Source organism: Salmo salar, chromosome ssa08 (assembly GCF_905237065.1).
Source record: "Salmo salar chromosome ssa08, Ssal_v3.1, whole genome shotgun sequence".
Classification (NCBI taxonomy): Eukaryota; Metazoa; Chordata; class Actinopteri; order Salmoniformes; family Salmonidae; genus Salmo; species Salmo salar.
In genome coordinates this window covers 7,107,501-7,234,821 of record NC_059449.1, presented here as the reverse complement: position 1 = coordinate 7,234,821, position 127,321 = coordinate 7,107,501, and the positions used below count along the sequence as shown (strand labels likewise).

Below are 127,321 nucleotides of genomic sequence, written 5' to 3'. Positions count from 1 at the left end.
CAGCCGACTGGTCTGAACTGTATTGACGCAACATGAAGTTCAAGGACAAATGAATGAGAGGGGGGTTTGGGCAGGACACCATGCACAAATATCCGCCATAATAGAAAGATTGTCTTATTTTATTTATTTAATTTGCCTACATTTTATTAAAGCTTTATTTAAAGATACAAGTCAGTTAAGAACAAATGTATAACGCCTATTTACCTTTCTTATTTCTCAATAATCTTACGTTGCCTACACATCAATTGGGCTAAACTGCCATATTCTGTCGATTCCCCCTGAAGATCAGCGCAACTTCATCCACCATGTATGTAAATTCATCAGCTATTTAAAAAAAAATACTTACCTTGACGAAAACAGCCCCTGTTGTATGCACACGGCCCTTTTTTGTTGTTGCAAAATTACCGTGTAGGTCCAGGCTGTCACAAAAAAACGGTTGCTACGAATGTTTATATTGACTATTGTATCACTGTCTCCAAGACGAGGGGGTGACAGTGGGTTAGGGGGTGGAGGCTTCGCACCAGTGAAAGTAAACTAATCCTACTCAGGTTTCGTTCGTGCCAAGAACGGACAGAGACACAACAAGTTAAAGGAACGGTCTCGGACTGGCTATGTTGCGAAATCGATTTTTAGAATTCGTGAATTAGGCAACAAGAAATTGTGTTTGTGGAATTAGGCATACTAAAGTGATTTTTGTATCTGAAAGGAAAAGGTAAGGTGCGTCGATTATCCTAATAGTCTTTTAGATTGTATAACGGTCCACCCTGGAGGTTTCACTATTCTTGTCCAGTTAATAATATTTTAAATAAAGGTAGGTTGTTTAGCCCGCTTTCTAACTATCCCATTTAATTTGACCATGGAATAGCAACTTCAATGCGCACTTGTATTGCCAAACGGATTTGTTTTAAACATAAACTAAAATCAAGACTTTTTTTAGGAGTGATTATTTTCATTAATGGCAAATATTGGTCAAGTCAATCTCATTAATAGCCTAACAATTGAACACACATTTCGTATTGTCCTTTTCCTTGACCTCCAGTGCCAAAGGACTCCAGAGCGCAAGGATGGCTGTGTCGGTCGCAAGGGACCTGTCAGTGAGCGTGACGACGGACATCAACGCAGACAAACTGACCGACAGACGGCAGGCTCTGCGCGAAAACATCCAGAAAGGCGAGCCGAAGGCATTGGGGGTGAGCGTCTGATTTCAAAGACTGTTACTTTTGTATAGATGGAGATGCTACAATAGGGGGGGTTATTATTGCATGTTGTGTTCAGCCCTGTGCATTTAGTGTCCAGTTTTTTTCCCTTCACATTATGTTTGACTCAAATATGTATTTGTACATGACTCAGTATATTTACTGTCTCTATAAAGATGTCAGACTGTCAGACATTGGTTTGTGGTGAATGCCTGGAACCTAATGCGTTTGTGTCAATAAGTCAATCATATTATAAAACCCTTTTTACATCAGCAGTTCCCACAAAGTGGTAACTGGCCTGTGTGTGTGCGTGCTTGCACCAGTCTGTGTGTGTGTGATTGTGTAAGTTTGTCTATCTATATACAGTTGAAGTCGGAAGTTTACATACACTTAGCTTGGAGTCATTAAAACTCGTTTTTCAACCACTCCACAAATTTCTTGTTAACAAACTATAGTTTTGGCAAGTCGGTTAGGACATCTACTTTGTGCATGAGACAAGTCATTTTCCCAAAAATTGTTTACAGACAGATTATTTCAATTATAATTCACTGTATCACAAATCCAGTGGGTCAGAAGTTTACATACACTAAATTGACTGTGCCTTTAAACAGCTTGGACAATCCCAGAAAAGGATGTCATGGCTTTAGAAGCTTCTGATAGGCTAATTGACATAATTTGAGTCAATTGGAGGTCTACCTGTGGATGTTTTTCAAGGCCTACCTTCAAACTCAGTGCCTCTTTGCTTGACATCATGGGAAAATCAAAAGAAAACAGCCAAGACATCAGAAAAAACATTGTAGACCTCCACAAGTCTGGGTCATCCTTGGGAGCAATTTCCAAACGCCTGAAGGTACCACATTCATCTGTACAAACAATAGTACGCAAGTATAAACACCATGGGACCACGCAGCCGTCATACCGCTCAGGAAGGAGATGCGTTCTGTCTCCTAGAGATGAACGTACTTTGGTGCAAAAAGTGCAAATCAATCCCAGAACAACAGCAAAGGACCTTGTGAAGATGCTGGTCGAAACAGGTACAAAAGTATCTATATCCACAGTAAAACTAGTCCTATATCGTCATAATCTGAAAGGCCACTCAACAAGGAAGAAGCCACTGCTCCAAAACCGCCCCCAAAAAACAGACTACGGTTTGCAACTGCACATGGGGACAAAGATCGTACTTTTTGGAGAAATGTCCTCTGGTCTGCTGAAACAAAAATAGAACTGTTTGGCCATAATGACCATCGTTATGTTTGGAGGAAAAAGGGGAGGCTTGCAAGCCAAAGAACACCATCCCAACCGTGAAGCACGGGGGTGGCAGCATCATGTTGTGGGGGTGCTTTGCTGCAGGAGGGACTGGTGCAGTTCACAAAATAGATGGCACCATGAGGAAAGAAAATTATGTGGATATATTGAAGCAACATCTCAAGACATCAGTCAGGAAGTTAAAGATGGTCGCAAATGGGTCTTCCAAATGGACAATGACCCCAAGCATACTTCCAAAGTTGTGGCAAAATGGCTTAAGGACAACAAAGTCAAGGTATTGGAGTGGCCATCACAAAGCCCTGATCTCAATCCCATAGAAAATGTGTGGGCAGAACTGAAAAAGCGTGTGCGAACAAGAAGGCCTACAAACTTGACTCAGTTACACCAGCTCTGTCAGGAGGAATGGGCCAAAATTCACCCAACTTATTGTGGGAAGCTTGTGGAAGGCTCCCCAAAACGTTTGACCGAAGTTAAACAATTTAAAGGCAATGCTACCAAATACTAATTGAGTGGATGTAAACTTCTGACCCACTTGGAATGTGATGAAAGAAATAAAAGCTGAAATAAATCATTTTCTCTAATATTATTCTGACATTTCACATTCTTAAAATAAAGTGGTTATCCTAACTGACCTAAGACAAGGAATTTTCACTAGGATTAAATGTCAGGAAGTGTGAAAATCAGAGTTTAAATGTATTTGGCTAAGGTGTATGTAAACTTCCGACTTCAACTGTATCTGTGTGTGTCAGGTGTCCCAGGTAATGATTGGCGTGATGGTGATGTCCTACTCCCTCCCCCTCCTCTCCACTGAGTTCACAGAGGTCGTGACCTTTGGGGTGCCCTGGTGGAGCGGCCTATCGGTAACCTAACCTTCACTCATACTCACTCCCTGTACTGAAAGATTTTTGGATGATAGTGAATTACATTTTGGGGTGGTTACATAAGTTATTCTATCAAATTTGTTATTGTGATTACCAGGGTTTTTTAAAGTGTTGCCATCCAATTTCATTATTGTTTTATCAGATAATGCACTCATTCTTTTAACCATTGGTTATGATATTTGATTGACAATTGGGAATTGTTTATATCTGCTGTGTCTAGTTCATAGCAGCAGGAGTCGTTGCCATAGTGATGGAGAAACACAGCAGTATGAAATTGGTGAGTATGAATACCACCACACAGCATGCTTGCATACACACACTCACACTAGTGATGAGCTGGGTGACTCATAACACGCAATCCCCACGGTTATATCTGCGGGGCGTCCAGGTTTAGGGCAATGATGTATATAAACTCTGGATTGCTGATGCTATTTATTGGCCAATGAGAGGCTTTGAAGCCACTGGTCAGCCATATTGGCCTTCTCAGAAAAGCAGTCCTCCATAGAGAGAAATAGTAATTTTATTTTTTTATTTCACCTTTATTTAACCAGGTAAAGCAAAGCAGTTCGACAACATACAAAAACACAGAGTTACACATGGAGTAAAACAACATACAATCAATGATACAGTAGAAAAAAATAAGACTATATACAATGTGAGCAAATGATGTGAGATAAGGGAGGTAAAGGCAAAAAAGGCCATGGTGGCAGAGTAAATAAAGTATAGCAAGTAAAACACTGGAATGGTAGATTTGTAATTTGAAGAAAGTTCAAAGTTAAAATATAAATAATATGGTGCAAAGGAGCAAAATAATAAATAAAATAAATAAATACAGTAGGGGAAGAGGTAGTTGTTTGGGCTAAATTATAGATGGGCTATGTACAGGTGCAGTGATCTGGGAGCTGCTCTGATAGCTGGTGCTTAAAGCTAGTAAGGGAGATAAGTGTTTCCAGTTTCAGAGATTTTTGTAGTTCGTTCCAGTCATTGGCAGCAGAGAACTGGAAGGAGAGACGACCAAAGGAGGAGTTGGCTTTAGGGGTGACCAGAGAGATATACCTGCTGGAGCGCGTGCTACAGGTGGGTGCTGCTATGGTGACCAGTGAGCGGAGATAAGGGGAGACTTTACCTAGCAGGGCCTTGTAGATGACCTGGAGCCAATGTGTTTGGCGACGATTATGAAGCGAAGGCCAGCCAACGAGAGCGTACAGGTCGCAGTGGTGGGTAGTATATGGGGCTTTGGTGACAAAACTGATGGCACTGTGATAGACTGCATCCAGCTTGTTGAGTAGGGTATTGGAGGCTATTTCTTAAATGACATCGCCTAAGTCGAGGATTGGTAGGATGGTCAGTTTTACGAGGGTATGTTTGGCAGCATGAGTGAAGGATGCTTTATTGCGAAATAGGAAGCCAATTCTAGATTTAACTTTGGATTGGAGATGATTGATGTGAGTCTGGAAGGAGAGTTTACAGTCTAACCAGACACCTAGGTATTTGTAGTTGTCCACAAATTCTAAGTCAGAACCGTCCAGAGAAGTGATGCTGGACAGGCGGGCAGGTGCAGGCAGCGATTGGTTGAAGAGCATGCATTTAGTTTTACTTGTATTTAGGAGCAGTTGGAGACCACGGAAGGAGAGTTGTATGGCATTGAAGCTCGTCTGGAGGGTTGTTAACACAGTGTCCAAAGAAGGGCCAGAAGTATACAGAATGGTGTCGTCTGCGTAAAGGTGGATCAGAGATTCACCAGCAGCAAGAGCGACATCATTGATGTATACAGAGAAAAGCGTTGGCCCAAGAATTGAACCCTGTGGTACCCCCATAGAGACTGCCAGAGGTCCGGACAGCAGGCCCTCCGATTTGACACACTGAACTCTATCAGTAATGGCGTCTTTTTGTTGGCACTACCTCCGCCGTTGTACATTGGACAAATCCTATGGGGGAAATGAATGGCGTTTTTGTAGGGTTTATGTTTAAAACCTCTTAACGATCGGAACCTTTTTTTCAACTGCCTGTAGCTCAGGACCTGAAGCAAGGATATGCATATTCTTGATACCATTTGAAAGGAAACACTTTGAAGTTTGTGGAAATGTGAAATTAATGTAGGAGAATTACATTACATCTGGTAAAAGATAATAGACATAAAAAAACATGTTTCCCCCGCCCCCCAAAAATAGCATAATTTTAGATATGCAATTGAAAGGCCAGACAGTGATGTAGGATTCTAGGTGTAATTTAACATTTGTCCACAAGATGGCAGCAGTGTGTGTGCAAAGTTTCAGACTGATCATTGAAGAATTACATCACTACACAATATTTTGTATCAAGTCTGCCAGGAGTTTGACCAAATGTGCAGAATTGGTTAATTTATAAATATTCAAGTACATTCAAACTAACTAGGCAAGTCTTTTAAGAACAAATTCTTATTTTACAATGACGGTGTACCCCGGCCAAACCCTCCCCTAACCCGGACGACGCTGGGCCAATTGTCCCTATGGGACTCCCGATCACATCCGGGTGTGATACAGACCGGGATCGAACCAGGGTCTGTAATGACGCCTCTAGCACTGAGATGCAATGCCTTAGACCGCTGTGCCATTCGGGAGCCTAACATCACCTTACACAACTATAGAGAGCATACAAAACTGCTATGGTAATAAAAAAATGTAAGTTTACACACTCCCAGGAATGTCATACATGATGGATCATTAGCTTCCCTACAGAAAGGACACCAACCTTCACACATCTAGATGGCTGGACAGGGTGGGTGTGGAGCCAGAGACTGCAGTGGGGTCAAACTGTAGAATTCAGTTCCTACATTTGGATATATAAATTGATTTTATCAAACAAAACTACACTACATTTTATCTCTGGCACCCTCGGTATGACAAATCAGAGCAAGATTACTGAATGTTTTTAGAGATTTTTATTTGTATGTTTAGCTCACATAGTATCATTTAAAAGTATGCATTAAGGTTTCTGTAATAGAATAAACGTGCCCAAAACTAAAGTAGACATTTATAAATGCATTTCTATAGCTTCCAAAATATTTTTTTTACAATGGTGTTGGAGTGCCAAGATGGAGGCACGGTGTCTTCAAAACAGCGCCCCCTGTCATCTAGTGTTTATATATAAATCATTAATTTAGAGTTATGAAATATTATGCAAATGAAGGGCGGGTAAGTGGCAGTCGGGTTGAATAAAGAGAAAATAATACATTAAAAAATCTGTAAATGTATCATTGTTGCGTAATTTATATCTAGGCCTATAGACTACATTGAGATTTTTCTTTCATGTTTTTGGCATTAGTTGCAAAAGCCTCAACTTTAAGGCCTAACTTTACGTGCGCCAAAAAGCCTACACACCAAATGTTTTTGGGAACACACATCGAACCACTGAGGCAAAAAGGACAAAAGAAAAGCTGCAAAATAGAGAGTTGAAAATACAGAGAAGGGAGGGCCAGAAAAGTCATGTTTGGGAAAGATTTGGTGACGTGGTAAAAGACGATTATAACAGTGCCTATGTTATGTGTGATGATTGTGAGGTACTATACGACAGTCACAAGATGGGGACTTCAAATAGGCCTATGACACGTCAAGGGAACTGTAGCCTACTGTTCAGATTGGTTTAATAGAAACTGAAATCTGGACACTGACTGTAGGTCTGTAACCTCTCACGTAGTCTTAATATTAACTCCTGCAGAATTAAGCATTTCTTCAGTAAAATGATACACCAAATGTACATTTTGACTCGGGAACAGGAAGTAGAGAAATATGATTGATTCATTTCAGAATCTTGAGAGAATGCGAATGCACAGTTAGGGACCGTCTGTAGAGCAGCGATCTATCAGTGTCATAAAAGCTGATAGTATTTCAACCACAAAAGCTGACATAAAATATAAATATGAAATCTTATCAGAAACATGTTGGGTCATATTCACAGCTTTCAATTTCCTTACAACCGGTCAAACTGATTCTGGTGAGCAAGGGTTTATTTCGTTTACATGTAAAGACAGAAGAGAAGCTGCATGTATCCAATTATAGACAAGTTGACTCACAAATAGCCTACCAAAATTATAAGCAGAAACATATCGAAATTAGGCACAAAAAATTTCCTGCACCCCCTGTCAAAAAAATATTACACCATCTCTGACTCTAGCCTACAGCACATGTATTTATTTATTTGTGGGTCGGGTGCGGGCCTCAGATTTTCACTTTATCACAGGTAGTCACACACACACACACACACACACACCCTACATTATAAAAATGTACATGATGATCAATGAGGTCTGGCCCCTGACTCCCACCCTATCTCTTCCTCGCTCTCTCTCTCTTTTTCTCTCCCTCCGTCCCTCCAGCTGGGTGTGTGTATGGTGGTGACACTGGTGGCCATTTTGGTTTCTCTCCTGGCCCTCATCTTCTACTTCATCGATCTCCACAACAATCCAGAGACAACGTGTAACCACTCCCTGACCCCCGAAACGCACTACATACAGGTGTATGAATGTGACCACCAGCACTATGCCACTGTCAGTACCTCTTTCATCATTGGTTCTGTGTGTGTGTGTGTTGCCACATTGTAGAATAATAGTGAAGACATCAAAACTATGAAATGACACACATGGAATCATGTAGTAACCAAAAAAGTGTTAAATCTAAATATATTTTATATTTGACAATCTTCAAAGTAGCCACCCTTTGCCTTGATGACAGCTTTGCACACTCTTAGCATTCTCTCAACTAACCTAATGAGGTAGTCACCTGGAATGCATTTCAATTAACAGGTGTTCTTTGTTAAAAGTTAATTTATGGAATTTCTTTCCTTCTTAATGCATTTGAGCCAATCAGTTGTGTTATGACAAGGTAGGGTTGGTATACAGAAGACAGCCCTATTTGGTAAAAGACCAAGTACATGACAAGAACAGCTCAAATAAGCAAAGAGAAACGATAGTCCATCTTTAAGACATGAAGGTCAGTCAATCCAGAAAATTTCAAGAACTTTGAAAGTTACTTCAAGTGCAGTCGCAAAAACCATCAAGCGCTATGATGAAACTGGCTCTCATGAGGACCAACACAGGAAAGGAAGACCCAGAGTTACCTCAGCTGCAAAGGATAAGCTCATTAAAGTTAAATACACCTCAGATTGCAGCCCAAATAAATGCGTCACAGAGTTCAAGTAACAGACACATCTCAACATCAACTGTTCAGAGGAGACTGCGTGAATCAGGCCTTCACTCTGTGAAAATGGTGCCGACAGAGAGGGCTGCCGTGCTTCTAACTCTTAGGAAACTCTGCAGTATTATAATTTTTTTATGTATTATTTCTTACATTATTAGCCCAATGCTGTTCATTGACTAGGCGCGCACATCACCCACCGCTTCCGAGTATATTACTCGCTAATGTTCAGTCTCTGGATAATAAAGTTGACAAGCTTAGGGCGAGGATTTCTTTCCAGAGAGACATCAGGGATGGTAACATACTCTGTTTCACAAAACATGGTTCTCTCGGGATAAACTGTGAGTACGTCCAGCCAGTTAGGTTCTCAGTTCATCGCGCAGACAGGAATAAATATCTCTCTGGGAAGAAGAAGGGCGGGGGTGTATGTTTCATGATTAATGACTCATGGTGGGATGTTGATAACATACAGGAAGTCCTTTTGTTCACCCGACCTAGAATGCCTCACAATCAAATGCCGACCGTATTATCCCCCAAGAGAATTCTCTTCGGTTATAGTCACAGCCGTGTATATCCCCCCTCAAGCCGATACCACGATGGCCCTCAAAAGAACTGGACTTTATCCAAACTGGAAACCACATATTGTCACGTCCTGACCATAGAGAGTTCGTATTTTTATATGGTAGAGTAGGTCAGGGCGTGACTGGGGTGGTTTTGTCTAGTTTATTTATTTCTATGTTTGGTTCTAGTTTCTTTTTTCTAGGTTGGGGTTTTTGTATGATTCCCAATTAGAGGCAGCTGGTCATCGTTGTCTCTAATTGGGGATCATATTTAAGTTGATGTTTTTCCCACTAGTGTTTGTGGGAGATTATTTTGAGTTTATGTATGTTGCACCTCTTTATCACGGTTTGTTGTTTTTGTTTATAGTATGTCTTGCATAGTTTCACATAGAAATAAAGATGTGGAACGATACGCACGCTGCGCCTTGGTTTCCTTCATACGACGACCGTGACAGAATCTCCCATCACCAAAGGACCAAGCAGCGTGCCCAGGAGGAGCAGGGATCCTGGGCCTGGGAGAAAAGAGAGTGGAGGACATCCTGGACCTGGGAGGAGGTAATGGCAGGGGACAAGACCCTGCCATGGAAGCAGGCGGAGACAGCGAGAGAGGAACGGCGACGATACGAGGAACTAGCACGGCAACGACGGAAGCCCGGGGGGGGGGGCACACGGGGGGGCACACGGGGAGATTAGCGGAGTCAGGTTGTAGACCTGAGCCAACTCCCCGTGCTTACCATGGGGAGCGTGTGACCAGACAGGCACCGGGTTATGCGGTGATGCACACCGTATCTCCAGTGCGCATTCACAGCCCGGTGCACTCGCTGCCGGCTCCCCGCATTTGCCGGGCTAAAGTGAGCATTCAGCCAGGACGGGTTGTGCCGGCTCAGCGCTCCTGGTCTCTGGTGCGTTTCCTCGTTCCAGGATATCCTGCACCAGCTTTACGTACTGTGTCGCCAGTGCACTTTCACAGCCCAGTGCATCCTGTGCCAGCGCCCCGCACTTGCCGGGCTAAAGTGAGCGTTCAGCCAGGACGGGTTGTGCCAGCTCTACGCTCCAGACCTCCAGTGCGCCTTCACGGTCTAGTATATCCTGCACCGGTTCTGCGCACCAGGTCTCCAGTGTGCCTCCACAGCACAGTACGTCCTGTGCCTGCTCCCCGCACTCTCCCTGAAGTGCGTGTCACCAGTCTGGTGCCACCTGTCCGGCTCCACACACTAGGCCTCCAATGCGCCTGCCCAGTCCGGCGACAGTCCCCAGTCCAGAGCTTCCGGCGACGTTTCGCAGCCCGGAACCTCCTGAGACAGCCCGCAGCCCGGAGCCTCCTGAGACGGCCCGCAGCCCGGAGCCTCCTGAGACGGTCCGGAGCCTCCTGAGACGGCCCGCAGCCCGGAGCCTCCTGAGACGGTCCGGAGTCTCCAGCGCAGGATGAGAGGGTTCTTCGTCCCGCACCAGAACCGCCTCCGATGCGGGAGGATCCGCGGGATGAGAAGCTTCTTCGTCCTGCACCAAAGCCGCCACCAACACTAGACACCCCCCCAACCCTCCCTTTTGGTTTCAGGTTTTGCGGCCGGAGTCCGCACCTTTGGGGGGGAGGGGGGGGGTACTGTCACGTCCTGACCATAGCGAGCTCGTATTTTTCTATGGTAGAGTAGGTCAGGGCGTGACTGGGGGGTTTTGTCTAGTTTATTTATTTCTATGTTTGATTCTAGTTTCTTTTTTCTGGGTTGGGGTTTTTGTATGATTCCCAATTAGAGGCAGCTGGTCATCGTTGTCTCTAATTGGGGATCGTATTTAAGTTGTTGTTTTTCCCACTAGTGTTTGCGGGAGATTATTTTGAGTTTATGGATGTTGCACCTCTTCGTCACGGTTTGTTGTTTTTGTTTATAGGTTATTGTATGTCTTGCATAGTTTCACATAGAAATAAATATGTGGAACGATACGCACGCTACGCCTTGGTCTCCTTCATACGACAACCGTGACACATATCCTGAGGCCGCATTTATTGTAGCTGGGGATTTTAACAAAGTAAATTTGAGGAAAGGCTGCCGAAGTTCTATCAACACATTGACTGTAGTACTCTCGCTGCTAAAACACTCGACCACTGCTACCCGTGTTAAGGACTATTCAACGCTGGTCTGAACAATCGGAATCCACGCTTCAAGATTGTTTTGATCACGCGGACTGGGATATGTTCCCGGGTAGCCTCCAATAATAACATTGACGATTATACTGATACGGTGACTGAGTTTATCAGGAAGTGTATAGGAGATGTTGTACCCACTGTGACTATTAAAATCTACCCTAACCAGAAACCTGGATAGATGGTAGCATTCGCGCAAAACTGAAAGTACGAACCACCGCATTTACCCATGGCAAGGTAACTGGGACTATGGCAGAATACAAACAGTGTAGTTATTCCTTCCACAAAGCAATCAAACAGGCAAAACATCAGTATAGAGACAAAGTGGAGTTGCAATTCAACGGCTCAGACACGAGCTGTGGCAGGGTCTACAGACAATCACGGACTACAAAAGGAAAACCAGCCACGTCGTGGACACCAACTTCTTGCTTCCGGACAAGCGAACCACCTTCTTCGGCTGCTTTGAGGATAACACAGTACCACCAAAGCGGCCCGCTATCAAGGACTGTGGTCTCTCCTTCTCCGTGCGTGTTAACCCTTGCAAGGCTGCCGGCCCAGACAGCATCCCTAGCCGCGTCCTCAGAGCATGTTTACGGACATTTTCAATCTCTCCCTATCCCAGTCTGCTGTACCCACATGCTTCAAGAATGACCCCCATTGTTCCTGTACCCAAGAAAGCAAAGGTAACTGAATTAAATGACTATCGCCCTTTAGCACTCACTCCTTTCATCAAGAAGTGCTTTGAGAGACTAGTCAAGTATCATATCACCTCTACCTTACCTGTCACCCTAGACCCACTTCAATTTGTTTACCACCCCAATAGATCCACAGACGATGCAATCACCATTGCATTGCACACTGCCCTATCCCATCTGGACAAGAGGAATACCTACGTAAGAATGCTGTTCATTGTCTATAGCTCAGCATTTAACACCATAGTACCCTCCAAGCTCATCATCATTAAGTTCGAGGCCCTGGGTCTGAACCCCGCCCTGTGCAACTGGGTCCTGGACTTCCTGACGGGCCGCCCCCAGGTGGTGAAGGTAGGAAACAACACCTCCACTTCGTGGATCCTGAACACTGGGGCCCCACAAGGGTGCATGCTCAGCCCCCTCCTGTACTCCCTGTTCACCCATGACTGCGTGGCCATGCACGCCTCCAACTCAATCATCAAGTTTGCAGACGACACAACAGTAGTAGTCTTGATTACCAACAATGACAGCCTACAGGGAGGAGGTGAGGCTCTGGGAGTGTGGTACCAGGAAAAAAACCTCTCACTCAACGTCAACAAAACAAAGGAGATGATCATGGACTTCAGGAAACAGCAGAGGGAGTACCCCCCTATCCACATTGACGGGACCGCAGTGGAAAGCTTCAAGTTCCTCTCCGTACAACATCACTGACAAACTGAAATGGTCCACCCACATAGACAGTGTGGTGAAGAAGGTGCAACAGCACCTCTTCAACCTCAGGAGGCTGAAGAAATTTGGCTTGGCACCTAAAACCCTCACAAACTTTTACAGATGTACAATTACAAGCATCCTGTTAGGCTGTATCGCTGCCTGGTACGGTAAAGGCCAAAAAGATAATCAAGGACAGCAACCACCTGAGCCACTACCTGTTCACCACACTATCATACAGAAGGCGAAGTCAGTACAGGTGCATCAAAGCTGGGACCGAGAGACTGAAAAACAGCTTCTATCTCAAGGCCATCAGACTGTTAAATAGCCATCACTAGCACATTAAAGGCTGCTGCCTATCTAAATAGACTTGGAATCACTGGCCACTTTAATAAATAGAACACTAGTCACTCTAATGTTTACATGTTTTGCATTACTCATCTCGTATGTATATACTGTATCTTAGTCAATGCCGCTCTGACATTGCTCGTCCATATATTTATAATTCCAGTCCTTTACTGATTTGTGTGTATTGGGTATATGTTGTGACATTGTTAGATATTACTTGTTAGATATTACTTCACTGTCAGAGCAAGAAACACAATTTCGCTACACTCACAATAACATCTGCTAAACACGTGTGTGACCAATACAATTTGATTTGAATTTCTGCAAAGAAACCACTACTAAAGGACACCAATAATAAGAAGAGACTTGATTAGGCCAAGAAACACGAGCAATGGACATTATACCGGTTGAAATCTGTCCTTTGGTCTGATGAGTCCAAATTTGAGAATTTTGGTTCTAACCGTCGTGTCTTTGTGAGACGCAGAGTAGGTGAACAGATGATCTCCACGTGTGGTTCCCAGCATGGAGGAGGAGGTGTGATGGTGTGGGGATGCTGTCAGTGATTTATTTAGAATTCAAGGCACACTTAACCATCATGGCTAACGCAGCATTCTGCAGCGATACGCCATCCCATCTGGTTTGCACTTAGTGGGACTATCATTTGTTTTTCAACAGGACAATGACCCAAAACACACCTCCAGGCTGTTTAAGGAATATTTGACCAAGAAGGACTGATGTAGTGCTGCATCAGATGACCTAGCCTCCACAATCACCCGACCTCAACCCAATTGAGGTTTGGGATGAGTTGGACCGCAGAGGGAAGGAAAAGCAGCCAACAAGTGCTCAACATATGTGGGAACTCCTTCAAGACTGTTGGAAAAGCATTTCTCATGAAGCTGATTGAGAGAGTGCCAAGAGTGTGCAAAGCTGTCATAAAGGCAAAGTGTGGCTACTTTAAAGAATCTAGAATATAAAATATATTTTGATTTTGTCACACTGGTATAAAGGATTTGGAGAAAGGCTCAGGAATACACAATAGGGTTTTTTAATACACCCAAAACAAACACATATACAAAACACTGGACTGTACCCAAACAAAAGAGTGTGGGTAAACCTCGTTGAACGACATGGGACGATACCCGTAATACACAATATATAAAGCAGGTAGCATAACAGCTACACCAACACATAGGTACTCACACAACCAACGGACATGGGGAACAATAACAGACAAAGACAGAGGGCACATATATAACATACTAATCAGGGGAAATGGGAACCAGGTGTGTGTAATCAGACAAGACGGTCCGGGGTTGATGATAATGAATCCCGTTCAGTGAAGCCTAGAAAGCCGGTGACGTAGACCTCCGGAACTGGTGAACAGAATGAGTAGCAGTACCAGGGGGCATCCATGACAGATTTGTTTAACATTTCTTTGGTTACTACATGATTCCATATGTGCAGTGGTGGGAAAAGTACCCAATTGTCATACTTAAAAAAGTAAAAGTCACCCAGTAAAATACTACTTGAGTAAAAGTCTGAAAGTATTTATTTTTAAATGTACTTAAGTATCAAAAGTAAAAGTAAAAATAATTTAAAATGTCTTATATTAAGCAAACCAGACAACACGGTTCTTGTTTTTTTTAAATTTACAGATAGCCAGGGTCAACAGTTCAACACTCAGACATAATTTACAAATTAAGCATTTGTGTTTAGTGAGTCTGCCCGATGTCATAGGGTAAAGACCAAGACGCAGCGGGAAAATATATACTCATCTTCTTTTTATTTGGTGAAGAAGGGAAACACAATAAACGTATACAAAACACAAACGAACTGGACAGTCTTGTCAGGCACACAGCTAAACAAGCACAATCTCCCACAAAATCCCATGACAAACAAACTCCTAATTATAGGACCTTCAATCAGAGGCAACGATAACCAGCTGCCTCCAATTGAAGGTCCAACCCCAATTAACTAAACATAGAACTACAATAGACTAGACAGAATATAGAAATACACTAACATAGAACAATGACTAACAAACCCCGGACTAATAAATCAAATCACCCCTCTACCTAAACACATACACAAAACACACCCTGAACCACATAAATCAAACACCCCCTGCCACGTGCTGACCAAACTACAATAACAAATAACCCCTAAACTGGTCAGGACGTGACACCTGATCAGAGGCAGTAGGGATGACCAGGGATGTTCTCTTGATAAGTGCGTAAATTAGACAATTTTCCTGTCCTGTAAAACATTCAAAATGTAACGAGTACTTTTGGGTGTGTGGTTGCTAACTTCTGTATTACCAAATGAGGAGAGACAAACTTCACACACCAGTCAGAGTTATACTTAAACTACATCTTTAATAATACGAGCTTTGCATTAGCAATGACTTTCAACGATTCACTATTTCTAATGAACCGTTAATAGTGTCAACACAATGGATACTGAGATCTTTTATAGCAAAGATCCACCCCCCTTTGACATGACAAAGCACAAATATTTAGGAACTGTTCACAAAGAAAGACTTACTTGAGAGAGGAGTATCCATAGCCAGATAGCATTCACTATAAATTATCGTTCAGTTTGGTCCCTATGACTAGGTTCTAATCTCGTTCCTGGTACTTCATAGTACAAAAACACCAACACCTCCAATGGCATATATCAATTGTCAACTCTAGATACTCCCATCTCAAGTAAACCCCCTCTTGACCGCACTCCTGGACAAGCTCACTGAGGGGAGTGAGCCTCTAGGTCATACACTATCCCAGGATAAGTGCAAGATCTGAGAGAGGACATACAATGGTTCCAGACACTGCCATACACCTCCCCCCAATAGAAAAGGAGGGAGTGACTTGCGCACAAACATTGTGGAGACAAGTAATTGGTTCCCCATTAATCACGCCATCCCTTCACATGGTTTAAGAATAGGTAAAGACACATTCACATATGAAGACAATGTTCCATTCTGTCCTCTTCCCTTTCTGATATTCTGCATAGCACCAGGGACATGTGAAAGACAAGCCTGTCCTCTCCCCTCTCTGGGCCCCAAGTGACTGAGCCCCAGCTAAGGGAAAAGTACAACTGCCAACACCAAAGTACAAAGGGATACATTCTAATGACAAGTATCTCACATAAGCATATTATGCAAATAAAACATATTAATTATCTATGTTAAACAACCTCTATGGGCTAGGTGGGACGCTTGCGTCCCACCTACGTAACAGCCACTTGCAGCCTGTGGCGCGATTTTCAAAATCTTAAAAATCCTATTACTTCAATTTCTCAAACATATGACTATTTTACAGCTATTTAAAGACAAGACTCTCGTTAATCTAACCACACTGTCCAATTTCAAAAAGGCTTTACAACGAAAGCAAAACATTAGATTATGTCAGCAGAGTACCAAGCCAGAAATAATCAGACACCCATTTTTCAAGCCAGCATATAATGTCACCAAAACCCAGAAGACAGCTAAATGCTGCACTCACCTTTGATGATCTTCATCAGATGACAACCCGAGGACATTATGTTATACAATACATGCATGTTTTGTTCAATCAAGTTCATATTTATATCAAAAACCAGCTTTTTACATTAGCATGTGACGTTCAGAACTAGCATACCCCCGCAAACTTCCGGGGAATTCGCTAACATTTTACTAAATTACTCACGATAAACGTTCACAAAAAGCATAACAATTATTTTAAGAATTATAGATACATTACTCCTCTATGCACTCGATATGTCCGATTTTAAAATAGCTTTTTGGTGAAAGCACATTTTGCAATATTCTAAGTACATAGCCCAGGCATCACGGGCTCGCTATTTAGACACCCGGCAAGTTTAGCACTCACCATAATCATATTTACTATTATAAAAGTTTGATTACCTTTTGTTGTCTTCGTCAGAATGCACTCCCAGGACGTCTACTTCAATAACAAATGTTGGTTTGGTCCAAAATAATCCATCGTTATATCCGAATAGCGGCGTTTTGTTCGTGCGTTCCAGACACTATCCGAAATGGTAAAGAAGTGTCGAGCGCATGGCGCAATTCGTGACAATAAAATTCTAAATATTCCATTACCGTACTTCGAAGCATGTCAACCGCTGTTTAAAATCAATTTTTACGCCATTTTTCTCGTAGAAAAGCGATAATATTCCGACAGGGAATCTCCTTTTCGGCAAACAGAGGAAAAAAATCACAAAGGCGGGGGCGGTCGGGTCATGCGCATAAGGCCAGAGTCCCTTGATCGGCCACTTGAGAAAGGCGATAATGTGTTTCAGCCTGGGGCTGGAATGACGACATTCTGTTTTTTCCCGGGCTCTGAGCGCCTATGGACGACGATGGAAGTGTCACGTTAGAGCAGAGATCCTTAGTAAAAGATAGAGATGGAAAAGAAGTTCAAGAAATGGTCAGACAGGCCACTTCCTGTAAAGGAATCTCTCAGGTTTTGACCTGCCATTTGAGTTCTGTTATACTCACAGACACCATTCAAACAGTTTTAGAAACGTTAGGGTGTTTTCTATCCATATGTAATAAGTATATGCATATTCTAGTTACTGGGTAGGAGTGGTAACCAGATTAAATCGGGTATGTTTTTTATCCAGCCGTGTCAATACTGCCCCCTAGCCCTAACAGGTTTTAAACAACTAATTCTGATTCATCCACCACAGGTGTCAGGGAAAATGTAAGGAGTAAAAAGTACATAATTTTCTTTAGGAATGTAGTGGAGTTAAAGTAATAGTTGTAAAAATATAAATAGTAAAGTAAAGTACAGATAGCCCCCCAAAAATACTTAAGTAGTACTTAAAAGTATTTTTACTTAAGTACTTTACACCACTGCATATGTGTTATTTCATAGTTTTGATGTCTTCACTATTATTCTACAATGGAGAAAATAGTAAAAATAAAGAAAAAAAGTATTGAATGAGTAGGTGTGTCAATTTTTGACTGGTACTGTATGTTGTTGCCCCAACATGTTTGTAATGCATCATGAGTATTACTCATGGAAAAAATATATTTCATCTGAAATGATAAATCTCTCATTCAAATGATCTGTTTCATCACAATGCAATATTACAATCTATGTGTGAAAAATGTTCTTCCAAATGACTGGCTCACAGATGAACTTTTGCGCTCTCTGTCTCTCCCTCCCTCCCCCCTCTCTCTCGCTCCTTTCATTACCTCAGATGTTCAGTTATGGAGTAAAGTCGTCCCTCCTTCTCTTCACCATCATCCAGATCACCATCTCCTCAACGCTCTCTTACATCCTGTACATGGAGAGGAGGCGTTACAGCCTATACTCAGTAAGACAGACAGGAAAATACATTAAAGGGGAATTTCAGTATTTCATTCAATTTACAGATTACAAGATTACCATGTACATTGTATGTCTTATTTATTAGGATCCCGATTCAGCAGATACTCTTCCTGGGGTCCAAACAGGGTTAAAACAATGACATCACAGTAAAATACAACAGCCTATATCATAAATAAAACAATAAATCATAAAATACATTATTACTCTATTATTACAAATATAAAATAAACAATACAACAACATGACTATGTGTATGTGTGTAGAGTACATGTAGATTACAGATTACAGTGTCTCCTGGCCCATAGACTACTTTCCAAGTTAGGAACCATCTAAGTTGTCAAACGCTTCCCCTTTAATATTTTGTTCATCACTGTAATATTCATTATTATCTGGGGTATTATTGCTTAATTACCGTGATCATATTATTCATAGGGTGTGGTGGGAATGGATATTTTCATTTGTTTACTTGGATTTATTTGCGGATATGTTTAGTCTAAATTATATTAATATATGTTTATTGTTTATAATCACAACATATGCTTGCCATATTTAAAACAAGAGTTTTGGCAATGGGGAATACTATTTCAGGACAGAATCCAAACAAAATGGAAGGGGATAAAAACAACACCCATATTTTTGGAGAGATTGTTTCCATAGAAATAAAATATTTACAAGATTGTGTAAATACACAGAGGATGCCACAGGGCAGGCAATAGAGTAGTGCCGTGGAAATTACCACCAGGGACACCTGAAGTCAATATAAAATGTTCCTTCACAGTAGTTAATCTATCTATTTTTCTCCTTTCCTCCTCCTCTTTCTCTCCCTTATTCTCTCTTTCTCTCTCTTCCAGTCTCTCAATCAAGGTGTTCTCTCGACTCCCATACTGGTCCCTGCTCCCGACTTCAACTGACCAATAACAACTGCAGAAGGACTTTAACTGACCAATCCCATCTACAGACAGATGTCCACCCATTCCCCTGTTATGATATTAATGATTTGTCCACCACAGATGGTTTGTTTAACTTTCTACCATTGTGGCTTTGTTATTTCTTTGAATGTATAACACGAAGCTGTGGAATTGATATGGATGTGATTCCATAGTATAAAAAAAAAATGTAATCATTATTTAATTTACAATATAAAATTCTTACTTACAATGACGGTATGTAGTGTTTAACTACAATGCAGTGCTAAATAATGGTTTAATTTTCCTCAAATTCCTCATTTGTTTTGTATATTTTTACCGGAATAAAATCCTTTATATCAAAACTACTGTTCTTCAAAATGCATTTGTGAAATGACCTCCATCTGTTTTGATAGTGAGCCTCGCTCATCTCCTCTCCGTGTTGTCTCTCTCTAGAACACAAATAAGCCTTGTCCGAGCCAGAACGGCCCATAAGGGCAGGAGCCTATCTCCTGTTTCTGCAGCGTGAGACGGCTTGATGTACAAGTATACCCCATGGACAGGAATGATAGAACAACATGAAGGTTTAGACAGCAATGTCATCAAATGTCATCTTAAGATTCTCCAGGAAGTGTTTCTGTAACCAGGTTATGTATGTGCTCTGGGAGCCAGATGGAACCTCCTGTGAATGGATGGAACTGAATGAAACCATATGGAACAGTTGACTTTATTTTGGTTGGCTCCCATGTACAGTACACTTCCTGGTATCTTTCGAATCGAAGCTTTTTCTCCCATTCTAGGCACTAGGCCAGCAAGATTCCACTCTCTCGTCTCCATCCATTTGAAACAAACACACATTGTGACTGGGCCATCCAGCTGCCGACCTCCTGACCACCCTCATCTCTTCCTGTTCTGTTCCCTCACAGTCTCTCAGAGACATGGGATGTGGCCCAAATGGCACCCTATTCCCTATATAGTGCACTACTGGCCAAAAGTACTGCACTATATAGGGAGGGAGACAGGGTTACAGGGTAGTGGAGTGGCTGAGCCGGAACGGCACCATTCACTGCTTTGATGGAGTCTGACTGCAGATTATTCTAGAAATGAACTCATTGTTTTGTTCCTCTCTGGCTCCCTCTTCCATTCCATTGCACACTCTCCCTCCCACATGGACACCCACACACAATCCACCCCTCTCTTTTTCCATCCACCCTTCCTATCCTCCTTTTTTTCCTTTCTCCCTCTTTACATTTACTTATGTACTTATTCCCCTCATTACTACATTTTATTTTATTTATGAGGGACAAATATTAAAAGCTCTTTATAAATAAATATACACGACCATTAAAACGTTTGGGGTAACTTAGAAATGTCCTTGTTTTTGAAAGAAAAGCACATTTTTGTCCATTAAAACAACATCAAATTGATCACAAATACAGTGAAAACATTGTTAATGTTGTAAAGGACTATTGTAGCTGGAAACGGAAGATTTTTTTAAAAGAATATCTACATACAGTGGGGCAAAAAAGTATTTAGTCAGCCACCAATTGTGCAAGTTCTCCCACTTAAAAAGATGAGAGAGGCCTGTAATGTTCATCATAGGTACACTTCAACTATGACAGACAAAATGAGAAAAAAAAATCCAGAAAATCACACTGGAGGATTTTTAATGAATTTATTTTCAAATTATGGTGGAAAATAAGTATTTGGTGAATAACAAAAGTTTATCTCAATACTTTGTTATATACCCTTTGTTGGCAATGACACAGGTCAAACATTTTCTGTAAGTCTTCACAAGGTTTTCACACACTGTTGCTGGTATTTTGGCCCATTCCTCCATGCAGATCTCCTCTAGAGCAGTGATGTTTTGGGGCTGTCGCTGGGCAACACGGACTTTCAACTCCCTCCAAAGATTTTCTATGGGGTTGAGATCTGGAGACTGGCTAGGGCACTCCAGGACCTTAAAATGCTTCTTACGAAGCCACTCCTTCGTTGCCCGGGCGGTGTGTTTGGGATCATTGTCATGCTGAAAGACCCAGCCACGTTTCATGCCCTTGCTGATGGAAGGAGGTTTTCACTCAAAATCTCACGATACATGGCCCCATTCATTCTTTCCTTTACACGGATCAGTCGTCCTGGTCCCTTAAAAGAAAAACAGCCCCAAAGCATGATGTTTCCACCCCCATGCTTCACAGTAGGTATGGTGTTCTTTGGATGCAACTCAGCATTCTTTGTCCTCCAAACACGACGAGTTGAGTTTTTACCAAAAAGTTCTATTTTGGTTTCGTCTGACCATATAACATTCTCCCAATCCTCTTCTGGATCATCCAAATGCTCTCTAGCAAACTTCAGACGGGCCTGGACATGTACTGGCTTAAGCAGGGGGACACGTCTGGCACTGCAGGATTTGAGTCCCTGGCGGCGTAGTGTGTTACTGATGGTAGGCTTTGTTACTTTGGTCCCAGCTCTCTGCAGGTCATTCACTAGGTCCCCCCGTGTGGTTCTGGGATTTTTGCTCACCGTTCTTGTGATCATTTTGACCCCACGGGGTGAGATCTTGCGTGGAGCCCCAGATCGAGGGAGATTATCAGTGGTCTTGTATGTCTTCCATTTCCTAATAATTGCTCCCACAGTTGATTTCTTCAAACCAAGCTGCTTACCTATTGCAGATTCAGTCTTCCGAGCCTGGTGCAGGTCTACAATTTTGTTTCTGGTGTCCTTTGACAGCTCTTTGGTCTTGGCCATAGTGGAGTTTGGAGTGTGACTGTTTGAGGTTGTGGACAGGTGTCTTTTATACTGATAACAAGTTGAAACAGGTGCCATTAATACAGGTAACGAGTGGAGGACAGGTCTGTGAGAGCCAGAAATCTTGCTTGTTTGTAGGTTACCAAATACCTATTCTCCACCATAATTTGCAAATAAATTCATTAAAAATCCTACAATGTGATTTTCTGGATTTTTTTTTCTCATTTTGTCTGTCATAGTTGACGTGTACCTATGATGAAAATTACAGGCCTCTCTCATCTTTTTAAGTGGGAGAACTTGCACAATTGGTGGCTGACTAAATACTTTTTTGCCCCACTGTAGGTGTACAGAGGCCCATTATCAGCAACCATCACTCCTGTGTTCCAATGGCACGTTGTGTGTCACGTCCTGACCATATACTTAGGGTTTTTTGTATTATATTTGGTCAGGACGTGGCAGTTATGTTTGGTTATGGTATAGTGGGGTTGTGAGTGTTGGGGTAGGTTCTAGGTTAGGTATTTCTATGTGGAGTTTAGTGAGTGTATGTTTGTTTGGTTAATTGGGGTTGGGACTCTCAGTTGAAGGCAGGTGTTGTCTATCTGCCTTTGATTGAGAGTCCCATATAGTGGGGTGTGTTTGTTTGATTTTGGGGGGTAATTGTAATTTTGCACTGTGTTTCGTTTCACCTGTGAAACTGTCACCTTTCTCCTCTGAGTGTTTATTTTTGTTTTGTCGTTTCCATCTAAAATAAATATGATGTGGAACAGTCAACCTGCTGCGTATTGGTCATCGAGTGATTTCGACATATCTTCCGATGAGGGAGAATACGAGGAACGTGACAGAATTACCCACCGACAACGGACCAAGCAGCAGAGGAAGGAGCAGCACAAGGAGAGGCACCAGGAGAAAGGCTATCTGGAGTCATGGACTTGGGAGGAAATCCTGGACGGGAAAGGACCATGGACTCAAGCTGGGGATTATCGCCGCCCACAGTGGGAGATCGAGGCGGCGAGAGCTGAGAGGCGCTGGTATGAGGAGAGGGAGCGCAACGGACACGGGAGGCAGCCCCACAATTTTTTGGGGGGGGGGCACACGGGGAGATTGGCGGAGTCAGGTGGTAGACCTAAGCCAACTCCCCGTGCTTACCGGAAGCAGCGTGGTACTGGTAAGACACCGTGTTATGCTGTGGAGCGCACGGTGTCCCCAGTGCACGTTCAAAGCCCGGTGCGCTACATACCAGCCCCCCGCAAGTGCCATGCGAGTGCAGGCATCGAGCCAGGGCGGATGGTGCCAGCTCAGCGCGTCTGGTCTCCAGTGCGCCTCCTCGGTCCAGGTTATCCTGCGCCGGCGTTGCGCACTGTGTCTCCAGAGCGCTGGGAGGGTCCAGTTCGCCCAATGCCTGCTCTCCGCCCGTGCCGGGCCAAAGTGGGCATTCAGCCTGGAGTGTGGGTAAAGAGTGTCCGTACCAGAACTCCAGTGCTCCCCCACAGCCCGGTTTATCCTGTGCCTCCTCCTCGGACCAGGCCTCCAGTGGGTCTCCCCATCCTGGTTCATCCTGTGCCACCTCCTCGGACCAGGCCTCCAGTGGGTCTCCCCATCCTGGTTCATCCTGTGCCACCTCCCAGGACCAGGCCTTCAGTGGGTCTCCCCAGCCTGGTGAGTCCTGTGCCACCTCCCAGGACCAGGCCTTCAGTGGGTCTCCCCATCCTGGTTCATCCTGTGCCACCTCCCAGGACCAGGCCTCCAGTGGGTCTCCCCATCCTGGTCCGTCCTGTGCCACCTCCTCGGACCAGGCCTCCAGTGGGTCTCCCCATCCTGGTTCATCCTGTGCCACCTCCCAGGACCAGGCCTTCAGTGGGTCTCCCCAGCCTGGTGAGTCCTGTGCCACCTCCCAGGACCAGGCCTTCAGTGGGTCTCCCCATCCTGGTTCATCCTGTGCCACCTCCCAGGACCAGGCCTCCAGTGGGTCTCCCCATCCTGGTCCGTCCTGTGCCACCTCCTCGGACCAGGCCTCCAGTGGGTCTCCCCATCCTGGTTCATCCTGTGCCACCTCCCAGGACCAGGCCTTCAGTGGGTCTCCCCAGCCTGGTGAGTCCTGTGCCTGTGCCCAGGGCCAGGCATCCATCATGTCTCCCCAGCCTGGTGAATCCTGGGTCAGGGCCGTCGGAGGATCCGACACCGGGTGCGGCCCAGAGGATCCGACACCGGGGTGCGGACCAGAGTATCCGACAACCTCTTGCGACCCGGGACTGAGGGGAGCTGCCTGTGACCCAGAACCGGGTGAGTCTGGTCACAATTCTAAAATAAAGTTGATTAACTATGACTGTGATGATTCTGCCTACAACCCAGAACCGAAGGAGTCTGCTTACAGCCTGGGACCGACGGAGTCGGCCCACGAACCAGAACCAAAGAAGTCTGCCTACTGTCCTAAGCCCAACAGGTCTGTCTACGGTCTGTTGGACAGCAGGCCAGAACCGGAGCCACCTCCAATAGAGGTGGGTTGGGGAGGGGGGGTGTAGCACTGTGCCGTCGTTGACGGCAGCCACCCTCCCTTCCCTCCCTTTAGTTAGGAGGTTAATTGTGTGTTGTTTTTTTTGTTTTGTTTTTTTTCGGTTGGTTTTGTGCATTCAGTGTATGCACCTTTAGGGGGGGGTAATGTCACGTCCTGACCATATACTTAGGGTTTTTTGTATTATATTTGGTCAGGACGTGGCAGTTATGTTTGGTTATGGTATAGTGGGGTTGTGAGTGTTGGGGTAGGTTCTAGGTTAGGTATTTCTATGTGGAGTTTAGTGAGTGTATGTTTGTTTGGTTAATTGGGGTTGGGACTCTCAGTTGAAGGCAGGTGTTGTCTATCTGCCTTTGATTGAGAGTCCCATATAGTGGGGTGTGTTTGTTTGATTTTGGGGGGTAATTGTAATTTTGCACTGTGTTTCGTTTCACCTGTGAAACTGTCACCTTTCTCCTCTGAGTGTTTATTTTTGTTTTGTCGTTTCCATCTAAAATAAATATGATGTGGAACAGTCAACCTGCTGCGTATTGGTCATCGAGTGATTTCGACATATCTTCCGATGAGGGAGAATACGAGGAACGTGACATTGTGTTAGCTAATCCAAGTTTATCATTTTAAAAGGCTAATTGATCATTAGAAAACCCTTATGCAACTATGCTGATTAAAGAAGCAATAAAACTGGCCTTCTTTAGACTAGTTGAGTATCTGGAGCATCAGTATTTGTGGGTTCGATTACAGGCTCAAAATGGCCAGATACAAATAACTTACTTCAGAAACTCATCAGTCTATTCTTGTTCTGAGAAATGGAGGCTATTCCATGCGAGAAATTGCCACGAAACTGAAGATCTCGTGCAATGCTGTGTACTACTCCCTTCACAGAACAGCGCAAACTGGCTCTAACCAGAATAGAAAGAGGAGTGGGAGGCCCCAGTGCACAACTGAGCAAGAGGACAAGTATGTTAGAGTGTCAAGTTTGAGAAACAGATGCCTCACAAGTCCTCAACTGCCAGCTTCATTAAATAGTACCAGCAAAACCCCAGTCTCAACGTCAACAGTGAAGAGGCAACTCCGGGATGCTGGCCTCCTGTGTTCCAATGTGCCATTGGAACACGGGATGATGGTTGCTGATAATGGGCCTATGTACGCCTATGTAGATATTCCATTAAAAAAAACAGCCGTTTCCAGCTACAATAGTCATTTACAACATGAACAATGTCTACACTGTATTTCTGATCAATTTGATGTTATTTTAATGGACAAAAAAAAATTGCTTTTCTTTCAAAAACAAGGACATTTCTAAGTGACCCCAAACTTCTGACCGGTAGTGTACATGATTGTTTTCTCTCACCTCCCTCTCTTTCCTTCTCTCTGAACATCTCCCTGGTGTCAGAAGAGAAGACGTCTTTATTTGTAATTTGAGTAACTTAGCTACATATCTCTCTGTTCTTTCTGACAAGGAATTTTCAGTACACGGAAGACTTCTGCCTAACGGCCAGGAATATAGCATCACCATTGTCGTCAACATCCATTTACTTTCACCGACAACTTACAGCCACAGGGTGAACTGTTGTTTTCCTGCCTAAACAACCCAAGGTCTGGTCTTTACAAATAGTGAATTGAATCTACTGTACCTGGTTGAAGATGAAGTGTATGCACATTTGTCATTTTGCGCCACCAAAAGAGGCTCGTATTCAGATCAATATTGGGCTTTGCTACCACCTAGTGGACATGATCAATTGTAAGACAAAAGCAAAAAACTAATCTGGCCATTTCTGAACTTGTGCAATAAGAAACACTTGTTTACGTTTTCCCTTGCACAATGTTTTGAAACGTTTTTCTACAGTGCGACCGTGCTCATCTCAGGGTTGGGTAGGAGAGGTAAAAGAGATCTTAATTGAGACTTCACCAAAGCACTGTAGCAACTGGACTGTTATGCCTCATAAGTGTTTTTACTCTACAGTTAGGGTTTCAGCATCATCCTCAACACAACACCACTAAATCTGACAATGGAAACAAATGTCATTTTTCCTAATTCACCTTCAAGTTCAATCTACTCCTCCCACTTACCTCAGCTCTCTTCTCATGTCCTCTCTCCTGCTCTTCTCTCTTTCCTCCCCTCCCCTCCCCTCCCCTCCCACCCAGGAGATAGATATCTGGGGCCAGGCTCCGGTGGACGAGGCCCGTGAAGGCAACATATTGAGGATCATGCTGGCCTTCCACCCCGTCTTCACCGAGCAGCTCACCACCAAGCTGTCCTACCCGACCTGCGAGGCTCAAGCCCAGAGGAACAAGTAAAGGAAGATGACCCTGATTTGTGTTCTAAATGGCACCCTATGCCCTAGTGCACTACTTTTGGCCAGGACCATAGGGAATAAAATAAACACTACTTTTCACCAGGGCCCGTGATAACACTTGAATAAATACACTTTGATTTCACATATTTTGTTCATACAGTTATTTTTGTTATTTTGTGTGTGATATATAGGCCTACTGCCACTACATTTTTTTAAAGTCGTCGACCAAATAGACAACAGGACATGAGGGTATGAAAATAAAGGTTGGTATAAAATAAAATACATTTGGGGCTGTCAACTGCCAAACTTGAACGTTGAACGTTGCGTTGCAGATAGAAATGACATGAACAGAGCTAATGTGAATCCTTATTCTGCATGCCAGAGGAGCATGTTTGTTCTACATGGCCTATTTAAATCGGAACGTTCCAAAACGTTGCTACCTATTGAACGTGCCCCAGGATAAGCTATATTTCATGTCGACTTCTTGACAGTAGGTGGCGGGCGTACCCTAGTTCCCTTTTTCTGCCCGGTTGGCAGGTTTTACGGCGTCTACGCGAACCCTCATTTAAATTGCAAATAGAAGGAAGGCTAGGGCCAGGTAACTTGATTTTAGCCTGATCGGAGAAAATAAACAGTGGTGTGAAGAAGATAATGAAGGAATAATAGGGGATCAATATGTTAGTAATCCGTTTTATTCTTGTCTCGCAGTGTCTACAAATGGTTCAAAGGTTCCGATGAACGGGAAGACAGGAGCAGGTGTATTTATTCCTGAGTTCGATGTTCATCTATGCAAGTCGAACAAATGATTTGTCTGTATATTCAACATACACGTTTGCGATAATTGTTTGATCGCAATGGATAGAGGGTGGCTATCATTTGTGGAACGTTCCAACAGGAATCTGTCACAAAAACTTTCTAAAGTACAAGGTTGCCAACAAACAACGCATACAAAGTAGCATGATCAATTCACCTAGCTGATGAATAGGCATCAACTCACCACGTAGCTTGTTCTTAATGTTTGTCCATAGGCTACCAGAGTGAGGACAGACATTTTCCGGAATAAACGTGGTGAGTGAAAAACTGAATTAAATAGCCTACTCCCGCTATACAACTTTGTATGCGTTGTTTGTTGACAACCTTGTTATTTACGAAGTTTTTGGAACAGATTCCTTTTGGAACGTTCCACAAATTATACCCACCCGATAGAGGAGGCGCAACCAAGAAGAGTAGTAAATACGTTGGGACTCTGCATCAGTTTTGTGTAGTTTAAGATATGCAAAGTCAGAACGTGAGGATGTATGGTTAGAAATAATGATGCAGTTTGTTGGGGTTACAAATAAAGGGTATTGAAATTTTGTTCAGTTAAATTCCGGCTCATACAGGAGTTTATGGAAATTATATAGTAGATATAATTGCAAAAAGAGCAGTGAAAAGTACTATTGTGGATATACAGGTGCAGTTGGGTAGAGGAGAAATGAGAACATTGATTTGAAAAAATGGGTTAGATTGCTGGCAGAGACAATGGGATGAAAGTAGTAAAGGCAGACATTTTTATAGTACAAGGAAATCTGTACTGGAGATAGTGTCATATAATGAGAACAGAAGGGAGGAGGTTATGTTGTGTAGGATGAGATTAGGGCATATGGGATTGAATTTATCTTTGAAATTGATAGGGGAAACATGATACTGGAATGTGTAATGGCTATACCGTAGAGGAAACGGTTGAACATGTATTACCATTGTGTGAAATGTGTGTAGAAAGGGACAGGTTGTTTGACAGGGTCAGAGGTTGGACGGGAGTGGGTGGTATTTTGGGTGGGGGTCATGGGAGAAGTGAGGTTTGTACAGAGTTATTTTATTAGAAATCCAGGGTTAGTTAATAACCTCTTTGGGATAGGGGGCGGTATTTTCACGTCCGGATGAAAAGCGTGCCCAAAGTAAACTGCCTGCTACTCAGGCCCAGAAGCTAGGATATGCATATAATTGGTAGATTTGGATAGAAAACACTCTAAAGTTTCTAAACTGTTCAAATAATGTCTGTGAGTATAACATAACTTATTTGGCAGGCGAAACCCCGAGGACAAACCATCCAGGAATATTGTTTTTGAGTTGACTGTTTTCTATTGGTTTTCTACATTTACATTTGAGTAATTTAGCAGATGCTCTTATCCAGAGCGACTTACAGTAGTGAATGCATACATTTTTCTCCATACTGGTCCCCCGTGGGAATCGAACCCACAACCCTGGCGTTGCAAACACCATGCTCTACCAACTGAGCCACACGGGGAACTAGAGTTGAGGCACTTGGTTGCAGTTCCTATGGCTTCCACTAGATGTCAATAGTCTAGAAATTGGTTGATGTTTTTCCTTTGAGAAATGAAGAAGTACGGCTATTCAGAATGAGAGTCAAGCCAAGTGTACTGTTTTGTGCGCGCGACCTGGAACTCGCTCCACTTGCATTTGATCCACTATTGAACAAAGTATATTCCGTCTTAAATTGTATCGATTATTTACATTTTAGGATACCTAAGGATGGATTAGGAAAGTTGTCTGAAATGTTTGGACAAAGTTTACAGGTAACTTATTAGATAATCTGTCGTCATGTTGGGCGAGTTGGAACCAGTGTTTTTCTGAATCAAATGCGCCAAATAAATTGACATTTTGGGGATATAAAAAAGGAGTTTATCGAACAAAAGGACCATTTGTGATGTTTCTGGGACATATTAGAGTGCCAACAGAAGAAGATCTTCAAAGGTAAGGCATGAATTATATTGTTATTTCTGACTTTCATGTCGCACCTGCTTGGTTGAAATATGATTTTCATGTGTTGGTATGGTGAGGTGCTGTCCTCAGAAAATTGCATGGTTTGCTTTTGCCGTAAAGCCTCTTTGAAATCTGACACGGTGGCTGGATTAACAAGAAGTTCAGCTTTATTTTGACATATTGCATGTGTATTTGCACGAATGTTAAATATTTCTAATAATTTAATTTGAATTTCGCCCTCTGCAATTTCCACGGATGAAATTAGCGGAACGTCTAGCCGTAACAGGTTTTAAGAGAATATAGTGAGTGGTATGATAGGTCGTCACACTCCAGTACAGTAGGTGGCGGTGTATGCACTTGTCAGTCAATTGCGATTCGCCAATACATTTTAAGATGATGATGATGAAGAAGAAAGGCAACGCAACTACTGTAGTACGTTTTGAGTTGGCCTGCCTGCTTGCTATATCCTGGAAACTTTTTTTTTTATTGCTATATATAAGACACAGGCTACATTGTAGCCAATATGTTTCTGTCCGTAGAGTGGCCAGTTTAGATTGTTGTAGCATATATTTTTGCCGTGAAACCATATTCAACTACATTTAAAGACGTTGGATGTTTTTTTTAATTGTTTGACTTTACATAAGGCGTCTGAAAAAAATGAAAGTGTCTTTCGTCGTGTGTGTGCTGAGCACCATGGTAGTTTCTTGTTCGGGAGAAAATAGTCGCTTCGAGAAGTCATTCAACTCTTCCCCGGGAATGATGCAAGTCCTCCGGGAGACGCTCACGGATTTGTCCGAGGAGGCGCACGGTTACCTGGTCCACCTTGTCGGGGCGCGGTCCGTTGAAACTGCACAGAAGGTGAGGAACAAAGAATAGCCTGCTCTAAGTTAAATTTAACAGTAGTTCGAATCATACATTCTTAGTCTAATGATGTCCGTTCTTTAGTCGAATTATGTAGGTGCAAGTAGCAACAAGTCGGCCATATACGGGAGCCCTTATGCACGCTTGTTTTAGTTCCGTATTTAGTGACCCAAGTGTTTGCCTCAAACAGAACCCTGTATCAACTCTCTCTCGCCCCTCCTATCAGTGTTTCTTTCAGGGACTCAAGTATCTGGCTGAGGCAGCGGCCAGTGGAGTGAATGTGGTTATGAAGTACCTCGCCCAGTTCCTGATGGCAGCAGGAGTTGATGGTAAAGAGCTGCTCCTCTAGGATCATTCATTATAATATTAAAGGCAAAACTGATGTTAGATCAGCACTCCTATTCCCACTTTAGGAATACAGGCCCAGAAAGCTATTGCAATACTCTAGTCAGTCACCAACACTGTTCCCAGAGAACTAAAGCATGTCATGTGCAGGCTTTTGTTTCAGCCCAGCACTAACACGCCTGATCAATGTCTTGATGAGCAGTTGACTAGTTGGATCGGGTGTGTTAGAGCGGGGCTGGAGCAAAAACCTGCACAGCCTGTGGCTCCCCAGGACCAGGGTTGATAACCAGTGCACTATTCAATAATGGAACAGACAGTTGTCAATACAAAAACAATCATTTCAAATAAATCATTCTATTGATTGATCCCACATCATGCAACATCTCAACACACAACCCATATACAGTACAATGGTACACTCGCAGTATCATTTACTGTAATTGATCTCTGTGGAGACGTAACACAAAACCGGATGAAAGTCTGACCTGCCAAGGGAGCCCTTTACCCACTGACAGACATGCCCTGGATTAGGTGTGTGCGCCAGACGGGAAAACCTTTTTCTCCACATTGCCAACAGTAACCTACTAGGCTTTGTGACTATAACTACCGGTACAATAATTACATTGCAACATACTAAGACCACATTTTTGCCAAGTCTTGGAATGGAGACAAGTGAAGGGAGCATTTTAAGATTGCCAGGCCAGAAAAGGCACTAATATCATGTTGTATTTCTTTCTTTCTCTCCTCCAGTTGAAATGCCTGTTAACAGTATCACCCCAGATGCTGTGGTCTATATCAGTCAGTGGCTTCTGCTGGCTCTCATTGGCTACTGGCTGCTGTCCCTGGCCTTCCGATTGGTGGCGTCCACTCTGAGGCGGGTCCTGTGGCTACTGAAGCTGGGTGTGGTTTTAGGACTGTTTTGCCTGATTCTAAGTGACCGCAGTGCTGGAACAGAGACTACGGCGCTGCGATTGGCCGGCCTGGTGAGCGTCTGCGTCCTATTGGGTATCGGGCATTCTGGCACCGGAGGCGACAAAACCTACCTGGAGGATCAAGTGAGGGTGCTAGAGAGACGAGTGAGAGAAATGGAGAGGAGGAAAGAGAAGTGAGGGGTGGATGGATGGGAACTGAAAGGCCTTGTTTTGTACATTAATCTAGGTCTAGGATTGTAACGAGGACGTTGTACATAAAGTTTTGTTTAAAAAAAAAAAAAAGCACTTTGCCTTTTTCATAAAGATCTTAGTTAATTTGTGTGTGAAACAGAATTGACAGCAAATATGATTGGCTTGTTTTAAAGGAAGCAGACGGACAGAGTATGGTGTTTTCTGTTTATTGAGGTGGATATATGCATGTCGTACAGACTATTCTACTATAAATGCTTTTGATATACGTAGAATAGAAACACACTAAACATTCCATAAGGTCTAACGATATGGCATTGGAAATTTTGTCTACACTGATCACCTTTCATTTTACATTTACATTTTACCAGACGCTCTTATCCAGAGCGACTTACAGTAGTGAGTGCATACATTTCATTTCATGCATTTTTTTTTTTTTTGTATTTTTTTTTTTGTACTGGCCCCCCGTGGGAATCGAAACCACAACCCTGGCGTTGCGCACACACACGATGCTGGTGTTGCAAACACCATGCTGTACCAACTGAGCCACAGGGAAGCCTGAGCCACTCCTTTCCAGTTACGGCAGCATACAACACAAACAACTTCTCAAATAAAACAAACGGATACATACTTCCTATTAAACTACATTTGAGATCTGTCCGTTCCTTTTAAAGTGTGTGCGTGTAGGGGGATGAGACAGTTGGTGAGAAAAGCAGTTCTGGAAGAACATTTTCAAAGTGACTCCAAAAGTTTAAGCGTGGTCAAGCGGCATCTGACCTTCTCCAATTGAGATTATCCCCTTGACCAACTAGGGCCAGGAGTTTTTCCTGTTCTGGTTACATGGTCAGGAAATGACCTGTCCCTGAATCTAATAATGTAAAATTTAGTTTCCTGTCCCCCTGACCTGACCAGGGGTACATTCATTAGGAACCTAATGGAAGCAACCAGGTTGTAACTGGTATGGACTAACTGAATTTGTCCCCCAAAAATAAATGCTTGTTTCCATTGCAAAAAGTTTTGCTACCGTTTGCTTCCATTGTGCACTTATGAATACACCCCAGGACAATCTCCCCTTGGTAGAGGAGATGAAGGCACTGGGTGCGTGATAAGGCTTAAGCAAACGACTAGACGAAATTCGAGGAGGAGCAACTGCGACAGCCAAAAGTTGGGCACGTGGTTTTACCACAAATCTCAGATGAACATAGCAGTGTTGCCATTGTTATAAAAGTATTCCTTTATAACGTTAACATAATCATGTCTCCAACTCCCATATCACACAATCATAATTTGAAATCATGTGTTCGCATGGTACAAACAATGAGACTCATGTCACATTAATTTTGTATATGTCCACTGTTTACATAAATCAAGGCAAAGTTGGTTCCTGTTTCAGTCATGTCTTTGGTCACATTCGTGTGGGTCAAACAAAAACACCCTAATGATTGGTTGACAATCGAGCATCCCACAATGCAGGTGATGGATGAAGTTGGTGAAGAGCAACTGCAGGAACTTGCAGTCAAAACTTCATGACCTTTGATCACATGGTTTTTGTAGAGTTCATGCAGTCGACATGTAGGCACAAGTGGGATAATTTTTATCCCCATAATGCATCACACTTTGAAAGGTGGTGACCAACGATGGCCACCGACTTGACAAAAGTGATCCGCTCGAACGCGCCCACTGTCTGTAAAACCTTCAGGAGTGCTTCATTATTTAAAAGACATTAAAAATGATATAGGATTTTATATTTAAATACCAAAATGTGCCTTCTTTTAAACCAAGATGATATGTGTTGCAAATGGCACCCTAGAGTGCACTACTTTTGAGGGGGGTGCAGATGTTGTATAACATCTTAATAAAATGGCGCCCTCCCAGGGTATTAATAAGCTTCCTGAACAGTTATTTGACTACATACCCTGTTGAAATGACAGTTTCATATGTAGAACTAAAATGATGCACCATGCTTATAATGACAAATAGCTATACTTTGGCAAGTAAAGGCATTTCTGATCGTATTTGCATATATATATATATACATACACACACACACTGTTTAAATATAAATATGTTTGGTTCCAGTAGAACCCTGAAAGGCAGTTATCGGTTGTGTTCCTCTCCTCAAACGTTGCTGACGAATGCCAGATCTTACAACTCTTGGGTAGCTATTTTACGTATCGGCTAACCACATGTTATCGACTGTGCACGAAGGTAAAGTCTATGACGTGGCACGCAACCATTGGTTGATGCATGCAGCGTCTCCGCAGGGGAACACGACCAGAGTGTTTGATAGATGCCGTACATTAAATTGGTGGAAGCCCTCAATGGCGCTGCCCATGCTAATACTGCCTTTTGGCCACTAGAGGCCTCTATCATTCTCTATGGGCTACATTCCAATTCTCTTGTACACTCCCCTTCTAAAAATAAATGGACTGGGAATATGGTGGAAACTCCCTCAAGCCATTTTTGCACCAATCCAATGCTTAAATGCATGAGAGGGAGTGAATCAGTGCACACTTCTGGAGAAGGGTAGGGAGTTTTTTCCCCAGACATTTTGATTGACTTCATCACAGCTATACAGGAAATAATACTTTTAAATGATCTCCTTTCCTTCACTAATATCCCATTTACACAGAGACAAAACCCCTTCTTTTTACATTTGGTGACTTTCTTTTTTGTATATGTGAAAGGGGTAGGGAGTAAAAAAAACTTGGGTACATTAAAAACCACCTCGAAACCTAGTAATGAAACCTGTTTTTTTCACAGACCCCGTTACCAAATAACAGGTATCTGTGAGAATGGATCTGGGAAATTCATTAACACTTCCATTGTTTAACACCTCCCTAGTTTGAATCGCAAACAGGCCCCATGGTTTAACGGGGGTCATCTAAATATGCCTTTTTAAAGGTATAATAATATGTCTTATGTCAGAAAACAGTACAACACTCACCAGAAAAGGCTGGATAGGTGATCTGAGGGGAAATGTCTAGGTCACAGTTACATCTACAACATACTGCTTCCTCTCCTATCTCTCCCCATTTATATAAGTGGTCACAGTCAAGGATATGAGCAAAGGAAGCCATTGAACCGTATTGGGACGGCGCTGTGGCAACATTACTAAGGCCGCTCCCGATTGGACCGATGACAGGCGTTCTACAGGAAGTTGGTGGGGGGGTTCTTTCCGGTGTCGATGTTGAACTGGAAGGCTCCGTCTGTGGAGTGCAGAGCTTCAGAGGTGGGCGGGGGGACCTGGAGGGGGGGAACAATGTCAGAAGGTGTGTGTGTATATGTGTGTGAGAGGGTGTATGTGCGTATGAGAGAGTGAGTGAGGACTGACCTGGGGTGGTGGATGGGCAAGGAGGGGATCAGCAGGAGACATGTTCTCCATCTTTATCTCCTCCTTCCCTGAGGGGGCGCTGTACATCACCGGCGCATACCCCTGAAACACACACAGTTACGCAAGCTTCCACACACACACCTACTAACTACACTCTGAGATGAGAAGGATCAAAACCAGAGCGGAATATGACAGCCACAAAGGAAAAGAGGGAAGTGGAGTGAGAAAAGACACTATGCAACGGTTAAATAGAGATATGCCATCGGCGCCACAGGGTACTGGTTAGGAGGCCCACTCTACTGTTAGTGCTCAGAGGGGAGGCAGAGTTAGATCGTAGAATAGAGGGAAGAGGAGTAGGGGCTGATTTGTTGAGTTGTGTAGAATAGAATCGAATAGGGTAGATTAGCATAGAGTGGAATAGAAAAGAGTACACTCTTAGTACATTTTTTTCTATGTAGAACCTTAAAGGGTTCTTTGGCTGTCCCCATAGGATAATCCTTTTTGGTTCCAGGTAGAAACCTCTCTACAGAGGGTTATACATGGAATGCAAAAGGGTTCTACCTGAAACTAAAAAGGGCTCTTGTATGGGGACAGTCGAAGAACCCTTTTTTTCTAAGAGGGTAGGGTAGAGAAGAGTATAAATCCCTACCATCGGAGGAGCACCAGGGTTGTACTGTGGCTGATTGGGTGGTGGGCCATTCCACTGTGGGGGCTGGGCAGGGGGGTACATAGGGTCCTGGGGGGGGTAGCCTGGGTTGAAGCACTGAAACAAACCACAACAAAACAACACGGTCACACTCTTTGTCTTCCTTGTTTCTTCTCCTGAGGAGTTTCACACCTGACAGGGGGACTATGAGGATTTCCTAACAATAACCATACTGGTATAATGAACAGATGGAGAGAGAAAGAGTGAAGGAGAGATGGATGGATTCACTGGTTGGGGGGAGAGAGAGATGTTGGGGTAGAGAGATACAGTGAGGGGGAAAAAGTATTTGATCCCCACTTTGCCCACTGACAAAGAAATGATCAGTCTATAATTTTAATGGTAGGTTTATTTGAACAGTGAGAGACAGAATAACAGAAAATGCAGAAAAACGCATGTCAAAAATGTTATAAATTGATTTGCATTTTAATGAGGGAAATAAGTATTTGACCCCTCTGCAAAACATGACTTAGTACTTGGTGGCAAAACCCTTGTTGGCAATCAGAGGTCAGACGTTTCTTCTAGTTCGCCACCAGGTTTGCATACATCTCAGGAGGGATTTTGTCCCACTCCTCTTTGCAGATCTTCTCCAAGTCATTAAGGTTTTGAGGCTGACGTCTGGCAACTCGAACCTTCAGCTCCCTCCACAGATGTTCTATGGGATTAAGGTCTGGAGACTGGCTAGGCCACTCCAGGACCTTAATGTGCTTCTTCTTGAGCCACTCCTTTGTTGCCTTGGCTGTGTGTTTTGGGTCATTGTCATGCTGGAATACCCATCCACGACCCATTTTCAATGCCCTGGCTGAGGGAAGGAGGTTCTCACCCAAGATTTGACGATACATGGCCCCGTCCATCGTCCCTTTGATGCGGTAAAGTTGTCCTGTCCACTTAGCAGAAAAACAACCCCAAAGCATAATGTTTCCACCTCCATGTTTGAAGGTAGGGATGATGTTCTTGGGGTCTTAGGCAGCATTCCTCCAAACACAGCGAGTTGAGTTGATGCCAAAGAGCTCCATTTTGGTCTCATCTGGCCACAACACTTTCACCCAGTTGTCCTCTGAATCATTCAGATGTTCATTGGCAAACTTCAGACGGGCATGTATATGTGCTTTCTTGAGCAGGGGGACCTTGCGGGCGCTGCAGGATTTCAGTCCTTCACGGCGTAGTGTGTTACTAATTATTTTCTTGGTGACTATGGTCCCAGCTGCCTTGAGATCATTGACAAGATCCTCCCGTGTAGTTCTGGGCTGATTCCTCACCGTTCTCATGATCATTGCAACTCCACGAGGTGAGATCTTGCATGGAGCCCCAGGCCAAGGGAGATTGACAGTTCTTTTGTGTTTCTTCCATTTGCAAATAATCGCACCAACTGTTGTCACCTTCTCACCAAGCTGCTTGGCAATGGTCTTGTAGCCCATTCCAGCCTTGTGTAGGTCTACAATCTGGTCCCTGACATCCTTGGAGAGCTCTTTGGTCTTGGCCATGGTGGAGAGTTTGGCATCTGATTGATTGAATACTTCTGTGGACAGGTGTCTTTTATCCCCCCCTCCTCCCTCTCTGCGGATGACTTTGTCAACCATTTTGAAAAGAAGGTTGACGGCATCCGATCCTCATTTGTTAAGTCAAACGACACCGCTGGTCCTGCTCATATTGCCCTACCCTATGCTTTGACCTCTTTCACCCCTCTCTCTCCAGATGAAATTTTGCGACTTGTGACGGCCGGCCGCCCAACAACCTGCCCGCTTGACCCTATCCCCTCCTCTCTTCTCCAGACTATTTCCGGAGACCTTCTCCCTTACCTCACCTCGCTCATCAACTCATCCTTGACCACTGGCTACGTCCCTTCCGTCTTCAAGAGAGCGAGAGTTGCACCCCTTCTCAAAAAACCTACACTCGATCCCTCCGATGTCAACAACTACAGACCAGTATCCCTTCTTTCTTTTCTCTCCAAAACTCTTGAGCGTCCCGTGTTTGGCCAGCTCTCTTGCTATCTCTCTCAGAATGACCTTCTTGATCCAAATCAGTGAGGTTTCAAGACTGGTCATTCAACTGAGACTGCTCTTCTCTGTGTCACGGAGGCTCTCCGCACTGCTAAAGCTAACTCTCTCTCCTCTGCTCTCATCCTTCTAGACCTATCTGCTGCCTTTGATACTGTGAACCATCAGATCCTCTGCTACAAGACCATGGTGCTTGCCTACGGAGCTGTGAGTGGAACGGCACCTCCGTACCTTCAGGCTCTGATCAGTCCCTACACCCAAAGAAGGGCACTGCGTTCATCCACCTCTGGCCTGCTCACCTCCCTACCTCTGCGGCAGCACAGTTCCCGCTCAGCCCAGTCAAAACTGTTCGCTGCTCTGGCACCCCAATGGTGGAACAAGCTCCCTCACGACGCCAGGACAGCAGAGTCAATCACCACCTTCCGGAGACACCTGAAACCCCACCTCTTTAAGGAATACCTGGGATAGGATTAAGTAATCCTTCTAACACTCCCCCCCAAAAAAGATATAGATGTACTATTGTAAAGTGGTTGTTCCACTGGATATCATAAGGTGAATGCATCAATTTGTAAGTCGCTCTGGATAAGAGCGTCTGCTAAATGACGTAAATGTAAATGTAATACAGGTAACAAACTGAGATTAGGAGCACTTCCTTTAACCTGTTGGGGCTAGGGGGCAGTATTTGCACGGCCGGATAAAAAACGTACCCGATTTAAACTGGTTACTACTCTTGCCCAGAAACAAGAATATGCATATAATTAGTATATTTGGATAGAAAACACTCTAAAGTTTCTAAAACTGTTTGAATGGTGTCTGTGAATGTAACAGAACTCATATGGCAGGCCAAAACCTGAGAAGATTCCATACAGGAAGTGCCCTGTCTGACAATTTGTTCTCCTTCTGTGGCATCTCTATCGAAAATACAGCATCTCTGCTGTAACGTGACATTTTCTAAGGCTTCCATTGGCTCTCAGAAGGAGCCAGAAAGTGGAATGATGTCTCTCCTGTCTCTGGGCGAAAAACAGCAGGAGATTTTGTGAGTGGTCAGGCTGGGAACAGTGACACTGGAGATGTGCGTCCACGAGACTACTCCATTTTTTTCTTTCAGCCTTTGAATGGATACAACGTCGCCCGGTTGGAATATTATCGCTATGTTACAAGAAAAATAGCATTAAAAATGATTTTAAACAGCGTTTGACATGCTTCGAAGTACGGTAATGGAATATTTTGAATTCTTTTGTCACGAAATGCGCTCGCGCGTCACCCTTCGGATACTGACCTGAACGCACGAACAAAACGGAGCTATTTGGATATATCTATGGATTATTTGGAACCAAAACAACATTTGTCGTTGAAGTAGAAGTCCTGGGAGTGCATTCTGACGAAGAACAGCAAAGGTAATCCAATTTTTCTTATAGTAAATCTGAGTTTGGTGAGGGCCAAACTTGGTGGGGGTCAAATTAGCTAGCCGTGATGGCCGGGCTATGTACTCAGAATATTGCAAAATGTGCTTTCGCCGAAAAGCTATTTTTAAATCTGGACACCGCGATTGCATAAAGGAGTTCTGTATCTATAATTCTTAAAATAATTGTTATGTATTTTGTGAACGTTATTCATGAGTAATTTAGTAAATTCACCGGAAGTTTGCGGTGGGTATGCTAGTTCTGAATATCACATGCTAATGTAAAAAGCTGGTTTTTGATATAAATATGAACTTGATTGAACAAAACATGCATGTATTGTATAACATAATGTACTAGGAGTGTCATCTGATGAAGATCAAAGGTTAGTGCTCCATTTAGCTGTGGTTTTGGTTTTTGTGACATATATGCTTGCTTTGAAAATGGCTGTGTGATTATTTTTGGCAGGGTACTCTCCTGACATAATCTAATGTTTTGCTTTCCCTGTAAAGCCTTTTTGAAATCGGACAATGTGGTTAGATAAAGGAGAGTCTTATCTTTCAAATGGTGTAAAATAGTCATATGTTTGAGAACTTTGAATTATGACATTTTGTGGTTTTAAATTTGGCGCTCTGATTTGTCACTGGCTGTTGAATAGTGTGGGATGATTTCGTCCCACCCCCCTAGAGAGGTTAAGAGTGTGCTCCCAATCTCAGCTCGTTACCTGTATAAAAGACACCTGGGAGCCAGAAATCTTTCTGATTGAGAGGGGGTCAAATACTTATTTCCCTCATTAAAATGCAAATCAATTTATAACATTTTTCACATGCGTTTTTTCTGGATTTTTTTGTTGTTATTCTGACTCTCACTGTTCAAATAAACCTACCATTAAAATTATAGACTGATAATTTCTTTGTCAGTGGGCAAACATACAAAATGAGAGGACAAATTATGAAGGTGAGAGGGGAGAGATGGACTCACTGGTTGAGGTGGTGGTCCGGTCCATTGAGGCTGGCCTGGCATCCCAGGGTTGGGGGGAGGGTGAACCTGAGGGTAACCTTCCTGTACATGGAGGAGCACCACAGTTCCCTCAGTAAAACAGAGGGACTCATATACTTTCATATACTCAAACACTATTGGTGTTGTGTAGTTGTGATTATGTTGTATGTTTTTGGATGCTATTTTTATGTATCTGCACTCCTGCCTAGATAATTACCCCTTGTGGGATAAATAAAGTATTTTGAATTGAATACTATATACTCATACAAGTACTGTACATAAACAGATACTAACATGGACAACCACAGTTCCCAAAGTTAAATAGGACTTATATACTCAACACATTATGGTTCATGACAAGACAAAGATAAGAAAACGACACACACACACACACACACACACACACACAGACACACACACACACACACACACACTTATATAGAATCACTATCTATTCCAATGACATATAAAACACAAGGCATGCACAAACCAACACACCACAGTATGTAGTTAAATGAATAAGAATAAATGGATAATGTACCATGTTAGGATCTGGGCCTGGGCCATGATAGAACGTCTGCAAGAACCACAGAAAAAAAAACGTCACGTTATTACAGTTCAACTACAAAACAACATGCATTACTGCAACAATGTCATTATCATAATAGCACAGCATGGGAGACGAGGGGAGACAGATTAGAGGGAAGAACCTAAGGTCAACTTCTACAAGGGATTTGTCCCAAATGGCACTATATTCCCGAGTGAACTAGTTTTGACCGGACACCTATGGCAAAAATCGTGTGCCATTTTGTAGCCAAGCCACCATCTACAGTGAGGGAAAAAGTATTTAATCCCCTGCTGATTTTGTACATTTGCCCACTGACAAAGAAATGATCGGTCTATAATTTTAATGGTAGGTTTATTTGAACAGTGAGAAACAGAATAACAACAAAAAAATCCTGAAAAACACATGGGAAATAAGTATTTGACCCCTCTGCAAAACATGACTTAGTCCTTGGTGGTAAAACCCTTGTTGGTAATCACAGAGCTCAGACGTTTCTTGTAGTTGGCCACCAGGTTTGCACACATCTCAGGAGGGATTTTGTCCCACTCCTCTTTGCAGATCTTCTCCAAGTCATTAAGGTTTCGAGGCTGACGTTTGGCAACTCGAACCTTCAGCTCCCTCCACAGATTTTCTATGGGATTAAGGTCTGGAGACTGGCTAGGCCACTCCAGGTCCTTAATGTGCTTCTTCTTGAGCCACTCCTTTGTTGCCTTGGCTGTGTGTTTTGGGTCATTGTCATGCTGGAATACCCATCCATGACCCATTTTCAATGCCATGGCTGAGGGAAGGAGGTTCTCACCCAAGATTTGACGGTACATGGCCCGTCCATCATCCCTTTGATGCGGTGAAGTTGTCCTGTCCCCTTAGCAGAAAAACACCCCCAAAGCATAATGTTTCCACCTCCATGTTTGACGGTGGGGATGGTGTTCTTGGGGTCATAGGCAGCATTCCTCCTCCTCCAAACACGGAGTTGAGTTGATGCCAAAGAGCTCAATTTTGGTCTCATCTGACCACAACACTTTCCCCCAGTTGTCCTCTGAATCATTCAGATGTTTATTGGCAAACTTCAGACGGGCATGTATATGTGCTTTCTTTAGCAGGGGGACCTTGCGGGCGCTGCAGGGTTTGTCCTTCACGGCGTAGTGTGTTACCAATTGTTTTCTTGGTGACTATGGTCCCAGCTGCCTTGAGATCATTGACAAGATCCTCCCGTGTAGTTCTGGGCTGATTCCTCACCGTTCTCATGATCATTGCAACTCCACGAGGTGAGATCTTGCATGGAGCCCCAGGCCGAGGGAGAGTGACAGTTTTTTTGTGTTTCTTCCATTTGCGAATAATCGCACCAACTGTCGTCACCTTCTCACCAAGCTGCTTGGCGATGGTTTTGTAGCCCATTCCAGCCTTGTGTAGGTCTACAATCTTGTCCCTGACATCCTTGGAGAGCTCTTTGGTCTTGGCCATGGTGGAGAGTTTGGAATCTGATTGATTGCTTCTGTGGACAGGTGTCTTTTATACAGGTAACAAACTGAGATTAGGAGCACTCCCTTTATGAGTGTGCTCCTAATCTCAGCTCGTTACCTGTATACAAGACATCTGGGAGCCAGAAATCTTTCTGATTGAGAGGGGGTCAAATACTTATTTCCCTCATTAAAATGCAAATCAATTTATAACATTTTTGACATGCGTTTTTCTGGATATTTTTGTTGTTATTCTGTCTCTCACTGTTCAAATAAACCTACAATTAAAATTATAGACTGCTAATTTCTTTGTCAGTGGGCAAACGTACAAAATCATCAGGGGATCAAATACTTTTTTCCCCTCACTGTAACTATCCCTCACCGGGACACCAGGTCCAGGGGACACCCCTCCTCCGGGCGTGTTGTAGCCGGGAGGGGGGTGCAGAGTCTCGGGGTTGTCCAGCTGGATGGTGGTGGTGTCGGGGGATTTGTTCTTGAAGATCCTCTTCCGGCAACAGAAGCAGATACCGGCGGGTATACCAAGCAGGAGGAGGAGGGCCATGAGGGGGTTGCCTGCTTCACTCTCATGTTTGTCTGGAGGGGGATGGGGGGGGCAGGGAGGGAGGGAGGGAGAGAGAGAGAGATGCAGAAGGAGCGAGACGAGGAAGTTAATTTGGGAGACATTACAAAGCCGTAAGGGGAACATGAGGGAGTGATTGACAGACGACATGTGTTTCACTCTATGCATGTTATATTCTATCCCCCCTCACATCCCTCTCACCCCACCCCCCTGTTTCCCACTACCCCATAGCTTACTGAGCAGCCCTGTAGTCCTCCAAATAACCAACTAATTAGTGACAGAGACATGTGAGCTGCGAGCCAAACAATGCATATCCCAAATGGCACCCTACTCCACTATGGGCCCTGGTCAAATGTAGTGCACTATGTCAGGAATAGTGTGCCATTAGGAACGAAGGGCCAGTAAACCAGACCGTTGGGAAGGGATCCTGATGCTGTGTCTATTTCCATTACGTACTCAAACTTCAACATGACCTAACAGAGGTCATTTAATTCTAAGAATTCTATACAGCCAACACCACTTGTCTCTATACAGCCAACACCACTTGTCTCTATACAGCACCAGTTTGTATCTCTCTGACTTGTTACTACTTACACTTGACCAGAGGCCAGTGTACTAAATAGGGTGACATGGGGTGCTTATTACATACGCTGTGGCTACTGTTAATTATCTATCCTGTTGCCTAGTCACTTTACCCCTTCCTGTATGTACAGTGCATTTGGAAAATATTCAGACCCCTTTTTTCACATTTTGTTACATTAGAGCCTTCTTGGACTCTTGGTGGGTCCAAACTTCTTCCATTTAAGAATGATGGAGGCCACTGTGTTCTTGGGGTCCTTCAATGCTGAATACATTTTTTGGTACCCTTCACCAGATCTGTGCCTCGACACAATCCTATCTCGGAGCTCTACGGACAATTCCTTCGACCTCATGGCTTTGTTTTTGCTCTGACATGCACTGTCAACTGTGGGACCTTAAATAGATAGGTGTGTGCCTTTCCAAATCATGTCCAATCAATTGAATTTACCACAGGCGGACTCCAATCAAGTTGTAGAAACATCTCAAGGATGATCAATGGAAACAGGATGCACCTGAGCTCAATATTTCTGTATTTTAAAAAAGTTTCTAAAAACATGTCTTCGCTTTGACATTATGGGGTTTTGTGGGTAAATGTATAAAAATAAATAAATAATTGTCATTCATTTTAGAATAAGGCTGTAACGTAACAATGTGTTACGTTACAGCCTTATTACCTCATACCCATGCACATCGACTGGGTACTGGTACCCTGTGTATATAGCTAAGTTATCGTTACTCATTGTGGATTTATTCCTTGTGTTATTATACATTTATTATTTTATTTTCCTTTTGCATTGTTGAGAAGGGCCCGTAAGTAAGCATTTCACTAGTCCTACACCAGTTGTTTACGAAGCATGTGACAAATAACAGTAGATTTTTTTTCATGATTTGGAACGCAGACAGCGTCTGTGCAGACCAAGGTTTGGAGTGAAGATGTATCCCTCCCAACACACACATGATAACTCAGTAGAAGTAACGCTGCAGAGCTAACTAACAATCTATGGCAACACAGCAAAACCACAACCTGTGAGTTCCATCCTGACGATGGAGACCACCCGGTCTCTCGTGTCCTTCAGCGTGTAGTGGCCCACGTCCGAGGTGTTGACATTCTGGATGCTGATCTTGGTGGAAAGGGTCTTGACCCGGTTCCAGTAGTCCGGGAGGTCCTGGGCCACCACTGCCCCATCCTGCACCAGGGTGACGTTGACGTTGGCACCTGAGAAGGAGAGCGTGGCGTCGGCCTGGTTGATGCCTTCCAATGAGATGTGGAGTTCCTCGCCCGCCACGCACTTTGTGTACTCACGCCTGGCTGAGAAAAGGAAGAAAATATTGCATTAGAGGAAAAGGGTGAGAGAAAGAGGGGAGGAGGGTGTACAGTCGTCGGCCAAAAGTTTTGAGAATGACACAAATATTAATTTTCACAAAGTCTGCTGCCTCTGTTTGTATGATGGCAATTTGCATATACTCCAGAATGTTACTAAGAGTGATCAGATGAATTGCAATTAAATGCAAAGTCCCTCTTTGCCATGCAAATGAACTGAATCCCCCAAAAACATTTCCACTGCATTTCAGCCCTGCCACAAAAGGACCAGCTGACATCATATCAGTGATTATCTCGTTAACACATGTGTGTGTTGACGAGGACAAGGCTGGAAATCACTCTGTCATGCTGATTGAGTTTTAATAATAGACTGGAAGCTTCAAAAGGAGGGTGGGTGCTTGGAATCATTGTTCTTCCTCTGTCAACCATGGTTACCTGCAAGGAAACAAGTGCCGTCATCATTGCTTTGCACAAAAAGGGCTTCACAGGCAAGGATATTGCTGCCAGTAAGATTTCACCTAAATCAACCAGTTATCGGATCATCAAGAACTTCAAGGAGAGCGGTTCGATTGTTGTGAAGAAGGCTTCAGGGCGCCCAAGAAAGTCCAGCAAGCGCCAGGACCGTCTCCTAAAGTTGATTCAGCTGCGAGATTGGGGCACCACCAGTACAGAGCTTGCTCAGGAATGGCAGCAGGCAGGTGTGAGTGCATCTGCACGCACAGTGAGGCGAAGACTTTTGGAGGATGGCCTGTTGTCAAGAAGTGCAGCAAAGAAACCACTTCTCTCCAGGAAAAACATCAGGGACAGACTGATATTCTGCAAAAGGTACAGGGATTGGACTGCTGAGGGCAGGGGTAAAGTCATTTTCTCTGATGAATCCCCTTTCCGATTGTTTGGGGCATCCGAAAAAAAGCTTGTCCGGAGAAGACAAGGTGAGCGCTACCATCAGTCCTGTGTCATGCCAACAGTAAAGCATCCTGAGACCATTCATGTGTGGGGTTTCTTCTCAGCCAAGGAAGTGGGCTCACTCACAATTTTGCCTAAGAACACAGCCATGAATAAAGAATGGTACCAACACATCCTCCGAGTGCAACTTCTCCCAACCATCCAGGAACAGTTTGGTGACAAACAATGCCTTTTCCAGCTTGATGGAGCACCTTGCCATAAGGCAAAACTGATAACTAAGTGGCTCGGGGAACAAAACATTGATATTTTGGGTCCATGTCCAGGAAACTCCCCAGACCTTAATCCCATTGAGAACTTGTGGTCAATCCTCAAGAGGTTGGTGGACAAACAAAAACCCACAAATTCTGACAAACTCCAAGCATGGATTATGCAAGAATGGGCTGCCATCAGTCAGGATGTGGCCCAGAAGTTAATTGACAGCATGCCAGGGCAGATTGCAGAGGTCTTGAAAAAGAAGGGTCAACACTGCAAATATTGACTCTTTGCATCAACTTCATGTAATTGTCAATAAAAGCCTTTGACACTTATGAAACGCTTGTAATTATACTTCAGTATTCCATAGTAACATCTGACAAAAATATCTAAAGAAACTGAGGCAGCAGACTTTGTGAAAATTAGTATTTGTGTCATTCTCAAAACTTTTGGCCACGACTGTACATGAAGGGGTGAGAGAGAGGGGGGTGGGTGAGAGATAGTAGGTGGAAAGAGAAAGAAGGACGGAGCGAGCAAGAGTGAGAAAAAGAGAGACAAAAGGCCAAGACAAAAAAGTTCTGTACACTATCTGACAATAACAAAGGGCAATAATTAAAGGGATAGCCATAGTCTCAGGGTCAGATGAACGCGTGGATACCATTTTTATGTCTCTGCGTCCAGTATGAAGTAAGTTAGAGGTAGTTTTGCGAGCCGATGCTAACTAGCTCTAGAGCATGCTAGCTGTTCCTATAGACTTCCAGTCATTGTGCTAACGCTAGTTAGCAATTGTTCTAGCGCTAGTTAGCAACTTCCTTCAAACTTAAGCAGAGACATAAAAATGGTATCCACGAGTTCATCTGACTGGGGAAGTAGATGAAGGGCTTCATGCCAAAATCCCGAAATATCCCTTTAAATAACATGCAAAACACTCACTGGTCACAGCCACTTTGAGTGAGGAGATCTCCTTGTTCCAGTAGTCTCTCTGGACATAGGTCCCCTGGTCCTTGTAAGTCACCTTCAGGGGGCAAAGGTCAAACACTTAACAGGGACGATCAAATCAAACTTTATTTAAAAGTGCATTTAAAATCTCTTCACAAAAATGTTTTAATAATATATTAAATGAAGAGATAGAGGATGGTAGGTGCTTGGTGGGACGGGTGTTAAGTAATATTAATAGTACCAGTCAAAACCAAGTGGTGTTTTTTGTTATAAGTAGGATACCATCCCCTCAAACCCCCCCTCAATGACCTCTGGTGGTATGATCTGATTTGATATACTTTATTGTCCCCGAGGGGAAATTTGACTTGGACAATTAAAGAGACAGTCACTCACTTTGTCCAGATACCAGTTCCTGTCGGTTCCTGTCCCAGACACCTTTCCCCTGGTGGACCGGGATCCACGTTCCCAGTACAGGTATGTCTTCAGGGGCTCTGCAGCGGGGGTGAACTCCAGCTTCTCAGCACTCTTCGGGAGGTAGATCTTCAGCTGACGCCCGTGGGACAGACGCCTGTGCAGGTCGGGCACCACGTAGCCACCTGAGAAAAAGAGCGAGAAAGAAAGAGAGGAAGAATAGGGATGAGAGTGAAAGTGGGGAGAGAGAGAGAGAGAGAGAGAGAGAGAGAGAGAGAGAGAGAGAGAGAGAGTGTGTGTGTGGAAGTGAGGATTAACACATTTTATTCAACATTATCTGAACCAGAGGTAAATACAGATAATGTAGCTTGAAACCCTTTTAACAACTTTTATCTACAAATCCTTGACATCTGCTGACTTGGGTCTTTGTCCCAAATGGCATCTTATCTTCACTATAAAGTGCACAATGGGTCCTGGTAAAAAGTAGTGCCCTATATAGGGAATAGGGTGCCATTAGTGACGGGCACTAGGTTTCTGCTGTTAACTAATGCAGTTGGTGTTGTAGGAAGGTGTGGTGCAGGAGCTGTAACAGATACAATGACTTCGACGTAGTAGTAGCAGTAGTAGCAGTAATCTTGAAATGTCAACCGAATCCTCCTCCAGGATTTCATTTGTCCATCAACTGTGTTCTCACACGTTTTTTTTCTCGTTTTTTTCCCCCCCATGACCTTTCAGTGGAATGTAAAGAGCTAATAGAACGGAAGAGCCGTGGGGTGCTGGTGACACTCCCCGCTCGCAACGCGCATGCAACTCCCGGCTGGAGACCGGGTTAAAATCATTGTCGTTCTTTCCAGCTTTCTCCCCTCTCCACCCCTGTATCCCTTTGTCATTTCTAAACTGTCTAATTGTCATTTCTAAACTGTCTTTTCTTTCTTTAAAAAAAAATAAGGGAATACACAGGAAGCTCCAACTCACCCACACTGAGAACAGTGCCCAGCAGGATCCAAAGACTCCACATCATCTGTATTGACATAGACAGTATTGGCATATCACAATAAATATGATAAATGATATTATGAACAGGTTGTGGGGGGGTGGTAAGACAGACAAACAGCAAATAATAAACAACAAAGTAACTAAATGACGAATAAATAAAAGAACAACCCAATTTACAGTGACGCTGATCATTTTATACAGTACAACTACACCAAAAATGTCTTCTGTGCAATCTAAATAGTCACAACAAAACCGGTGGAGTGATTGTTACAGTCAATCAAGCAGGGGTAGGGCATGTTAGGACAGTGTTTCCCACTGTTTGGTCTTGGCTCAACCCTTTTGGTACCGGATAGAGGAGACTAGAGACTGAGGTTGCATCCCAAATGGCATTGATTCCCTAAATAGTGCACTACTTTTGACCATGGCTCTGGTCAAAAGTCGTGCATTTGATAGAGAACAGGGTGCCATTTTGGCCGCAGCCTGTACAGACTAGAAATGAGGTCTCTAGTGGGTCAGGAGAAGATGTGAAGAGCAACAGGGATGGGCAACTAGAGGTCCGCAGACCCCCTTTTGAAGGCCCTTGGATCAACCCCCCCCCACCCAAAAAAATATATAGAATTGTAATCAGTAAACTTCATGGAAAACAAAGAGTGACTGCCTTTAAAAAGCAGGGAATCCATTTGAAAACGGCCTACGTGGCATCGATATGAGTCAGAAGCAGTTCTTCTAGTGCAGTGATGGGAAACTGGAGGCCAGCGGCCCCTCTTTTGAAGGCCCTCAGATACATTTCCAAAAAAAGTTGCGGGCAACCGCGGCCCCTCATGATGAGTTCAGATTTTTTGTCGGATTTAGAGATGAGAGCAAATAATGCAAATCAACTGAGGTCAAATAGTGATAAATAATGTAGGCTATGTGCAGCTTTACCTTTACAATTTGGAATGTTAATTAAAGTCAAATCGTAAAACTGAAATAATCACACCCCTCTCTTATTTATTATACTATAAAAAGCTAAACTGATCCTAGATCCACAGCATTCCTACTCTGAGACACTTAGGGGTCCATGGAGTTACCAAGGTAACGTGGGCTCCCGAATCACAACCGGCAGTGATTGGGAGTCCCATAGGGCGGCGCACAATTGGCCCAGCGTCGTCCGGGTTTGCCCGGTGTAGGCCGTCATTGTAAATAACAATTTGTTCTGATTTGCCTAGTTAAAGAAAGGTTACACAACGTGGCCGGTCACACCGCTACATTTCGTGATCGTCTGGCAATATGGCTCTGTGATAGGCTATAATAGTTTTATACCTTTGTGTAGCCTAACCATCAAACAATTTCTGAAACTTTATTTTAATCATTGCCACACTAAACCGAAGGTGAGCAATTGAATCATACTCACGTTTGAAATGTTTACAGAGATGTTATAAAGAAACGGATCATATCTATAATTAGGCTACATCGACCATTCCACAACAGGCCTGTAGCCCATAGCACGCAATTTATAATATGTTTTTTTTATTTTTTATAAATTATTTATTATGACGAGCGTCTCTCCGGCATGATATATAAAAACTAGGAAACAAGCATAACCGTTTAATAAGGATCAGACCCTTTTTCCCCCATTTTCACCTAAAATGACATACCCAAATCTAACTGCCTGTAGCTCAGGACCTGAAGCAAGGATATGCATATTTTTGATACCATTTGAAAGGAAACACTTTGAAGTTTGTGGAAATGTGAAATTAATGTAGGAGAATAACACATTTGATCTGCTAAAAGATAATACAAAGAAATAAACATGCGTTTTTTTTTTCATCATCTTTGAAATACAAGAGAAAGGAAAATATATGACTTAGGAATCTAGTCGCTATTTAGATTTTGGCCACTAGATGGGAGCAGTGTATGTGCAAAGTTTTAGACTGATCCAATGAACCATTGCATTTTTGTTCAAAATGTTGTGTCATCAAGACTGCCCAAATGTGCCTAATTGGTTTATTAATACATTTAAGTAATTGTGCACTCTCCTCAAACAATAGCATGGTATTCTTGCACTGTAATAGCTACTGTAAACTGGACAGTGCAGTCTTGAGGATACCGTAGGATAGGGGGCGCCACAGCGCATTTTGAAAAAAAATCATTCCCATTTTCAACGGCCTACTAATCAAACTCAGAAGCTAGGGCATGCATATACTCATTATATATGGATAGAAAACACTCTAAAGTTTCTAAAACTGTTTGAATGGTGTCTGTGAGTATAACAGAACTCAAATGGCAGTCAAAACCCCGAGACCGATTGAAACAGGAAGTGGAATTCTGAATTGTGGACTCGACTTCTCATCTTTCCCTATAAATAACACCGTTAACCATGGTTCAGTGAGCACTTCCTATTGCTTCCACTAGATGTCGCCAGTCTTTTCACAGTGGTTTGAGCCTTATAGAGTCAAAACTCATTGAATGAGACGAGTTGGAAATTGGTCACAGGGGATGGGCCATCACCATTATGACGCCGGCGGCCATGTCTGCCCCCACCTTTGGAAACGGTTTTAAAGGCCATGACATCATCCCCCTCGAATCTTATTGGCTCTCTTGGTGTTACAGGCCCTGAAGATTAATGTTTTACAACGTTTGACATGTTTGAACGAACCTACATGCGGGAGAATCGCATTTTATCCGGAACTTCAGCCCTGCGCTTGGAGAGAGCCATAGGACGCGCTACCAACATCAGGCTAATGGAACGTGAAGTATGGACTTTTTGACCGAAAATACATCTGTTGTGGACCTGGGATGCTTTCTGATGAAGACAACTAAAGGTAGGCGATTATTGACAATATTATACAAGATGAGATGTGACATGCGATTGTTTCCAAGATGGCGCCGAGCTCTGTATATTAGCTCATTTTCTGAGTATCGCATCTCCTTTTATCGCAAAGTGTGATTACCCAGTAAAGTTAATTTAAAATCTGGTATGACAGGTGTTCTCAAGAGATATTCATCTATAAATGTTAGATTGACAATATAAATTTAAAAAATCGTTATAGGATAGTAATTTAGGGAAATGTAGCATTGTTTACCGGGACGCTTTTGAGGGGAAATTATGTAGTCAACCTCAGACAGAGATGTAAAATGCTGTTTTTATATATAAATATGACCTTTATTGAACAAAAGAATGCATGCATTGTATAACATGATGTCCTAGGGGTGCCATCTGATGAAGTTTGTAAAAGGTTAGTGCTGCATTTAGCTGTTTTTTGATTATATGTGATGCAAGTGGTTGGTCGGAAAATGGCTATGAAGCTGCTTTTTACGATGGACTCATCTAACATAATCTAATGATTTGCTTTTCCTGTAAAACCTTTTTGAAATTCAGGAGAGGTGTATCTATAAAAAAAATATATATATATATATATATATATATTTTTTTTTTATTATGATTTTTTTTTTATGCTAATTGGCGATATGATTTTTCGCTGGATTTTGATCCCGGTGACGGGATGAGACGCTGAAGTTTTAACAAGAATATAAGCTTTCTTGTAACGAGGGTCGTACAAAGGGGACCAAGGTGCGGCGTGTGAAGTGCTCATATTTTACTTTAATGAAACACTATATCAAAACAACAAAAACGACCGTCAACAGTTCTGTCAGGTTACAAGGAACAAAACAGAAAACTACCCACAAACCCCAAAGGAAAACAGGCTGCGTAAGTATGGCTTACAATCAGAGACAACGAAAGACACCTGCCTCTGATTGGAAACCATACCCGGCCAAAACCTGGAAAACAAAACATAGAAATAGAATACTAGAAAAACCCCACTTATAAACATTAAACCCAAAACCACCCAAAACACCCCCCTGTCATGCCCTGACCACTCTACTATGGCAAATGACCTCTTACAAGGGTCAGAACGTGACATTTCTGCCCATTTCAGATATGTCTATGTCCTGGGAAATATTCTTGTTACTTAAAACATCATGCTAATCACATTAGCGCACGTTAGCTCAACCGTCCCGATCACATAGAGGTTGAACGGCCTCAAACTGTTGAGGATCCATAGAACACTACAGTGAGTAGTGGCCGTCTCTGCAGAGAACTGGCAGTTCACATGGGGCTGTATAATCTACAGAGAATGATGCTTTTCCTTTGGGAGTGAGACAATGGAATTTAAGCAACAACAACAAAAATCTAACAAACAATGATGAACCAGAACCACATCAAGCAGATTTCTAGGAATGAAGGAAGTCTACTATTTAATATTTTCTTTAAAAGGTCCAATGCAGACGTTTTTATCTCAATGTCAAATCATTTCTGGGTAACAATTAAGTATCTTACTGTTATTGTTTTCAATTAAAATTGTAAAAATTAAAAATAAATAGCTTCTTAGCAAAGAGAAATTTCTCAAGCAATTATTTTGCTAGGACTGTCTTGGAGTGGTCGGAGTGGGGAGGGTAAAACTGAAAACTAGCTGTTATTGGCAGAGAGGTTTGGAGACAACGGGGAGGGAGGGAAATATTAGTTAATAGACCTTTCTTATTGGTCTATAAACTAATTTGCCGCCTGGTGATGTCACGAAGCAGGCCAAAACTCCATCCCACCAAAACAGCCTGAAATGTCAGCCTGTCTTTTCAAATAGCTATTACACTAAAAAGGGCATTATTATAATTTTCACAGTATTATTCCAACCCCATAGTGTGGAAATTAAGAGTTTATTCCCAAAATGCTAGATCCACCAATTTTTCACGTTTGTTTTTTCATCGGAAATGATTGATTATGGGTACCTTCATGTGTGTTTATTATATTATTGTTCTCAGATTAATAGTTCATAGATGTGTATGAAAAACGCTATTTATTAATTGTTCAACTGAAATGGAATGTTCATATCCTGTATATTTGACGGTGATATGTGGGTATCTCAAGTATCTATTTTAAGGTTAATCCACTTACTGTAAGTCGTTATGGATAAGAGCATCTGCTAAATGAATAAAATGTCAAATGTAAATGTTTTGCATGCAGATCTCATATTACTGTATTGAGTTATTTTTGTAAAAAAAAATTAAACATTAATGTCACAAATGTATCATTTGTATAGTTCTTTATAAAAAATGTAGTTATTTGTTACATTTGACTGTGTAAAACCTAGCAGTGCTACTAATTTCTCTGAGAGGGTGGCGGATGTATGTAGCCTATAGCATTTTGCTGAAAAAAAAAAACATACCCAGTGAATTATAGCAGGGGTAGGAAGTCCGCAGGACAGGGGCAGCAGGAAATCATTTATAAATATTTACAACTGTAACAATGATACATGTCCATTGGGGTGGAGGCAGGGTAAATGTCCGTTGGGGGGAGGGGGGGTTCAGAGGCAGTGGAGTGGCTGTACCAGGTTGTGTTGCAGCTCGACAATATGCTCTCGATGGTGCTCCTATAGAACACTGTGAGGGCCCTCGAGGACAGGCCACATTTCAAAATATTTACCAAATAATAAAAAGTAAAACAATAACATAGATTTTAAACGAATACATGTCTGCAATTGAACAACCCCATGCCGTGATTAGATAGTGAAAAAACAATACTTTATTTAAACCCAGGATTGTCACGTTTTTGACTGCACAGGGTCTTTAACGCCTATAGTGCGGTTCACTGTGTGACCGGGGAGATAGCGAGACTGACAAAACAATATGCACACACGCACAACCCACCTTACATGAGACAGGGAGGCTCGCACGCAAGCGCCCAGACACCATGGATCACGATGCAATAAATATAACAAGAATCTCCAAAGCAAATTCCAAACAAACATCACTGAACAAGGCCATTGAAGTAAAACATACAGAGACTGTCAATTCCCTATGTTGCAAAGAAACAGGCTGAATAAACTAAAAGACACAATGGAACATAATTTTGAGCTGTGAACATGGCCATCACACACACTTGTTATTGTGCATGCAGAAGATATAGATCGGATACATACCTCGATATGAAAGAATCCAGGTGATTATTTTGCTGTATTTCTCCTCATAACAGTGTCTCTCTCTATTTGCGGGAGGAGCTTCACCCAGTGACCGGAGATGGTAGAACTAAAAGGGTAGTCTGAGTTTAGTGAAAAGAACGCTCGGGCGTGGTGAGACTGCGAATGACAGACGGGCAGCAGAAATTCCTAGCGTATTTATGCCGCGTTCAAATCTACTGGGAACTCGTAACTGGAAACTAGGAAATCTCCGACCTCCGACTTTAGTGGGTTCAAAACAACTGTGAAATCGGAAAAAACGAGGTCCGACTGGGAATAGTCGATTTGAACGGTCAACCCGCTCGGAATTCCAACTCGGGAACTCGGGTCTCTTTCTAGAGCTTCGACTTTCCGACCTGAAGATCACTGACGTCACGAGTTCCCAGTTGTTTTAAACGCGGCATTAACACTGTGAAGACCGTCCAGGGCACACGTGACTTCCCACATTGATTCATCAGTAATGGCGTCCCAAATGGCCAAAAGTACTGGACTATAGGGAATAGAGTGCCATTTGGGATGAAGTAGTCTAGAAGATACAGAGGAGACAATGTATCTAGAGGATTCTCTCAAAATAATGATAATTACTGTTTGACAATGATAGCTTGTTATAGCTTACTATTAATAGCCTTTAGAAGCATAGAAAACGTTATGTTTTCTCAGAGCCTAGGCCTAAGTCATGTGCTCAAATTTAGACATTTGTTCATTCTAGTTTAGCTTACTCTAAAATGGTATTGCCTCTAATCTAAAGTGAAAGAAATTGTATGAATCCACATTGATAGAAATAATTTATAGCAGGGGTAGGAAGTCCGCAGGACAGGGGCAGAACACATTTATACATATTTACAACTGTAACAATGATACATGTCCATTGGGGTGGAGGCAGGGTAAATGTCCATTGGGGGCCGGGGGGGAGAGATTGTCAGAGGCAGTGGAGTGGCTGTCCCAGGTTGTGTTGCAGCTCGACAATATGCTCTCGATGGTGCTCCTATAGAACACTGTGAGGGCCCTCGAGGACAAGCCACATTTCAAATCAAATTAAACTTTATTTGTCACATGTGCCGAATACAACAAGTGTAGACCTTACCGTGAAAATGCCATTAACCAACAGTGTAGTTCAAGAAGAGTTAAGAAAATATTTACCAAATAATAAAAAGTCAAACAATTGTATAACAATAACGAGGCTATATATAGGGGGTATCGGTACCTAGTCAGTGTGCGGGGGTACAGGTTAGTTGAGGTAATTTGTACATGTATGTAGGGGTGAAGTGACTATGCATAGATAATAACAGCGAGTAGCAGCAGTGTACAAAACAAGTGTGGGGAGGGGTCAATGTAATAGTCCGGCGGCCATTTGATTAATTGTTCAGCAGTCTTATGGCTTGGGGGTAGAAGCTGTAAAGGAGCCTTTTGGTCCTAGACTTGGCGCTCCGGTACCGCTTGCCGTGCGGTAGCAGAGAAAACAGTCTATGACTTGGGTGAGTCTCTGACAATTTTATGGGCTTTCCTCTGACACCGCCTAGTATATAGGTCCTGGATTGCAGGAAGCTTGGCCCTAGTGATGTACTACCCTCTGTACCGCTTTACGGTCATATGCTGAGCAGTTGCCATACCAGGCGGTGATGCAACCGGTCAGCATGCTCTCGATGGTGCAGCTGTAGAACTTTTTGAGGATCTGGGGACCCATGCCAAATCTTTTCAGTCTCCTGAGGGGGAAAAGGTTTTGTCGTGCCCTCTTCCTGACTGTCTTGGTGTGTTTGGACCATGATAGATCATTGGTGATGTGGACACCAAGGAACTTGAAACACTCGATCCGCTCCACTACAACCCCGTTGATATTAATGGGGACCTGTTCGACCCGCCTTTTCCTGTAGTCCATGATCAGCTCCTTTGTCTTGGTCACATTGAGGTTGTTGTCCTGGCACCACACTGCCAGTTCTCTGACCTCCTCCATATAGGCTGCTTCTTCAGCCTTCTGAGGTTGAAGAGTCACTGTCGTGACTTCTTCACCATGGTGTCCGTGTGGTTTGACCATTTCAGCTCCTCAGAGTGCTGAGGAACTTGACGTTGTTGACCGTCTCCATGGCAGCTCCGTTGATGAGGAAGGGGGCGTGCCCAGCCTGGTTTTATTTATAGTCCTAGCCCTCTTGTCTAAACTATAAGTCTACTTCTTCGTGGGTTTATTTATGTAACCTTTATTTAACTAGGCAAGAACAAATTCTTATTTAATTTGACGGCTTACACCGGACAAATCCGGACAATTGTGCGCCGCCCTATGCGACTCCAAATCACGTCCGGTTGTGATACAGCCTGGAATCGAACCAGGGTGTCTTTAGTGACGCCTCTAGCACTGAGATGAAGTACCTTAGACCGCTGCGCCCCCAGGAAGCCCAATGGTGAATGGTGAATGGTGAAAGCAGATTCTCAAACATTTCAGCACTGCCTTTGACACATTTTGATGACCATATATTATTTAGGCTCTCTCTGTTATTTATCTATAGTTTGTTGGTCCTTGCTATCCGGGATCTTCGGGGTGTCCTTGCCCCCATTGAAGTTTACATTTAAAATGGGTACGGCTAGGGGTTAAGCATTAGGGTACGGGCGTCCCAAGGATTTTGAATAACACTTTAGTTTGTTGGGGACTACAGACTAGGGGGGGTCGGGGGACTCGTGCTATCCCAGCATGCAATAGTCGGATCTGTACCCAACACGCGCAGCCGCGGAACAGGGTGCGCAGAATACGGAAAGGAAAATTCATCCATCAACATTTTATTTAGCCGGATTATTATTATATGAGAATCAACACAAAAACAAGGTACAGTTGGATCCGAAGAACATTCATTTATCTGTACTGATACGGTGATCTCGGAGGAAACGAACGACGAGGGTTTAGCTAGCTACGGAAAATGTCCCTGGTTTGTGCAAGTAAGTTCAAATGAATGAGTTGAGCTGCCCTTCCGTAACGTTACCGGTAACTGCATAGACCGCAAATATCAAAAAAGGTCTCTAGAACCTTCCCTTATTATTGTCACCCTATGCATGTTTTACATTTCAATTCGCAAGCATCCTTTTTCAAACATTGTATACTGGACCAGCTTGACATCGGTGTTACTAAACTCAGCAGAAAAAGAAACGTCCTCACTGTCAACTGCGTTTATTTTCAGCAAACTTAACATGTGTAAATATTTGTATGAACATAAGATTCAACAACTGCGACAAACTGAACAAGTTCCACAGACGTGATTAACAGAAATGGAATAATGTGTCCCTAAACAAAAGAGGGGGGTCAAAAGTAAGTCAGTATCTGGTGTGGCCACCAGCTGCATTAAGTTCTGCAGTGCATCTCCTCCTCATGGACTGCACCAGATTTGCCAGTTCTTGCTGTGAGATGTTACCCCACTCTTCCACCAAGGCACCTGTAAGTTCCCGGACATTTCTGGGGGGAATGGCGCGAGTCCTCACCCTCCGATCCAACATGTCCCAGACGTGAGATCTGGGCTCTTTGCTGGCCATGGCAGAACACTGACATTCCTGTCTTGCAGGAAATCACGCACAGAACGAGCAGTATGGCTGGTGGCATTGTCATGCTGGAGGGTCATGTCAGGATGAGCCTGCAGGAAGGGTACCACATGAGAGAGGAGGATGTCTTCCCTGTAACACACAGTGTTGAGATTGCCTGCAATGACAACAAGCTCAGTCCAATGATGCTGTGACACACCGCCCCAGACCATGACGGACCCTTCACCTCCAAATCGATCCCGCTCCAGAGTACAGGCCTCGGTGTAACGCTCATTCTTTCGATGATAAACGTGAATCCGACCACCACCCCGGTGAGACAAAACCGTGACTCGTCAGTGAAGAGCACTTTTTGCCAGTCCTGTCTGGTCCAGCGACGGTGGGTTTGTGCCCATAGGTGACGTTGTTGCCGGTGATGTCTGGTGAGGACTTGCCTTACAACAGGCCTACAAGCTCTCAGTCCAGCCTCTCTCAGCCTATTACGGACAGTCTGAGCACGGATGGAGAGATTGTTCGTTCCTGGTGTAACTCGGGCAGCTGTTGTTGCCATCCTGTACCTGTCCCGCAGGTGTGATGTTCGGATGTACTGATCCTGTGCAGGTGTTGTTACACATGGTCTGCCACTGTGAGGACGATCAGCTGTCCGTCCTGTCTCCCTGTAGTGCTGTCTTAGGCGTCTTACAGTACGGACATTGCAATTTATTGCCCTGGCCACATCTGCAGTCCTCATGCCTCCTTGCAGCATGCCTAAGGCACGTTCACGCAGATGAGCAGGGACCCTGGGCATCTTTCTTTTGGTGTTTTTCAGAGTCAGTAGAAAGGCCTCTTTAGTGTCCTAAGTTTTCAGAACTGTGACCTTAATTATCTTTGAAAGACAGGGTCCTGAAAAAGGGATGTTTCTTTTTTTGCTGAGTTTATTTATTTGCAAAGTACACTTAAACTGCAACGTGTTCTTCCATCTTCTGACTATAGTAATGTTTGCCGTATTTCTATTGTAATTTCGGGCATGCTAACTTCCCCCCTCTCGCTCTACCGTCCATCCAGTCTCGAATGAGGTGCCGGAGCACCCCTGCGTGTCGCCGGTGTCCAACCAGGTGTTCGAGCGGCGGCTGATTGAGAAGTACATCGCCGAGAATGGAACCGACCCTATGAATAGGCAGCCTCTTTCAGAGGAACAGCTGATAGACATTAAAGGTGAGGGAGACACGGAGGAGAGTGTGTTCAGATCTGATGCCGAGCTGAAGTTAACACAATAAGGGTTATCCACACCATTTGACTTCCAACTATTCCTGCATGGTGCCCAGCAAAATCTCTAGGCTAGAGTGCATTCTGCCACTTCAACAACAATGATAACCCCACTAGTCAGGAGTCAAAAGATATCAACACATGAAGCTATTTTTGTCTCCCCCTGCCTCAGTCTCTCACCCCATCAGACCCAAAGCTCCCTCATCCACCAGTATCCCAGCCATCCTCAAAGCTCTGCAGGACGAGTGGGTGAGTCCATGTATAGTCTCCTACACTCCCCTTCGCTGTGTCTGAACTGAGACACACACACACTTCTAAAACTCTCGCTTTCTCAGGATGCGGTGATGCTCCACAGTTTCACCTTGAGGCAGCAGTTACAGACGACACGTCAGGAGTTAAGCCACGCCCTCTACCAGCACGACGCCGCCTGCAGGGTCATCGCCCGTCTCACCAAGGAGGTCACTGCCGCCAGAGAGGGTGAGAGACATATACACACACACACACGCATGCTTGTACACTCAACACATATGATTATACATACAGTGGCAAGAAAAGGTATGTGAACCCTTTGGAATTGCCTGGATTTCTGCATAAATTGGTCCTAAAACTTGATCTGATCTTCATCTAAGTCACAACAATAGACAGACACAGTCTGCTTAAACTAATAAACACACAAACAATTATGTTTTCATGTCTTTATTTAACACACCGTGTAAACATTCAGTGTAGGTTGGAAAAAGTATGTGAACCCTTGGATTTAATAACTGGTTGATCCTCCTTTGGCCTCAATAACCTCAACCAAATGTTTTCTGTAGTTGTGGATCAGACCTGCACAGCGGTCAGGAGGAATTTTGGCCCATTCATCTTTACGAAACTGTTTCAGTTCAGCAATATTCTTAGGATGTCTGGTGTGAACTGCTCTCGAGGTCATTCCACAGCATTTTAAATCGGGTTGAGGTCAGGACTCTGACTGGGTCAATCCAGAAGGTGTATTTTCTTCTGTTGAAGCCATTCTGTTGTTGATTTACTTCTGTGTTTTGGGTCGTTGTCCTGTTGCATCACCCAACTTCTGTTAAACTTCAATTGGCGGACAGATAGCCTAACATTCTCTTGCAAAATGTCTTGATAAACTTTGGAATTCATATTTCCGTTGATGATAGCAAGCTGTCCAGGCCCTGAGGCAGCAAAGCAGACCCAAACCATGATGCTCCCTCCACCATACTTTACAGTTGGGATGAAGTTTTGATGTTGGTGTGCTGTGCCTTTTTTTCCCTCCACACATAGTGTTGTGTGTTCCTTCCTTCCTTCCAAACAACTCAACTTTAGTTTCATCAGTCCACAGAATATTTTGCCAGTAGCGCTGTGGAACATCCAGGTGCATTTTTGCAAACTTCAGACGTGCAGCAATGTTTTTTCTGGACAGCATTGTCTTCTTCCGTGGTGTCTTCCCATGAACACCATTCTTGTTGAGTGTTTTACGTATCGTAGACTCGTCAACAGAGATGTTAGTATGTTCCAGAGATTTCTGTAAGTCTTTAGCTGACACTCTAGGATTCTTCTTAACCTCATTGAGCATTCTGCACTGTGCTCTTGCAGTCATCTTTGCAGGACGGTCACTCCTAGGGAGAGTAGCAACAGTGCTGAACTCTCTATATTTATAGACAATTTGTCTTACCTTTGACTGATGAACATCAAAGCTTTTAGAGATACTTTTGTAGACAAGAAAAATACTATTTGTGTGTTTATTAGTTTAAGCACACTGTGTTTGTCTATTGTTGTCACTAAGTTGAAGATCTGATCACCTTTTATGACATTTTATGACATTTATTCAGAAATCCAGGTAATTCCAAACGGTTCACATACTTTTTTTGGCCACTGTACATTCACACACACACAAGCACACACACACACACAAGCACACACACAAGCATACTTGCACACACTCTTTTATGTTCATCTGGAAACAGCTTTGGATGTTAGTGGCCATGGGGCGTCACTTCTCATTTCTCCTTTTCTTTGTTTTACCCTTCTCTCTCCCCGTAGCTCTGGCCACTCTGAAGCCACAGGCGGGATTGGTGGTGGCTCAGGCAGTCGCTTCCCAGCCCTCTGTCACGGTCAGTGATTGGCTCATAGCCTTCAGTCAATATGTTTAATTTGATAGTTAACTGGTTTGATGGTTAACTTCTCATAAACGTTTAATTTGATAGTTAACTGGTTTGATGGTTAACTTCTCATAAACGCATGAGCTCAAAAAGTCTGTTTCTTGATTTGAAGTCCTTCGGTCTAACTGAGACCTGTAAAGTTGTAGTATCTATTTGTTAATATAAAAATAATTTTGGACAGCTGACGCAAACACATTTTCGAATAAGAAATGTACAATTCTCATTTTGTTATTCATTCTGTATTTCATTTCACAGGCTGGAGGTGCAGGAGAGCCCATGGACGTCAGTGAGCAGGTGGGAATGATGCCAGAGATCATACAGAAGGTAAGAGATGACACATGACCTCACGTACATTCACATCCACAGTACAAGAGAAACGATACCACACCGTTATACTAGACTATCATGAGCGTTCATTGCAAATAGTACCATATAAGGCCGTGGGGTATAAAACCTTGAAATAACCAATCAACCATGCTGTCACACTACACAGCACAGAGTGACCTATACTAAGATGTCCGCCTCTCTCCACAGCTGCAAGACAAGGCCACTGTCCTGACCACGGAGAGAAAGAAGGTACCTATTCAAACACCGAAGAAGTCCTTTTCAAACAACTTCCCTGTTATTCATAGAAGAACCAACCTAATGTCCAACCAGTTGTCAGCTGAGTATAAGCTATGGGCTTGTGTCTCAAATGGCACCCTACTCCCTACATAGGGCACTACTTTTGAACAGGGGCCATAGGGTGACATTTGGGACATAGCCACACTGGGAGACAATTTTTGTCCAAACCTCACCTCTACCATCTCTCTCTTCCCACAGAGAGGAAAGACGGTTCCAGAAGAGCTGGTCCGAACGGAGGACCTCAGCAAGTACAGACAAGTGGCTACCCATGCTGTGAGTGTGTGTGTGTGTGTGTGTGTGTGTGTGTGTGTGTGTGTGTGTGTGTGTGTGTGTGTGTGTGTGTGTGTGTGTGTGTGTGTGTGTGTGTGTGTGTGTGTGTGTGTGTGTGTGTGTGTTACCTCTAGCTATGGCTGGTATTGGAACACTTATTCTTCAAACCATGGGCAAGGTCAGAAAAGTTCCTTCCTGTTTCAGATCATTTTTCTTCCGTTTCATGCCCACTGAACACAACCCTAAATGCTGTCTTTCTTTCTTTCTTTCTTTCTTTCTTTCTTTCTTTCTTTCTTTCTTTCTTTCTTTCTTTCTTTCTTTCTTTCTTTCAGGGTCTCCACAGTGCCAGTGTGCCTGGGATCCTGTCTCTGGACCTGTGTCCCTCCGACACCAACAAAGTGCTCACTGGTGAGACATACACACATATACACACACACGGTCTACTGCCCATTGTAGATATACACACACATTGTTTCTGTGTGAATACCATCAAAATTCCTCCCTTGAGGAAACAAAAAATACTATGGCTGTGTCCCAACAGTTACTCTACATGTCCTGTATGGTGCACTACTCTTGACCAGAAGGGTGACGTTTGGGACGAAGAACCCTGGCCAGACCCAGATACAATCCCTAACCTCTCTCTCTGTCTCCCTCTACAGGCGGGGCTGATAAGAACGTGGTGGTGTTTGATAAGAAGGAGGAGCAGATCATCGCCACCCTGAAAGGACACACCAAGAAGGTCACCTCTGTCATCTACCACCCCTCTCAGGTGAGACACACACACACACACTTCCTTTCCTTTACTCTCCATTTACATAGTCAGCAGCAATGTCTTGCACTGGAATTACTCTCTAACTCTAATATGCCTTACCTCAACAATTTCTCTCTCTGCGCACTCTCCTCCTCTCGCTCTCTCCCTCCAGTCGGTAGTGTTCTCGGCCTCTCCAGACAGCACTATCCGTGTGTGGTCCGTTACCGGGGGCAACTGTGTCCAGGTGGTGCGGGCTCACGAGGCGAGCGTCACTGGGCTCTCCCTCCACGCCACCGGAGACTACCTGCTCAGCTCCTCCGAGGATCAGGTAAAACACACACACGCATACACACACAGACACACACGCAACACATGTACACACACAACAACACACACGTGGATTTGGATGTCGAGAACGGTATTGTTATGTAAAGACCTGTTATTATGATTTTTCTCGCAATCTGCTGTCTCCCCCTCTTTCTCTAATGTCTATCTCTTCCCTTCTCTCTCTCTCCATCAGTACTGGGCCTTCTCTGACATCCAAACAGGTCGTGTTCTCACCAAAGTCACTGATGAGGCTACAGGATGTGGTGAGGGTTTCCATCTCTCTCCCACTCAAATATTTTTAATTGAGGAGATAAGACTGTGTTGAAAAGACATGAAAGATAGGAGTAAGTAAGCCTTATCCAAGCCAGAACGGCCCATAGGGCAGGAGTATCTGTCCTGTTTCTGTAGTGTGAGGCAGCTTGATGTATCAGTCCACCCCCTCCTCCCCCAGACAGGACACTAGTCTACCACAGGGCAGTAGCGGGAGGGTGAGTGAAAGGGCAGTGGGCTGGATTTGAACCCATGGCGACTGTGGCATTTCTAATCGCTGGACCACACCGTTGGACCTCTCTCTCTCTGTCTTCCCAGACGTTTTATTGACCACATGTTGCTCGGGACAAGATTTTGTTGGCCACATGTTGCTCGGGACAAGACGTTTTGTTGGCCACATGTTGCTAGGGACAAGACGTTTTATTGGCCACGTGTTGCTAGGGACAAGACGTTTTGTTGGCCACATGTTGCTCGGGACAAGACGTTTTGTTGGCCACATGTTGCTAGGGACAAGACGTTTTGTTGGCCACATGTTGCTAGGGACAAGACGTTTTATTGGCCACATGTTGCTAGGGACAAGACGTTTTATTGACCACATGTTGCTAGGCACCAGCTTCCTCTCATTGTCTGTCAGTATCCAAAAGTACAACTTGCTAAATGTGGGGTCAGAATTTGTTCATAACTGACTTGCCTAGTTAAATAAAGGTTAAATAAAAACATATCAGGCCCCTTAAATGCCAGGGTGTCTTTCCTATGTAAATAGATACAAATAAACAATAACATTTAACCTCCCCCCCTGTGAATTGACTGACCTAGTACCTAACTGTGTAGTAATATTTCTAACCAACCCGTCCCCTGTACTCTCTGAAAACACACTGATACATTGCAAATGCATGTTCTTTACACATCCTGTCCTGTGCCCCTCCAGCTCTGACCTGTGCTCAGTTCCACCCTGACGGTCTGATCTTCGGGACGGGGACGGCCGACTCTCAGATCAAGATCTGGGACCTGAAGGAGCGCACCAACGTGGCCAACTTCCCTGGCCACATCGGCCCCGTCACCTCCATCGCCTTCTCTGAGAACGGATACTACCTGGCTACAGGTGAGATTGCTGTTTGTGTGTGTGAGAGAAGTGTGTGAGAGAGAAGACTAGCTTGTGTGTGTGTCAGTCTCTGTTACTCTCTGTCTGAGTGACTGTGTGAAAAGTTGTCTTTGTTCCTGTGTGTTACACACTGGCGATTTTAGCATATACATTTTGGTGGGGCAAACTCCCCCACATTTTTTGGGATGCATGCCAGCAAAGCCACTACACAACGCAACACTAAAGAATACATGAATTGCACTATAACGGTGACAAACGGTGCCCACAAACTGTTACGGCCTACATAAAGCTGTCCCAACAGCAGCCCCAACACCTTACCACTGCTACACCTGGCTATCAGCGGAGCCTTGTATGGCAGCCAAACAGTTCATTCAACCTCATTTACTGCCTTTAAAAAAAACATGGCTGATATGGATGACTTGCTTAAACAAGTGTGGTTTCTAATGTAAATTGAGATGTACAAACTATGGCACAAGGGGAGGACGAGCGGATAAGAGGCAATCCGTAATTTCGATTAAGACAATGAGTGAGCTAGGACGTACGTAGTCAAGATAACTATTTGTTCAGCACTTTTGAAATGTACAGCGACAGAATTCAGAAGATGCTACGTTCTTACAGTATTCTCCTTGTACACAAAGTCAGAACCTTAGGATAAATAAAGGGGGCATATAAGCAGACAATGAAAGCTCTTACAATATTCGATTACATTTCTCTAAAACAAGCTAGGGGGGGGACAACAAGGTTGAATCATGACGTCAGTGATCTTCAGGTCAGAGTTCTAGAAAGAGGCCTGAGTTCCCGACCTGGAATTCCAAGTTGGATGATTTTTCAAAACATATTTTCCCCAGTCGGAGCTCATTTTTTCCCAGAGTTCCCAGGTGTCTTGAACTCACTGAAGTCTAAGATTTTCCAGTTTCCTGTATTGACAGCATAGCCAATGTATTCAACCTTTTCTGGCTCATGGCATGTGAACGTTTATACTTTCAAGAGACCTTAAACCCAGACTTGGACTACACACCCACTCCACTGAATAGCAGGCTATGCAACGCTTGCAGTTAGCCACTGATTCCTTCCAAACCACTCATTGTTGAATTTGTGATTTCCAAGTTGTTGTATAATGTTTATGGCCCATGGGCACCAATACCTTTATTTATAATTCATCTTCATATGACAAGGATTGAAAAGGATTTGCCAGTAGATTGTCGACTTGATTCACGATAATGACTGCTTGTCTAACTTGCTAACTACGATTTCGAAAGTATGATGTTGACATGATCAGTCCAATCAAAACTACGGTAGATATAACTTGATTTGACGTCATTTTATGGCCAATGACCTTGAGCCTTCTTGGATGGGCACTTCTAATGTAAATCTATAGCAGCACCCAAGAGGCTTGAATTTTCGAGCTCTCCCTGTAGATTTTGCATGAGGTAGTGTCCCCATGAGTGACAGAACAGTGAGCCAATTACGGTGCAACTGTAGAACATTACCAACCCCTACGCTCTGTATTTTCCACTGGCTGCCCCACCACCACAGAAAGCACTGAGCTAGGCTGAAACACCTGCATTTTGGAGCTGCTTTACTCAAGACAACAAAAAAAGAGACCATGTTTGTAAGCTGCTTTATTATCTATTTTTATTTTTTATCCCACCTTGTACTGCAACTGCACATGAAGAGCTGAGTTGAAATATTCATTTTTAGAAGCGCTGCACACTGGCATAAAAGTTGGTATAATTTACGAAAGTCTACCTAAGTGAGACTTTGTCCTTGTTTCTTGGCTATTTACATTGTTTTATTCACAAGCTAGGTTGTTTTTTAATGTTTGAGTTTCATCTGCTAGGAAAGAGAAGACAATGTGTCTACTATTCAGACTCAATCTCACTGGCAGATTTGCGTTACCATGGTAACCTCCCCCTTAAAGGGGCAGGTGAACATTTATGTGTCATCTGATATTTTGGTTAAGAGACCAGGATCACAAAAAAATGAAATTAAACAATATACCACAACTTCTTACTAGTTATACATTTTATTGTTTTAGAAACATTAAAGTACGCTCATCTGTTTTTTTGTGTGTGTGTTTTGGTGTAATTATTGCAAACCAAAATATTTTGGCTGGTTAAAAAAATCTGAGTACATTTTTGGCCCTGCTCACCTCACCACCTCTCCTGTCTCCAGGTGCCCAGGACAGCTCAGTGAAGCTCTGGGATCTGAGGAAGCTGAAAAACTTCAAAACCATCACCCTGGACAACAACTATGAAGTAAGAAGAGCAGAAAATAATTTGTGCACATCTGAAATGACCCCTATCCCCTACACTACTTTTGACCAGAGCCTAGTGCACTATCTAAGAAATCCGCTGCTGTTTGAGAGAGCCATTGTAGACTGGACATTCAGAAGCTAGTCGTGCTACAATCTGCCCTGTCCCACATCTGTGCTCTTGCATTCTTTCATTTCTGTCACTGGCATGACCATTCCATAAGGAGTTTGCAAGAGAGCAGAAACCGACTTGTACCCAGGCTAGCAACGTTCTGCCCTGTATGAATACTGTAATCTCCTTGCACTGAACTTCCCTGTCAATGTAGGTAAAGGATATGTGAGTCTCTTTCCTCTCCCTCAGGTGAAGTCCCTGGTGTTTGACCAGAGTGGGACGTACCTGGCTGTGGGTGGCACTGACATCAGGGTCTACATCTGTAAGCAGTGGTCCGAGGTCCTCAACTTCACAGGTAAGAGAATGCACAGTGTGTGTGTTATACTGCTGTACTGCTGAGTTAGCTTGGGAACAGTGGTCTAGAGGTGGGTCTTCAAAGTGCCTGGATGGATGATGATGATAATAGCAAATGTGTGTATATACAGTATCTTATGAAATATTTAAAAAGTGTATCTGAAGTTTACTATTCCGTTTATCAGCACCTCCCCAACTTTATTGGGTGTGCGTCAACTCATCCTTTTGAGTTGATTTCAAGTCTAACATTTTTGCCTGTTATTGTTTTGTTTTTCTTTACCCAGAACACACTGGGGTGGTGACTGGCGTGGCGTTCGGGGAGCACGCCCAGTTCCTCACCTCCACCGGAATGGACAGGAGCCTCAAGTTCTACAGCCTGTAAGAACAGGGATCAAAGATCATATGGGCAGAGTTGATGGATGGCTCTGATTGGCTGGCCTCTCTGAGGTCACACTGATGTATGCATGGGAAGAGACTTTGGCTGTGTCCCAAATGGCACCCTAGGGAATAGGATGCCATCTGGGGGACACACAGACCCTGCAGCAGTTGATCAGAAGGGAAATGCAGCCTGATTGGATAATAATCTGAGGCTAGAATGTTAGAAGGGATTTTTAACTGATATGCTCCGTTTCTTCATGGAGCATATCAGTTTGGATTCCAGGCTACTGCATTGCACCCAAAATATGTCATGCAACAATCCTACTGTATATGACCCATACTAGACTAAGAGCCATGGAGCGTGTCCCAAATGGCACCCTATTCCCTGTATAGGGCTGCACTACTTTTGACAGGAGCCCCGGTCAAAGGTTGTACACGATAAAGGGAATAGGGTGCCATTTGGGACGCACACAGTGACTGAATCACACCGGGACCCCCCCCCCACACACACAAGAGAGCACACACAGAGGTAACTTCAGAGTGAACATTATTGTTGTAGAGATATAATATATATATTTGAAGCTCAGTGCCACCTTTATTTTTATTCATATATTTACAGTATCAGTATGTGGTATTAGTCTTTACAGCTTGTGAATGTCATGTTGATTTCATGCCTTTTATTCTCCTCATCCTTTTTTTTTTACTATCCATTGTTTCTTGTACAAAGTGAATGATTTCGGTTAGTTGGTAAGTGATGCCATTGATTTGAGGAAATTCGAATATTTGTATTTTATTAAACCCTCTGCTCCATTTCACTCTGTTTATTTTTTATTACTATTATCATATTGTCCCTCCTTTCTCTCTTTCTTCGTGAAATGCCTGTCTTATGCATTATGCTTTTGCTAGGTGAAGACTGTTTTTGGATCATCAATCAATAAACATCACAAAAGTCTAATCCGCTCTCATCGTGTGTGTGTGTGGTCTATTACATGCTTTATTACACAACACAATTACCCGGTGTGTGAGAACACCATTACCCGGTGTGTGAGAACACCACCGTCCCGGAATTTGAAACCGGTTGGAGACGTCAGTGTGACACAGAAGAAAGAAAAAGGGGAAAAACGGTCAAATAGTTTCAGCCATCTAACTTCGTTACCTAACGTAACGGTCGTCTGTACTGTAGTCCCTTTGTTTACATCTCTGCATCGTGCACGTTGCACCGTCCCCACTTGCCAGAGGGAGAAATGCTGGGATAGCATGCCCCAGTTAATACACGGCTAACCGGCGAGCTAGCTAGATAACGGTAAGTTCCACAAGTTCATTTTCGGTTCAGGTAGCTAGCTATCGCCCTACGACGTGAAGACGTTTCGATGAAATGGTCAACCATCTCTATTTTGACGGGCATGTGTACAGCTATGCGAGCCAACGGCAGCTAGCTTGTCTTTACTAGCCAGGTTACTGTTAGCTGTTCTGATGCTGATGGCCGCCAGCCGGGTTAGCGTCTCCTACTGCGACGATTCGGGACAGTGCTGCATGACTCAAAAGAGAGTAGTTAGCGAAACTGCCTTGTGGCGAGTGATTGTGTCCTCCTAGCATCGTATCCTAGCTAGCTATGATGAATCCGATGCAACTAAAACTAGCTCATCACTGCCCCTAGGATTCCATAGCTCTAGTTCCAGCGTCGATGTACTGTCTCTGCCTACTAGATGGTATCGGAGTGAACAGGCCGTGGCTCGGGTGGCTGAGGTCCTTGATTATCTAAATTGGCCTTCATGTGACACCGGGTGTTGCAGTTGTCCTGGAAGGAGGGCAGGCAGTGCGCCCCCGGTGATGCGTTGGGCTGGATGCCCCACCCTCTGGAGAGCCCTGCGGTTGTGAGCGGTGCAGTTGCCGTACCAGGCGGTGATACAGCCCGAAAGGATGCTCTCAATGGTGTATCTGTAGAAGGTTGTGAGGGTCTTCGGGGCCAAGCCTAAGAGGCGCTGTGTGCTGCCTTCACCAAGCTGTCTGTGTGAATAGACCATTTCAAGTCAAATCAAATTGTATTTGTCACATAAGCTGAAAACAACAGGTTTAGACTTTACTGTGAAATGCTTACTTACGAACCCTTTCTCAACAACGCAGAGTTAAAAAGTAAGAAAATCTGCACAAAAAATGGTAACACAATAAATAACAATAAACCCGGCTATATACAAGGAGTACCGGTACGAGTCAATGTGCAGGGGAACGGGGTAGTTAAGTTAATATCGACATGTTGGTAGGGGGAAAAGTGACTAGGCAGTCAGGATAGTTCACTTTTTCAGGATCTGAGGGCCTATGCCATTTCAGGTTGTCAGTGATGTGCACACCGAGGAACTTGAAACTTTTTACCCTCTCCACTGCGGCCCGTCAATGTGGATGGGGGTGTGCTCTTTCTGCTGTCTCCTGTAGTCCACAATCAGCTCCTTCCTTTTGTTGATGTTGAGGGAGAGGTCATTTTCCTGGCACCACTCCGCCAGGGCCCTCACCTCCTCCCTGTAGGCTGTCTCGTCATTGTTGGTAATCAGGCCTACGACTGTTGTGTCGTCTGTGAACTTGGTGATTGAGTTGGAGATATGCGTGGCCACTGGCCATGGAGGAACAGGGAGCACTGGAGAGAGCTGTACTCCCCCGTGGGCCCCCCCGTGTTGAGGATCAGCGTGACGGTGGTGTGGTTTCCTACCGTCAGGAAGTCCAGGACCCAGTTGCACAGGGAGGGGTTCAGACCCAGGGCCCTGAGCTTAATGATGAGCTTGGAGGGCACTATGGTGTTGAAGGCTGAGCTTTAGTCGATGAACAGCATTCTTACATAGGTATTTCTCGTGCCCAGGCGGGATAGGGCAGTGTGCAGAGCAATGGCGATTGCATCGTTCGTGGATCTGATATGCAAATTGCAGTGGGTCTAGGGGGGGTGTCGGGTAAGGTAGAGGTGATATGATCCTTGTCTAGCCTCTCGAAGCTCTTCATGATGACAGAAGTGAGTGCTACGGGGTGATAGTCATTTAGTTCAGTTGCCATTCGCTTTCTTGGGTACAGGAACAATGGTGGACATCTTGAAGCAAGTAGGAACAACAGAGTGGGATATGGAGAGATGGAATACGTCTGTAAACACTCCAGCCAGCTGGCCTGCACATGCTCTGAAGCTTGGGATGCCGTATGGGCCGGCAGCGTTGCGAGGGTTTACGCGCTGAAACGACTTACTCATGTGGGCCACGGCGAACGAGAGCACACAGTCCTCGTGAGAGTCCATCACTATTTAATACAGCCTGTACATGTATCCTTGCTATGTCTTCTTCTACGTAGGTCTGAATACTTAATTATAACAATGTAATTAGATGGTAACTAGCTACTATTTATATTAGTAGTGATAGTACTCCCATATATACTAAAGTGTACTACAGGTCTCTGATTTCCTTTTCTTATTTGCAGTACGTGTGTGTGTGTGTGTGTGTGTGTGTGTGTGTGTGTGTGTGTGTGTGTGTGTGTGTGTGAGGGCCCCCGCTACGCCTCAGCTGACTTTGATTATAGGTTTGAGTGACTGTAGTATTTTATCAGTCTCTCTCTCATTACCATCTCTCAATCACATGGGGTGGTATCCTGTTCTCTTCCCCTCATCTTAACTCAATTACTGTCCGGCCATCTGTCACATATCGAGAAATTAACTTTTCTGTGTTCAGTGGCTCGCTACAACTCCTCCTGACTGGTCCTATCCCTCCTTACTCTCCGTCTTTCTCTTGGTGCTTTACAATCCTCTCCGGACTGTCTATATTAGCTTTTATTTATTTACATTTTTGTTACCGTTATTTAACCAACCAGACAGGTAAAATTGAGAAGAAACACCTTTTCTTTTTAGCCTGGTCCCAGATCTGTTTGTGCTCTTGCGAACTCCATTGCTGTCAGTGTCAAGCCAAACATGACACTCAGGCTATTGTCTTTTTCCAATAATGAGTCTATCGGAAGTTTTGAACAGGTCATTTATAATATCTTTTAAAGTTGATTGTTTATTTGACACTCATTTCTACAGGTCGCCATGGGCGCGTTCTTTCGGAGCGAGGAGGTGTGTCTTGTGCAGCTCTTTCTCCAATCGGGGTCAGCCTACAACTGCGTCAGCGAGCTTGGAGAGCTGGGACTGGTCGAATTCAGAGACGTGAGTTCTTAACTTTGACATTTTGGTATTGAACATCTATTGTAACGCTGATAATAGACTAATTAGACAATAAGCTTACTTGGCTTTTAAATGTATAATTAACGTCAATACAATAGATATCCTATTAAATTACCAGAGGGGCTATGCCATAAATCCTCAGTTCCAGACTGGGGTGAAAATGGCAGCCATTGGGGTCAGGGAGAAATCCAAACCAGTCTAATTGGAATGAATGGCAGTAAATGCATAGGTGATGCATTTCCTGCTTCTACTTAAGCAGTAAAATAAAAGTAAGGTAGGTAGTAAAACATAAATTGTCTAAGTCCTATCATCAACTGATTTTAGCCAGTGTATGGCTGTGAATTGACTGCATTGTTTGAATGGAGTGTTGGCATATTGGCAGTTAATTTGAAAAAATAATGGAATTATTCCTCTAAGACTGTATGGCTGGCTAGCTAACAAACCTACAGTGCAGATAATATTCACATTCCTTGTTTTACACAATTATCTTATTACAGCACTGGCAAACTATGGTTGGCCCTTACCAAAATGGCTGACCCTTTTAATCCGTCATAAGAAGGTTCACGTCCATTCTAGTATTCTAACTCCTCCTTCTCTTCCTCTCCACTCCAGTTGAACCCCAATGTCAACTCGTTCCAGAGGAAATTTGTGAACGAGGTGCGGCGCTGTGAGGAGATGGAGAAGACCTTCAGTGAGTCTCTGACCTTCACACCATACGATCAGAGAGCATTCTCATATGGGATATTCATCAAGCCTCCTCCTCTACATATCCTCACTTCCTCTTTGATAATCTGCATCTGATATCCACTCGCTCCCTCATTCCTCTTCCACTCTCCTTTTCTGCACATCTTCTTTCCCTTCGCCATCCCTCCATCCACCCTTCTGTTCATCATCCCTTTGTTCATTCATCTCTCCACCCCACCTTTCCTTCTCTTCGTCCCTCTCTCCCCAGCGTACCTGGAGCAGGAGATCGTTCGGTCCCTGTTCCCCCCGCAGGCGGGTCCTCTCCCAACCCCCATCCCCGTGCCCTCCGCCCCCCAGCCCAGAGAACTCATGGCCATCGAGGAGGAGAGCGAGAGGCTGGCCAGGGAGCTACGAGAGGTGAGGAGGGGAGAAAGAAGAAGCTAGGAGGGGGGAGAAAATGGGAGAGTGGGGGGGAGAGGTACTGAGAAGGGGAGAGGCACTGTTTTCCTACTTTGAAAATATATCCCTCCTTAGACATTCCAGTCGAAACGTTGCAATTGACTCTACGGGACCATATACAACTAACTGTACACCAAGTAATTTTTATTCCTTTCATTGTTTGGGCTATTCATACTGTTCTGCTGTCTGATTGGTCCAGGTGTCCAGGAACAGAGACTGTCTGATGAACCAGCTGATCCAGCTCAGCCAATACAGAGGGGTTCTGATCCAGACACACACTCTCACCGTCTCACAGGTAGGAACGACAGCTCCCAGCATTGGTCTCTAATCACCTCACAGGTATGAACTACAGATCCCAGTATTCTCTCTGCTGCTCTGTGGTCGGCCATTGTTGCACTCACGCGCTCTTGGAATTATGAGTTTCCAATGTCAAAAAACGATTCAAGTAAACCTCAAAGTTATTTTCAAACGGGATGGGCCAAGTTTCCGAGGAACTCATGAACACAGCAGATGTGTATGGAAAAGTGTTGATTTCTTTAGCTGAAGCTTTCATTCTGATAAAGGCCATTGATGGCCGAAACATCATGATTTTACCTCGAATTAGATAAATTAGAATTAGAATTGATTAGAATTTTAAGCGAGAGTTGCACCTATTCCTTCCAAATGTTCTCATGATTTTTGGTTGTACTTAGTCTCTCATTGGTTGAGCACCTTGCACTTAGTCTCTCATTGGTTGAGCGCCTTGCACTTAGTCTCTCATTGGTTGAGCGCCTTCTACTCATCTCCTATCTCCCTCTCTTGTCAGGCTCATCCTCCCTCTACTCTGGAGACTGTTGCCTTACTGGACAACAGACAAGACATCAGGCTGAGGTGACAGACGGACAAATATATATATATATATATATATATATATATATATATATATATATATATAAAATCAGTGGAGGCTGGTGGGAGGAGCTATAGGAGGACGGGCTCGCTGTAAAGACTGGGACGGAATAGATGGAAATACATCAAACATATGGAAACCACGTTTGACTCCGTTCCTTCCATTCCATTCCAGACGTTACAAAGGAGCCTGTCCTCCTGTAGCTCCTCCCACCAGCCTCCTCTGATATCAATTGCTTCATTGTCAATGGCTGCATCTCAAACAGCACCCTGTTTCCTATATAGTGGTCTGGCTCTGGTCAAAAGTAATGCACTATAAAGGCAATTGGGGTGCCATAGGTTGCCATTTGGGAAGAACACTATCCAATGGACTTTCCCTACTGGCTTGACAAGCAGCCTAAATATAGTTCACATTGCAATATATAAAAGAGAATATGTGATAAGCAAAAGTGTCTGCGTCCCAAGTGGCATTCTATTCCCTATGGGCCCCGGTCAAAATAAGTACACTATATAGTGAATAGGTGGTCATTTGACGCAACCAGTGTCAAGAGGAGAAAAGATGAAAGATATTTGGTAAAACTTTATATGTATAGTCCGGATTGATGCTCTACAGATGGTCGTACGATCAATAAACTATCTGTTGATAAGCAACTGCTTTCTAAGGTTAGGTTAAGAATAAGGTTAAGGGTTAAAGTTAGGGTTAGGATAAGGGTCAAGGTTAGGGTTAGAGCTAGGGTTAGTAGATAGTTGATTGAAATGTTACTGATAGTCAATAGACAGGCGGACTATCCAAATAAAGTGTTACCAAATATTTTTCCCTCACTTGTCTTCTTCCGTCTCCTTCCCAGTTTTGTGGCTGGCGTGGTCCACCCGTGGAAGGTTCCATCGTTTGAGCGGCTGCTATGGCGAGCGTGCCGCGGTTACATCATCGTCGACTTCAGGGAGATGGAGGAGAGGCTGGAGCTTCCTGAAACGGTAAGAAATGACACGGGGACAATAGAGGGATGAATACAGGAAAGGAAAGTAAAGGAAAGAATGTTGGAGGATCATATCCTTATGAGTGTTCCGTTAAGAAGAATGGACGTATTTCCCTTTCCACACAAATAAGGAAAATTATGTTTTTTTCCCCTTCTAAATCCCACTTTCTTACTTCATTCTTTACGACCAATCACAGGGCGAGATGGTCCAGTGGACAGTCTTCCTCATCTCTTTCTGGGGCGAGCAGATTGGACAGAAAGTCAAGAAGATCTGTGATTGGTTAGTGAGAGTAGATCCGAAGTTTATAAACATTTTCAGTTACATGTTGAATTTATTCTCTAATTTATTGTCTTATCTAATGATTCTTGATCTCCTTTTTTTCTTACCCCTTCTCTATCTCGCTCTCTTTCTGTCTCTCTTTCTTTCTTTCCTCTGTCTCTTTCTTCTTCTGTCCTTCTCTCAGTTTCCACACTCACACCTTTGACTACCCAGAGGGCACGACGGAGAGAGAGAAGATTCTGCACGGGCTGCAGGGAAGGATAGTAGACATCAAAACGGTAAGAAAAGCGAGCGAGATTGAGCGATAGAGAGAGATGGACAGAGACTAGCTGATCATTTTGAGCTGGAACAATCATTATCTCTCAGTTTTCTGTGTTTTCGTCGGACATCATCGATGTTGGGTGGATATCAGGCTACGCCTGTTCTATCTTGGGCTCCCGAGTGGCGCAGCGGTCTAAGGCACTGCATCTCAGTGCTAGAAGCGTCACTACAGAACCTGGTTCGATTCCAGGCTGTATCACAACTGGCCGTGTTTGGGAGTCCAATAGGGTGGCGCACAATTGGCCCAGCGTCGTCCGGTTTAGGGTTTGGCCGGGGTAGGCCGTCATTGTGACCTAAACTGGGACATGCTTAACACCCCAGCCATCCTACAATCCAAGCTTGATGCCCTCAATCTCACACAAATTATTAATGAACCCACCAGGTACAACCCCAAAGCCGCAAACACTGGCACCCTCATAGATATCATCCTAACCAACGTGCCCTCTAAATACACCTCCTGCTGTTTTCAACCAAGATCTCAGCGATCACTGCCTCATTGCCTGCACCCGTAATGGGTCAGCGGTCAAACGACCTCCACTCATCACTGTCAAACGCTCCCTGAAACATTTCAACGAGCAAGCCTTTCTAATCGACCTGGCCCTGGTATCCTGGAAGGATATTGACCTCATCCCGTCAGTAGAGGATGCCTGGTTATTTTTTTTAAATGCCTTCCTCACCATCTTAAATAAGCATGCCCCTTTCAAGAAATTTAGAACCAGGAACTGATATAGCCCTTGGTTCTCCCCAGACCTGACTGCCCTTAACCAACACAAAAATATCCTGTGGCGTTCTGCATTAGCATCGAACTGCCCCCGCGATATGCAACTTTTCAGGGAAGTTAGAAACCAATACACACAGGCAGTTAGAAACGCCAAGGCTAGCTTTTTCAAACAGAAATTTGCTTCCTGCAACTCAAACTCTAAAAAGTTCTGGGACATTGTAAAGCCAATGGAGAATAAGAACACCTCCTCCCAGCTGCCCACTGCACTGAGGATAGGAAACTCTGTCACCACCGATAAGCCCACTATAATTGAGAATTTCAATAAGCATTTTTCTACGGCTGGCCATGCTTTCCACCTAACTACCCCTACTGCATTCAACAGCACTGCACCCCCCACAGCTACTCGCCCAAGCCTCCCCATTTCTCCTTCTCCCAAATCCATTCAGCTGATGTTCTGAAAGAGCTGCAAAATCTGGACCCCTACAAATCAGCTGGGTTTGACAATCTGGACCCTTTCTTTCTAAAATTATCTGCCGAAATTATTGCAACCCCTATTACTAGCCTGTTCAACCTCTCTTTCGTGTCGTCTGAGATTCCCATAGATTGGAAAGCAGCTGCTGTCATCCCCCTCTTCAAAGGAGGTGACACTCTTGACCCAAATTGTTACAGACCTATATCCATCCTACCCTGCCTTTCTAAGGTCTTCGAAAGCCAAGTCAACAAACAGATTACCGACCATTTCGAATCCCACCGCACCCTCTCCGCTATGCAATCTGGTTTCAGAGCTGGTCATGGGTGCACCTCAGCCACGCTCAAGGTCCTAAACGACATCATAACCGCCATCGATAAGAAACAATACTGTGCTGCCATATTCATTGACCTGGCCAAAGCTTTTGACTCTGTTAATCACCACATCCTCATCGGCAGACTCAGTAGCCTTGGTTTCTCAAACGATTGCGTCGCCTGGTTCACCAACTACTTCTCTGATAGAGTTCAGTGTGTCAAATCGGAGGGCCTGCTGTCCGGACCTCTGGCAGTCTCTATGGGGGTACCACAGGGTTCAATTCTTGGGCCAACTCTTTTCTCTGTATAGATCAATGATGTCGCTCTTGCTGCTGGTGAATCTCTGATCCACCTCTACGCAGACGACACCATTCTGTATACTTCTGGCCCTTCTTTGGACACTGTGTTAACAACCCTCCAGACGAGCTTCAATGCCATACAACTCTCCTTCCGTGGTCTCCAACTGCTCCTAAATACAAGTAAAACTAAATGCATGCTCTTCAACCGATCGCTGCCTGCACCTGCCCGCCTGTCCAGCATCACTTCTCTGGACAGTTCTGACTTAGAATTTGTGGACAACTACAAATACCTAGGTGTCCGGTTAGACTGTAAACTCTCCTTCCAGACTCACATCAATCATCTCCAATCCAAAGTTAAATCTAGAATTGGCTTCCTATTTCTCAACAAAGCATCCTTCACTCATGCTGCCAAACTTACCCTCGTAAAACTGACCATCCTACCAATCCCCGACTTCGGCGATGTCATTTACAAAATAGCCTCCAATACCCTACTCAACAAGCTGGATGCAGTCTGTCACAGTGCCATCCGTTTTGTCACCAAAGCCCCATATACTACCCTATACCTGTACGCTCTCGTTGGCTGGCCTTCGCTTCATAATCGTCGCCAAATACATTGGCTCCAGGTCATCTACAAGACCCTGCTAGGTAAAGTCCCCCCTTATCTCCGCTCACTGGTCACCATAGCAGCACCCACCTGTAGCACGCGCTCCAGCAGGTATATCTCTCTGGTCACCCCTAAAGCCAACTCCTCCTTTGGTCGTCTCTCCTTCCAGTTCTCTGCTGCCAATGACTGGAACGAACTACAAAAATCTCTGAAACTGGAAACACTTATCTCTCTCACTAGCTTTAAGCACCAGCTATCAGAGCAGCTCCCAGATCACTGCACCTGTACATAGCCCATCTATAATTTAGCCCAAACTACTACCTCTTCCCCTACTTTATTTATTTATTTTATTTATTTTGCTCCTTTGCACCATATTATTTATATTTTAACTTTGAACTTTCTTCAAATAACAAATCTACCATTCCAGTGTTTTACTTGCTATATTGTATTTACTTTGCCACCATGGCCTTTTTTGCCTTTACCTCCCTTATCTCACATCATTTGCTCACATTGTATATAGTCTTATTTTTTTCTACTGTATCATTGATTGTATGTTGTTTTACTCCATGTGTAACTCTGTGTTTTTGTATGTTGTCGAACTGCTTTGTTTTATCTTGGCCAGGTCGCAATTGTAAATGAGAACTTGTTCTCAACTTGCCTACCTGGTTAAATAAAGGTGAAAAAAATAAATAATTGTAAATAAGAATTTGTTCTTAACTGACTTGCCTAGTTAAATAAAGATTAAATAAAATAAAAAATCCTATTATACAAAATTATCCACCCTGGGTTGTTAACCCCTTCCTCTCCATGATATATTTCAGGTCTCCCAGACAGGTGGTTCTACCCCAGTGGAAGGTGTTCTATCCATATCATTAGAATGGTTCTCATTCTATTTGTATGGATTCTTATCTATTCTGTGTTTATTAAACCCCTTCCTTCCCTCCATGGTTTCCCTCAGGTCCTCTCCCAGACGGAACATTACCTGCAGCAGTTGTTGTGTCGCTCGGTGACCGTGCTGCCCCAGTGGAAGGTGCGGGTCCAGAAGTGTAAGGCCGTCCAGGCCGTGCTCAACCTCTGCAGCCCCTCCGTCACTGACAAGTGTCTCATCGCTGAGGCCTGGTGTCCCGTCAGGAAACTGCTACTGCTGCAGAGCGCCCTGATCGAGGGAACGGTGAGAGAGGAGGAGGGTGGGGAGGAGATAGAGTAGGGATGGGCAAATGGCGGCTTCTCTCTCTCTTTCTTTCTTTCTTTCTTTTGTAGGCCCTCTGATCAATTTCCAAAAACATTTATTTGTAGATTTTTTAAGGACTCAGTCGAGGTCTCAACTTCCTGTTACGAGTTAGAATAGTAGAATATACAAGGTGCAGTTTCTACATTCGGTTGTGCATCAGCAGTTTTTCTCTTGTTATTTCAGTCACTCAATTATCCATGTCAGCTCATCATTTTTAGATTGGTAAGTTAGTCTAGCCAGCTATCAAAACGTGTAGTAATTAATCATGGCTGAATACTGACCGGGCACATGCCCAGAGGCCTTGACTTCCAGGGGGCCCTCATTGATATCATATTAAGTCATGTCAAAATGTGCCGAATTGCAGGAACATTGCTTTGAAACTGCAAAAATGTATCTCCACCCCATGGCAAAATGGATTGAATTGCAGAAAATTAGCTGTAAAACTACAATTTTGTCCTCTGCCCCATGGCAGAATGGGTAGAATTGCATGAAATGAGTTATAAAATTGCAACATTTTCTCTCCGCCCCATGACAAAATTGCTAAATGTTTAGAACTTTAAAATGACATCTACATTTTCTCACAACCAAATCTCGCTTAGGGCCAGGCCTGGCTACTGGTATAATGCATTTATTTAAGAGAATTAAGTATACTGAACAAAAATATCAACGCAACATGTAAAGTGTCGGTCCCAATTTTCATGAGCTGTAATAAACATCCCAGAAAGATTCCATACACACAAACAGCTTATTTCTCAAAATGTTTTGTTTACATCCCTGTTAGTGAGAATTTCTATTTGCCAAATATATTCCAGCCACCTGATAGGTGTGACATATCAAGAAACTGATTAAACAGCATGATAATTACATAGGTGCATCTTGTGCTGGGGACAATACAAGGCCACTTCTAAAATGTGCAGTTTTGTCACACAACTAAATCCCACAGATGTCTCAAGTTTTGATGGAGCGTACAATTGACATGCTGACTGCAGGGATTTCCACCACATCTGTTACCAGAGAATTGAATGTTATTTTCTCTTCCATAAGCCACCTCCAAAGTTGTTCGAGAATTTGCTAGTACGTCCAACTGGCCTTACAACCGCAGACCATGTGTAACCACGCCAATCCAGGACCTCCACATCCAGCTTCTTCACCTGTGGGATCGTCTGAGACCAGCCACCCGGACAGCTGATGAAACTGTGGGTTTGCACAACCAAAGAATTTCTGAATAAACTGTCAGGAACCGTCTCAGGGAAGCTTATCTGCTTGCTCGTCATCCTCACCAGGGTCTTGACCTGACTGCAGTTTGGCGTCGTAACCGACTTCAGTGGGCAAATGCTCACCTTCGATGGCCACTGGCACGCTGGAGAAGTGTGTTCTTCACGAATGAATCCCGGTTTCAACTGTACCGGGCAGATGACAGACAGCTTGTATGGCGTTGTGTGGGCGAGCGGTTTGCTGATGTCAACGATGTGAACAGAGTACCCCATGGTGGAGGTGGGGTTATAGTATTGGCAGGCATAAGCTACGGATAACGAATACAGTTGTATTTTATCGATTGTAATTTGAATGCACAGAGATGCCGTAATGAGATCCTGAGGCCCATTGTTGTGCCACTCATCCGCCGCCATCACCTCATGTTTCAGCATGATAATGCACAGCCCCATGTCGCAAGGATCTACAGTTGAAGTCGGAAGTTTACATACACCTTAGCCAAATACATTTAAACTCAGTTTTTCATAATTCCTGACATTTAATCCGAATAACAATTCCCTGTCTTAGGTCAGTTAGGATCACCACTATATTTTAAGAATGTGAAATGTCAGAATAATAGTAGAGAGAATGATTTATTTCAGATATTATTATTTCATCACATTCCCAGTGGGTCAGAAGTTTACATACACTCAATTAGTATTTGGTAGCATTGCCTTTAAATTGTTTAAGTTGGGTCAAACGTTTTGGGTAGCCTTCCACAAGCTTCCCACAATAAGTTGGGTGAATTTTGGCCCATTCCTCCTGACAGAGCTGGTGTAACTGAGTCAGGTTTGTAGGCCTCCTTGCTCGCAAACTCTTTTTTAGTTCTGCCCACACATTTTCTATGGGATTGAGGTCAGGGCTTTGTGCTGTCCACTCCAATACCTTGACTTTCTTGTCCTTAAGCCATTTTGCCACAACTTTGGAAGTATGCTTGGGGTCATTGTCCATTTGGAACCAAGCTTTAACTTCTTGACTGATGTCTTGAGATGTTGCTTCAATATATCCACATAATTTTCTTTCCTCATGATGCCATCTATTTGGTGAAGTGCACCAATCCTGCAGCAAAGCACCCCCACAACATGATTCTGCCACCCACGTGCTTCACGGTTGGGATGGTGTTCTTCAGCTTGCAAGCGTCCCCCTTTTTCCTCCAAACATAACGATGGTCATTATGGCCAAACAGTTTCTGTTTGGCCACATTTCTCCAAAAAGTATGATCTTTGTCCCCATGTGCAGTTGCAAACCGTAGTCTGGCTTTTTTATGGTGGTTTTGAAGCAGTGGCTTCTTCCTTGCTGAGCTGCCTTTCAGGTGATCGGCAGTCCCATAGGGCGGCGCACAATTGGCCCAGCGTCGTCCGGGTTAGAGAAGGGTTTTGGTGGGGGGCTTTACTTGGCTAATTGCGCTCCAGTTACTCCTTGTGACGGGCCGGGCACCTGCAGGCTGACCTCGGTCGTCAGGTGAAGAGTTTTTCCTCCAACACATTGTTGCGGCAGGCTTCCGGGTTGAGCGGGCGGGTGTTAAGAAGCGCGGTTTGGCTGGTCATGTTTCGGAGGATGCATGACTCGACCTCCGCCTCCCAAACCCGTTGGGGAGTTGCAGCGATGAGACAAGATTGAAATTGGGGAGGAAAAAAGGGGGTAAAATACCAATAAATAAATAATATAATAATTTGAAGGAAATCTTTGAAATTGTTGCATGTTGCGTTTATATTTTTTGTTCAGTGTAGTTTAACTGCACAAATGGATTGATTGCACAAATCAGTTGACTGCATGTGTGTGTATGGATGTGGGTACGCAGACCCGCACGTTTACTGCAGCCCCTCATGACCAGTTAAGATTTGTGTGGCCCCCACCCCCATCAAAGTTGTTCTGAGATAGAGGGAGGAATAGACAGGGATGATCAAGGTGAAAGAATAGACAGGGATGATCAAGGTGAAAGAAATTAGGCTTTTGGCTAGGTAGACACATAAGAATGTGGAATCAGATTTTGGTGTTTTGATTACTTTAGGCAATAACAGGAATATCTCTCTCGCATCTCTCTCTTTTTCTCCCTCTCCCACAGAGGAAGAACGGTAGTGGTGTGGACTCATTCTATAACCGCCTCCCGGACCCCAGCACTCCTCCTCCCACCCTCTTCCACACCAACTCCTTCACAGCCGGCTTCCAGAGCATCGTAGACGCATACGGTGTTGCCAGATACAGAGAGGTCAACCCAGGTATACACACACACCAGAAAACTCAACAGTCATCCACCAACTCTGTCAACCCTAACTTTCGCTCTCTGTGTATGTTTTGTGTGTTTGTCCCTCCTGTGTCTCCGTCCGTAGCGGTGTACACCATCATCACCTTCCCCTTCCTGTTTGCGGTGATGTTTGGGGACGTGGGCCACGGCCTCCTCATGACCATGGCCGCCCTCTGGATGGTGCTGCAGGAGAGAGACCTCAATCTCAGGACCAACGACAACGAGGTACACACAGCTTACCACTCTCCTTGTGGATGGTACTACAGGAGAAATACCCCGAACTCAGGACTGTTTTATTAGAAGAAAAAAATATTGAACCTTTATTTAACTCTGCAAGTCAGTTAAGAACAAATTCTTATTTACAATGAAGGCCTACACCGGCCAAACCCGGACGACGCTGGGCTAATTGTGCGCCGCCCTATGTGACCAATCACGGGCCGGGTTGTGATACAGCCTGGATTCGAACCAAGGTGTCTGTAGTGACGCCTCTAGCACTGAGATGCAGTGCCTTAGACCGCTGCGCCACTCGGGAGCAATAAGGTAAACAGGAGGAGGGGAGAGCCCTCTAATGCAGGGGTGGGCGACTCCAGGGTGTGTCACCAATCAGGCGCCAGAGGACTGGAGCTGATGCTCGAGCCTCTCCCCAAACACACAATCATCCCAGTTTCCTGTCTCAAGTTTGTCTTCATGTAGAATCACTACTGGAAATTAACGTGTTTCAACTGGCCCAGCCACACACTGTACCCGTCTTGACCTCATCCACTGAAGAGCATCTCTCTCTCTCTCAGATCTGGCAGATGATGTTTGGTGGTCGGTATCTGATCCTGCTGATGGGTCTATTCTCTATCTACACCGGAGCCGTCTACAACGAGTGTTTCAGTAAAGGCCTCAGCCCCTTCCCCTCGGGATGGCACCTACAACCTATGTTCCAGCACTACAACTGGAGGTAAATGGATACACACACGTATGCATACAGACACGCACACACACACACACTAACATTGTTCTCTCCATTCTGTGTCAGTGACGAGACTCTGAGGGAGAACCAGTATCTTACTTTGGACCCGAACGTGACCGGAGTGTTCCAGGGGCCCTATCCGTTTGGCATCGACCCGGTAACTAACTCTAAACTACATCCATCCATCTTTTTATCTATATATCGGTTTTCCCTATTTTCCCATTCGACGTCTTCATTCTGTACTGAATGAGCCGGCACTGGAAACCCCCTTGCAACATGTATCCAAGCTCTCTCATACAGCAGCTTTGGAGTGAGTAGACTCTGGAAACAGTGATGCACAGTGATGTAACATCAACATTTTTCAGGACTGAGTCAAATGAAAACATGGTGGTAACATTACCCATTTCCTTTTATTGTACTGCAATGGCGATTACTAACAGGCATAGGCCTAGAACCGTACAAATATGTTAGGTACTGTGCTGGTGATTACTAACAGGCATAGGCCGAGAACCGTACAAATATGTTAGGTACTGTGCTGGTGATTACTAACAGGCATAGGCCTAGAACCGTACAAATATGTTAGGTACTGTGCTGGTGATTACTAACAGGCATAGGCCTAGAACCGTACAAATATGTTAGGTACTGTGCTGGTTTCAACAAGAAATGAAAAGAGAAACAAACTAAACGTAAAGAAACATTCTTGTGTACGGAATACTTGAATTTCGACACATTCCAAAACAATGTCTGTTGTGTTCCGTTTTCTGACCTTTGACCTATAGATCTGGCGGCTGGCCAACAACCACCTGACGTTCCTGAACTCGTACAAGATGAAGATGTCCGTCATCATCGGGGTCGTCCACATGACTTTCGGAGTCTGCCTGTCCTTTTTCAACTACATGTAGGTCAATTACATATAGTCTACACCTTTTGGCACTATATCTTCTAACCCTATACTGAATTGAGGTTTGTATTATAATGAACCCTCTCTTTTCCAAGGAGACCTTATTAACACATCTGATCATAGTCATGTTCTTTGTCTCTCTCACACCCTCCAGTCACTTGAACCAGCTGAGCAGTGTATTCCTGGTACTGATCCCAGAGCTGTTGTTCATGCAGTGTCTGTTTGGCTACCTGGTCTTCATGGTGTTGTTTAAGTGGGTGGCGTTCAGCCCCCAGGACTCAGACCGGGCCCCCAGCATCCTCATACACTTCATAGATATGTTCCTGTTCACTGAGAATGAGGATAATCCGCCCCTCTACCACGGACAGGTGAGGAGCACACGCATACACCCACGCGTGCCGGCAGACAGACTTGCACGCACACACGTGATTGTGGATAGGTGAGTGTACCTGTCCTGTCCACCTAGCTGCATTAAGCTCTAGCAATGGACAACTTTAATGATTATCTGTTTCTCTTCTGTCCCCCCCCCCTCCCTCTAGATGATAGTCCAGAGGGTCCTGGTGGTGGTAGCTCTGGCGTCAGTGCCTGTCCTGTTACTAGGGAAACCACTCTATCTCTACTACAACCACAGGAGAAGAGCCAACACAAGAGGGGTAAGGGTGTGAGAGAGAGAGAGAGAAAGACTGAAAGAGACCGGGATTGGAAGTGGATAACTACATTTGTGCTTGTAAGCGAAGGAGTCCGACAGCGTTTGTAACATATGCGAACAGTTAAGTCTGTGCGTGAGTGATTGAGACTTGAAGTCTGTTTACCCTACTGAATCATTGGTTTTAGACCTCAGCCCTCTGATTGTAAGTAATAGATGCCACATGTCGTGTGTGTTTGTGTGTGTGTGTGTGTGTGTGCGACAGGGAGAAGAGCGCCCCCTTGTGACGGACACCAGCTCCATCAACGCATTACAAGGAGACCTGGAGGAAGGCGGAACCAGAGAGGAGGAGGTGGGGGGAGGGTTAGAAAGTAGGAGGGTTCATTTGAGGAAACTGGGTCTTGTTAATTAATGTAAACCGTACCAAAAGGTTTTTCAACTGAAAACGAAAATGGGTGTTTCTTATTGGACAGTGTAGTCCCTCCAGGTTTCGGTCTGGTTTTTTGTTTGTTTGGCGTCTAGTGTATATGGACCAGTTAAGGGCTCAGTGTTGATTTGGGATTCTGGTTGTAACCCTTTCTCTCCTCCCCTGCAGGAGTTTGACACAGCGGATGTGTTCATGCACCAGGCCATTCACACTATAGAATACTGTCTGGGCTGCATCTCTAACACAGCTTCCTACCTACGACTGTGGGCCCTCAGCCTCGCACATGCACGTGAGTCACACACAAACACACTGTCACATTGTGGCAGTGACGTTTGTGCATGTGTGTGTGACAATGTGACGCTGACGTTTATGCGTGTCACACACCCCCAAATATCTAACACACACGCTCTCATAACACACAGACATACACTTAAATCTAAGTCTCCTACTTCATCTATACACGTCTCAATTGTTTTTCAAATCCATCCTTCACGGCACTGATCTGAAAGAACTGACCAGGTGAAAGCTAGCCTAATGATGAAAGGGGGATACCTAGTCAGTTGTACAACTGAATGCATTTAACCCAACCCCTCTGAATCAGAGAGGCTGCCTTAATCGAGCTTCTATCACATGACTTTCTTTCACCTGTCAAGTACTTCCTAATCAGAATAGATGAAGGGCGGGAGACAGGGAGAAGACTGTTTTTGAATTTTTTTAAAATCAGGAAACCGTTTGCCTATCACCTTTAAGCAATCGAAAGAGAGCCCACCTTCTATTCCCAAGTTGACGCCAAATGTGAACGATGCCAACATAACACTGCAGTTCATGGACATACAGTATGTTCTGGTTGTGTCCTAAACTAAAAGGCTATTGGGATGCTATTTTCAATGCAATATCCAATATGACATAAGTACCTATAACTACTTACCCACTGATAGCTATAGCTCCTGACCCACTGATGCAGTGCCTTCGCAAAGTATTCAGACCCCTTCACTTTTTCCACATTTTGTTATGTTACAGCCTTATTCAATCTACACACAATACCCCATAATGATAAAACAAAAACAGGTTTTTAGTTTTTTTTACTGAATTATCAGATTTACATAAGTATTCAGACCCTTTACTCAGTACTTTGTTGAAGCACCTTTGGCAGCAATTACAGCTTCAAGTCTTCTTGGGTATGACGCGTCAAGCTTGGCACACCTGTATTTGGGAGTTCCTCCCATTCTGCTCTGCAGATCCTCTCAATCTCTGTCAGGTTGCTGCACAGCTATTTCCACGTCTCTCTAGAGATGTTCGATCGGGTTCAAGTCTGGGCTCTGGCTGGGCCACTCAAGGACATTTAAAGACTTGTCCCGAAGCCACTCCTGCGTTGTCTTGGCTGTGTGCTTAGGGTCGTTGTCCTGTCGGAAGGTGAACCTTCACCCCAGTCTGAGGTCCTGAGCTTCTTGGAGCAGGTTTTCATCAAGGTTCTCTCTGTACTTTTCTCCGTTCATCTTTGCCTTGATCCTAACTTGTCTCCCAGTCCCTGCCGCTGAAAAACATCCCCACAGCATGATGCTGCTAGCACCATGCTTCACCGTAGGGATGGTGCCAGGTTTCCTCCAGACGTGATGCTTGGCATTCAGGCCATCGAGTTTTATCTTGATTTCATCAGACCAGAGAATCTTATTTCTCATTGTCAGAGTCCTTTAGGTGCCTTTTGGCAAACTCCAAGCGGGCTGTCATGTGCCTTTTACTGAGGAGTGGCTTCCGTCTGGCCACTCTACCATAAAGGCCTGATTGGTGGAGTGCTGCAGAGATGGTTGCCCTTCTAGAAGGTTCTCCCATCTCCACATATGAACTGTAAAGCTCTGTCAGAGTGACCATTAGCTTCTTGGTCACCTCCCTAACCAAGGCCCTTCTCCCCCGATTGCTCAGTTTGGCTGGGCGGCCAGTTGCAAACATCTTCCATTTAAGAATGATGTAGGCCACTTTCTTCTTGGGGACCTTCAATGCTGCAGAAATGTTTTGGTACCCTTCCCCAGATCTGTGCCTCGACACTATCCTGTCTTGGCTCACTATGGAAAATTCCTTCGACCTCATGGCTTGGTTTTTGCTCTGACATACACTGTCAACTGTGGGACCTTATATAGAAAGGTGTGTGCCTTTCCAAATCATGTCCAATCAATTGAATTTATCACAGGTGGACCCCAATCAAGTTGTAGCAAAGGGCAAAGGGGGTGGAATACTTATGTAAATAAGGTATTTTTTTTCATATATATGTTTGAGGATTTTTTATTTATTTAATCCATTTTAGAACGTAACAAAATGTGGAAAAAGTCAAGGGCTCCAAACTTTTGACCGGTACTGTACACATATATTCACTACCGTTCAAAAGTTTGGGGTCACTTAGAAATTTCCTTGTTTTTGAAAGAAAAGCACATTTTTTTTGTCCATTAAAATAACATCAAATTGATCAGAAATACAGTGTAGACATTGTTAATGTTGTAAATGACTATTGTAGCTGGAAACAGCCGTTTTTTTATGAAGTATGTACAGAGGCCCATTATCAGCAACCATCACTCCTGTGTTCCAATGGCACGTTGTGTTTGCTAATCCAAGTTTATCATTTTAAAAGGCTAATTGATCATTAGAAAACCCTTTTGCAATTATGTTAGCACAGCTGAAAACTGTTGTCCTGATTAAAGAAGAAATAAAACTGGCCTTCTTTAGACTAGTTGAGTATCTGGAGCATTAGCATTTGTGGGTTCGATTACAGGCTCAAAAGGGCCAGAAACAAAGAACTTTCTTCTGAAACTTGTCAGTCTATTCTTGTTCTGAGAAATGAAAGCTATTCCATGCGAGAAACTGAAGATCTCGTACAACTCTGTGTACTACTCCCTTCACAGAACAGCGCAAACTCTCTCTAACCAGAATAGAAAGGGGAGTGGGAGGCTCCGGTGCACAACTAAGCAAGAGGACAAATACATTAGTGTGTCTGGTTTGAGAAACAGACGCCTCACAAGTCCTCAACTGGCAGCTTCATTAAATAGTACCTGCAAAACACCAGTCTCAACGTCAACAGTGAAGAGGCGACTCCGGGATGCTGGCCTTCTAGGCAGAGTTCCTCTGTCCAGTGTCTGTTCTTTTGCCCATCTTAATCTTTTCTTTTTATTTGCAACTCTGCCTAGAAGTCCAGCATCCCGGAGTCGCCTCTTCACTGTTGACGTTCAGACTGGTGTTAAGAATGTCTACACTGCATTTCTGATCAATTTGATGTCATTTTAATGGACAAAGAAAATGTGCTTTTCTTTCAAAAACAAGGACATTTCTAAGTGACCCCAAACGTTTGACAGTAGTGTACATTTTAAGCAGCTCTTCTACATACATAATCTTTTATATATTTGTGTGACCTGGTGATCAAATTTTATATATATAAAAAAAAGAGCCACATGTATTTGTATGCTCTTTGCTAAATGGAAAAGTGGACAGCCTACTAACGGTTCTTTCAAGACAACTGGGAACTCTTTAAAAAACAAAAACGAGGTCAAATCATGACGTCAGTAAGCTTCAGGTCGGAGCTCTAGAAAGATGAGTTTCCGAGTTGGATGACCGTTCAAAAAGATTTTTCCCAGTCGGAGCTAGTTTTTCCTCAGAGTTACCAGTTGTCTTGAACGCACTGAAGTCAGAGATTTCAGAGTTCCCAGTAGTTTTGAACACGGCATAATACCAGTTGTGTGTGTGTGTGTTGCAGAGCTGTCGGAGGTGCTATGGGTGATGGTGATGCGTATCAGCCTGTCGTGGCAGGGCTACGTGGGATCTGTAGTTCTAGCCATCATCTTTTCCTTCTTCGCCACACTCACTGTCTCCATCCTGCTCGTCATGGAGGGGCTGTCTGCGTTCCTGCACGCGCTCAGATTGCACTGGTAGGTCACACACACCAACACCCTGTTGCATCTCAATGTTTTCCATCTCTCACCCCCACAAACACAACCAGTTGATTTGTATCCCACGCACGCACAGCACACATGGGGACGTGTGAAACTTCTCAGCCTGAAGTGGCGCAGAATTGTGAAAGTGTCGGTGGCTCGGATGGTAAGACGCTTCGGGAGGGCCGTCACGTGTGCTAGCAGAGCAGAGGTCCCTGGTTGGAGCCTCAGCGCGAGTCACGTCAGGAGGAAGTGGTAGTCGCTGAATAAGCAGCGTGACTTCCTTCACGCCACACCGTTTTCCATGCCTAATATTCCCATTTTCTTTCTTCCCAGGGTGGAGTTCCAGAATAAGTTCTACAGTGGAACAGGATACAAGCTCAACGCTTTCTCCTTTTCCTCCATCCTGAACCCTCTATAGGCTTTCAACACAGGACATTGTTACAGAGGAATTGCAGTACCTACACAGATATAGCCCAATAATAAGCTTGCATTGTTTTATATACCGCTTTCAACACAGGACGTTATGTTACATATGAAATACTGACAGATGTAGGGTGTTTGGGATGGTAACCTATTCTTTATATAGTGCACTACTTTTGACAAAGGAAGTGCACTATATAGGTTTTAGGGTTCCATTTCAGATGCATCCATAGCCTAATAAGCTATTGTTTGATACTAAAAAAATTTGACTTGAATTTATCTTGCAGATGGTATCCTTCTTAAAAAGGAGAGGAACTTCTGAATATAGTTAGCGTTTAGTTGTTTTGCTCAGGAAGTGGTTTTTGACTTGCAGTTTCTCTTGATGAGCCTACAACAAAGATGGCTACTGTAGGAGTGCACTACGTTTCCCAGGGACAACTGGGGCACCATTTTGTGCATGGGAGCTTTCTATGTTATTACCACTTATAAATGAATGCCATTAAAGAATTGTTTTATAATCCCTAAAAGCTTGTGGATTGTCTCTACTTTACTGAAAATCCACAACAATGTTGAGTATGAACACCAGCCAACAAACATGATAGTTTACAGTACCAGTCAAAAGTTTGGACACCTACTCATTCAAGTGTTTCTTTACTTTTACTATATTGTAGAATAGTGAAGACATCAAATTATGAAATCATGTAGTAACCAAAAAGTGTTAAATCAAAATATATTTTATATTAGAGACTCTTCAAAGTGGCCACCCTTTGCCTTGATGACAGCTTTGCACACTGACATTCTCTCAACCAGCTTCATGAGGTAGTCACCTGGAATGCATTTCAATTAACAGGTGTGCCTTGTTAAAAGTTAATTTGTGTGATTCCTTTCCTTAATGCGTTTGAGCCAATCAGTTGTGTTGTGACAAGGTAGGGGTGGTATATTATGACAAGAACAGCTCAAGCAAGCAAAGAGAAACGACAGTCCATTACTTTAAGACATGAAAGGTCAGTCAGTACAGAACAATTCAAGAACTTTGAACGTTTCTTCAAGTGCAGTCGCAAAAACCATCAAGCGCTGTGATGAAACTGGCTCTCATGAGGACCACCACAGGAAAGGAAGAACCAGAGATACCTCTGCTGCAGAGGAGAAGTTCATTAGAGTTACCAGCCTCAAATTGCAGCCCAAATAAGTGCTTCAGAGTTGAAGTAACAGACATCTCAACATCAACTGTTCAGAGGAGTCTGTGTGGATCAGGCCTTCACGGTCAAATTGCTGCAAAGAAACCACTACTAAAGGACACCAATAAGAAGACTTGCTTGGGCCAAGAAACACGATGGACAATAGAGCGGAGGAAATCTGTCCTTCGGTCTGATGAGTCCAAATTTGAGATTTGTGGTTCCAATCGCCATGTCTTTGTGAGACACAGAGTAGGTGAACGGATGATCTCCGTATGTGTGGTTCCCACCGTGAAGCATGGAGGAGGTGGTGTGATGGTGCTTTACTGGTGACACTGATTTATTTAGAATTGAAAAAAAGGCACACTTAACCAGTATGGCTACCACAGCATTCTGCAGCCATACACCATCCCATCTGGTTTGCGCTTAGTGGGACTATCATTTCTTTTTCAACAGGACAATGACCCAACACATCTCCAGGCTGAGTAAGGGCTATTTCAGAGTGATTTAGTGCTGCATCAGATGATCTAGCCTCCACAATCACCCGACCTCAACCCAATTGAGATGATTTGGGATGAGTTGGACCTCAGAGTGAAGGAAAAGCAGCCAAGTGCTCAGCATATGTGGGAACTCCAAGACTGTTGGAAAAGCTGTCATCAAGGCAAAGGGTGGCTACTTTGAATCTAAAATCTGTTTAACACTTTTTTGGTTACTACATGATTCCATGTGTTATTTCATAGTTGATGTCTTCACTATTATTCTATAATGTAGAAAATAGTAAAAAGAAAAAGCCTTGAATGACTGGTGGTGTCCAAACTTTAAAAAAATGATACTGTATATGGCTACTGACCTCCATTTAATTTAAATCAAGACGTGTGCGCACAGTATTCATTGAAGATTTTTCTTGTTTTATTTCTCATTTTTTCTTGTAAAAACCACAAATGAAAAAAAAAAAAAAGAATTTCTGCAAAACATTTCAGAAAATATTTATATCATTGATTGCAATGCTACAGGCATGTTCCAATCCCATTGAGCAACTGCAGTAGGGCAACCAACACAATTCACCAAGATCAAGTCTGCGCCCCAAATGGTATCCTATTCTCTATATAGTGCAGTACTTTTTCAAAAGTAGTGCACTATATTGGGACTAGGGTGACATTTGGGACGCATCCCAAGAGCCCTCCGGTTCAACACTAGCAATAACATTATGGGGGATAGAGAGGGATGAACAAAACGTTACAACTCTAAAAAGAATGACAAAGGAAAGAGATGAATACAACAGGAGGAGGAAAATATTCTGTCAAATGAGGGAATTCAAAGACTATAACGTTAAGACCTGTAGTGGCTGGTAGTGAGAAAGGGAGTCAAGTAAAACTGAAGAGAGACTATGCATTCGTCCCAAATAGCACCCTATTCCCTATATAGTGCACTACTTTTGACTAGGGCTCCATCTGGGACGCAGACTAATGAGCGATACAGTACGGTTTTCATCCAACAGAACTCACGGCTGTGAGCGTATCAAACAGAGGGGTGAGGATGGTGCGAAAAGAAGGAGGGACAGCGGGGGGGGGGGGTTCTAGGACAGGTTTGGCACCCGTTTGCATTTAATCATCCCGACGGCTCGGTTTTCCAAGGAGTCCATGGAAAGTTCAGCATCGAGTCTGGACCTAGTGGGACACACCAGTCATGTCGGAGTCTTCTCCAGTCCCCTTCCCTCTCAACCCCCTCCGAAATCTAAACCCCGATTCACTCTACCGCTTTGTGGGACCACGTCGTACAAACACCCACAGGGTTCCCATTTTCAGCCATGTAGCGTGAACAACACTAACAAGTGTCTGTGCGCTAGTCATAATTCCTAACCCGCCTAATAAACACGATGCTGCAACAGCACATTCTACCCTCTCCTTCCACCATCCCTCCATGTCTTCCTTCTATCACCCTAAGTGAGGAGTGTGAATGTCTTTTCACCTTCTTCTTGCCCTCCATTTTCTGGAGCGCTTGTTCTCCGTTTCGGGGGAGGGGTGTTTGCTGCTGCCCCTCTCTCCCCCCTGCCTGGCGTGGGGTCTGTGTGCCCCTTGCGTAGGGGTACGAACGAGAGGGGTGGGGGCGCGCGTCAGTTTTACGATATCCTCTGGATGAGTTTCTCCTCTGTCATACAGAACAGGACGCAGTGAGAGAGGTCCGAGATGAAGCCCTCACAGCCCTGCCGCGTCACACCTTTGCAGCCCCGCAGGTCCAGCAGCGCCAGGCCAGACGCCCTCTTCAGGTAGGCCAGACAGCCGTCCGTCAGCTTGTTACAGCCTGGGGGAGGAGGGGGGAGGAGGGCTTAGACACAGGTAGGAGGTGTACAACCTGTATGAAGGAAATGAGTGTGCGTGTGTGTACTTGCGAGGTTGATCTCAGGGATTGCAATAGGTGAGTGTGTGTGTGTACCTCCAAGGTTAATCTCTATGCATTTCATGGGATGTGTGTGTGTGTGTATATGCGTGCGACTACCTGAGAGGTTGATCTCCGTGAGTGTGTTACGTGTGTGTGTGCCGGCGGCGGTGAGCAGGCAGACGGACTGGTCGGTGAGGTCTCTGCAGTGGGCCAGGTCCAGCCTCTCTAGCAGGGGCATGTGACGGAGGATCAGCCTCAGGGTGGAGTCACTGATGTCCAGGCCGGCTAGACGCAGCACCACACAGCCACGCAGCCGAGACCGACTGTCACAACCTGCAGGGAGAGAGGGGTCAGATACAGTATGTAACACACACACACACCATTCAATACAAATACTTACTTGCCAACCCAACCACCTAAAACACTAGATTCATTTATCATCTAGATAATTCCCCAAAGAAACCACTACAGTCAAAAACACTGCTGCAGTTATAAACAGCCTGTTGGAAAAGGAGAGAGATGTAACTCCTAACACTTCAGTCAGTATTGACTAGTGACCTGGTGGTGTGACCAGGTCCCTGATCTGGGTGTCTTTGACCCCCTCTGCCCAGCGCAGGTCCAGGGTACGGAGGCACGGCAGGCTGGGGGTGGACAGGGCCGACATGGACGACCAGGAGCAACCTGCTATCATCAGCTCCTTCAGACCTGAGACAGGAGAGGGGGGGGGTGGGGAAGGTCAATTCATCCTGCAATCTTCAGGTGTGTGTGTGTGTGTGTGTGTGTGTGTGTGTGTGTTCTACCTGGCAGGCGGTGTATGAGCAGGGTGATCTGTTTCTTGGACACGGGGGTCCAGGAGAGGTCCAGGGAGGTGGGCTGGCGTTTGATGATGCCCTGCAGGGCCTGGGAGGAGAGAGAGGGACAACGCGATACATCCACACCGCTCCACAGACGCTTGTCACAACTCCTACAGAGAGGGAGAGGGCAGGAAAGGAGAGGGGGAAGAGATGAGGATCTGGACACAGTCTTGTTAGATAAAGGATGGTCTCCTGTTTTTGGCTCAACAAAGCTCAAGTATTTTCCCCATCCATAAAAATGACATCCCTGTCTCATCCCCTGGTGTAAAAAAAACCCTGCTTTATGGAGAAGCCCCATAGAAAGTGCCTTTTAGTCCACAGATTACGGAGACAGTCATGCAACGTTATCGGATGAAAAATCCTAAAACTGTATTGAAGCAGAAACAGGAAATAAACTCCTTTATCTATAGAAACAATAAGTTTGGCTGGTAATTGCCAGGGAACTCAAGATGCGATATTATCGCGATGCTTCGGGGGCCGATGCGATTCTATATGGAACGCGATACTGTGATTTTAATGCGATTCGATGTTCCAAACATATTGCTCACCATTTTGCTCAGAGAGCCATGAGAAAACACGTTTTAAAATCAGCCATGGAAATAAGTGCTGAAAACAAAATTTGATCCATATTTTAAAAAGACGGAGAACAAGCTATGAAGGAAAAACGATCAAAAATATGACGATATTGTTAATACGATATATTGCCAAAAAATAATATCCCAATATGCAACTGTATAGGATTCCCCCCATGGCTGTGAATGTTACTCTAATAACAGAGGGACGGGTGTGACTCACCATTTGTACCAGGCCTTACAGACAGTCATACAGCTAGCCAGCTCAGCTCTACTCAGGTAAAGGAACACAGCCACCCACACTTCCTTCTCCCCTCCTTTCTCGTTTCCTACATCCTTGAAGGAGGGCAGCGACAAGAGCGAGGAAGGAGAGTGGGAGGTGTGGGGAGGAGGGGTGGGGGAGGCCGAGGAGTCTGAGGAGGAAGGAGAGGCAGTGTCCCTCTCCCTGTCTGCTGTGTCGCCGTGGGGATTGTTGATACGGTGACGAGGCGGCCGGCCGACTGGATTCTTGGCGGGCTGGGCCAGGCCATTGCCGGCGGCGACCATGCCGTTTTTGTGCCGCGTCTTCCCGAGGGTTTTATGCTGGGCGTAACCTGGACCGCCGCCGTGGGTTCTGGGAGACATGGCGGCCTCCAGCTTGGGCACAATGGAGCCGGGGTGGCGTTTGGCCCTGGGGGGGCGCTGTAGGGTCACGGTCAGGTACGAACCGTTTAGGAGGTCGTCGTTAAGGTCAGACACCAGGAGAACGGGAGGCTCAGGTTCAGAGTCTGACTGGTTCTCGTCGTCTTCCTCATCCTCGTCTTCATCGTCCACGTCCTCGTCCTCCCCCTCCAGGTCCCGGGCCGAGCTGTCTTCCTCATCGTCATCTTCATCGTCGTCTTCCTCGTCCGTTCTCCTCCGCCTGCGGCGTTGCCGGTGGTCTTTATGCCGGTGGTGATGCTGCGGATCTTCCTCGCTGTCGTCATCTTCATCGTCGTCGTCATCATCATCATCGTTGTCGTCCTCCTCCGACTCGTCCCTGCGTCTCTGCATCCTGGTGCCTCCCCGGAGGCGCACTCTCCCGCCTCTCTCCCTGCGCCCCCCCTCTCTGTCCCCTCGCCCCACCCCCAGCCCCCCTCTGCCACGCCTCATCTTCAGGGAGGAGTGAGGGGCCAGCCCGCTCCCACGGCCTGCCCCTCTGTGGGAGGAGCCTCTCCAAATGCCTCGCCTCCCAGTCCCGTAGCCTCTTCGAGAGGCGGAGCCACTGCCGCGAGGGCGTGGTCCGGACATCTTCCTTCCCGCGCCTCCGCCCCTGGAGCCTTCATCATCATCATCATCCTCATCATCGTCGTCGTCGTCCTCGCTGCCCGAGTCATCGTCGTCGTCTCGACTGTGACCACGGCGACGGTAGATCTTGGCGACGCGGCCGTCGAGATACGAAGTAGACTTGCGTTTCTGGAAGGAGAGAGGGAGGAAAGGAGAGAGGAAAGGAGAGAGAAAAGGAGAGGGAGCGAAGTATCCGTTAGGGTAAGGATGAAAAACGGTCTTTGGTTTAATTGAACACATTTTCATTGGCTGGCATGCTTACCGCGTGTAACATTTTATTCTTGTCCCCTTTCACCTGAAGTCAACAAAAAAAAGAAAGACATCAATGCAACAGAAATTCACTGTTCATTGAATACTGCAACATCTCTGTTGACATAATGCCTGCTGCACTGTGAAGACAGACAAGCACATTCACATCACAAGCTGCTGTTTCTCTCACTCGACCTCCGCATGCTTTGTGCTTTCGTTCAGGCTACAAAGACTTTCTGCTCCACAAATACTGTCTCATATGGACTAGACCTGGGTTCAAATAGTTGACAACCTCTAAATACTTTTGAGTTTGCCTGGAGTGCCAGATGTGCGGGATTTGCAGTTTAGGGACTATTCTATTGGAACATTAAACTAGGGAAGCTCAAAACAAGAACAGATCAAGTATTTGAAATGACTTAAACCTCAGGTCTGATATGAACCCTAAAGCAAAGCGTTCTACATTCACCCAGTATTTGTGGAGCCCAAAGCCCCACGTCTCCCCCAGCCCCTCCCCTCGTCAGTCAGAGCAGCGATAGGCGCGTGATGATGATGTAACGGGCGGGGGGGGGAGGACGGTGGCGGCGGTAGGCCTCTCACCCTCTTCCTGCGCCCGCTTGCCCATCTCCCCGCCCGCTTGAGGCCACACTGCTGTGGTAGTAGCTGACCAGGGGAGGGAAGGGGCGCCTCTGAGGACCAGGAGGAGGGGGGGGGGTTGGGAACCAGCCCTGGGTATAGCAGTAACACTACGCCCCAGCCCTCGTCCCCCAACCCAGGAGCAGAGCCTGGCTCCATGGAGACCCCTAGAGGCCCCTGGGAGGAGGAGAGGGCGGCGGGGGGGAGGGGGCTCGCGCCGACGGACGCCCCGCTGTCGTCATCATCATCGGTACCCGAAGACTGACACACAGCACAGGGAGAGAGTCACGGCCGTTAGCTAGCCGGGACACAGTGTGTGAGAGAGAGAGAGAGCGTGTGTGAGAGAGAGAGCGTGTGTAGATAAAAGAGGAGGGTCTACCTCAGTGTCGGTGATTCCCAAAACACATTTGGGACACTCCCAGCAGCTGGGCAGATCTGTGTTCACCACTCCCTCCCCTGTCACCTAGAGAGACAGAGAGAGAGAGAGAGGTGGAGGGAGAGAGAAAAGGATGGTTAGAGGTGTGTAGAGCATTTTGTTTGAGAACAAAGAGGTAAGAGGGAGAGTTTAACCTTCATCTGTACTGATGTCATCAGACAACAACAAAGTGATTGTGTGTGTGGTCATGTGTGTTTGAATGCTGATTAGATTGCGAGAGCTCTGGTGACTACGATGTACTTATGGCTAATGAAGCTGAAACCTGAAGGTAGGGTATAGTTTGAGGAGTGTGTCGGGGGTTACCTTGAGGCAGGCGGGATGGGCGATCTGGGCACAGTTGGAACACTCCATGAGGGTGAGGGCGAAGACTGGCCCCTCTCCTCCCTCCTGGTTCCCCTCTCCACAGAGCTCACACACCACTGACAGGGGCAGACCCGGCTGGGGGGGGGGGGGGAAGAGGAGTTAATACACAAACTAGTATATTCTGTCAGAATGAAAACACACACACAGTATACTAGCTGGGAAACAGAGGTAAAGAGTAAGGACACAGGCATCAAAGCCAAGCAGTAAGTGACACACACAGCTAGCAGAGGGAGAGTGACAATGCTTCTACTGTACAAATGAGACAGCTCACACACACCACCCCCCCCCCACAACAAACCCCCCTTCGCTCACCGCCAGACACTGTCGGAGCACGCAGGTCTGTTTCAGTTTCCCCGGCCCGCCGAACTTCTTCATGTCCCTGCAGAAGTTACAGTCCCCGCACTCCGTCCTGACGCACGCCTCACAGCGCTTACACCGCACGCGCCGCCGCCGCAGCACGGACATGGAGGAGGCGGGCTTCTGGGGCCGCGGGGTCACCACCGTGGCAGACAGCTTGGGACGAGCCACCGGGGGAGGAGGGGGAGGAGGCTGGTACCACGACGGCTGGAAGGGTGAGGGGGGGGATGAGAAGGAATGGGATAAAGGTCAATTCAAAGTTTTAGGGGGGGGCGAAGGAAGGCAACAGTCCAGCACTAGGCTTAATTTGTCTCTGGAAAAGCATCCCTCTGTGGATTAAATGACCCTTCGATTTGGGAGTCAGATAAGTAGATGGATTTTAAGGGTTTGAGGTGTGGAGCAGTCTAAAAAGGTGGCATAATTGCGTCTCATCTTACGACAATGTACAGTACGTGTGTGTTAACCCTTCAGACTTGTGGGTAGAGGCCTATACGGACAGGGCTACATTGAAATGGTTCTTACAGAACAACCATTAAAAGCATATTCATAAGAATGGTAGCAACAGTTATTGGTTATTATGGAAAAATTATTCAACCAAAGTTGAAGACAACAGTTCACCTGACAAGGTTGAATCCAAACATTAAGCTTGATTTTATGTGCATTTTACATTTCCTGTAATCTGGATACTTCGGTAACATAATAAAAAATTTATTATTTAATTCAATGCACTTTTATGTGAAGAGTCTTCCAACTATAAAAACGTCCTTTTTGAGCTCTCCTAGCTGTGCCGTTGAGGAACTAGAGCAAGCACACTTGTAGTTGTTTCGTTTGGAACACAACCCTGCATCCCCAACATCACACAATTACTGTTGTGGTTCACGCTGTCCAAAAACATCATTATAAACTGCAGTCTGGGTCAGGTGGGCATCATTTGAACACTTGTTTCTATTGCCAACATGACTAGCTAAGACCTAAAATACGATCTTAGTGTTTGGCGTTCACACGGCAATTCAGAGAAACGGATCGGAATTGTCGGTGTGCGTAGGACGGAGTGCATTCGTGTGCGTGATACGCCAAATATTTTCTTCACAATAAACAAACACAGGCTCATTCTGTTCAGAACAGGGTATGACACCATGCCATCTTGTAACTGTACATCAGTGATCAGAGACGTTGACACTTTATATGACATGAGTTTGTGAAGGAAATGACCTTCACATGGAATTGTGAAGGTCACATTTGGACTCACAGGTGTTTGGCTCGCTTGTATGACGTCAAAGCGGTATTTATTATCGTCCTCAACATTTCATCTTTCAAAATACATTGAGTCCTCATAATTTAAAAGCATTTCTGTCTCTCAGACCCCCCCCAAAAAGAAAATAGGAGGGGTGGGGGTCAACGTCGTGCGGTGCTCAAGTTAATAACGGCTGTCAGGAGCTGTGAAGCGGAGAACCTGAACTCTGACGTCAGGTACAGCATGTTACCGTACAGCCGCTGGCGTCCCAAACCTGCCAATCTGAACCCGTTTGAGTGTAAACGATTACTATGAGCATGTGACTGAATGTGGCGCGTGTCCTTCTCACCCTAGTGGGCCACTTGACGATGGGCTTTCCAGTGTAGGACAGTTTGGGGATGTCATTAGCATGCTCCTTCAGCAGGGCCTTAGAGAAGACAAGAAGGTTAATACATGACACACACACTTTATAAAACATGCCATTCCACAGACGCTTTTATCTAAAGTGACTTAGTCAGTCACGCGTGCATCCATTTTGATATTAGGATATGTAACTGTCAGACACAACCCTACCCAACCAGCACTCACCCTGATGTCGTGCAGCAGCGCGGGAGCATTGTGTATGCCCGCCGGGACACAGTTCTTCTGTGAGGGCAGTGACTCCAGCTTCCCCAGCAGGTTCCACAGCCCCTCCAGCTCAAAGGGCGTCAGGTGAACTTTCACCCCGGGCTTAGAGCCCCGCGTCGGGGGAGCCTCCTCTTCATCCTCCTTCTGGGTGTGGCCGTTGACTGACTCACAGGTGGAGGGGTCTCTCGTAAGACCTGGAGGGAGGGAGGGAGGGACGGACGGACAGATTAAGAGGTGGAGCTGGAAAGAGAAGACACTTCACAGAGCAAGTCAAGGTTTGTAGTCTAACACGTAATACGGAGGACGCACGGCTCAAGTTATAGATCTTGTGTTGTCATTCAAACGTAATCACCTAATATAGAGTAATGATGGTTAGAGAAGTGTTGAGAGAGAGGGAGGAGGGTTGTGAGAGAGAGGGAGGGAGGGAGGAGGGGGTGAGAGAAAGAGCGAGAACAGAGAAACAAAGAGAGAGACAGAAACAGAGAGAGGGTAGTGTTGGCACTGACCGATGCCCAGGGAGTGTTTCTGGAAATCAGGCGTGAGGTAGGAGGTGTTGGTCAGACTGAAGAGGTATCTCTCCAATACGTACCAACACATCTCATAGTAGAACGGGTAACGGAACTTAGCTGGTACCTGCACAGACACCAAGCTCAACTTATTAGTAACTTCCACTACATACATAGGAACTTCTCTTCTACGAGTGCTCAGGAATAAAAACAGAGGAGAGAGAGAGAGTGTGTCTGACCCACCCGTGTCCTGTCCTCGATGCTGTAGATGTTGAGTTGCATGGGGATGTTGAAGCTGTGGAGGAAGTTTCCCCCAAACACCAGGGTGTCCACTGGAGTGTAGACCGCATGGATCCAACCTGACAGGACAAACAAAGATAAACATTAGAAACAGGAAAACACCACTAGGTTCAAACGGTTAAATATCTTTATGTGCCAAAGCACAAGTACAATTCAAAGTGTATTTATTATGGATCCCCATTTATTTATTATGGATCCCCAGCAGCTATTCTTCCTGGGGTCGAGCAAAATTAAGGCAGTTATACATTTTTTTTTAAACATTACAATATACAGTGAGGGAAAGAAGTATTTGATCCCCTGCTGATTTTGTACATTTGCCCACTGACAAAGAAATGATCAGTCTATAATTTTAATGGTAGGTTTAATTGAACAGTGAGAGACAGAAGGGGACAGCACAACTTCACCGCATCAAAGGGACGATGGACAGGGCCATGTACTGTCAAATCTTGGGTGAGAACCTCCTTCCCTCAGCCAGGGCATTGAAAATGGGTCGTGGATGGGTATTCCAGCATGACAATGACCCAAAACACACGGCCAAGGCAACAAAGGAGTGGCTCAAGAAGAAGCACATTAAGGACCTGGAGTGGCCTAGCCAGTCTCCAGACCTTAATCCCATAGAAAATCTGTGGAGGGAGCTGAAGGTTCGAGTTGCCAAACGTCAGCCTCGAAACCTTAATGACTTGGAGAAGATCTGCAAAGAGGAGTGGGACAAAATCCCTCCTGAGATGTGTGCAAACCTGGTGGCCAACTACAAGAAACGTCTGACCTCTGATTGCCAACAACGGTTTTGCCACCAAGTACTAAGTCATGTTTTGCATAGGGGTCAAATACTTATTTCCCCTCACTGTATGTACACCAGATTTCACTACATATTAAGTGGGTACCTGAAGGGATCATGAAGGTATAGCCCTGCTTCAGCTCTATCCTCTGACAGTCCTGGGCCTTGTCTCCCAGGAAGATGTCTCCCTGTTTCCCTGACAACACCCAGTCCTCATACAGCTCCAGGTTCTGAGGCGTGGGCGGGATTAGCCAGAACACCTGACAGGAAGTAAAGGGTCAGAGGTAAGAAGTGAGAGGAAACAAGAGTCGCTCTTACGCGAGTCAAGTCCAAGTCGTACAGTGTGAGTTCAAGTCTTTCGCTCTTACCTTGCCACCCCGCAGTATGTGGTACCAGACCGAGGAACCTCCGAAGTCGATGTGGAAGTCCGTGTAGCAGCCCTGCACACTCATTAGACAGTACCTGGAACGGAGGTTGGAGGAGGGAAAAGAAGGGGGAAGGAGAATGCAGTTGATGAGGGAGAGGGTCTCACTTCTGCACTTTGGGGTACGGCATGTCTGTGATGGGAGTTGAAGCCTGCAGACCCTGGTCAATAGTTGGCACCCTATTCCCTACGTAGTGCACATTTGGGGACACATTTGAGCCTTACTTCTGCACTTTGGGGTACTGCATGTCTGTGATGGAGTTGGTGGAGTCTCTCTGTCGCTCCTTCAGGTGCCGAGGCCACATGTTGTCCACCCAGTCTATGATGTCCACCTGATAGGACACACAGGAGGAGGTAAGAACAGACAGCAGGGTGTGTGTGTGTGCCAAAATGCATTTGTGTGTCTGCGTGCTAATATGCCTATATGTGTGTGTGTCTCAGACTGGCAAACACGGGCCTCCGGATCAGGTTCGTCAGCTTGGTGTGTGAGCGTGTCCGTGCGTTCCTATCTATGTATCTATGTATCTATGTATGTATGTATGTATGTATGTATGTATGTATGTATGTATGTATGTATGTATGCATGTATCAGACTGACTGATGTAGGCCTCTGGACCAGGTTCTCCAGTTTGGTGTGACTAAACTCCAGGCTGATGACGTTGTAGAGTTTGTCCCTCTGGGAGGGGGGCGTCTCGTAGTAACGTCTCCACTGGGCCATAGACATCTCTATACCCTTCTGAGTGCTCACATCCATCACGTCGATCATACGCCTGCTGCCTGGGAGAGCCAAGGAGGGGGAGAGAGAGAGAGAGAGAGAGAGGGGGGGGGGCAGACAGATGGGTGATATGTTGAGGGAGGAACAAAGGAGAGAAATAGGAGACAGACAAAAAGGTGAGAGGAGGAAAAGGTAAGAGAGTATTTAGTATTTTATTGGGATCCCCATTAACTGTTGCTGAAGCAGCAGCGACTCTTCCTGAACATGAAATAATACAGAACATCAAGACAAGAAGAGCTCAAGGGCTGAACGACACCAATTTAAAATGAGAATAGGACAACAAAAGAGTCCTACTGAGAAATACCCACACATCAGTACATGTACAGTGCATTCTAAAAGTATTCAGACACGTTGCCTTTTTCCACTTTTTGTAACGTTACAGCCTTACTCACAAATGGATCAAATCTACACACAATACCCCATAATGGCAAAGCAAAAACAGCTTTAGAATTTTTTGCTAATTTATTAAAAATAAAACAGAAATACCTTATTTACATAAGTATTCAGACCCTTTGCTAAGAGACTTGAAATTGAGCTCAGGTGCATCCTGTTTCCATTGATCATCCTTGAGATGTTTCTACAACTTGATTGGAGTCCACCTGTGGTAAATTCAATTGATTGGACATGATTTGGAAAGGCACACACCTGTCTATATACGGTCCCACAGTGGACAGTACATGTCAGAGCATAAACCAAGCCATGAGGTCGAAGGAATTGTCTGTAGAGCTCCGATTGTGTCGAGGCACAGATCTGGAGAAGGGTACCAAAACATTCCTGCAGCATTATAGGTCCTCAATAACACAGTGGCCTCCCTCATTCTTAAATGGAAGAAGTTTGGAACCATCAAGACTCTTCCTAGAGCTGGCTGCCCAGCCAAACTGAGTAATCGGGGGAGAAGGGCCTTGGTCAGGGATGTGACCAAGAACCAAAGTCACCAACAGAGCTCGAATTCCTCTGTGGAGATGGGAGGATCTTCCAGAAGGACAGCCATCTCTGCAGCACTCCACCAATCAGGCCTTTATAGTAGAGTGGCGAGACGGAAGCCACTCCTCAGTAAATGGCACATGACATCCCACTTGGTGTTTGCCACAAGGCACCTAAAGGAATCTCAGACCATGAGAAACAAGATTATCTTATGATGAAATCAAGATTGAACTCTTTGGCCTGAATGCCAAGCGTCACGTCTGGAGGAAACCTGGCACCATCCCTACGGTGAAGCATGGTGGTAGCAGCAGCATGCTGTGAGGATGTTTTTCAACGGCGGGGAGGATCTGCAGAGATCAATGGGAGAAACTCACCAAATAAAGGTGTGCCAAGCTTGTAGCGTCATACCCATATATGCATAAAAACCTGTTTTTGCTTTTTCATTATGGGGTATTTAATCAATTTTAGAATACGGCTGTAACGTGATAAAATGTGGGAAAAGTGAAGGGGTCTGAATACTGGCTATCAGTTTATTAGGTCAGATGGGGAGAGGCCTTGTTCTGTGAGGTGTTGTTCTGAAGCATTTTTTTGCGGTTTGCTTGAGTCATTTGAGATGGGTGTTCCATTAAATAATGGCTCTATAGAATACTGTGCGTTGCCTTGAATTTGTTCTGGATTTGGGGACTGAAGAGACCCCTGGTGGCATGTCTGGTGGGTAAGTACGCCTGTCAGAGCTATATGGAAATAGTTTATACAGACAATTTGGAAATTAACAATATTTCTCACAAGAATTGATGCAGTCAATCCCTCCTGTACTTTGGGCAGAGAGAGACTGACATGCAGATGGTTCTGCTCTGCTCTGGGCCAGCTGCAGATTTTCTAAGTCCTTCTTTGCAGCACTTGACCATATCACTATTAGATCAAACTAGAGCCTGCAGGCTTGTTTGGTCGACTGTGGTGTTAAAAACGGGAGGGAGGGAAATAAAGGAGATGTAAATGAGGGAGTGTTAAAAAAGACAAAAGAAACAGAGGAAGAGAGTTAGCATAGAAAGAGTGTGGGTGAAGAAGATAAATTGGGAAAAAAAAGGGAAGAGGCGTGTTTGGATAGAAACACCGGAGGAGGGTGGAATCTTACCAACAAATATCTTGACGTCATTCACACTGAAGTCTGGATCTGGCATCCTTTAGAGAGCACAACAAAGCAAAACAAACCGGGGTTACATATTACTCATGGAGACTTACAGACTAATGCAACTTCAGCCATTCTAACTGCCCCAGAGAGAATTAAGGAAGTGTCTTTCCAACAGAGTTTGGAGGGGGAAGAGGAGGACGTACTTGATGCCCAGTCCGTCTGGCTTCTCAAAGATGATCGGGTCCCTCAATCCACCTCTTTGGATGTACTCAAACGTGAGGTCTGGAAAAACCACACACGATAATCCATAAACTAAACAGGAATCCTCAAAGCTACTCAAGTTTGTAACCCTATAGCATGCTACTACTGTCAAAAGAAGTGCATTATATAGGGAATAGGGTGTAATTTCAGACACAGCCAATGTCTCCGATATTTAGCCACAGCCAAACCCTCCACTGTAGAAGGACATATAGATATAGGATTACGATGACCCCCCCCAACGCTGACCTTTCCCCTCCATGCGTTTCACCCTGTCTGAGGTGAACCTCTCGCTCCTCAACTTCTCCTCCAGGTCAAAGGTCCTCTTCCCCTCGATCTCGTCATCCGAGATACCATCGTCATGGTAGCGCCTCCTCGTGCCCGACCGCTGGAGTGAGGAGGAAAAAGAGGGGGAAGAGGGGAGAGAGGAGGAGCAAAATAGAATAGGAATGTGAGGAAGAGGGAATAAAGAGCAGAGATTTACCTCAATGTGTTCAGCAGCTGTATACCCTTTAAATCCCATCTAGCACCATTTTAGGGTATTTACGGTACTTCTGTAATAGTTAGGCTTAATACTTCTAGGTTCTTTAAGGTATTTTTGTAACATGTAACGCTACTTAAAGACAGCAGCGTTAACAATGCTCCCACACAGTTACCTGCTGCTCCCTCCTACAAAAATAAACCTGCTCTCGTGCCAAGAGATTGAAGATTCAATACAACAACACCACACACTGGGGCAAGGAAGAATGAACATACCCACACAAACCCATATCAAACACAGAACACTGATGTTCAGAATAGGGTATCAATTCTCTAATGTAGCCCATCAAACTAATTTCCCCTCACAATGACTCTCCCTTCTCTCAGGGATGGGGGGATAAAGAGAGAGGGAGAGAAAGAACAGGGGGAGGTGGGTACTTGGAGCCTTTCTTTACCCAGTGCTTCAAGGGCACAACTGATGATAGAAGGATAATTCCCCCTCCCCCCCCTGCTCAATATTGTCCCCCATCCCCACTACTATCTGTCAGCCGGGAAAGCTTGATGCTTCATTGATGGTGGTGCTCCTCCATCTTTCCACTCCTGGACAACAATTGCCAGGCTAACCATCTAGAAAATGTAAAGTCCAATGAAATTTCAACCTAGGTTTATAAGATATCAGGTAGAAGTCCATAGATTTAATGTTTGTAAAGCAGCTGGCAACGCAAGTTCAAGAGGACACATAAAATGGGTAAATATGAGCAAAAACATATTTAGTTATCCAATGTCCGCCCCCACTCATCATCCTCAAGAACACATGCTAGGTTATAGTAAACCCCCTTTTAGTGTCCATCCATTCTCACCACCTTGCATTGGGTTGACAGCTTCCAATGATTGAACTCACCATGCTTTTTTCAAAAAACCTAGGTAGGTAATAACATAAAAGCAATCTGGCTGACATGTAGGCCCCCATAAAATCGTTTATTTATGGCCTGAATCCACACTCTTTCCCCCAAATTCCATTTTCTCCGTTTTGTTTTTCCATGTTCCCGTGAAACATCCCCCCCCAGGTTTAAAAAAAAAAGAAATACAACAACATTTTATGTTCTAAGTGCACAACAATGGATACACCACATTAGGAGACTACTTTTGAGGTCTTGGAAAAATCATGGGTGTAGTTACCCTTTAAAGCAAGTGCGCATGCCCTTTGGTTAACAGTGTTTCTGTAGCGCTCATGTGATTGCAGAGTCTGCAAAAACAAACGGTCATTGGATTGACGCAAATAATCATGATATCATTCTGCCAGAAAGGCAGAGGCTACTTTTCAGTTAACGTTTAACTGATAAGGTTTTTTTGGGAAAGCCTGTCCATCTACCAGCAGATGGTTATCATTAGCAGTATCGCTAACAGCGACACAAAGTGGACCAGGGAGTGGGCGAGGGGGGGTTCCAGCAGCCCAGAGCTCAGTGACAACAATAAGAGATGTCGGAGAACGCAATCTCTCCGCCCGTCTCACACACACCTCTAAAACATCCTCAGCCGGCCCTGAACACACACACACCTCTAAACATCTTCAGCCTGAACATAAAACACACACACACACACAACTCCTTGCGAACACCGCACAATGTGAAACGACCTCGCTGTACTGTCCACCAGTCAGCCACAAGCCAATGCCACTCCACAGCAGGACATTAAACAGCACTGGTATCCACCGCTGTAGAAGCCAAATCAGTCACACCGGATGCAGCACGAGGCACCTGCCCTACCTCCAATATCTCACTGCCCATCTGCCAGCCGCCGCAATCCTCCTTGGCTCCGGGCAGCCCAGCCCTTCAAAAAGACAACCCCGGCCCAGTGAATTCAAAATCCATTATCCATCTTTAAGCCAGGTTTGAGGAGAGAGCTTTGTTCCATTCAGGCGCTTTGGTAGAGGAGACTGACAACAGCATTGCAGTGAATTGCAGCGAGCGGTGTAATGCAGCGCGCCAGTCCGTCTGTGCTCCCCTGGGCCGGTGCCCAGTACAGCGGACAGTGGCTGTGTGTGCCCAAATGGCTCCCTAGATAATGCACTACGTAGGGAATAGGGTGCCATTGGAGACACAGACAGTGACACAGCATACTGTCTCTCAGCGACGCACTACGCTGCCACAGCACCCGGCGAAACCAACAACCTTTAACGGAGACATCACACAGACCAGCTGCTGGTCACACACAAACACACCGCAGTGTCCAGCTCCACCTAGTATTCCCAAGGCGGGAATTCGGCTTGCATGACGACAAACTCTAGAGAGAGAAACAGTCTGGAGGGGTGCGAGAGGGATCCGTCTGGGAGATGCCTTGGCTGGGGAACGACGGACAGCCAGGGCCCCTGTCTAGATCAACTCCTGGGTCTCCTGGCCGCCCACTCACTCAGCTACTGAAGAAACAATGGACGGCCCTGAGCTACACAATCACACCACGACGCCTGAGCAACCAGAGTGGGTAAGGGCCGACGCAGTATCTAACCGCATTGTCCATGTTTATTATCAAAGATCATCGCCAAAAGACGGGTTTCGGAGCCAGTACAAGCAGGTTTACAGATGCTCTCTCTCCCCCTCACTGCAGCAATCCAGTATCCTCTGTTTTTCCTCTCCATTTTATTCTATTTCTCTCCTTTTCTCTTGCCCTTTCCCTCGCTTGCAGTGCGCCTTGGGGAATCCTGTGGGATGGAGAGAGACTCGACACACCTCGCACCTTCAGTGTCACCATTACATCCCTCTTCCTCTCTTTATCCTTCTTCCTCCTCTTTTCCCACATCCCTTCATCCCTGGCGTAGTGCAGCAGCATCTCTGTTCGCCATCCTCCGCTCCCCCCGCCTCTCTTTTTAGAGAAAAAGAGGCCTGCGGTCTATCCAGCTCTGTCATCCTTTCGCCTCTGCAGTGTCCCCCCCCCCCACCCCTGCTCACATGGCCAGTCAGGCAGCCAGCCTCTCCAGTAACCTCTCCTCTCGCTTCACACAGAGCAGACAGCGTGCTCTCACCAGTGTTCTCTCCACTCACACACTCCAATTCTCCTGTTTCATCACTTACACCGTTGGACTCCATGCAATATGCCTTCTGGAATTGCATGGCTCAAAGTACAGGCAAAGGAAAAGAGCTCCCTCCCTAACAGACCAGAGGCTAAGAGATGTAGACCTGACCACTACTGCCTAAATCTCAAACTATTCATAATTGATACAACTTTATCTCTGCATCAGAGGAGTGATGCTGCCTGGCTACTGCTCTGAGCGATACATGTTCTGCTTCTGCTCCTACAAACGTGACTATCGTCTCAAACTCAACTTTAACAATCACAACACACACACCTCCATTGTACATTATAGACATAAACGTCCACGGTCCATTGTCTAGTAACAGCCTTTTTATGTCACCTCACCTGTAACTATCCAGATTCTACACAGTCAGGTAGGCTGAGACCCTAGTCACCCTACTAAACCCTGCAGAACAGATTCAAATTCTCTCAACAGGCGTGAAGCCAAGGATACTCCTGTCTGATACCCTGAACAAACCAGAAATGCAATTACAATCACATGCAAAAAAATAAAATAAAAAATAAGATTACTCACCTCAAACCCATCAATCAATAATCTTATCTGGCATGTTGGACCCTCAATCAAAAACACACCATGTAACAAAAATGTGCAATATTCCTTTTCAAGGATTTAACTAGATCAGACACTAATCCCAGCCATTGCCCAACCCAACCCTGTGTTCACTGCTCCAGACAGAGTTGATCTGGTCCTCTTTAACCAAATGTCTTCTGCTCGGTTTGTTTTTACAATGTTTTGGTGCGACTGTGACATGATGCACACTCCTGGCAGGGTTTAACCCCCCCAAACAATGGACACATGAACCTGGCTCGTCTTAAATGACACCCGCTTCCCTTTATAATGCACTACTTTTGACCAAAAAGCCTGTTTTCCGTGCTCTCTCAAATTACAGTCAAGAGTGCCAATCTGGACTACATGACACCATCAAGCAAGACAAGTCAGAGACAAACTTCTCAGCTTTTTGGTATTGGACACAAATTAAATTGTTACTTAGGGGGAAAAAACACTACAGTTATTCCCATAACCTAAATTATGAAGTACTGGCAGACGAGTAACGTATTAACACACTTCCTCTGACTGTTTTTACAATCCCAACCCATATGTATAGTTTAAAAACACACACCATATAATTAAATATCCATACTGCGCACCTTTCAATATAGTTAATAACTACCGGTAGTCCATGCCATTTCAGATCGTTCATCACCAACGTCTAACGTAACGGTAGCTAAGAACTCTCACTACAGACAAAACAGGGAGACATTGAAATAACGCTGGGCCAACTAGTTACTTACCAGTCGCTTGCTGAATCGTGGTCGACGCTTATCTTCCATGTTTTATGACTGTCACTTGAGACAGTGGACTGCTTTGGTAGGCGGTTCGCCGATACACGTGGGTACCTGACTGCGCTGTCAAGCTGCTGAACACAACTAGATCGTGATTGGAAATATAGTTTGACTTTATTTGACAGAGCTAATTTAACTTAAACAATACACTACTAGAAATTACCTACGTCTACTGTCACTTGCGGGTTAAAATAGCCTTTCAAATCGGACAAACTACATCTAAAATACAGTCAGCAACGTAGCCAAGTTAATACATTTGGACTTGATTAAAAAACACCGTACGAATAAAGAGCGTTTACACATTGTAACGTTTTTTGTTGTTGTTACAGCTAACGGTAGATAATTACCACTAGGACATAGCTAGTGAAATAGTGGAGGCTAGCTATCCCCCACTAAAGGGAAGCATTGTTGTCGATCACCAAAACAAAACCCTAATCGAGAGAATGGGATCAACAAGTTTTAGTTTGTGTTTATTGCGCCAATATTGCATTTGGGATTATAGTGTGGTTCATTATCTAGCGTTTAGCGTGTTATAGCTAAAGTTAGCTATAGAGTGTAGCTTACTATTGATACAATTTAGACACTTGTCTGGCTAGTTTTAGGGGGGGTGAGGGGGGGGTTACCAGTCCTGGGTTATTTGCGGCAAGTAACGTTAGTTCACACACATTTTCTTATGCTGAACAATAAACTATTAGCTAAACTAAAACGAACGTCCGAGTTTAAAATGCAACAGCAGACAGCAAGCAATCTATTATTTCCAAGGGAACTTTCCGTTGTGTCTTTTGGAAAACTCCACCCAAAGAGTTTAGGAAATCGTTAAAATCGGGTAATAAATGACAATTAAGTTCTGTTAAAATCGACAGAGAACGCTGGTTTAAATCGCAGTTTTATATGTATAATATCCGATAAAGTCGGCGGTCAGCCATCCGCCGCCATTTTCATCTCGTCACAAAACGCCACTAGTTTCTCAAGACCCGCCTACTACAACAAAATCGTCCAACGACAGCAAAGCCGGTGAGGCGCTAAATGGTCGGTAATTATGTCACTCAGAAATACATTGTCGATAGGGATTGGACAAACATACAACAAAAAGTGTAAACGACACGTGAATGACCAATTACATTGCAAGTTATTGGACGACTCGAACTCCAATTGGCGACCATTTTGCTACCATCTTCAGAGGAGAATAATAATTGGTCAACATACAAAAGGGGTCAGTAAGGCAGCCAATGAACTATCACGCAATTCAGACATCGTGTTACCCAACTCAACCTTACAAAAATTGATAGACCTGCCATACAACTTATGAACCCTTAAAAATCAAATGTATTTCTGTTACACACCACCATGATTGAGTAGAACTGTTCAAGGACGGTCGACCGGCCCAGTCTGCGTAGTCTGCTTCCTTGCTTCTGCTGTGTCTTGACTCCCGGAGCTTTGCATTGCTGAGACACGTTTTCTGGGAAGCTACTTCTGTCTTGGGTTGCTACAGCAAAGCCGCCCATTCATGGCAGTTGTAATCCGGAAGCGGCTGTCTATTGGTCCCACAGTTGGGTGGATGGCAGCAATTGGAGGCTTTGGCCTGTCAATTAAACAATATACAGACGGCGAGAGATGTCAAAGGCAATCCGTTTCGTTTCATTTTCTATTTTTCAAAGCAGTTTAAAATAATTGAATAATGAAAACTTACAAATAAAAACACTTGCCAAAGGGCGAATCTTTTTTTCTTTTATTCTTTGTCAACAGACGGAAAAGGCTACAAAAACTGAAATCTGACCTTACATTTTGATCAGATAACATTTTCCATATAAATGTCTACAAAATCACTACAAACGTATGCGACTGAAGACACAAACACATATATTGGCTATTCACTTGATACTGCTTGCTTGCTCACATCACAACAAAAATACTATCTTATCTATTATTAGATAGGCTAGAGCAATGACTTATATAAATAAACCCTGGACTGTTGATGCTATGTACTGGCCAATGAAATGCTTTGAAGCCACCGGTCGGCCATATTGGCATTCCCTTGAATGCCAATATGGCGCAGTCCTCCATAGGAATTAATGGAATTCTACAGTATTTCAAGGACAAATTACATGTATTTAAGTTTTTTTTTTTGTAGTGGTGACAGTAACATTAGTACTCTCCCCATTTAAAAAAAATGTTTAGCTAACATAATATAATTTAAAAGTATGCATTAAAGTGTATTTAATATAATAAATGTGTCAAAAACGAATGTAGACATTAACAAATCCATTTCTATAGCTTCCAAAATATTTTTAAAGCTTGAGGAGGATTACCAAGATGGCTGCACGGTGGCTTCAATACAGCGCCCCCTGACAGTCATCCAGGGTTTATACACATCATTTCTAGAGAGAGTGCATGTGACAGTTTGACACAGGCATGCCCCCTGGTGGTACATGCATCGCCACACATGTAGGACAAAAATGAAATGCGTGGGTGCAATATTATGCAATAACTTCAACACACAATAATACAATAACAACATAAAAACATGCCATTTTGGGGTCATTTTGATTACTAGCTGTCAGTAGGGCAGTGAGAAATGGTATAGTTTTTTTAATCATCATTTTATCGTCATATTATTTTGTTTACCAATATCTTTAGGTTACTTGACATGATTACACAGTGTTAACGTTCACCTGTCTTCGCCTAGATTATTAAGGAAGCACACTACCAAAGCTAATTGACACAAATCGTTGAAGTGGGAAAAGGAGGAGGGGAAGCATGCCTGAAAAGAAGAACGAGAGAGAGGGAAAAGAGGGAGAGAGAGTGTGTGTGTGTGAGAGAAAAAAATGGAAGGAAAGAGAGAGAGAAGACGAAAGAAGACGAAAGACAATGTAGGGTGGAAGGCCTTTAGCCGGACTGAAGTGTATCTCCTCTGAGTAGCGCTGTATGTAACTCTTGACAGACAGTGTCCACTGTTGATCCATCCACCCAGGTTAGACTGGAGGTAATCTGGAACACTCCTCTACAACTTCACCTGAGGCCAGAGTCACAAGTGATTATCACGTTGAGGCCAATAATGCAGCCTAAGTCTACATCCCAAATGGCACCCTATTCCCTATGTACCACAAAGGGAATAGGGTGCCATGTGGGACAAAGACTAAGAATAACCTGGATCTAACGTTATCTAATATGGTCCCGTATTCATAAAGCATCTCAGAGTAGGAGTGCTGATCTAGGATCCTGCCCCGGTTGTCCATGTAAATCTTATTCATTGTGATCTAAAAGGTTCAACTGATCCCAGAGCTGCACTCATACTTTGAAAGGCTTTATAAATACAGGCCCTGATCACACTTGGAAATCTTTTACACACATCTGCATCCTTTTAGCCTGAGTGCCAGCCTGTTTGTGCTATCATGCCAACTCCTTGTCACTCATCGTCATGCCACACGTTTGGCTTGACAGGGAAGGGAATGGAGTTTGCAAGAGTACAAACAGATTTGTGACCAGGCTAACATCCTTCTGCATCAATACATGATTTAAAAGTGTACGTTTGGAGTTTTGAACACATCTCAGTTTTACAACCAGTTTTACCCGGACGGTATTTCCTATTTGATAAAGCTGTAGAGGAAGGACCCTCCGATGACACAGAGAATGACACAGCAACACATGATCATCATCTGCTTCTAAAGGGCGGAAGGCAGAACAAAACAGTCAAAGAAATACAGAGGATGCGAGAGAGGAAGAGGACACAGAGGAGGAAGTGGAGGAGGAAGAAATATAAAGAAACAATGAAGGGAAGGGAGAGAAGAAACAGAAGGAGAAAAAGCTCAGAAAAACGAAAGGGAAAATTGACCTGAGCATAGAGAGAAAACATAACCCAAGATAAATATTTTGAGACTAAATGTGGCATTGCAGGTTCTGAAGTTTTAAGTGAAACTTTGCATCAGGGAGAATGCTGAACCCCCTGTAGCAAGACAGTAGATTTAGGGTGCATCCCAAATGGCACCCTTTTCCGGTACAGTGCAGTACTTTCCTGTATAGTGCAGTACTTTCCTGTATAGTGCAGTACTTTCAAAAGCAATGCACTATAAAGGTAATAGGGTGCCATTTGGGACGAAACCAATGTATCCCTTCTCTTGTATGAACCAAGGTGATAGGTAATAGGTCTAGGGTCCGGACTGAAGTGGACCTATAAACAGGACATTTCAGCCGTAGAAATAGAATCACCTATAATGGCATCATCGACCTGAATGGGGACGGCCATTCTACTCATTCTAATTCTATTGTTTCAGCCCCACTCACCCTACGGGCCTCCTGCTGAAATTTGGCTGCTTTCTTGGTGTCGGCAACCGCCCGCTCTACGAAGCCCACCGATTGGTCCATGTTGCTCTCAATCTTGTCAATCATGCCGCCCTTTGAAGGGGGTGGGCGGAGCGGAATGTTGTGAGAGGCACACACAAACAGCGGTCAAAAGCAGTGTACTATGTAGGGAATAGTGTGCCATTTGGGATGCAATATAAAATGTGTGAAGGGTTACCTGGTTCTCCACCAGCATAGCAATGTCCACGAACATGTCATGAAGCTCTTTGATGCTGCTCTCCAGCCTCACAATGTCTTTGTGCCGTGCCTCAATCTCATTCAACGCCTGCTTCGATATGCCCGACTCCATGATCTACAAAACACATAGGAGAGGATATACACAGCGGTTTAACATACACACATAGGAGAGGATATACACCGCGGTTTAACATACACACATAGGAGAAGATATACACAACGGTTTAACACCCACACATAGGAGAAGATATACACAACGGTTTAACATACACACATAGGAGAAGATATACACAACGGTTTAACACCCACACATAGGAGAAGATATACACAACGGTTTAACATACACACATAGGAGAAGATATACACAACGGTTTAACACCCACACATAGGAGAAGATATACACAACGGTTTAACATACACACATAGGAGAAGATATACACAACGGTTTAACACCCACACATAGGAGAAGATATACACAACGGTTTAACATACACACATAGGAGAAGATATACACAACGGTTTAACATACACACATAGGAGAAGATATACGTACACAACGGTTTAACATACACACATAGGAGAAGATATACACAACGGTTTAACACCCACACATAGGAGAAGATATACACAACGGTTTAACACCCACACATAGGAGAAGATTTACACAACAGTTTAACATACACACATAGGAGAAGATATACACAATGGTTTAACATACACACATAGGAGAAGATATACACAATGGTTTAACATACACACATAGGAGAGGATATACACAACGGTTTAACTTCTTTGGAATCTGGGGGCAGTATTGAGTAGCTTGGATGAATAAGGTGCCCAGAGTAAACTGCCTGCTACTCAGGCCCAGAAGCTAGGATATGCATATCATTAGTATAATTGGATAGAAAACACTCTGAAGTTTCTAAAACTGTTTGAATGATGTCTGTGAGTATAACAGAACTCATATGGCAGGCAAAGATCTGAGAAAAATCCAACCAGGAGGTGGGAAATCTGAGGTTTGTAGTTTTTCAAGTGATTGCCTATCCAATATACAGTGTCTGTGGGGTCATATTGCACTTCCTAAGGCTTCCACTAGATGTCAACAGTCTTTAGAACGTTGTTTCAGGCTTCTACTGTGAATGGGGAGAGAGTAAGAGCTATTGGAATCAGGTGTCTGGAAAAATGGCATGAGCTCAGTCATGCGCGCGGTCGTGAGAGCGAGCTGAGTTCCTTTTCATTTCTGAAGACAAAGGAATTGTCCGGTTGGAATATTATTGAAGATTTATGATAAAAACATCCTAAAGATTGATTCTATACATTGTTTGACATGTTTCTACAAACTGTAATGCAATTTTTTGGACTTTTCGCCTGGACTTAGTGCATGCGCCTTGGAATAGTGAATTGAACGCGCGAACAAAAAGGAGGTATTTGGACATAAATATGGACTTTATCGAAACAAAACAAACATTTATTGTGGAACTGGGATTCCTGGGAGTGCATTCCGATGAAGATCATCAAAGGTAAGTGAATATTTATAATGCTATTTCTGACTTTTGTTGACTCCACAACATGGCGGGTATCTGTATGGCTTGTTTTGGTGTCTGAGCGCTGTACTCAGATTATCGCATGGTGTGCTTTTGCCGTAAAGCTTTTTTGAAATCTGACACAGCGGTTGCATTAAGGAGAAGTGTATCTTTAATTCTATGTAAAACACTTGTATCTTATATCAACGTTTATGATGAGTATTTCTGTAAATTGATGTGGCTCCCTGCAAAATCAGTGGATGTTTTAGAGGCAAACATTACTGAACATAACGCGCCAATGTAAATTGAGATTTTTGGATATAAATATTAACTTTATCGAACAAAACATACATGTATTGTGTAACATGAAGTCCTATGAGTGCCATCTGATGAAGATCATCAAAGGTTAGTGATTAATTTTATCTCTATTTCTGCTTTTTGTGACTCCTCTCTACCTGGAAAATGGCTGTATGTTTTTTTGTGACTAGGTGCTGACCTAACATAATCATATGGTGCGCTTTCACCGTAAAGCCTTTATGAAATCAGACACTGTGGCTGGATTAACAAGAAGTTAAGCTTTAATATGGTGTATTTTTGAGGAATTTGAATTATGAGATTTTTGTTGTTTTGAATTTTGCGCCCTGCAATTTCACTGGCTGTTGTTGAGGTGGGACGCTAGCGTCCCACTGATACCAGAGAGGTTTTAACACACACTCGCAAGCATGCAAGAACACACCTACACTCACAAGCATTCTCACTTGTACACACACACACACACACACTCACAAGTATTCTCGCTTGCACACACACACTCACAAGCTTTCTCGCTTGTATACACACATACTCACAAGCTTTCTCGCTTGTACACACACACACACACACACACACACACACACATTCACAAGCATTCTCACTTGGACACATGCACACATACGCACGCACGCACATACACAGAATTACCCCTGCGGTGAAGACGGCTGCGTTCCCGCCTTCCAACATCTCCTCCAGCTCCTCGTCGGTTGTTGTTTTTCCAGCTGTGGAATGGAGAGTTCACAGAAAAGGGTTAATAACACGTATGACAGGGTTAATAACATGTTTGAAAGGCTTAATAACAAGTTAATAACATATAACAGGCCCTTAATGCTGGCATAGAATATACTAATACATGCCATCAAAAGCAGATCTGGGTTTCAAATACTTAAAAAAATACTTCAAATACTTCATCTGTGTCTGTTTGCTCTTGCCTGGCTTAATAAACCAGAAAAGAAAAGTAACAAAACTGCAACCCTGCCCAACTCCAGGCAGATTCAAGCAAACACTCAAAGTATTTGAAAGGATTTTCCAAGTATTTGAACTGGTAAAGAGCCCTGTATTGGCTTGAGTCTGTCTGGGATAGGTTGAAACATGCACTCCTGTCTACGACTTAATGCAACTTGGGCTGGATTTCTTCCTGACAATTGATTGTCCAGGAACAAAAACCCTGGCCCTAGTTATACCAGGTATCTTGTCTCTACGACTGGCATCAGACTCACTGATCTCCAGCTGCCGGGCGATGCGGCCTTTGCTCTTGTCTCTAAAGTCCGTCTGAGCCTCGTTGTACTTGGTCATCACCTCCACAAACTTCTTGGCCAGGATGGCATGCTGGGAAAAGGTGGAGATGGGTAAAGAGGTTGTTATGATAACCAGTGGGAATGAAAACCAAGTCTCCAACCTCGGTCTCCAACAGGAAAAACGATGGGGACATGATTGACGTACAAACCGATAGGGTTAAGGGTTTGGTTGAGGTTAGTTTGTTTTTTAAAAGGTTACCTGGGACTTCCGAATCCTCATGTCTGCTGACGACCGTTCCTCAGTGTTTGTCTCAAGTTGCTTCTCGATACCTGCCAGGGATGGAACGTGCAACCGTTACCATGACTACGGACAACAACAACAACAATAACTACTATGGTATTGCCATCCATGGCATTCAAAAACACATTATCTTGACAGGGAAACTACATTTATACAATTTGATGACTGTTGTGTTGGTCGTCAGAATACGGTTGGTCGTCAGAAAGACTGTGGGTAAGATATGGTGCGTTTAATATTTAAAGGGGCAGGAAGGACTTACTCTTTAGTTTGTTGCGAGCGGTGCCGGCTGCTTTCTTGATGTCGTTGGTGACTGCCTCCAAATCATCTTGCGTCTCTGGTGAACACAGAGAAAGAGAGAAAAAAAGAGAGGTTGTAAACATAGAAGTATCAACAAGCCACAAAGGATGAACAATATGGAATGGAAAGAAAGGGAAATAAAGTGGGTGAGATAACAAAGAGATGACGAGAGAGAGAGAGAGAGAGGGATTGAATGATGATGTTTACTCTGCTCTGACGTTGGGGCGGAGAGGATGGTAGAGTACAGCTTCTTTGCTTGCGTCACACTCTCATCTATCTTATCGATGCTACTGCGAATCTCCTCAATCTGAGACAGAGACAGGCAATGATGACACACTGGTGAGTACACAACACACACGCACACAAACAAACACACACAGTATGGTGAACGCACACACACACACACATCAGGAGTATGGTCAGAAATACCTGGGCGAAGAAGTCATCCATAAAGGCTTTGTTCTCCACTGGAACCTCCACATCGTCCTCAGCCACATCACTTTTCTGTTGACACACACACAGCCAGCAGAGTTGTTGTGGTGGTGCGTTTGTGGTGAGATAATCACACTCACGGGCTTTTTAGCGGTTCTTACGTCAGTGAAACAATGTGATTTGAATATATAAAGTAATTTTTTTAAACCAGACACAATAAGGCTTGCGGTGCACACAAGCTACAATGAATAGCCTACATCGATGACCTTGAGACCTTGGAAAAGGTGCAGGAAATTAGGAGAAATCAGCCTTTCATATTTCCTTAATCAACCCTTCTGGTCCCCTCTCTCTACCCACCCACCTCCATTTGTAACGCACCACCAATAAACAAGTGTACAGCATAAATATCATCACACCCCAATTAGGCCTACCTACTTCCAAGAATAACTTCATACTGTAATATTTATTAGCCCAATGTTCAACTACACTATTTCTGCTTTTCTAGGCCTGAAAATGGAATCAAACAGTTGATCGAACGTTGTGGTCAAACCGCTCATCCGCAACCAACCGCATCTAGTGCGCAAAAAGAAAACGAGTAATTCAGATACTTCCCCAAAAACGAAACAAGTAAATCAGATACGTCCCCCATCCCTATTATATCATTCTATATGATTAGCAACGGTTCTATGTTAAGCTAATAGCAAGCAAGGCCACGAAACATGAACAAGTGTATAAAAAGACTAAGCTTACCGCCTTCAACTGTTCCAATCGGTCCTTCATCTTCAAAACTGTTGTCACTCACAATCTCTAAACTATCAAAAAGAGATATTCTAATCTACAACCACTAATTAAACGGGTACCAAATTAGACCATTACAATTTATTAGCCTACTGATTAATCCAGTGATTTGGCCGAAAATAAGTTTCGAAGTTAGTTGTAAAAAGATTTAGTAGGCTAAATGGTCATTAGCATATGGTAATCAAATAAAAAAAGAACAATCGTTTTTTTTCTTCAGAAAATGTCTGTTCAATATGGCTGCAGCAGTGTTTCCAACCTGTAGTTTTACTAAGCCTATCCTCTCAAGGAGGATTAGAGCAACAGTTGTGTAGAGGGAGATTAATCTCTCTCTTTCTGATCAATAGCATGCGTAAAAACGCATGCAAAGTAAATATCATGCATGCTCTCTGTTTTGGGCACACTACTCAAACAGGGCACCGAATGGAAAGGTAATAGGTTAAATTCTAAATCTGTAAAGTCAACCCAGTGGGTTGTCCATCTATCTATAAGACGAGGCTGTGTTGTTATGTAGTGACCCCTTGTCCCCATCGACTTGCTAAATAAGGCCAAGTCAACAAAAGAAAGTCATGCAATGATTATTGATTAATGAAGATATTTTTTTATTCCATTTTTATTTGCTAGTCAAAAAATGCATGTTTCATAGTACAAACAAGTGAAGCCATATTTTATTAACACCATTCCCCTTGAAAATAGATTAGGTTACACTGTTTTCTGACAATAGGCCTAGATAGGATTCTCAAATGCAGTGGTGTAAAGTACTACTTAAGTCGTTTTTTGGGGTATCTGTACTTTACTTTATTATTTATATTTTTGACAACTTACTTTTTCTCCACTACATTCCTAAAGAAAATAAAGTACTTTTTACCCCTTTCATTTTACCTCACACCCAAAAATACTCTTTACATTTTGAATGTTTAGTAGGACAGGAAAATGGTCTAATTCATGCACTTATCAAGAGAACATCCCTGGTCATCCCGATACTACCTCTGATCTGGCAGACTCACTAAACACAAATGTTGAAATGTTGAACTGTGACCATGGCTATCCTTAAATAAAAAAAAACAAGAAAATCATGTTGTCTGGTTTGCTTAATATAAGACATTATAAATTATTTATACTTTTACTTTTGATACTTAAGTACATTTAAAACCAAATACTTCTAGACTTTTACTCAAGTAGATTTTTTAACTGGGTGACTTTCACTTTTACTTGAGTCATTTTCTTTTAAAGTATCTTTACTTTTACTCAAGTATGAAAATTGGGTCCTTTTTCCACCACTGCTCAAATGCAATGTGTTTAGAAGTTTCTAATACAATCAGTTGTTTCATTAAATCTGAAACTGACTGTGATGGTGAGAACTTTTAGCTGACAAAGGCTTAGTCTTTGAGCAGTGGGTTTTCTCTAACATTTTACAGGGTCCTGGTGTCATGATGTCTGAGAAAGCTATAACGCAAAATGTATCTGACAGGTAGTATATACTGCTATACTGCTCATCTGTCATCTACTTTAAATGATAAACCTCCCACTCCCTTTTTCCACCGTCCCCTCTTCTTCTTCTCCTCCATTCGTTTCCTCTCTTTCCTCAGGTTTCAAGGCACACAGAAAGTAATTGATTTGGCTGCACGACTTATCATTCCATCCCCCTTGGACTGAGATGTAGATAAAATAAAAAGTTAGTTTTATTCATTATTTGTCCCTTTTTGAGCTACATAAGTAGCTAAGTAGCCTTGTCCAAGCCATAATGGCATGAGCCTATCTACTCTTTCTGTACCATGAGGCTTTTGATGTATCGTTTAATACAAGTGCTCCCCCGGACACTAGTCTATCACAGGGCCTTACTCCCAATACTTCACTTTAATGCTGAGTGCCAAGCAGAGAGGAATCTGGCCCCTTTTGGTATGACTTGACCTGGGATCAAACCCCCAACCTTCCAAGTTCAGGATAGTCACTCTAACCACATGGCCGCTGGGTTATATAATACAAAACTTGTGAGATCTGTCATACTTCAAATCTAAAACCTCCCACTCCTTTTTCCACAATATTTAACACAATTCTGAATACATCAGCATACTGAATTTGGTGCAGCTGGTAGCTTAGCGGTTAAAAGCGTTGGTTCAAAACCCAGAGCTGACTAAGTGAAAAATATGTTGATGTGCCATTGAGCAAGGCACTTAACCCTAATTGCTCCTGTAAGTCGCTCTGGATAAAAGCGTCTGCTAAATGACTAAAATGTCAAATGTAATTTCAAAACATTTATGTCCCCTCTTCCCCTTGCCCCCTACTCCCTGCCTTCCATCCCTCACCCCCTCCCTCCCCTCCCATTATCCCTGCCTTCTCTTGCTTCCTCTGCCAGATCATTTCCATGCACTGTCCGTCACCGGATGGCTGCCTGGGGTTCTGAAGCCAGGAAAAGTAGTCCATGGGGGACCCATCAGTCCAGTGGTAGTGGTGAGGCTATGAGAGAGAGAGAAAGAGATAGATTGTCAAGGTATGCGTGAAGGGCTGTAGGAAGTCAGGCGCAGGAGAGCAGATATTTGGTAGCAAAACGGAGCCTTTTATTTGGTGAACCAAAAGCACACGGCACAAATGAACACGAAATACAAATACGGGTTGAACATAACCCAGCGCAACCAGCCTAATGTGCGCATACATAAAAACAGATAAACAATACCACACAAAGACATGGGGGAAACAGAGGGTTAAATACACAACACATACTGAGGGAAATGAGAACCAGGTGTGTGGGAAAACGAGACAAAACAAATGAAAAATGGATCGGCGATGGCTAGAAGACCGGCGACGTCGACCGCCGAACACCGCCCGAACAAGGAGAGGCATCGACTTCGGCAGAAGTCGTGACATAGATAGAGAGAGAAAGACAGAGAAATACAGAGAGACAGACTGACCGAGAGAGACAGAGAGAGAGAGAGAGAGACAGACAGAGAGAGAGAGAGAGAGAGAGAGAGAGAGAGAAAAGCGACAGAGATCAAGCATAAGGACAGAAGGAGTTGGGGGGCATGAACACTGTTGTCCACCTGGTTTTTATCATGATGATGAAATTGAATGGTGAACACTATGGGGTGGTTTCCTGGATACAGATTAAGCCTAGTCCTGGACTAAAAAGCAGACTCAATAAATAATCTCAATCAATAATAATTGTACAGCATGCTGCTTTGAGAGTTAGTTATGGTGGTAATTTTGGTAATAAGGCATATCATGTAGAGATACAGAGGTACACTACAGTATGTCTACCTTTAACGAAAAGAGCCCTTGGTCTCAATGGGACTCTCTTGCCTAAATAAAGGTTAATTAACTGAGGGAACATGGGTCTGTAGACTAAAACCTTAGAGACGTCTGAATTTACCTCAGCGGATGTAAAGTCCAATTCTTCCTTGAAATGCTTAACACATTTGGACCCCAGTTTATACCAGGTAGAATGGCCAGGACATGGGAGAAAGGCCTTGACCTTCCCAGAGACCCACTTAGGTTGTAAAAGAACAAGGGGAGAACAAGGGAGAGATTAAAAGGACGGATATGAGAGAGAGGCTCCGTCCTTATACTCTCAGTGTAACACTTTGGGCTTCGTGGGTGTGGAGTCAGGCGCAGGAAGCAGGAAAATGTTTGGTACAATATGTAATTTAATAAATACTGAAAACCGAGGAAATATGTCCAAACACAACAGGGCGAAACAATAACCCCGAAGTCCAAAATACATGTACCACAAAACATACAAAGTGACGACACGTAACAAGCCCGCACACAGAACAGGTGGAGAGGCGGGCTTAAATAATAAAACTAATTACTAATGGGAAACAGGTGTAACTCATAAAGACATAACTAACAGAAAAACGAAAAAGGGATCGATGGCAGCTAGTAGGCCGGTGACGACGACCGCCGATCGCCACCCGAACAGGGAGAGGAACCGCCCTCGGCAGTAGTCGTGACACTCAGGGCTCCCACCCACATGAAAAAATACTACAGTTTACAATATAATATTACAGTACTTGCTATAGAATCCCATAGTAAACTGTAGAATTGTCACGTCCTGACCAGTAAAAGGGGTTATTTGTCATTGTAGTTTGGTCAGGGCGTGGCAGGGGGTGTTTGTTTTGTGTGGTTCGGTGTTTTTGGTTTATGTTCTATATTTTCTATTTCTGTGTGTATATCTAGTTTTCTATTTCTATGTGTATATCTAGTTTTCTATTTCTATGTTGGGGTTTTGGCAATGACCTCCAATTAGAGGCAGCTGGTTGTCGTTGTCTCTAATTGGAGGCCATATTTAGTTGGGTTTGTTTTCATTTGTGTTTTGTGGGTAGTTATTTTCCTGTATAGCCTGTGTTGCCTTACGGAACTGTTTTCGTCGTTTGTTTATTTTGTTTAAGTGTTTTCTTTAATAAATGAAGAAGATGAGCACTACCCGCTGCGCCTTGGTCCAATCCATACGACGCCCATGACAAGAATACTATACTACACACTGTTGTATCCCTCGAGCATGTGTAGTACTTACTATAGAATGTTGTAGAATACTATAGTAAATACTACAGTATTATCCTCACAAAAAATACATTGTAGTAAATAGTACAGTAATTTCCGCAAAAACACTCCAGTCTGCAAAAACACTACACTTTTTTAAAATTCTAGTAAATACTACAGTATCTTATTTGCATATACCTTGCCCATTCCCCTTACCCATATCGCCATTTCTTCCACCCATAAGTGAGAAACCTACATGCCAAGTATATACCAAATATTGTGTTCCCTTCAGGTTACAGAAAAGAGCAGAAGCGCTGGGGTCTGTCTTAGACCCCAGTCTTGCCTACAAGTTATGGAAAATTAGCTCTTAGTCTTTCTCCAGTAGGTTTCCTGAATGAGAAAGCCTCAACTTCTATGTCAAAGAAAATAAAACAAAAACAACACTAAATACTACAGTATACTACAATCCACAAAAACACTACATTAATTACTATAGTATATACATTTACATTTTAGTAATTTAGCAGACACTCTTATCCAGCGACTTAGAGGAGCAATTAGGGTTAAGTGCCCAATTGACTGTAAATACTACAGTAAATAAAACATTATACTACAATAAATCTCAGCAAATATACTAAAAAGATTACTATAGTATTTATATGTATGCTATAGCATATATTTTCTTATGTGAGCAGACACAGAACTTTACATGGCTATTCTAATTTGAGCATGCTTTTCAGTCCAGGATGAGACTTATTCTGGGTCAGGGTAACCGGCCCTCAATAAATATCTTCTATTGAGAGAATCTACATCAGTCACTGTGGTGTTGAGATGATGAGGGAAGGCTACTGTACCGGTGGACTTTAGGCCATTGAGCACCATGGCAGACGCCCCGAGTAGCATCATGGCCAGAATGGGTAGGACCTTCATCATGGGATCTTCACTTCTCTTCAGCTGTAGGGAAAAGAGCAAAGTTATTATATATATTTTATAAAGGAAACTGGGAGTTCTGATCTGTGGAGACACGCAACCAGACTCTGGCACACTCAGAGACAAATGGGAAAGAGGTGCTTTTTCTCATTACAGAATCAAATATTTGGGTTTTACCTTGGTGTATGTAAATGTCAACGTCTTTTTCCTCTATTCTTGCTTCTCGATGCTTCAGATGCTCTCTTTCACTCAGCTCTGCTTCCTTATATACAGTTGAAGTCGGAAGTTTACATACACCTTAGCCACATTACATTTAAACTCAGTTTTTCACAATTCCTGACATTTAATCTTGGTAAAAAAAACGTCTTAGGTCAGTTAGGATCACCACTTTATTTTAAGAATGTGAAATGTCACAATAATAGTACAGAGAATGATTTATTTCAGCTTTTATTTCTTTCATCACATTCCCAGTGTGTCAGAAGTTTACATACACTCAATTAGTATTTGGTAGCATTGCCTTTAAATTGTTTAACTTGGGTCAAACATTTCAGGTAGCCTTCCACAAGCTTCCCACCATCAGTTGGGTGAATTTTGGCCCATTCCTCCTGACAGAGCTGGTGTAACTGAGTCAGATTTGTAGGCCTCCTTGCTCATACGCTTTTTCAGTTCTGCCCACACATTTTCTATAGGATTGAGGTCAGGGCTTTGTGATGGCCACTCCAATACCTTGACTTTGTTGTCCTTAAGCCATTTTGCCACAACTTCAGAAGTATGCTTGGGGTCATTGTCCATTTGGAAGACCCATTTGCTACCAAGTTTTAACTTCCTGACTGATGTCTTGAGATGTTGCTTCAATATATCCACGTAAGTTTCTTCCTTCATGATGCCATCTATTTTGTGAAGTGCACCAGTCCCTCCTGCAGCAAAGCAACCCCACAACATGATTCTGCCACCCCCGTGCTTCACGGTTGGGATGGTGTTCTTCGGCTTGCAAGCCTCCCTCTTTTTCCTCCAAACATAACGATGGTCATTGTGGCCAAACAGTTCTATTTTTGTTTCATCAGACCAGAGGACATTTCTCCAAAAAGTACGATCTTTGTCCCCAAGTGCAGTTGCAAACCGTAGCCTGGCTTTTTTATGGCAGTTTTGGAGCAGTGGCTTCTTCCTTGCTGAGCGGCCTTTCAGGTTATGTCGATATATGACTCTTTTGTACCTGATTTCTCCAGCATCTTCACAAGGTCCTTTGCTGTTGTTCTGGGATTGATTTGCACTTTTCGGACCAAAGTACGTTTATCTCTAGGAGACAGAACGCGTCTCCTTCCTGAGCGGTATGACGGCTGCGTGGTCCCATGGTGTTTATACTTGCGTACTGTTGTTTGTACAGATGAACATGGTACCTTCAGGCGTTTGGAATTTGCTCCCAAGGATGAACCAGACTTGTGGAGGTCTACAATTCTTTTCTGAGGTCTTGGTTGATTTCTTTTGATTTCCCCATGATGTCAAGCAAAGAGGCAATGAGTTTGAAGGTAAGCCTTGAAATACATCCACAGGTACACCTCCAATTGACTCAAATTATGTCAATTAGCCTATCAGAAACTTCTAAAGCCTTGACATTATTTTCCAAGCTGTTTAAAGGCACAGTCAACTTAGTGTATGTAAACTTCTGTCCCACTGGAATTGTGATACAGTGAATTATAAGTGAAATAATCTGTCTGTAAACAATTGTTGGAAAAATTACTTGTATCATGCACAAAGTAAATGTCCTAACCGACTTGCAAAACTATAGTTTGTTAACACGAAATTTGTGTAGTGGTTGAAAAACGAGTTTCAATGACTCCAACCTAAGTGTATGTAAACTTCTGACTTCAACTGTACCTATTCCATACCTCTTAATCTCCATCCTAATCTCAGATGTATTTCCTCTTTTTTTGCTGTCTCAACCTCTTACACATAAAAAGTTGCAACCCCTCTGGGTTTGGCTAGACAGTATGTGCAATCCCTGGGTACAGTTGTCACCCTTGCACTTTTCAACAACAAAAAAACTCCTGTTATTTGTTTTACTTGTCCCATTGAAAAACAACAAGTATAACTACAGTAATGTATCACCAAATGAAGCATTCTTTAATCAAACATGGGAGTTTCGATAATGCTATGGGGTTGCTTTGCTGCCTCTGGTACTGGGGGCCTTGAACATGTGCAAGGCATCATGAAATCAGCAGATTATCAAGGGGTTTTGGAGTGGAGTGTTCAACCTGGTGTCCAAAAACTAGGTCTCCGTCAAAGGTCGTGGGTATCCAGCAGGACAACGAACCCAAGAACATTAAAAAGCACCCAGGAATGGTTCAAGAAGAAACACTGAACTGGCCAGCAATGAGTCCAGATCTGTGGCCCATCGAAAACCTACGGCGAGATCTGAAAACAGCAGTTGGTCAAAGGCAACCATCAAACATTGAAGA

General features: G+C 44.1%; 7 protein-coding genes across 14 annotated transcripts; 4 read left to right on the top strand and 3 right to left on the bottom strand.

Annotated features, from left to right (window-relative positions):
• The first annotated feature begins 431 nt into the window (after positions 1 to 431).
• On the top strand, positions 432 to 19,568 carry LOC106609893 (membrane-spanning 4-domains subfamily A member 12). Of its 3 annotated transcripts, none has more exons than XM_014208935.2 (7): positions 432 to 712; positions 1,040 to 1,190; positions 3,212 to 3,322; positions 3,564 to 3,620; positions 7,698 to 7,868; positions 18,168 to 18,284; positions 19,150 to 19,568. In XM_014208935.2, the coding sequence occupies exons 2-7, from the start codon at positions 1,065 to 1,067 to the stop codon at positions 19,207 to 19,209; spliced, it is 642 nt and encodes a 213-aa protein (XP_014064410.1). In that variant the 5' UTR covers positions 432 to 712; positions 1,040 to 1,064; the 3' UTR covers positions 19,210 to 19,568. The 3 variants fall into 3 exon arrangements, with proteins under 3 accessions (XP_014064410.1, XP_014064412.1, XP_014064413.1); XM_014208937.2 differs by having other exon boundaries at positions 449 to 717; XM_014208938.2 differs by having other exon boundaries at positions 532 to 811.
• A 10,287-nt stretch (positions 19,569 to 29,855) lies between these two features.
• Positions 29,856 to 32,491, top strand: LOC106609895 (transmembrane protein 109). Its single transcript, XM_014208940.2, has 3 exons — positions 29,856 to 30,375; positions 30,605 to 30,707; positions 31,474 to 32,491. The coding sequence occupies exons 1-3, from the start codon at positions 30,175 to 30,177 to the stop codon at positions 31,830 to 31,832; spliced, it is 663 nt and encodes a 220-aa protein (XP_014064415.1). The 5' UTR covers positions 29,856 to 30,174; the 3' UTR covers positions 31,833 to 32,491.
• Positions 32,040 to 54,629, bottom strand: LOC106609894 (DNA-directed RNA polymerase II subunit RPB1). The gene is made up of 11 exons (XM_045722685.1): positions 54,241 to 54,629; positions 48,263 to 48,308; positions 47,270 to 47,472; positions 46,871 to 46,952; positions 44,483 to 44,767; positions 42,682 to 42,893; positions 40,819 to 40,854; positions 40,260 to 40,340; positions 35,828 to 35,941; positions 35,179 to 35,280; positions 32,040 to 35,090 (listed from the first exon to the last, which is right to left on the bottom strand). Exons 2-11 carry the CDS (start codon positions 48,306 to 48,308, stop codon positions 34,995 to 34,997), a joined length of 1,257 nt encoding a protein of 418 aa, XP_045578641.1. The 5' UTR covers positions 54,241 to 54,629; the 3' UTR covers positions 32,040 to 34,994.
• A 2,329-nt stretch (positions 54,630 to 56,958) lies between these two features.
• LOC106609896 (pre-mRNA-processing factor 19) lies at positions 56,959 to 68,593 on the top strand. The gene is made up of 16 exons (XM_014208941.2): positions 56,959 to 57,198; positions 58,834 to 58,983; positions 59,207 to 59,283; positions 59,370 to 59,511; positions 61,078 to 61,148; positions 61,452 to 61,520; positions 61,731 to 61,772; positions 62,019 to 62,093; positions 62,423 to 62,498; positions 62,750 to 62,859; positions 63,014 to 63,169; positions 63,362 to 63,431; positions 64,367 to 64,540; positions 66,716 to 66,798; positions 67,156 to 67,261; positions 67,545 to 68,593. Exons 1-16 carry the CDS (start codon positions 57,180 to 57,182, stop codon positions 67,640 to 67,642), a joined length of 1,518 nt encoding a protein of 505 aa, XP_014064416.1. The 5' UTR covers positions 56,959 to 57,179; the 3' UTR covers positions 67,643 to 68,593.
• A 55-nt stretch (positions 68,594 to 68,648) lies between these two features.
• On the top strand, positions 68,649 to 90,357 carry tcirg1a (T cell immune regulator 1, ATPase H+ transporting V0 subunit a3a). 2 transcript variants are annotated; one of them, XM_014208942.2, is made up of 21 exons: positions 68,649 to 68,941; positions 71,681 to 71,803; positions 72,434 to 72,512; positions 72,774 to 72,922; positions 73,164 to 73,259; positions 73,770 to 73,834; positions 74,701 to 74,827; positions 75,027 to 75,109; positions 75,294 to 75,387; positions 78,796 to 79,008; positions 82,385 to 82,538; positions 82,650 to 82,789; positions 83,353 to 83,510; positions 83,589 to 83,679; positions 84,302 to 84,420; positions 84,578 to 84,791; positions 84,963 to 85,076; positions 85,335 to 85,421; positions 85,665 to 85,785; positions 89,233 to 89,404; positions 89,744 to 90,357. In XM_014208942.2, exons 2-21 carry the CDS (start codon positions 71,687 to 71,689, stop codon positions 89,826 to 89,828), a joined length of 2,478 nt encoding a protein of 825 aa, XP_014064417.1. In that variant the 5' UTR covers positions 68,649 to 68,941; positions 71,681 to 71,686; the 3' UTR covers positions 89,829 to 90,357. The 2 variants fall into 2 exon arrangements, with proteins under 2 accessions (XP_014064417.1, XP_045578640.1); XM_045722684.1 differs by lacking the exon at positions 68,649 to 68,941 and adding an exon at positions 70,706 to 70,894.
• Positions 90,358 to 91,892: 1,535 nt separating this feature from the next.
• kdm2aa (lysine (K)-specific demethylase 2Aa) lies at positions 91,893 to 111,613 on the bottom strand. Of its 3 annotated transcripts, none has more exons than XM_014208943.2 (21): positions 111,369 to 111,613; positions 105,361 to 105,499; positions 105,057 to 105,135; positions 104,857 to 104,903; positions 102,621 to 102,799; positions 102,248 to 102,354; positions 101,967 to 102,060; positions 101,705 to 101,858; positions 100,764 to 100,879; positions 100,521 to 100,647; positions 99,976 to 100,208; positions 99,737 to 99,814; positions 98,109 to 98,360; positions 97,737 to 97,871; positions 97,377 to 97,460; positions 96,378 to 96,410; positions 95,034 to 96,244; positions 94,185 to 94,348; positions 93,943 to 94,089; positions 93,502 to 93,717; positions 91,893 to 93,306 (listed from the first exon to the last, which is right to left on the bottom strand). In XM_014208943.2, the coding sequence occupies exons 1-21, from the start codon at positions 111,528 to 111,530 to the stop codon at positions 93,125 to 93,127; spliced, it is 3,939 nt and encodes a 1,312-aa protein (XP_014064418.1). In that variant the 5' UTR covers positions 111,531 to 111,613; the 3' UTR covers positions 91,893 to 93,124. The 3 variants fall into 3 exon arrangements, with proteins under 3 accessions (XP_014064418.1, XP_014064419.1, XP_014064420.1); XM_014208944.2 differs by lacking the exon at positions 111,369 to 111,613 and adding an exon at positions 109,975 to 110,988; XM_014208945.2 differs by lacking the exon at positions 111,369 to 111,613 and adding an exon at positions 107,358 to 107,393.
• Positions 111,614 to 111,739: 126 nt separating this feature from the next.
• Positions 111,740 to 119,923, bottom strand: LOC106609899 (syntaxin-3). Of its 3 annotated transcripts, XM_014208946.2 has the most exons (11): positions 119,415 to 119,923; positions 118,662 to 118,736; positions 118,440 to 118,539; positions 118,195 to 118,269; positions 117,894 to 117,964; positions 117,617 to 117,725; positions 117,045 to 117,118; positions 114,542 to 114,676; positions 114,307 to 114,417; positions 113,596 to 113,687; positions 111,740 to 113,038 (listed from the first exon to the last, which is right to left on the bottom strand). In XM_014208946.2, exons 1-10 carry the CDS (start codon positions 119,442 to 119,444, stop codon positions 113,610 to 113,612), a joined length of 858 nt encoding a protein of 285 aa, XP_014064421.1. In that variant the 5' UTR covers positions 119,445 to 119,923; the 3' UTR covers positions 111,740 to 113,038; positions 113,596 to 113,609. The 3 variants fall into 3 exon arrangements, with proteins under 3 accessions (XP_014064421.1, XP_045578639.1, XP_014064422.1); XM_045722683.1 differs by having other exon boundaries at positions 111,740 to 113,687; XM_014208947.2 differs by lacking the exon at positions 113,596 to 113,687 and having other exon boundaries at positions 119,415 to 119,922.
• Between the last annotated feature and the right edge of the window lie 7,398 nt (positions 119,924 to 127,321).

What these genes read in the sequence shown, in the direction of transcription:
- kdm2aa (XM_014208943.2), bottom strand. Translation starts at nt 111,530, where the DNA reads ATGGGCGGCTTTGCTGTAGCAACCCAAGACAGAAGTAGCTTCCCAGAA. An exon ending in GAAACACTCCCTGGGCATCG is followed by an intron (nt 100,209 to 100,520) that starts GTCAGTGCCAAC and finishes CCCTCCCTCCAG; the next exon opens with GTCTTACGAGAGACCCCTCC. An exon ending in GCTCATACACCGCCTGCCAG is followed by an intron (nt 94,090 to 94,184) that starts GTAGAACACACA and finishes CTCCTGTCTCAG; the next exon opens with GTCTGAAGGAGCTGATGATA.
- LOC106609896 (XM_014208941.2), top strand. An exon ending in GGTCACTGCCGCCAGAGAGG is followed by an intron (nt 59,512 to 61,077) that starts GTGAGAGACATA and finishes CTCTCCCCGTAG; the next exon opens with CTCTGGCCACTCTGAAGCCA. An exon ending in GACAAGTGGCTACCCATGCT is followed by an intron (nt 62,094 to 62,422) that starts GTGAGTGTGTGT and finishes TCTTTCTTTCAG; the next exon opens with GGTCTCCACAGTGCCAGTGT.
- tcirg1a (XM_045722684.1), top strand. Translation starts at nt 70,748, where the DNA reads ATGGAATACGTCTGTAAACACTCCAGCCAGCTGGCCTGCACATGCTCT. An exon ending in GGCTGGAGCTTCCTGAAACG is followed by an intron (nt 74,828 to 75,026) that starts GTAAGAAATGAC and finishes GACCAATCACAG; the next exon opens with GGCGAGATGGTCCAGTGGAC. An exon ending in GCGGAACCAGAGAGGAGGAG is followed by an intron (nt 85,422 to 85,664) that starts GTGGGGGGAGGG and finishes CCTCCCCTGCAG; the next exon opens with GAGTTTGACACAGCGGATGT.
- LOC106609894 (XM_045722685.1), bottom strand. Translation starts at nt 48,308, where the DNA reads ATGATGTGGAGTCTTTGGATCCTGCTGGGCACTGTTCTCAGTGTGG. An exon ending in GGGCACTGTTCTCAGTGTGG is followed by an intron (nt 47,473 to 48,262) that starts GTGAGTTGGAGC and finishes TCTTTTTCTCAG; the next exon opens with GTGGCTACGTGGTGCCCGAC. An exon ending in ACCCTGGTGCTCCTCCGATG is followed by an intron (nt 35,281 to 35,827) that starts GTAGGGATTTAT and finishes TGTGTGTTTCAG; the next exon opens with GGGTATGCGCCGGTGATGTA.
- LOC106609899 (XM_045722683.1), bottom strand. Translation starts at nt 119,444, where the DNA reads ATGAAGGACCGATTGGAACAGTTGAAGGCG. An exon ending in CGCCCCAACGTCAGAGCAGA is followed by an intron (nt 118,270 to 118,439) that starts GTAAACATCATC and finishes TGTGTTCACCAG; the next exon opens with AGACGCAAGATGATTTGGAG. An exon ending in CAGCCGTCTTCACCGCAGGG is followed by an intron (nt 114,677 to 117,044) that starts GTAATTCTGTGT and finishes TGTGTTTTGTAG; the next exon opens with ATCATGGAGTCGGGCATATC.
- LOC106609893 (XM_014208935.2), top strand. Translation starts at nt 1,065, where the DNA reads ATGGCTGTGTCGGTCGCAAGGGACCTGTCAGTGAGCGTGACGACGGAC. An exon ending in CCTGGTGGAGCGGCCTATCG is followed by an intron (nt 3,323 to 3,563) that starts GTAACCTAACCT and finishes TGCTGTGTCTAG; the next exon opens with TTCATAGCAGCAGGAGTCGT. An exon ending in ACCACCAGCACTATGCCACT is followed by an intron (nt 7,869 to 18,167) that starts GTCAGTACCTCT and finishes TCATTACCTCAG; the next exon opens with ATGTTCAGTTATGGAGTAAA.
- LOC106609895 (XM_014208940.2), top strand. Translation starts at nt 30,175, where the DNA reads ATGAAAGTGTCTTTCGTCGTGTGTGTGCTGAGCACCATGGTAGTTTCT. An exon ending in CCGTTGAAACTGCACAGAAG is followed by an intron (nt 30,376 to 30,604) that starts GTGAGGAACAAA and finishes CCCTCCTATCAG; the next exon opens with TGTTTCTTTCAGGGACTCAA. An exon ending in GATGGCAGCAGGAGTTGATG is followed by an intron (nt 30,708 to 31,473) that starts GTAAAGAGCTGC and finishes TCTCTCCTCCAG; the next exon opens with TTGAAATGCCTGTTAACAGT.